The sequence below is a fragment of the Gorilla gorilla genome, chromosome 6, assembly GCF_029281585.2.
Source record: "Gorilla gorilla gorilla isolate KB3781 chromosome 6, NHGRI_mGorGor1-v2.1_pri, whole genome shotgun sequence".
NCBI classification, from domain to species: Eukaryota; Metazoa; Chordata; class Mammalia; order Primates; family Hominidae; genus Gorilla; species Gorilla gorilla.
In genome coordinates, this window is record NC_073230.2 from 65,776,688 (window position 1) to 65,920,866 (window position 144,179).

A 144,179-nucleotide genomic window follows, 5' to 3' on the forward strand; every position below is an offset into this window, starting at 1 on the left:
GGAGTGGAGTGGTGTGGAGTGGAGTGGAGCGGAATGGAATGGAATGGAATGGAATGGAATGGATTGGAATGGAACTGAATGGAACGGAATGGAATGGAATGGAATGGCATGGAATGGAATGGAATGGAATCAACCCGAGTGGAGTGGAGTGTAGAGGAGTGGAGAGGAGTGGAATGGAGTGGAAAGGAATGGAATGGAATGGAATGGAATGGAATGGAAACAACCCTAGTGGAACGGAATAGAATGGAATGGAAAGGTATGGAATGGAATGGAAAGGAATGCAATCAACCCGAGTGGAGTGGAGTGGTTTGTAGAGGAGTGGAGTGGAATGGAGTGGAATGGAATAGAATTTAATGGAATGGGGTGGAATAGAAAGGAATGGAATGGAATCAACCCGAGTTGAGTGGCATGGAATGGAATGGAATGGAATGGATTCGAATGGAAAGGAATGGAATGGAGTGGATTGGAATGGAATCAACCCGAGTGGAATGGAATGGAATGGAATGGAATGGAATGGAATGGAATGGAATGGAATGGAATGGAATAGAGTGGAACAGAATCAACACAAGTGGAATGGAATGGAATGGGATGGAAAGGCATGGAATGGAATGGAAAGGAATGGAATCAACCCGTGTGGAGTGGAGTGGGTTGGAGAGGAGTGGAGTGGAATGGAATGGAATGGAATGTAATGGAGGGGAATGGAGTGGAATGGAATGGAATGGAATCAACCAGAGTGGAATGGAATGGAATGGAATGGAATGGAATCAACCCGATTGGAATGGAATAGAATTGAATGGAATGGAATGGAATGGAATGAAATGGAATCAACCCAAGTAGAATGCAATGGAACAGAACGGAACGGAACGGAATGGAATGCAGTCAAAACGAGTAGAATGGAATGGAATGGAATGGAAAGGAACGGATTGGAATCAACCTGAGTGGAATGGAATGGAATGGAATGGAATGGAATGGAATGGAATGGAATGGAATGGAATTGAATGGAATTGAATCAACCCGAGTGGATTGGAATGGAGTGGTGTGGAATGGAATGACGTGGAATTGAATGGAATGGAATGAAATGGAATAGAATGGAATGGAATCAACACGAGTGGAGTGGAGTGTAGTGTAGTGGAGTGGAGTGGAATGGAATGGAGTGGAAAGGACTGGAATGGAATGGAAACAACATGAGTGGAGTGGAGTGGAGTGGAGTGAAATGGAATGGAGTGGAGTGGAATGGAATGGAATGGAATGGAATGGAATGGAATGGAATCACCCCTAGTGGAGTGGAGTGGAGTGGTGTCGAGTGGAGTGGAGTGGAGTGGAGTGGAGTGGAATGGAATGGAGTGGAGTGGAATGGAATGGAATGGAATTTAATGGAATGTAATCACCCCGAGTGGAGTGGAGTGGTGTCGAGTGGAGTGGAGTGGAATGGAATGGAGTGGAATGGAATGGAATCAACCCGAGTAGAATGGAACGGAATGGAATGGAATGGAACGGAACGGAACGGAACGGCATGGAATGGTATCAACCCGAGTAGAACGGAATGGAATGGAATGGAATGGAATGGGATGGAATGGAATGGAATGGAATGGAATGGAATGGAATGGAATGGAATGAAACGTAGTGGAACGGAATGGAATGGAATGGAATCAACCGGAGTGGAGTGGAGTGGAGTGGAGGGGAGTGCAGTGGAGTGGAGTGGAGTGGAGTGGAGAGGAATTGAATGGAATATTATGGAATGGAATGGAATGGAATGGAATGGAATCAACCCGAATGGAGTGGAGTGGAGTGGAGTGGAGTGGAGTGGAGTGAAATGGAATGGAATGAAATGGAATGCAATGGAATCAACCCGAGAGTCGTGGAGTGAAGTGGAGTGGAATGGAGTGGAGTGGATGGAGTGGAGTGCAGTGGAGTGAAATGGAATGGAATTTAATGGAATCAACCCATGTGGAGAGGAGTGGAGTGGAGAGGAGTGGAGTGGAGTAGTGTGGAATGGAGTGGAATGGAATGGAATGGAATGGAATCAACCCGAGTGGAGTGAAGTGGAGTGGAGTGCAGAGGAGTGGAGGGGAGTGCAATGGAGATGAAAGGAATGGAATGGAATGCAATGGAATGGAATGGAATGGAATCAACCCTAGTGGAATGGAATAGAATGGAATGGAAAGGTATGGAATGGAAAGGAAAGTAATGGAATCAACCCGAGTGGAGTGGAGTGGGTTGGAGAGGAGTGGAGTGGAATGGAGTGGAATGGAATAGAATGGAATGGAATGGAGTGGAATGGAATGGAATGGAATCAACCCGAGTTGAGTGGAATGGAATGGAATGGAATGGAATGGAAGGGAATCAACACAAGTGGAATGGAATGGAATGGAATGGAATGCAATGGAATGGAATGGAATGGAAGGGAATGGAATCCACCCGAGTGGAGTGGAATGTAGTGGAGTGGCGTGGGATGGAATGGAGAGGAATGGAATGGAATGGAATGGAATGGAATGGAATGGAATGGAATGGAAATGGAAGGGAATGGAATGGAATGGAATGCAATCAACCCAAGAGGAATGGAATGGAATGGAATGGAATGGAATGGAATGGAATGGAATGGAATGGAATGGAATGGAATGGAATGGAATGGAATGGAATGGAATCAACCCGAGTGGAGTGGAGTGGAGTGGAGTGGATTGGAGTGGAGTGGAGTGGAATGGAATGGAATGGAATGGAATGGAATGGAATGGAATGAAATGGAATGGAATGAAATTAACCAGAGTGGAATGGAATGGAATGGAATGGAATGGAATGGAATGGAATGGAATGAAATGAAGTTAACCCGAGTGGAATGGCATGGAATAGAATGGAATGGAATGGAATGGAATGGAATGGAATGGAATCAAAAGGAGTGGAATGGAATGGAATGGAATCTACCCGAGTGGAATGGAATGGAATGGAATGGAATGGAATGGAATGGAATGAAATGGAATGGAATGGAATCAACACGAGATGAGTTGAGTGGAGTGCAGTGGAGTGGAGTGCAGTGGAGTGGAGTGGAGTGGAGTGCAATGGAATTGAATGTAATGGAATGAAATTGACGTGAGTGGAGTGGAGTGGAATGGAATGGAATAGAATGGAAGGGAACGGAATGGAATCAACCCGAGTGGAGTGGAGTGGAGTGGAGTGGAGTGGAGTGGAGTGCAGTAGGAATTGAATGGATTGGAATGGAATGGAATGGAGTGGAATGGACTGGAGTGCAGAGGAGTGGAGTGGAATGGAATGGAATGGAGTGGAGTGGAATGGAATGGAATCAACCCGAGTGGAGTGGAGTGGAGTGGTGTGGAGTGGAGTGGAGCGGAATGGAATGGAATGGAATGGAATGGAATGGAATGGATTGGAATGGAACTGAATGGAACGGAATGGAATGGAATGGAATGGCATGGAATGGAATGGAATCAACCCTAGTGGAACGGAATAGAATGGAATGGAAAGGTATGGAATGGAATGGAAAGGAATGCAATCAACCCGAGTGGAGTGGAGTGGTTTGTAGAGGAGTGGAGTGGAATGGAGTGGAATGGAATAGAATTTAATGGAATGGGGTGGAATAGAAAGGAATGGAATGGAATCAACCCGAGTTGAGTGGCATGGAATGGAATGGAATGGAATGGATTCGAATGGAAAGGAATGGAATGGAGTGGAATGGAATGGAATCAACCCGAGTGGAATGGAATGGAATGGAATGGAATGGAATGGAATGGAATGGAATGGAATGGAATGGAATAGAGTGGAACAGAATCAACACAAGTGGAATGGAATGGAATGGGATGGAAAGGCATGGAATGGAATGGAAAGGAATGGAATCAACCCGTGTGGAGTGGAGTGGGTTGGAGAGGAGTGGAGTGGAATGGAATGGAATGGAATATAATGGAGGGGAATGGAGTGGAATGGAATGGAATGGAATCAACCAGAGTGGAATGGAATGGAATGGAATGGAATGGAATCAACCCGATTGGAATGGAATAGAATTGAATGGAATGGAATGGAATGGAATGAAATGGAATCAACCCAAGTAGAATGCAATGGAACAGAACGGAACGGAACGGAATGGAATGCAGTCAAAACGAGTAGAATGGAATGGAATGGAATGGAAAGGAACGGATTGGAATCAACCTGAGTGGAATGGAATGGAATGGAATGGAATGGAATGGAATGGAATGGAATTGAATGGAATTGAATCAACCCGAGTGGATTGGAATGGAGTGGTGTGGAATGGAATGGCGTGGAATTGAATGGAATGGAATGAAATGGAATAGAATGGAATGGAATCAACACGAGTGGAGTGGAGTGTAGTGTAGTGGAGTGGAGTGGAATGGAATGGAGTGGAAAGGACTGGAATGGAATGGAAACAACATGAGTGGAGTGGAGTGGAGTGGAGTGAAATGGAATGGAGTGGAGTGGAATGGAATGGAATGGAATGGAATGGAATGGAATGGAATCACCCCTAGTGGAGTGGAGTGGAGTGGTGTCGAGTGGAGTGGAGTGGAGTGGAGTGGAGTGGAATGGAATGGAGTGGAGTGGAATGGAATGGAATGGAATTTAATGGAATGTAATCACCCCGAGTGGAGTGGAGTGGTGTCGAGTGGAGTGGAGTGGAATGGAATGGAGTGGAATGGAATGGAATCAACCCGAGTAGAATGGAACGGAATGGAATGGAATGGAACGGAACGGAACGGAACGGCATGGAATGGTATCAACCCGAGTAGAACGGAATGGAATGGAATGGAATGGAATGGGATGGAATGGAATGGAATGGAATGGAATGGAATGGAATGGAATGGAATGAAACGTAGTGGAACGGAATGGAATGGAATGGAATCAACCGGAGTGGAGTGGAGTGGAGTGGAGGGGAGTGCAGTGGAGTGGAGTGGAGTGGAGTGGAGAGGAATTGAATGGAATATTATGGAATGGAATGGAATGGAATGGAATGGAATCAACCCGAATGGAGTGGAGTGGAGTGGAGTGGAGTGGAGTGGAGTGAAATGGAATGGAATGAAATGGAATGCAATGGAATCAACCCGAGAGTCGTGGAGTGAAGTGGAGTGGAATGGAGTGGAGTGGATGGAGTGGAGTGCAGTGGAGTGAAATGGAATGGAATTTAATGGAATCAACCCATGTGGAGAGGAGTGGAGTGGAGAGGAGTGGAGTGGAGTAGTGTGGAATGGAGTGGAATGGAATGGAATGGAATGGAATCAACCCGAGTGGAGTGAAGTGGAGTGGAGTGCAGAGGAGTGGAGGGGAGTGCAATGGAGATGAAAGGAATGGAATGGAATGCAATGGAATGGAATGGAATGGAATCAACCCTAGTGGAATGGAATAGAATGGAATGGAAAGGTATGGAATGGAAAGGAAAGTAATGGAATCAACCCGAGTGGAGTGGAGTGGGTTGGAGAGGAGTGGAGTGGAATGGAGTGGAATGGAATAGAATGGAATGGAATGGAGTGGAATGGAATGGAATGGAATCAACCCGAGTTGAGTGGAATGGAATGGAATGGAATGGAATGGAAGGGAATCAACACAAGTGGAATGGAATGGAATGGAATGGAATGCAATGGAATGGAATGGAATGGAAGGGAATGGAATCCACCCGAGTGGAGTGGAATGTAGTGGAGTGGCGTGGGATGGAATGGAGAGGAATGGAATGGAATGGAATGGAATGGAATGGAATGGAATGGAAATGGAAGGGAATGGAATGGAATGGAATGCAATCAACCCAAGAGGAATGGAATGGAATGGAATGGAATGGAATGGAATGGAATGGAATGGAATGGAATGGAATGGAATGGAATGGAATGGAATGGAATGGAATCAACCCGAGTGGAGTGGAGTGGAGTGGAGTGGATTGGAGTGGAGTGGAGTGGAATGGAATGGAATGGAATGGAATGGAATGGAATGGAATGAAATGGAATGGAATGAAATTAACCAGAGTGGAATGGAATGGAATGGAATGGAATGGAATGGAATGGAATGAAATGAAGTTAACCCGAGTGGAATGGCATGGAATAGAATGGAATGGAATGGAATGGAATGGAATGGAATGGAATCAAAAGGAGTGGAATGGAATGGAATGGAATCTACCCGAGTGGAATGGAATGGAATGGAATGGAATGGAATGGAATGGAATGGAATGGAATGAAATGGAATGGAATGGAATCAACACGAGATGAGTTGAGTGGAGTGCAGTGGAGTGGAGTGCAGTGGAGTGGAGTGGAGTGGAGTGCAATGGAATTGAATGTAATGGAATGAAATTGACGTGAGTGGAGTGGAGTGGAATGGAATGGAATAGAATGGAAGGGAACGGAATGGAATCAACCCGAGTGGAGTGGAGTGGAGTGGAGTGGAGTGGAGTGGAGTGCAGTAGGAATTGAATGGATTGGAATGGAATGGAATGGAGTGGAATGGACTGGAGTGCAGAGGAGTGGAGTGGAATGGAATGGAATGGAGTGGAGTGGAATGGAATGGAATCAACCCGAGTGGAGTGGAGTGGAGTGGTGTGGAGTGGAGTGGAGCGGAATGGAATGGAATGGAATGGAATGGAATGGAATGGATTGGAATGGAACTGAATGGAACGGAATGGAATGGAATGGAATGGCATGGAATGGAATGGAATGGAATCAACCCGAGTGGAGTGGAGTGCAGAGGAGTGGAGAGGAGTGGAATGGAGTGGAAAGGAATGGAATGGAATGGAATGGAATGGAATGGAATCAACCCTAGTGGAACGGAATAGAATGGAATGGAAAGGTATGGAATGGAATGGAAAGGAATGCAATCAACCCGAGTGGAGTGGAGTGGTTTGTAGAGGAGTGGAGTGGAATGGAGTGGAATGGAATAGAATTTAATGGAATGGGGTGGAATAGAAAGGAATGGAATGGAATCAACCCGAGTTGAGTGGCATGGAATGGAATGGAATGGAATGGATTCGAATGGAAAGGAATGGAATGGAGTGGAATGGAATGGAATCAACCCGAGTGGAATGGAATGGAATGGAATGGAATGGAATGGAATGGAATGGAATGGAATGGAATGGAATGGAATGGAAAGGAATCAACACGAGATGAGTTGAGTGGAGTGCAGTGGAGTGGAGTGCAGTGGAGTGGAGTGGAGTGGAGTGCAATGGAATTGAATGTAATGGAATGAAATTGACGTGAGTGGAGTGGAGTGGAATGGAATGGAATAGAATGGAAGGGAACGGAATGGAATCAACCCGAGTGGAGTGGAGTGGAGTGGAGTGGAGTGGAGTGGAGTGGAGTGCAGTAGGAATTGAATGGATTGGAATGGAATGGAATGGAGTGGAATGGACTGGAGTGCAGAGGAGTGGAGTGGAATGGAATGGAATGGAGTGGAGTGGAATGGAATGGAATCAACCCGAGTGGAGTGGAGTGGAGTGGTGTGGAGTGGAGTGGAGCGGAATGGAATGGAATGGAATGGAATGGAATGGATTGGAATGGAACTGAATGGAACGGAATGGAATGGAATGGAATGGCATGGAATGGAATGGAATGGAATCAACCCGAGTGGAGTGGAGTGCAGAGGAGTGGAGAGGAGTGGAATGGAGTGGAAAGGAATGGAATGGAATGGAATGGAATGGAATGGAAACAACCCTAGTGGAACGGAATAGAATGGAATGGAAAGGTATGGAATGGAATGGAAAGGAATGCAATCAACCCGAGTGGAGTGGAGTGGTTTGTAGAGGAGTGGAGTGGAATGGAGTGGAATGGAATAGAATTTAATGGAATGGGGTGGAATAGAAAGGAATGGAATGGAATCAACCCGAGTTGAGTGGCATGGAATGGAATGGAATGGAATGGATTCGAATGGAAAGGAATGGAATGGAGTGGAATGGAATGGAATCAACCCGAGTGGAATGGAATGGAATGGAATGGAATGGAATGGAATGGAATGGAATGGAATGGAATGGAATGGAATAGAGTGGAACAGAATCAACACAAGTGGAATGGAATGGAATGGGATGGAAAGGCATGGAATGGAATGGAAAGGAATGGAATCAACCCGTGTGGAGTGGAGTGGGTTGGAGAGGAGTGGAGTGGAATGGAATGGAATGGAATATAATGGAGGGGAATGGAGTGGAATGGAATGGAATGGAATCAACCAGAGTGGAATGGAATGGAATGGAATGGAATGGAATCAACCCGATTGGAATGGAATAGAATTGAATGGAATGGAATGGAATGGAATGAAATGGAATCAACCCAAGTAGAATGCAATGGAACAGAACGGAACGGAACGGAATGGAATGCAGTCAAAACGAGTAGAATGGAATGGAATGGAATGGAAAGGAACGGATTGGAATCAACCTGAGTGGAATGGAATGGAATGGAATGGAATGGAATGGAATGGAATGGAATTGAATGGAATTGAATCAACCCGAGTGGATTGGAATGGAGTGGTGTGGAATGGAATGGCGTGGAATTGAATGGAATGGAATGAAATGGAATAGAATGGAATGGAATCAACACGAGTGGAGTGGAGTGTAGTGTAGTGGAGTGGAGTGGAATGGAATGGAGTGGAAAGGACTGGAATGGAATGGAAACAACATGAGTGGAGTGGAGTGGAGTGGAGTGAAATGGAATGGAGTGGAGTGGAATGGAATGGAATGGAATGGAATGGAATGGAATGGAATCACCCCTAGTGGAGTGGAGTGGAGTGGTGTCGAGTGGAGTGGAGTGGAGTGGAGTGGAGTGGAATGGAATGGAGTGGAGTGGAATGGAATGGAATGGAATTTAATGGAATGTAATCACCCCGAGTGGAGTGGAGTGGTGTCGAGTGGAGTGGAGTGGAATGGAATGGAGTGGAATGGAATGGAATCAACCCGAGTAGAATGGAACGGAATGGAATGGAATGGAACGGAACGGAACGGAACGGCATGGAATGGTATCAACCCGAGTAGAACGGAATGGAATGGAATGGAATGGAATGGGATGGAATGGAATGGAATGGAATGGAATGGAATGGAATGGAATGGAATGAAACGTAGTGGAACGGAATGGAATGGAATGGAATCAACCGGAGTGGAGTGGAGTGGAGTGGAGGGGAGTGCAGTGGAGTGGAGTGGAGTGGAGTGGAGAGGAATTGAATGGAATATTATGGAATGGAATGGAATGGAATGGAATGGAATCAACCCGAATGGAGTGGAGTGGAGTGGAGTGGAGTGGAGTGGAGTGGAGTGAAATGGAATGGAATGAAATGGAATGCAATGGAATCAACCCGAGAGTCGTGGAGTGAAGTGGAGTGGAATGGAGTGGAGTGGATGGAGTGGAGTGCAGTGGAGTGAAATGGAATGGAATTTAATGGAATCAACCCATGTGGAGAGGAGTGGAGTGGAGAGGAGTGGAGTGGAGTAGTGTGGAATGGAGTGGAATGGAATGGAATGGAATGGAATCAACCCGAGTGGAGTGAAGTGGAGTGGAGTGCAGAGGAGTGGAGGGGAGTGCAATGGAGATGAAAGGAATGGAATGGAATGCAATGGAATGGAATGGAATGGAATCAACCCTAGTGGAATGGAATAGAATGGAATGGAAAGGTATGGAATGGAAAGGAAAGTAATGGAATCAACCCGAGTGGAGTGGAGTGGGTTGGAGAGGAGTGGAGTGGAATGGAGTGGAATGGAATAGAATGGAATGGAATGGAGTGGAATGGAATGGAATGGAATCAACCCGAGTTGAGTGGAATGGAATGGAATGGAATGGAATGGAAGGGAATCAACACAAGTGGAATGGAATGGAATGGAATGGAATGCAATGGAATGGAATGGAATGGAAGGGAATGGAATCCACCCGAGTGGAGTGGAATGTAGTGGAGTGGCGTGGGATGGAATGGAGAGGAATGGAATGGAATGGAATGGAATGGAATGGAATGGAATGGAAATGGAAGGGAATGGAATGGAATGGAATGCAATCAACCCAAGAGGAATGGAATGGAATGGAATGGAATGGAATGGAATGGAATGGAATGGAATGGAATGGAATGGAATGGAATGGAATCAACCCGAGTGGAGTGGAGTGGAGTGGAGTGGATTGGAGTGGAGTGGAGTGGAATGGAATGGAATGGAATGGAATGGAATGGAATGGAATGAAATGGAATGGAATGAAATTAACCAGAGTGGAATGGAATGGAATGGAATGGAATGGAATGGAATGGAATGGAATGAAATGAAGTTAACCCGAGTGGAATGGCATGGAATAGAATGGAATGGAATGGAATGGAATGGAATGGAATGGAATCAAAAGGAGTGGAATGGAATGGAATGGAATCTACCCGAGTGGAATGGAATGGAATGGAATGGAATGGAATGGAATGGAATGGAATGGAATGAAATGGAATGGAATGGAATCAACACGAGATGAGTTGAGTGGAGTGCAGTGGAGTGGAGTGCAGTGGAGTGGAGTGGAGTGGAGTGCAATGGAATTGAATGTAATGGAATGAAATTGACGTGAGTGGAGTGGAGTGGAATGGAATGGAATAGAATGGAAGGGAACGGAATGGAATCAACCCGAGTGGAGTGGAGTGGAGTGGAGTGGAGTGGAGTGGAGTGCAGTAGGAATTGAATGGATTGGAATGGAATGGAATGGAGTGGAATGGACTGGAGTGCAGAGGAGTGGAGTGGAATGGAATGGAATGGAGTGGAGTGGAATGGAATGGAATCAACCCGAGTGGAGTGGAGTGGAGTGGTGTGGAGTGGAGTGGAGCGGAATGGAATGGAATGGAATGGAATGGAATGGAATGGATTGGAATGGAACTGAATGGAACGGAATGGAATGGAATGGAATGGCATGGAATGGAATGGAATGGAATCAACCCGAGTGGAGTGGAGTGCAGAGGAGTGGAGAGGAGTGGAATGGAGTGGAAAGGAATGGAATGGAATGGAATGGAATGGAATGGAATCAACCCTAGTGGAACGGAATAGAATGGAATGGAAAGGTATGGAATGGAATGGAAAGGAATGCAATCAACCCGAGTGGAGTGGAGTGGTTTGTAGAGGAGTGGAGTGGAATGGAGTGGAATGGAATAGAATTTAATGGAATGGGGTGGAATAGAAAGGAATGGAATGGAATCAACCCGAGTTGAGTGGCATGGAATGGAATGGAATGGAATGGATTCGAATGGAAAGGAATGGAATGGAGTGGAATGGAATGGAATCAACCCGAGTGGAATGGAATGGAATGGAATGGAATGGAATGGAATGGAATGGAATGGAATGGAATGGAGTGGAACAGAATCAACACAAGTGGAATGGAATGGAATGGGATGGAAAGGCATGGAATGGAATGGAAAGGAATGGAATCAACCCGTGTGGAGTGGAGTGGGTTGGAGAGGAGTGGAGTGGAATGGAATGGAATGGAATATAATGGAGGGGAATGGAGTGGAATGGAATGGAATGGAATCAACCAGAGTGGAATGGAATGGAATGGAATGGAATGGAATCAACCCGATTGGAATGGAATAGAATGGAATGGAATGGAATGGAATGGAATGGAATGGAATGAAATGGAATCAACCCAAGTAGAATGCAATGGAACAGAACGGAACGGAACGGAATGGAATGCAGTCAAAACGAGTAGAATGGAATGGAATGGAATGGAAAGGAACGGATTGGAATCAACCTGAGTGGAAAGGAATGGAATGGAATGGAATGGAATGGAATGGAATGGAATGGAATGGAATTGAATGGAATTGAATCAACCCGAGTGGATTGGAATGGAGTGGTGTGGAATGGAATGGCGTGGAATTGAATGGAATGGAATGAAATGGAATAGAATGGAATGGAATCAACACGAGTGGAGTGGAGTGTAGTGTAGTGGAGTGGAGTGGAATGGAATGGAGTGGAAAGGACTGGAATGGAATGGAAACAACATGAGTGGAGTGGAGTGGAGTGGAGTGAAATGGAATGGAGTGGAGTGGAATGGAATGGAATGGAATGGAATGGAATGGAATCACCCCTAGTGGAGTGGAGTGGAGTGGTGTCGAGTGGAGTGGAGTGGAGTGGAGTGGAGTGGAATGGAATGGAGTGGAGTGGAATGGAATGGAATGGAATTTAATGGAATGTAATCACCCCGAGTGGAGTGGAGTGGTGTCGAGTGGAGTGGAGTGGAATGGAATGGAGTGGAATGGAATGGAATCAACCCGAGTAGAATGGAACGGAATGGAATGGAATGGAACGGAACGGAACGGAACGGAACGGCATGGAATGGTATCAACCCGAGTAGAACGGAATGGAATGGAATGGAATGGAATGGGATGGAATGGAATGGAATGGAATGGAATGGAATGGAATGGAATGAAACGTAGTGGAACGGAATGGAATGGAATGGAATCAACCGGAGTGGAGTGGAGTGGAGTGGAGGGGAGTGCAGTGGAGTGGAGTGGAGTGGAGTGGAGTGGAGTGAAATGGAATGGAATGAAATGGAATTCAATGGAATCAACCCGAGAGTCGTGGAGTGAAGTGGAGTGGAATGGAGTGGAGTGGATGGAGTGGAGTGCAGTGGAGTGAAATGGAATGGAATTTAATGGAATCAACCCATGTGGAGAGGAGTGGAGTGGAGAGGAGTGGAGTGGAGTAGTGTGGAATGGAGTGGAATGGAATGGAATGGAATGGAATCAACCCGAGTGGAGTGAAGTGGAGTGGAGTGCAGAGGAGTGGAGGGGAGTGCAATGGAGATGAAAGGAATGGAATGGAATGCAATGGAATGGAATGGAATGGAATCAACCCTAGTGGAATGGAATAGAAAGGAATGGAAAGGTATGGAATGGAAAGGAAAGTAATGGAATCAACCCGAGTGGAGTGGAGTGGGTTGGAGAGGAGTGGAGTGGAATGGAGTGGAATGGAATAGAATGGAATGGAATGGAGTGGAATGGAATGGAATGGAATCAACCCGAGTTGAGTGGAATGGAATGGAATGGAATGGAATGGAAGGGAATCAACACAAGTGGAATGGAATGGAATGGAATGGAATGCAATGGAATGGAATGGAATGGAAGGGAATGGAATCCACCCGAGTGGAGTGGAATGTAGTGGAGTGGCGTGGGATGGAATGGAGAGGAATGGAATGGGATGGAATGGAGAGGAATGGAATGGAATGGAATGGAATGGAATGGAATGGAATGGAAATGGAAGGGAATGGAATGGAATGGAATGCAATCAACCCAAGAGGAATGGAATGGAATGGAATGGAATGGAATGGAATGGAATGGAATGGAATGGAATGGAATGGAATGGAATGGAATGGAATGGAATGGAATCAACCCGAGTGGAGTGGAGTGGAGTGGAGTGGATTGGAGTGGAGTGGAGTGGAATGGAATGGAATGGAATGGAATGGAATGGAATGAAATGAAGTTAACCCGAGTGGAATGGCATGGAATAGAATGGAATGGAATGGAATGGAATGGAATGGAATGGAATCAAAAGGAGTGGAATGGAATGGAATGGAATCTACCCGAGTGGAATGGAATGTAATGGAATGGAATGGAATGGAATTGAATGGAATGGAATGAAATGGAATGGAATGGAATCAACACGAGATGAGTTGAGTGGAGTGCAGTGGAGTGGAGTGCAGTGGAGTGGAGTGGAGTGGAGTGCAATGGAATTGAATGTAATGGAATGAAATTGACGTGAGTGGAGTGGAGTGGAATGGAATGGAATAGAATGGAAGGGAACGGAATGGAATCAACCCGAGTGGAGTGGAGTGGAGTGGAGTGGAGTGGAGTGGAGTGCAGTAGGAATTGAATGGATTGGAATGGAATGGAATGGAGTGGAATGGACTGGAGTGCAGAGGAGTGGAGTGGAATGGAATGGAATGGAGTGGAGTGGAATGGAATGGAATCAACCCGAGTGGAGTGGAGTGGAGTGGTGTGGAGTGGAGTGGAGCAGAATGGAATGGAATGGAATGGAATGGAATGGAATGGATTGGAATGGAACTGAATGGAACGGAATGGAATGGAATGGAATGGCATGGAATGGAATGGAATGGAATCAACCCGAGTGGAGTGGAGTGCAGAGGAGTGGAGAGGAGTGGAATGGAGTGGAAAGGAATGAAATGGAATGGAATGGAATGGAATGGAATCAACCCTAGTGGAACGGAATAGAATGGAATGGAAAGGTATGGAATGGAATGGAAAGGAATGCAATCAACCCGAGTGGAGTGGAGTGGTTTGTAGAGGAGTGGAGTGGAATGGAGTGGAATGGAATAGAATTTAATGGAATGGGGTGGAATAGAAAGGAATGGAATGGAATCAACCCGAGTTGAGTGGCATGGAATGGAATGGAATGGAATGGATTCGAATGGAAAGGAATGGAATGGAGTGGAATGGAATGGAATCAACCCGAGTGGAATGGAATGGAATGGAATGGAATGGAATGGAATGGAATGGAATGGAATGGAATGGAATGGAGTGGAACAGAATCAACACAAGTGGAATGGAATGGAATGGGATGGAAAGGCATGGAATGGAATGGAAAGGAATGGAATCAACCCGTGTGGAGTGGAGTGGGTTGGAGATGAGTGGAGTGGAATGGAATGGAATGGAATATAATGGAGGGGAATGGAGTGGAATGGAATGGAATGGAATCAACCAGAGTGGAATGGAATGGAATGGTATGAAATGGAATGGAATGAAATTAACCAGAGTGGAATGGAATGGAATGGAATGGAATGGAATGGAATGGAATGGAATGAAATGAAGTTAACCCGAGTGGAATGGCATGGAATAGAATGGAATGGAATGGAATGGAATGGAATGGAATGGAATCAAAAGGAGTGGAATGGAATGGAATGGAATCTACCCGAGTGGAATGGAATGGAATGGAATGGAATGGAATGGAATGGAATGGAATGGAATGGAATGGAATGAAATGGAATGGAATGGAATCAACACGAGATGAGTTGAGTGGAGTGCAGTGGAGTGGAGTGCAGTGGAGTGGAGTGGAGTGGAGTGCAATGGAATTGAATGTAATGGAATGAAATTGACGTGAGTGGAGTGGAGTGGAATGGAATGGAATAGAATGGAAGGGAACGGAATGGAATCAACCCGAGTGGAGTGGAGTGGAGTGGAGTGGAGTGGAGTGGAGTGCAGTAGGAATTGAATGGATTGGAATGGAATGGAATGGAGTGGAATGGACTGGAGTGCAGAGGAGTGGAGTGGAATGGAATGGAATGGAGTGGAGTGGAATGGAATGGAATCAACCCGAGTGGAGTGGAGTGGAGTGGTGTGGAGTGGAGTGGAGCGGAATGGAATGGAATGGAATGGAATGGAATGGAATGGAATGGATTGGAATGGAACTGAATGGAACGGAATGGAATGGAATGGAATGGCATGGAATGGAATGGAATGGAATCAACCCGAGTGGAGTGGAGTGCAGAGGAGTGGAGAGGAGTGGAATGGAGTGGAAAGGAATGGAATGGAATGGAATGGAATCAACCCTAGTGGAACGGAATAGAATGGAATGGAAAGGTATGGAATGGAATGGAAAGGAATGCAATCAACCCGAGTGGAGTGGAGTGGTTTGTAGAGGAGTGGAGTGGAATGGAGTGGAATGGAATAGAATTTAATGGAATGGGGTGGAATAGAAAGGAATGGAATGGAATCAACCCGAGTTGAGTGGCATGGAATGGAATGGAATGGAATGGATTCGAATGGAAAGGAATGGAATGGAGTGGAATGGAATGGAATCAACCCGAGTGGAATGGAATGGAATGGAATGGAATGGAATGGAATGGAATGGAATGGAATGGAATGGAATGGAATGGAGTGGAACAGAATCAACACAAGTGGAATGGAATGGAATGGGATGGAAAGGCATGGAATGGAATGGAAAGGAATGGAATCAACCCGTGTGGAGTGGAGTGGGTTGGAGAGGAGTGGAGTGGAATGGAATGGAATGGAATATAATGGAGGGGAATGGAGTGGAATGGAATGGAATGGAATCAACCAGAGTGGAATGGAATGGAATGGAATGGAATGGAATCAACCCGATTGGAATGGAATAGAATGGAATGGAATGGAATGGAATGGAATGAAATGGAATCAACCCAAGTAGAATGCAATGGAACAGAACGGAACGGAACGGAATGGAATGCAGTCAAAACGAGTAGAATGGAATGGAATGGAATGGAAAGGAACGGATTGGAATCAACCTGAGTGGAAAGGAATGGAATGGAATGGAATGGAATGGAATGGAATTGAATGGAATTGAATCAACCCGAGTGGATTGGAATGGAGTGGTGTGGAATGGAATGGCGTGGAATTGAATGGAATGGAATGAAATGGAATAGAATGGAATGGAATCAACACGAGTGGAGTGGAGTGTAGTGTAGTGGAGTGGAGTGGAATGGAATGGAGTGGAAAGGACTGGAATGGAATGGAAACAACATGAGTGGAGTGGAGTGGAGTGGAGTGAAATGGAATGGAGTGGAGTGGAATGGAATGGAATGGAATGGAATGGAATGGAATCACCCCTAGTGGAGTGGAGTGGAGTGGTGTCGAGTGGAGTGGAGTGGAGTGGAGTGGAGTGAAATGGAATGGAGTGGAGTGGAATGGAATGGAATGGAATTTAATGGAATGTAATCACCCCGAGTGGAGTGGAGTGGTGTCGAGTGGAGTGGAGTGGAATGGAATGGAGTGGAATGGAATGGAATCAACCCGAGTAGAATGGAACGGAATGGAATGGAATGGAACGGAACGGAACGGAACGGCATGGAATGGTATCAACCCGAGTAGAACGGAATGGAATGGAATGGAATGGAATGGGATGGAATGGAATGGAATGGAATGGAATGGAATGGAATGGAATGGAATGGAATGGAATGAAACGTAGTGGAACGGAATGGAATGGAATGGAATCAACCGGAGTGGAGTGGAGTGGAGTGGAGGGGAGTGCAGTGGAGTGGAGTGGAGTGGAGTGGAGAGGAATTGAATGGAATATTATGGAATGGAATGGAATGGAATGGAATGGAATCAACCCGAATGGAGTGGAGTGGAGTGGAGTGGAGTGGAGTGAAATGGAATGGAATGAAATGGAATGCAATGGAATCAACCCGAGAGTCGTGGAGTGAAGTGGAGTGGAATGGAGTGGAGTGGATGGAGTGGAGTGCAGTGGAGTGAAATGGAATGGAATTTAATGGAATCAACCCATGTGGAGAGGAGTGGAGTGGAGAGGAGTGGAGTGGAGTAGTGTGGAATGGAGTGGAATGGAATGGAATGGAATGGAATCAACCCGAGTGGAGTGAAGTGGAGTGGAGTGCAGAGGAGTGGAGGGGAGTGCAATGGAGATGAAAGGAATGGAATGGAATGCAATGGAATGGAATGGAATGGAATCAACCCTAGTGGAATGGAATAGAATGGAATGGAAAGGTATGGAATGGAAAGGAAAGTAATGGAATCAACCCGAGTGGAGTGGAGTGGGTTGGAGAGGAGTGGAGTGGAATGGAGTGGAATAGAATAGAATGGAATGGAATGGAGTGGAATGGAATGGAATGGAATCAACCCGAGTTGAGTGGAATGGAATGGAATGGAATGGAATGGAAGGGAATCAACACAAGTGGAATGGAATGGAATGGAATGGAATGCAATGGAATGGAATGGAATGGAAGGGAATGGAATCCACCCGAGTGGAGTGGAATGTAGTGGAGTGGCGTGGGATGGAATGGAGAGGAATGGAATGGAATGGAATGGAATGGAATGGAATGGAATGGAATGGAAATGGAAGGGAATGGAATGGAATGGAATGCAATCAACCCAAGAGGAATGGAATGGAATGGAATGGAATGGAATGGAATGGAATGGAATGGAATGGAATGGAATGGAATGGAATCAACCCGAGTGGAGTGGAGTGGAGTGGAGTGGATTGGAGTGGAGTGGAGTGGAATGGAATGGAATGGAATGGAATGGAATGGAATGGAATGAAATGAAGTTAACCCGAGTGGAATGGCATGGAATAGAATGGAATGGAATGGAATGGAATGGAATGGAATGGAATGGAATGGAATCAAAAGGAGTGGAATGGAATGGAATGGAATCTACCCGAGTGGAATGGAATGGAATGGAATGGAATGGAATGGAATTGAATGGAATGGAATGAAATGGAATGGAATGGAATCAACACGAGATGAGTTGAGTGGAGTGCAGTGGAGTGGAGTGCAGTGGAGTGGAGTGGAGTGGAGTGCAATGGAATTGAATGTAATGGAATGAAATTGACGTGAGTGGAGTGGAGTGGAATGGAATGGAATAGAATGGAAGGGAACGGAATGGAATCAACCCGAGTGGAGTGGAGTGGAGTGGAGTGGAGTGGAGTGGAGTGCAGTAGGAATTGAATGGATTGGAATGGAATGGAATGGAGTGGAATTGACTGGAGTGCAGAGGAGTGGAGTGGAATGGAATGGAATGGAGTGGAGTGGAATGGAATGGAATCAACCCGAGTGGAGTGGAGTGGAGTGGTGTGGAGTGGAGTGGAGCAGAATGGAATGGAATGGAATGGAATGGAATGGAATGGATTGGAATGGAACTGAATGGAACGGAATGGAATGGAATGGAATGGCATGGAATGGAATGGAATGGAATCAACCCGAGTGGAGTGGAGTGCAGAGGAGTGGAGAGGAGTGGAATGGAGTGGAAAGGAATGGAATGGAATGGAATGGAATCAACCCTAGTGGAACGGAATAGAATGGAGTGGAAAGGAATGGAATGGAATGGAATGGAATCAACCCTAGTGGAACGGAATAGAATGGAATGGAAAGGTATGGAATGGAATGGAAAGGAATGCAATCAACCCGAGTGGAGTGGAGTGGTTTGTAGAGGAGTGGAGTGGAATGGAGTGGAATGGAATAGAATTTAATGGAATGGGGTGGAATAGAAAGGAATGGAATGGAATCAACCCGAGTGGAGTGGAGTGGAGTGGATTGGAGTGGAGTGGAGTGGAATGGAATGGAATGGAATGGAATGAAATGAAGTTAACCCGAGTGGAATGGCATGGAATAGAATGGAATGGAATGGAATGGAATGGAATGGAATGGAATGGAATCAAAAGGAGTGGAATGGAATGGAATGGAATCTACCCGAGTGGAATGGAATGGAATGGAATGGAATGGAATGGAATGGAATGGAATGGAATGGAATGGAATGGAATGGAAAGGAATCAAGACGAGATGAGTTGAGTGTAGTGCAGTGGAGTGGAGTGCAGGGGAGTGGAGTGGAGTGGAGTGCAATGGAATTGAATGTAATGGAATGAAATTGACGTGAGTGGAGTGGAGTGGAAGGGAATGGAATAGAATGGAAGGGAATGGAATGGAATCAACCCGAGTGGAGTGGAGTGGAGTGGAGTGGAGTGCAGTAGGAATTGAATGGATTGGAATGGAATGGAATGGAGTGGAATGGACTGGAGTGCAGAGGAGTGGAGTGGAATGGAATGGAATGGAGTGGAGTGGAATGGAATGGAATCAACCCGAGTGGAGTGGAGTGGAGTGGTGTGGAGTGGAGTGGAGTGGAATGGAATGGAATGGAATGGAATGGAATGGAATGGATTGGAATGGAACGGAATGGAATGGAATGGAATGGAATGGAATGGCATGGAATGGAATGGAATGGAATCAACCCGAGTGGAGTGGAGTGTAGAGGAGTGGAGAGGAGTGGAATGGAGTGGAAAGGAATGGAATGGAATGGAATGGAATGGAGTGGAATCAACCCTAGTGGAACGGAATAGAATGGAATGGAAAGGTATGGAATGGAATGGAAAGGAATGCAATCAACCCGAGTGGAGTGGAGTGGTTTGTAGAGGAGTGGAGTGGAATGGAGTGGAATGGAATAGAATTTAATGGAATGGGGTGGAATAGAAAGGAATGGAATGGAATCAACCCGAGTTGAGTGGCATGGAATGGAATGGAATAGAATGGATTCGAATGGAAAGGAATGGAATGGAGTGGAATGGAATGGAATCAACCCGAGTGGAATGGAATGGAATGGAATGGAATGGAATGGAATGGAATGGAATGGAATGGAATGGAATGGAGTGGAACAGAATCAACACAAGTGGAATGGAATGGAATGGGATGGAAAGGCATGGAATGGAATGGAAAGGAATGGAATCAACCTGTGTGGAGTGGAGTGGGTTGGAGAGGAGTGGAGTGGAATGGAATGGAATGGAATATAATGGAGGGGAATGGAGTGGAATGGAATGGAATGGAATCAACCAGAGTGGAATGGAATGGAATGGAATGGAATGGAATGGAATCAACCCGATTGGAATGGAATAGAATGGAATGGAATGGAATGGAATGGAATGAAATGGAATGAACCCAAGTAGAATGCAATGGAACAGAACGGAACGGAACGGAATGGAATGCAGTCAAAACGAGTAGAATGGAATGGAATGGAATGGAAAGGAACGGATTGGAATCAACCTGAGTGGAATGGAATGGAATGGAACGGAATGGAATGGAATGGAATGGAATTGAATGGAATTGAATCAACCCGAGTGGATTGGAATGGAGTGGTGTGGAATGGAATGGCGTGGAATTGAATGCAATGGAATAGAATGGAATGGAATCAACACGAGTGGAGTGGAGTGTAGTGTAGTGGAGTGGAGTGGAATGGAATGGAGTGGAAAGGACTGGAATGGAATGGAAACAACGTGAGTGGAGTGGAGTGGAGTGGAGTGGAGTGAAATGGAATGGAGTGGAGTGGAATGGAATGGAATGGAATGGAATGGAATCACCCCTAGTGGAGTGGAGTGGAGTGGTGTCGAGTGGAGTGGAGTGGAGTGGAGTGGAGTGAAATGGAATGGAGTGGAGTGGAATGGAATGGAATGGAATTTAATGGAATGTAATCACCCCGAGTGGAGTGGAGTGGTGTCGAGTGGAGTGGAGTGGAATGGAATGGAGTGGAATGGAATGGAATCAACCCGAGTAGAATGGAACGGAATGGAATGGAATGGAATGGAACGGAATGGAACGGCATGGAATGGTATCAACCCGAGTAGAACGGAATGGAATGGAATGGAATGGAATGGAATGGAATGGAATGGAATGGAATGAAACGTAGTGGAACGGAATGGAATGGAATGGAATCAACCGGAGTGGAGTGGAGTGGAGTGGAGGGGAGTGCAGTGGAGTGGAGTGGAGTGGAGTGGAGAGGAATTGAATGGAATATTATGGAATGGAATGGAATGGAATGGAATGGAATCAACCCGAATGGAGTGGAGTGGAGTGGAGTGGAGTGGAGTGGAGTGAAATGGAATGGAATGAAATGGAATGCAATGGAATCAACCCGAGAGTCGTGGAGTGAAGTGGAGTGGAATGGAGTGGAGTGGATGGAGTGGAGTGCAGTGGAGTGAAATGGAATGGAATTTAATGGAATCAACCCATGTGGAGAGGAGTGGAGTGGAGAGGAGTGGAGTGGAGTAGTGTGGAACGGAGTGGAATGGAATGGAATGGAATGGAATCAACCCGAGTGGAGTGAAGTGGAGTGGAGTGCAGAGGAGTGGAGAGGAGTGCAATGGAGATGAAAGGAATGGAATGGAATGCAATGGAATGGAATGGAATGGAATCAACCCTAGTGGAATGGAATAGAATGGAATGGAAAGGTATGGAATGGAAAGGAAAGTAATGGAATCAACCCGAGTGGAGTGGAGTGGGTTGGAGAGGAGTGGAGTGGAATGGAGTGGAATGGAATAGAATGGAATGGAATGGAGTGGAATGGAATGGAATGGAATCAACCCGAGTTGAGTGGAATGGAATGGAATGGAAGGGAATCAACACAAGTGGAATGGAATGGAATGGAATGGAATGGGATGGAATGGAATGGAATGGAAGGGAATGGAATCCACCCGAGTGGAGTGGAATGTAGTGGAGTGGCGTGGGATGGAATGGAGAGGAATGGAATGGAATGGAATGGAATGGAATGGAATGGAATGGAATGGAAATGGTAGGGAATGGAATGGAATGGAATGCAATCAACCCAAGAGGAATGGAATGGAATGGAATGGAATGGAATGGAATGGAATGGAATGGAATGGAATGGAATGGAATGGAATCAACTCGAGTGGAGTGGAGTGGAGTGGAGTGGATTGGAGTGGAGTGGAGTGGAATGGAATGGAATGGAATGGAATGGAATGGAATGAAATGGAATGGAATGAAATTAACCAGAGTGGAATGGAATGGAATAGAATGGAAGGGAATGGAATGGAATCGAATGGAATGGAATCAAAACTAGTGGCATGGAATGGAATGGAATCTACCCGAGTGGAATGGAATGGAATGGAATGGAATGGAATCACCACGAGTTGAGTTGAGTGGAGTGCAGCGGAGTGGAGTGGAGTGGAGTGGATTGGAATGGAATGGAATGGAATGGAATGGACTGGAGTAGAGAGGAGTGGAGAGGAATGGAATGGAATGGAATGGAATGGAAGGGAATGGAATCCATCTGAGTAGAACGGAATGGAATGAAACGGATAGAATTGAACGGAATGGAACGGAATGGAATCAACCTGAGTGGAACACAATGGAAGGGAATGTAATGTAATGGAATGGAATGGAATGCGATGGAATGGAATGGAATGGAATGGAATAAACCCGAGTGGAGTGGAGTGAAGTGGAGTGGAGTGGAGTGCAGTGGAATGGAATGGAACGGAATGGAACGGAACGGAAGGGAGTGGAAACGAATGCAAAGGAATGGAATGGAATGGAATCAACCCGAGTGGAGTGGAGTGGAGTGGAGTGGAGTGGAATGGAATGGAATGGAATGGAATGCAATGAACCCAAGAGGAATGGAATGGAATGGAATGGAATGGAACTGAGTGGAATCTACCCGAGTGGAATGGAATGGAATGGAATGGAATGAACGGAATGGAATGGAATCAACCCGAGTGGAGTGGAGTGGAGTGGATTGGAGTGGAGTGGAGTGGAATGGAATGGAATGGAATGGAATGGAATGGAATGAAATGAAGTTAACCCGAGTGGAATGGCATGGAATAGAATGGAATGGAATGGAATGGAACGGAATGGAATGGAATCAAAAGGAGTGGAATGGAATGGAATGGAATCTACCCGAGTGGAATGGAATGGAATGGAATGGAATGGAATGGAATGGAATGGAATGGAATGGAATGGAATGGAATGGAATGGAATGGAATCAACACGAGATGAGTTGAGTGGAGTGCAGTGGAGTGGAATGCAGTGGAGTGGAGTGGAGTGGAGTGCAATGGAATTGAATGTAATGGAATGAAATTGACCTGAGTGGAGTGGAGTGGAATGGAATGGAATAGAATGGAAGGGAATGGAATGGAATCAACCCGAGTGGAGTGGAGTGGAGTGGAGTGGAGTGGAGTAAGAATTGAATGGATTGGAATGGAATGGAATGGAGTGGAATGGACTGGAGTGCAGAGGAGTGGAGTGGAATGGAATGGAATGGAGTGGAGTGGAATGGAATGGAATCAACCCGAGTGGAGTGGAGTGGAGTGGTGTGGAGTGGAGTGGAGCGGAATGGAATGGAATGGAATGGAATGGAATGCAATGCAATGGATTGGAATGGAACGGAACGGAACGGAATGGAATGGAATGGAATGGCATGGAATGGAATGGAATGGAATGAACCCGAGTAGAGTGGAGTGCAGAGGAGTGGAGAGGAGTGGAATGGAGTGGAAAGGAATGGAATGGAATGGAATGGAATGGAATGGAATGGAATGGAATCAACCCTAGTTGAACGGAATTGAATGGAATGGAAAGGTATGGAATGGGATGGAAAGGAATGCAATCAACCCGAGTGGAGTGGAGTGGTTTGTAGAGGAGTGGAGTGGAATGGAGTGGAATGGAATAGAATTTAATGGAATGGAGTGGAATAGAAAGGAATGGAATGGAATCAACCCGAGTTGAGTGGCATGGAATGGAATGGAATGGAATGGAGTCGAATGGAATGGAATGGAATGGAGTGGAATGGAATGGAATCAACCCGAGTGGAATGGAATGGAATGGAATGGAATGGAATGGAATGGAATGGAATGGAATGGAATGGAATGGAATGGAATGGAATGGAGTGGAACAGAATCAACACAAGTGGAATGGAATGGAATGGGATGGAAAGGTATGGAATGGAATGGAAAGGAATGGAATCAACCTGTGTGGAGTGGAGTGGGTTGGAGAGGAGTGGAGTGGAATGGAATGGAATGGAATATAATGGAGGGGAATGGAGTGGAATGGAATGGAATGGAATCAACCAGAGTGGAATGGAATGGAATGGAATGGAATGGAATGGAATCAACCCGATTGGAATGGAATAGAATGGAATGGAATGGAATGGAATGGAATGGAATGAAATGGAATGAACCCAAGTAGAATGCAATGGAACAGAACGGAACGGAACGGAATGGAATGCAGTCAAAACGAGTAGAATGGAATGGAATGGAATGGAAAGGAACGGATTGGAATCAACCTGAGTGGAATGGAATGGAATGGAACGGAATGGAATGGAATGGAATGGAATTGAATGGAATTGAATCAACCCGAGTGGATTGGAATGGAGTGGTGTGGAATGGAATGGCGTGGAATTGAATGGAATGGAATGAAATGGAATAGAATGGAATGGAATCAACACGAGTGGAGTGGAGTGTAGTGTAGTGGAGTGGAGTGGAATGGAATGGAGTGGAAAGGACTGGAATGGAATGGAAACAACGTGAGTGGAGTGGAGTGGAGTGGAGTGGAGTGAAATGGAATGGAGTGGAGTGGAATGGAATGGAATGGAATGGACTGGAATGGAATCAACCCTAGTGGAGTGGAGTGGAGTGGTGTCGAGTGGAGTGGAGTGGAGTGGAGTGAAATGGAATGGAGTGGAGTGGAATGGAATGGAATGGAATTTAATGGAATGTAATCACCCCGAGTGGAGTGGAGTGGTGTCGAGTGGAGTGGAGTGGAATGGAATGGAATGGAATGGAATGGAATCAACCCGAGTAGAATGGAACGGAATGGAATGGAATGGAACGGAACGGAACGGAACGGCATGGAATGGAATCAACCGGAGTAGAACGGAATGGAATGGAATGGAATGGAATCAACCCGAATGGAGTGGAGTGGAGTGGAGTGGAGTGGATTGAAATGGAATGGAATGAAATGGAATGGAATGGAATCAACCCGAGAGTCGTGGAGTGAAGTGGAGTGGAATGGAGTGGAGTGGATGGAGTGGAGTGCAGTGGAGTGAAATGGAATGGAATTTAATGGAATCAACCCATGTGGAGAGGAGTGGAGTGGAGTGGAGTGGAGTGGAGTTGTGTGGAATGGAGTGGAATGGAATGGAATGGAATGGAATCAACCCGAGTGGAGTGAAGTGGAGTGGAGTGCAGAGGAGTGGAGGGGAGTGCAATGGAGTTGAAAGGAATGGAATGGAATGCAATGGAATGGAATGGAATGGAATCAACCCTAGTGGAATGGAATAGAATGGAATGGAAAGGTATGGAATGGAATGGAAAGTAATGGAATCAACCCGAGTGGAGTGGAGTGGGTTGGAGAGGAGTGGAGTGGAATGGAGTGGAATGGAATAGAATGGAATGGAATGGAGTGAAATGGAATGGAGTGGAATCAACCCGAGTTGAGTGGAATGGAATGGAATGGAGTGGAATGGAATGGAATCAACCCGAGTGGAATGGAATGGAATGGAATGGAATGGAATGGAATGGAAGGGAATCAACACAAGTGGAATGGAATGGAATGGAATGGAATGGGATGGAATGGAATGGAATGGAAGGGAATGGAATCAACCCGAGTGGAGTGGAATGTAGTGGAGTGGCGTGGGATGGAATGGAGAGGAATGGAATGGAATGGAATGGAATGGAGTGGAATGGAATGGAATGGAATGGAATGGAATGGAATGGAATGGAAATGGAAGGGAATGGAATGGAATGGAATGCAATCAGCCCAAGAGGAATGGAATGGAATGGAATGGAATGGAATGGAATGGAATGGAATGGAATGGAATCAACCCGAGTGGAGTGGAGTGGAGTGGAGTGGAGTGGATTTGAGTGGAGTGGAGTGGAAAGGAATGGAATGGAATGGAATGGAATGGAATGGAATGGAATAGAATGAAATGGAATGGAATGAAATTAACCCGAGTGGAATGGAATGGAATAGAATGGAAGGGAATGGAATGGAATCGAATGGAATGGAATCAAAACTAGTGGAATGGAATGGAATGGAATCTACCCGAGTGGAATGGAATGGAATGGAATGGAATGGAACCAACACGAGTTGAGTTGAGTGGAGTGCAGCGGAGTGGAGTGGAGTGGAGTGGAATGGAATGGATTGGAATGGAATGGAATGGACTGGTGTGGAGAGGAGTGGAGAGGAATGGAATGGAATGGAATGGAATGGAAGGGAATGGAATCCATCCGAGTAGAACGGAACGGAATGGAACGGAAAGAATTGAACGGAATGGAACGGAATGGAATCAACCTGAGTGAAACACAGTGGAAGGGAATGTAATGGAATGGAATGGAATGGAATGCGATGGAATGGAATGGAATGGAATGGAATAAACCCGAGTGGAGTGGATTGAAGTGGAGTGGAGTGGAGTGCAGTGGAATGGAATGGAACGGAATGGAACAGAACGGAAGGGAGTGGAAACGAATGCAAAGAAATGGAATGGAATGGAACCAACCCGAGTGGAGTGGAGTGGAGTGGAGTGGAGTGGAATGGAATGGAATGGAATGGAATGCAATCAACCCAAGAGGAATGGAATAGAATAGAATGGAATGGGATGGAATGGAATGGAATGGAATGGAACGGAGTGGAATCTACCCGAATGGAATGGAATGGAATGGAAAGGAACGGAATGGAATGGAATCAACCCGAGTGGAGGGAGTGGAGTGGATTGGAGTGGAGTGGAGTGGAATGGAATGGAATGGAATGGAATGGAATGGAATGGAATATAATGAAATGAAGTTAACCCGAGTGGAATGGCATGGAATACAATGGAATGGAATGGAATATAACGGAATGGAATGGAATCAAAAGGAGTGGAATGGAATGGAATGGAATCTACCCGAGTGGAATGGAATGGAATGGAATGGAATGGAATTGAATGGAATGGAATGGAATGGAATGGAATGGAATGGAAAGGAATCAACACGAGATGAGTTGAGTGGAGTGCAGTGGAGTGGAGTGCAGTGGAGTGGAGTGGAGTGGATTGCAATGGAATTGAATGTAATGGAATGAAATTGACCTGAGTGGAGTGGAGTGGAATGGAATGGAATAGAATGGAAGGGAATGGAATGGAAACAACCCGAGTGGAGTGGAGTGGAGTGGAGTGGAGTGGAGTAGGAATTGAATGGATTGGAATGGAATGGAATGGAGTGGAATGGACTGGAGTGCAGAGGAGTGGAGAGGAATGGAATGGAATGGAGTGGAGTGGAATGGAATGGAATCAACCAGAGTGGAGTGGAGTGGAGTGGTGTGGAGTGGAGTGGAGTGGAATGGAATGGAATGGAATGGAATGCAATGGAATGGATTGGAATGGAATGGAACGGAACGGAATGGAATGGAATGGAATGGCATGGAATGGAATGGAATGGAATCAACCCGAGTGGAGTGGAGTGGAGTGGAGTGGAATGGAGTGGAATGGAATAGAATCAAATGGAATGGAACGGAATGGAACGGAATGGAACGGAATCAACTGGAGTGGATTGCAGTGGATTCGAGTGGAATGGAGTGGAGTGGCGTGGGATGGAATGGAGTGGAATGGAATGGAATGGAATGGAATGGAGTGGAATGGAATGGAATGGAGTGGAATGGAATGGAATGGAATGGAATGGAGTGGAATGGAATGGAATGGAACGGAATGGAGTGGAATGGAATGGAATGGAACGGAATGGAGTGGAATGGAATGGAATGGAATGGAATGGAGTGGAATGGAATGGAATGGAATCAAACCGAGTGGAGTGGAGAGTGGTGGAGTGGAGTGGAGTGGAGTGGAATGGAATGGAATGGAAAGGAATGGAATGAACCCGAGTGGAGTTGAGTGGAGTGGAGTGGAGTGGAGTGGAATGAAACGGAGTGAAGTGGAGTGGAATGGAATGGAATGGAATGGAATGGAAAGGAATGGAATGGAATCAACCTGAGTGGAATGGAATGGAATGGTACAGAACGGAATGGAACCAACTCTAGTGGAGTGGAATGGAGTGGTGTGGAATGGAATGGCATGGAACTGAATGGAATGGAATGGAACTGAATCAACCTGAGTGGGGTGGAGTGGAGTGGAATTCGAGTGTGATGTATTGGAATGGTATGGAATGGAATGGAATGGAAAGAAATGGAAAGGAATGGAATCAACAGGAGTGGAGTGGAGTGGAGTAGAGTGGAGTGGAGTGAAATGGAAAGGAGTGGAATGGAATGGAATGGAATGGAATGCAATGGAATCAAGTCCAGTAGAACGGAACGGAATGGAATGGAATGGAACGGAACGGAATGGAATGGAATGGAATCAACCCGTGAAGAACACAATGGAATGGAATGGAGTGCATTCGAAAGGAATGGAATGGAATGGAATGGAATGGAATGGAATGGAATGGAATGGAATGGAATGGAAATGGAATGGAATGGAATGGAATGGAATGGAAATGGAATGGAATGGAATGGAATGGAATGAAATCAACGCAAGAGGAATGGAATGGAATAGAATGGAATGGGTTGGAATGGAATGGAATGGAATGGAACGGAGTGGAATCAACCCGAGTGGAGTGGAGTGGAGTGGAGTGGAGTGCATTGGAGTGGAGTGGAGTGGAATGGAATGGAATGGAATGGAATAGAAATGAAATGGAATGGAATGGAACGGAATGGAATGCAATCAACACAAGAGGAACTTAATATAGTGGAATGGAATGGAATGGAATAGAATGGAATGGAATGGAATGGAATGGAATGGAATCAGCCCGAGTGGAGTGGAGTGGAGTGGAGTGGATTGGATTGGATTGGAGTGGAGTGGAGTGGAATGGAATGGAATGGAATGGAATGGAATGGAATGGAATGGAATGGAGGGAAATTAACCCGAGTGGAATGGAATGGAATAGAATGGAAGGGAATGGAATGGAATCGAATGGAATGGAATCAAAACTAGTGGAATGGAATGGAATGGAATCTACCCGAGTGGAAAGGAATGGAATGGAATGGAATGGAAGCAACACGAGTTGAGTTGAGTGGAGTACAGCGGAGTGGAGTGGAGTGGAGTGGATTGGACTGGAATGGAATGGAATGGAATGGAATCGACCTGAGTGGAATGGAGGGGAATGGAGTGGAGTGGAGTGGAGTGGAGTGGAATGGAATGGAATGGAACGGAATGGAATGGAATCAACCCGAATGGAGTGGAGTGGAGTGGAGTGGAGTGGAGTAGAGTGGAGTAGAACGGAATGGAATGGAATGGACTGGAGTGGAGAGGAGTGGAGAGGAATGGAATGGAATGTAATGGAATGGAAGGGAATGGAATCCATCCGAGTAGAACGGAATGGAATGGAACAGAAAGAATTGAACGGAACGGAACGGAATGGAATCAACCTGAGTGGAACACAATGGAAGGGAATGTAATGTAATGTAATGTAATGGAATGGAATAAACCCGAGTGTAGTGGAGTGGAGTGGGGTGGAGTGGAGTGGTGTGGAATGGAATGGAATGGAACGGAACGGAAAGGAGTGGAAACGAATGCAAAGGAATGGAATGGAATGGAATCAACCACAGTGGAGTGGAGTGGAGTGGAGTTGAGGGGAGTGGAATGGTATGGAATGGAATTTAATGGAATGGAATCAACCCGAGTGGAGTGGAGTGGAGTGGAAGGGAATGGAATGGAATGGAATGGAGTAGAATGGAATGGAATCAACCAGAGTTTAGTGGAGTGGAGTGGATTGGAGTGGAGTGGAGTGGAGTGGAGTGGAGTGGAATGGAGTGGTGTGGAATGGAATGGCGTCGAATGGAATGGAATGTAATGGAATGGAATGGAGTGGAATCAAACCGAGTGGAGTGGAGTGGAGTGGAATGGAATGGAATGGAATGGAATGGAATGGAATCACCCCGAGTGGAGTGGAGTGGAGTGGAGTGGAGTTGAATGAAATGGAGTGGAGTGGAGTGGAATGGAATGGAGTGGAATGGAATGGAATGGAGTGGAATGGAATTGAATTGAGTGGAATGGAATGAACCCGTGTAGAACGGAACGGAATGGAACGGAATGGAATGGAACGGAACGGAATGGAACGGAATGGTATCAACCCGAGAAGAATGGAACGGAATGGAATGGAATGAAACGTAGTGGAACGGAATGGATTGGAATGGAATCAACTGGAGTGGTGTGGAGTGGAGTCGAGAGCAGTGCAGTGAGTTTAGTGGAGTGGAGTGGAGAGGAATAGAATGGAATGTTATGGAATGGAATGGAATGGAATGGAATCAACTCGATTGGAGTGGAGTGGAGTGCAGTGGAGTGGAGTGGAGTGAAATGGAATGGAATGGAATGGAATGGAATGGAAAGGAATCAACCCGAGTGGAGTGGAGTGGAGTGGAGAGGAGTGGAATGGAATGGAGTGGAGTGGAGTGGAATGGAATGGAATAGAAGGGAATGGAATGGAATGGAATGGAATGGAATCAAACCGAGTGGAATGGAATCGAATGGAATGGAAAGGAATAGAATGGAATGGAATGGAATGGAATGGAATGGACTGGAATGGAATGGAATGAAATGGAATGGAGTGGAATGGAATGGAATGGAGTGGAATGGAATGGAATGGAATGGAAAGGAATCTAATGGAATCAACCCGATCAGAACGGAACGGAATGGAACGGAAGAGAACGGAATGGAATGGAACGGAATGGATTCCAACCGAGTAGAATGGAATGGAATGGAATGAAATGGAATGGAATGGAGTGGAATGGAATGGAATGGAATGGTATGGAATGGAAAGGAATGGAATCAACACGAGTGGAGAGGAGTGGAGTGGAATGGAGTGGAGTGAAGTGGAATGGAATGGAATGGAATGGAACGGAATGGACCGGAATGGAAGGGAATGGAACGGAATCAACCGGAGTGGAGTGTAATGGAGTGGAATGGAATGGAATGGAATGGAATGGAATCAACCGGAGTGGAGTGGAGTGGAGTCGAGCGGAGTGGAGTGGAGTGGAGTGGAATGGAATGGAATGGAATGGAATGGAATCGACCTGAGTGGAGTGGAATGGAATGGAATGGAATCGACCTGAGTGGAGTGGAGTGGAATGGAGTGGAGTGGAGTGGAGTGGAATGGAATGGAATTGAGCAGAATGGAGTGGAATCAACCCGAATGGAGTGGAGTGGAGTGGAGTGGAGTGGAGTGGAGTGGAGTGGAATGGAATGGATTGGAATGGATTGGAATGGAATGGAATGGAATGGACTGGAGTGGAGAGGAGTGGAGAGGAATGGAATGGAATGGAATGGAATGGAATGGAAGGGAATGGAATCAATCCGAGTAGAACGGAATGGAATGGAACGATAAGAATTGAACGGAACGGAACGGAATGGAATCAACCTGAGTGGAACACAATGGAAGGGAATGTAATGGAATGGAATGGAATGGAATGCGATGGAATGGAATGGAATGGAATCGAATGCGATGGAATGGAATGGAATGGAATGGAATGAACCCGAGTGGAGTGCAGTGGAGTGGAGTGGAATGGAGTGGAGTGGAGAGGAGTGGAGTGGAATGGAGTGGAGTGGAGTGGAGTGGAATGGAATGGAATGGAATGGAATGGAACGGAATGGAAAGGAGTGGAAACGAATGCAAAGGAATGGAATGGAATGGAATCAACCACAGTGGAGTGGAGTGGAGTGGAGTGGAGTTGAGGGGAGTGGAGTGGAGTGGAGGGGAGTTGAGTGGAGTGGAATGAAATGTAATGGAAAGGAATGGAATGGAATGGAATGGAATGGAATGGAATGGAATGGAATGGAATCAACCCGAGTGGAGTGGAGTGGAGTGGAGTGGAGTGGAATGGAATGGAATGGAATGGAATAGAATGGAACGGAATGGAACAGAATGGAAGGGAAAGGAATGGAATCAAGAGGAGTGGCGTGGAGTGGAGTGGACTGGAGTGGAGTGGAATGGAATGCAATGGAATAGAATGGAATGGAATGGAATGGAAAGGAATCAACCCGAGTGGAGAGGAGTGGAGTGGAGTGGAGTGGAATCACATGGAATGGAATGGAACGGAATGGAACGGAAGAGAACGGAATGGAATGGAACGGAATGGATTCCAACCGAGTAGAATGGAATGGAATGGAATGAAATGGAATGGAATGGAGTGGAATGGAATGGAATGGAATGAAATGGAATGAAATGGAGTGGAGTGGAGTGGAATGGAATGGAGTGGAATGGAATGGAATGGAATGGAATGGAATGGAATTGAGTGGAATGGAATGAACCCGTGTAGAACGGAACGGAATGGAACGGAATGGAATGGAACGGAACGGAATGGAACGGAATGGTATCAACCCGAGAAGAATGGAACGGAATGGAATGGAATGAAACGTAGTGGAACGGAATGGATTGGAATGGAATCAACTGGAGTGGTGTGGAGTGGAGTCGAGGGCAGTGCAGTGAGTTTAGTGGAGTGGAGTGGAGAGGAATAGAATGGAATGTTATGGAATGGAATGGAATGGAATGGAATCAACTCGATTGGAGTGGAGTGGAGTGGATTGGAGTGGAGTGGAGTGAAATGGAATGGAATGGAATGGAATGGAATGGAAAGGAATCAACCCGAGTGGAGTGGAGTGGAGTGGAGAGGAGTGGAATGGAATGGAGTGGAGTGGAGTGGAATGGAATGGAATAGAAGGGAATGGAATGGAATGGAATGGAATGGAATCAAACCGAGTGGAATGGAATCGAATGGAATGGAAAGGAATAGAATGGAATGGAATGGAATGGAATGGAATGGAATGGAATGGAATGGAATGGAATGGAATGGAATGGAGTGGAATGGAATGGAATGGAGTGGAATGGAATGGAATGGAATGGAAAGGAATCTAATGGAATCAACCCGATCAGAACGGAACGGAATGGAACGGAAGAGAATGGAATGGAATGGAACGGAATGGATTCCAACCGAGTAGAATGGAATGGAATGGAATGAAATGGAATGGAATGGAGTGGAATGGAATGGAATGGAATGGTATGGAATGGAAAGGAATGGAATCAACACGAGTGGAGAGGAGTGGAGTGGAATGGAGTGGAGTGGAGTGGAATGGAATGGAATGGAATGGAACGGAATGGACCGGAATGGAAGGGAATGGAACGGAATCAACCGGAGTGGAGTGTAATGGAGTGGAATGGAATGGAATGGAATGGAATGGAATGGAATCAACCGGAGTGGAGTGGAGTGGAGTCGAGCGGAGTGGAGTGGAGTGGAGTGGAATGGAATGGAATGGAATGCAATGGAATCAAACCGAGTGGAGTGGAGTGCAGTGGAGTGGAGTGGAGTGGAGTGGAATGGAATGGAATGGAATGGAATGGAAAGGAATGGAATGGGATCAACCTGAGTGGAATGGAATGGAATGGAATGGAATGGAATGGTGCAGAATGGAAGGGAATCAACCCTAGTGGAGTGGAATGAAGTGGTGTGGAATGGAATGGCATGGAACTGAATGGAATGGAATGGAATGGAATCAACGCGAGTGGGGTGGAGTGGAGTGGAATTCGAGTGTGGTGGATTGGAATGGAATGGAATGGAATGGAAAGAAATGGAAAGGAATGTAAACAACCGGAGTGGAGTGGAGTTGGGTGGAGTGGAGTGAAATGGAAAGGAGTGGAATGGAATGGAATGGAATGGAATGGAATGGTGCAGAATGGAAGGGAATCAACCCTAGTGGAGTGGAATGAAGTGGTGTGGAATGGAATGGCATGGAACTGAATGGAATGGAATGGAATGGAATCAACGCGAGTGGGGTGGAGTGGAGTGGAATTCGAGTGTGGTGGATTGGAATGGAATGGAATGGAATGGAAAGAAATGGAAAGGAATGGAAACAACCGGAGTGGAGTCGAGTTGGGTGGAGTGGAGTGAAATGGAAAGGAGTGGAATGGAATGGAATGGAATGGAATGCAATGGAATCAAGCCCAGTAGAACGGAACGGAATGGAATGGAATGGAACGGAACGGAATGGAATGGAATGGAATCAACCAGAGTAGAACGCAATGGAATGGAATGGAAAGCATTCGAATGGAATGGAATGGAATGGAATGCATTCGAATGGAATGGAATGGAGTGGGATGTAATGGAACGGAACGTTATGGAACGGAACGGAACGGAATGTTATGAAACCGAGTAGAACGGAATGGAATGGAATGGAATGGAATGGAATGGAATGCAATGGCATGGAATGGAACGGAGTGGAATGGAATGGAGTGGAATGGAATGCTTTGGAATAGAATGGAATGGAATAGAATGGAATGGAATCAACCCCAGCGGATTGGAGCAGAGTGGAGTGGAGTCGAATGGAGTGTAGTGGAGTGAAATGGAATGGAATGGAATGGAATGGAACGGAATGGAATGGTATGGAATGGAATGGAATGTTATGGAATGGAATGGAATAAGCATGAGTGGAGTGGAAAGGAGTGGAGTGGAGGGGAGTGGATTGGAGTGGAGAGGTGTGGAGTGGAATGGAAAGGAATGGAGTGGAATGGAATGGAATGGAATGGAGTGGAATGGAATGGAATGGAATCAACGCAAGTGGAGTGGAATGGAATGGAAAGTAAAGGAATGGAATGGAAGGGAAGGGAATGGAATGGAGTGTGATGGAATGGAATAGAGTGGAACGGAATGGAATCAACCCGAGTGGAATGCAATGGAATGGAATGGAACGGAATGGAATGGAATGGAATGGAATGGAATGGAACGGAATCAAACCGAGTGGAGTGGAGTGGAGTGAAGTGGAGTGGAGTGGAGTGAATTGGAGTGGAGTGGAGAGGAGTGGAATGGAATGGAAAGGAGTGGAGAGGGGTGAAGTGGAATGGAATGGAATGGACTGGAATGGAATGGAATGGAATGGAATGGAATGGAATGGAATGGAAGGTAATGGAATCAAACCGAGTGGAGTGGAGTGGAGTCGAGTGGAGTGGAGTGCACTGGAGTTTGATGAAATGGAATGGAATGGAATGGAATGGAATCAACCGGAGTGGAGTGGAGGAGAGTGGAATGGAGTGGAGTGGAGTGGAATGGGACGGAGTGGAATGGAATTGAATGGAATGGAAAGGAATGGAATGGAATCAACCCGAGTGGAGTGGAGTGGTTTGGAGTGGAATGGAGTGGAATAGCATGCAAAGGAATGGAATGGAATGGAGTGAAATGGAATGGAATGGAATGGAAGGGAATGGAATGGAAAGGAGTCAACCGGAGTGGAGTGGAGTGGAGTGGAGTGGAGTGGAATGGAATTGACTGGAATGGAATGGAATCGAATGGAATGGAATCAACCTGAGTGTAGTGTAGTGTAGTGTAGTGTAGTGTAGTGTAGTGTAGTGTAGTGGAGTGGAGTGGAGTGTAATGGAATGGAATAGAATGGAATGGATTGGAGTGGAATGAATGGAAAGGAATTTAATGGAATCAACCCGAGTGGAGTGGAGTGGAGTGGAATGGAATGGAATGGAATGGAATCAACCCGAGTGGAGTGGAGTGGAGTGGAGTGCAGTGGAGTGGAGAGGAGTGGAATCGAATGGAGTGGAGTGGACTGGAGTGGAATGGAATGGAATGGAATGGATTGGAATGGAATGGAATCAAACCGAGTGGAATGGAATCGAATGGAATGAAAAGGAAAAGAATGGAATGGAATGGAAAGGAATGGAATGGAATAAAATGGAATGGAATAGAATGGAATGCAATCTAATGAATCAACCCGATCAGAACGGAACGGAATGGAATGGAACAGAACGGAATGGAATGGAACGGAATGGATTCCAACCGAGTAGAATGGAATGGAATGGAATGAAATGGAATGGAATGGAGTGGAATGGAATGGAATGGAATGGAATGGAATGGCATGGAATGGAAAGGAATGGAATCAACACGAGTGGAGAGGAGTGGAGTGGAGTGGAGTGGAGTGGAATGGAACGGAATGGAATGGAACGGAATGGACCGGAATGGAAGGGAATGGAACGGAATCAACCGGAGTGGAGTGGAATGGAGTGGAAAGGAGTGGAATGGAATGGAATGGAATCAACCAGAGTGTAGTGGAGTGGAGTGGAGTTGAGCGGAGTGGAGTGGAATGGAGTGGAATGGAGTGGTGTGGAATGGAATGGAGTGGAATGGAACGGAATGGAATGGAACGGAATCAAACCGAGTGGAGTGGAGTGGAGTGGAGTGGAATGGAATGCAATGGAATGGAATGGAATGGAATGGAATGGAAAGGAATGGTATGTAATGGAATTGAATGGAACGGAATCAACCCGAGTGCAGTGGATTGGAGTGGAGTCGAGTGGAGTGGAGCGCAGTGGAATGAAATGGAGTGGAGTGGAGTGGAATGGAATGGAATGGAATGGAACGGAATGGAAAGGAATGGAATGGAATCAACCTGAGTGGAAGGGAATGGAATGGAATGGTGCAGAATGGAATGGAATCAACCCTAGTGGAGTGGAATGGAGTGGTATGGAATGGAATGGCATGGAATTGAATGGAATGGAATGGAATTGAATTGAATTGAATTGAATTGAATCAACCCGAGTGGAGTGGAGTGGAGTGGAAGTGGAGTGTGGTGGAGTGGAAAGCAATGGAATGGAATGGAAAGAAATGGAAAGGAATGGAATCAACCGGAGTGGAGTGGAGAGGAGTGGAGTGGAGTGAAATGGAATGGAGTGGAATGGAATGGAATGGAATGGAATGGAATCAAGCCCAGTAGAAAGGAACGGAATGGAATGCAACGGAACGGAATGGAATGCAATGGAACGGAATGGAACGGAACGGAACGGAATGGAATGGAATGGAATCAACCCGAGTAGAACGCAATGGAATGGAATGGAATGCATTCGAATAGAATGGAATGGAATGGAATGGAAATGGAATGGAATGGAATGGAATGGAATGGAATGGAATCAACCGAAGAGGAATGGAATGGAATAGAATGGAATGGAATGGGATGGAATGGAATGGAATGGAGTGGAATCAACCCGAGTGGAATGGAATGGAATGGAATGGAATGGAATGTAATCAACCCAAGCGGAGTGGAGAGGAGCGGCGTGGATTGGAGTGGAGTGGAGTGGAATGGAATGGAATGGGATGGAATGGAATGGAATGAAATGAAATTAACCCGAGTGGAATGGAATGGAATAGAATGGAATGGAATTGAATGGAAGCAACGGAATGGAATGGAATGGAATGGAATGGAATCAAAAGGAGTGGAATGGAATGGAATGGAATCTACCCGAGTGGAATGGAATGGAATGGAATGGAATGGAATGGAATGGAATGGAATGGAATGGAAATGGAATGGGATGGAATGGAATGGAATGCAATCAACCCAAGAGGAATGGAATGGAATAGAATGGAATGGGATGGAATGGAATGGAATGGAATGGAATGGAACGGAGTGGAATCAACCCGAATGGAATGGAATGGAATGGAATGGAATGGAATGGAATCATCCCGAGTGGAGTGGAGTGGAGTGGAGTGGAGTGGAGTGGAGTGGAATGAAATGGAGTGGAGTGGAGTGGAATGGAATGGAATGGAATGGAATTGAATTGAGTGGAATGGAATGAACCCGGGTAGAATGGAACGGAATGGAACGGAATGGAACGGAACGGAACGGAATGGAACGGAATGGTATCAACCCGAGTAGAATGGAACAGAATGGAATGGAATGAAACGTAGTGGAACGGAATGGATTGGAATGGAATCAACTGGAGTGGTGTGGAGTGGAGTCGAGGGCAGTGCAGTGAGTTTAGTGGAGTGGAGTGGAGAGGAATAGAATGGAATGTTATGGAATGGAATGGAATCAACTCGATTGGAGAGGAGTGGAGTGCAGTGGAGTGGAGTGGAGTTAAATGGAATGGAATGGAGTGGAATGGAATGGAATCAACCCGAGTTCAGTGGAGTGGAGTGGAGTGGAGAGGAGTGGAATGGAATGGAGTGGAGTGGAGTGGAATGGAATGGAATAGAAGGGAATGGAATGGAATGGAATGGAATGGAATGGAATGGAATCAAACCGAGTGGAATGGAATCGAATGGAATGGAAAGGAATAGAATGGAATGGAATGGAATGGAATGGAATGGAATGGAAGGGAATCTAATGGTATCAACCCGATCAGAACGGAACGGAATGGAATGGAAGAGAACGGAATGGAATGGAACGGAATGGATTCCAACCGAGTAGAATGGAATGGAATGGAAAGAAATGGAATGGAATGGAGTGGAATGGAATAGAATGGAATGGCACGGAATGGAAAGGAATGGAATCAACACGAGTAGAGAGGAGTGGAGTGGAATGGAGTGGAGTGGAGTGGAATGGAATGGAATGGAATGGAAAGGAATGGACCGGAATGGAAGGGAATGGAAAGGAATCCACTGGAGTGGAGTGTAATGGAGTGGAATGGAATGGAATGGAATGGAAAGAAATGGAAAGGAATGGAATCAACCGGAGTGGAGTGGAGAGGAGTGGAGTGGAGTGAAATGGAATGGAGTGGAATGGAATGGAATCAAGCCCAGTAGAACGGAACGGAATGGAATGCAATGGAACGGAACGGAACGGAACGGAACGGAACGGAATGGAATGGAATGGAATCAACCCGAGTAGAACGCAATGGAATGGAATGGAATGCATTCGAATAGAATGGAATGGAATGGAATGGAAATGGAATGGAATGGAACGGAATGGAATGGAATGGAATCAACAGAAGAGGAATGGAATGGAATATAATGGAATGGAATGGGATGGAATGGAATGGAATGGAATGGAATGGAGTGGAATCAACCCGAGTGGAATGGAATGGAATGGAATGGAATCAACCCAAGTGGAGTGGAGTGGAGTGGAGTGGAATGGAGTGGAGTGTAGTGGAATGGAATGGAAAGGAATAGACCGGAATGGAAGGGAATGCAACGGAGTCCACCGGAGTGGAGTGTAATGGAGTGGAATGGAATGGAATGGAATGGAATGGAATCAACTGGAGTGGAGTGGAGTGGAGTGGAGTGGAGTGGAGTGGAGTGGAATGGAATGGAAAGGAATAGACCGGAATGGAAGGGAATGCAACGGAATCCACCGGAGTGGAGTGTAATGGAGTGGAATGGAATGGAATGGAATGGAATGGAATCAACTGGAGTGGAGTGGAGTGGAGTGGAGTGGAGTGGAGTGGAGTGGAATGGAATGGAATGGTATGGAATGGAATGGAAAGGAATGGAATATAATGGAATTGAATGGAACGGAATCAACCCGAGTGCAGTGGATTGGAGTGGAGTCGAGTGGAGAGGAGCTGAGTGTAATGAAATGGAGTGGAGTGGAGTGAAAGGGAATGGAATGGAACGGAATGGAAAGGAACGGAATGGAATCAACCTGAGTGGAATGGAATGGAATGGAATGGAATGGTACATAATGGAATGGAATCAACCCTAGTGGAGTGGAATGGAGTGGTGTGGAATGAAATGGCGTGGAATGGAATGGAATGGAATGGAATTGAATTGAATCAATCCGAGTGGAGTGGAGTGGAGTGGAAGTCGAGTGTGGTGGAGTGGAATGGAATGGAATGGAATGGAAAGAAATGGAATGGAATGGAATGGAACGGAATGGAATGGAAGGGAATCTAATGGTATCAACCCGATCAGACCGGAACGGAATGGAATGGAAGAGAACGGAATGGAATGGAACGGAATGGATTCCAACCGAGTAGAATGGAATGGAATGGAAAGAAATGGAATGGAATGGAGTGGAATGGAATAGAATGGAATGGCATGGGATGGAAAGGAATGGAATCAACACGAGTGGAGAGGAGTGGAGTGGAATGGAGTGGAGTGTAGTGGAATGGAATGGAAAGGAATAGACCGGAATGGAAGGGAATGCAACGGAATCCACCGGAGTGGAGTGTAATGGAGTGGAATGGAATGGAATGGAATGGAATGGAATCAACTGGAGTGGAGTGGAGTGGAGTGGAGTGGAGTGGAGTGGAGTGGAATGGAATGGAATGGTATGGAATGGAATGGAAAGGAATGGAATATAATGGAATTGAATGGAACGGAATCAACCCGAGTGCAGTGGATTGGAGTGGAGTCGAGTGGAGAGGAGCTGAGTGTAATGAAATGGAGTGGAGTGGAGTGAAAGGGAATGGAATGGAACGGAATGGAAAGGAACGGAATGGAATCAACCTGAGTGGAATGGAATGGAATGGAATGGAATGGTACATAATGGAATGGAATCAACCCTAGTGGAGTGGAATGGAGTGGTGTGGAATGAAATGGCGTGGAATGGAATGGAATGGAATGGAATGGAATGGAATTGAATTGAATCAATCCGAGTGGAGTGGAGTGGAGTGGAAGTCGAGTGTGGTGGAGTGGAATGGAATGGAATGGAATGGAAAGAAATGGAAAGGAATGGAATCAACCGGAGTGGAGTGGAGTGGAGTGGAGTGGAGTGAAATGGAATGGAGTGGAATGGAATGGAACGGAATGGATAGAATCAAGCCCAGTAGAATGGAACGGAATGGAATGGAATGGAATCAACCCGAGGAGAACGCAATGGAAGGGAATGGAATGCATTCGAATGGAATGGAATGGAATGGAATGGAATGGAAATGGAATGGAATGGAATGGAATGGAATGCAATCAACCCAAGAGGAATGGAATGGAATAGAATGGAATGGGATGGAATGGAATGGAATGGAATAGAACGGAGTGGAATCAACCCGAGTGGGATGGAATGAAATGGAATGGAATGGAACGGAATGGAATGGAATCAACCCGAGTGGAGTGGAGTGGAGATGAGTGGATTGGAGTGGAGTGGAGTGGAATGGAATGGAATGGAATGGAATGGAATGCAATGAAATGAAATTAACCCGAGTGGAATGGCATGGAATAGATTGGAATGCAATGGAATGGAACGGAATGGAATGGAATCAAAAGGAGTGGAATGGAATGGAATGGAATCTACCCGAATGGAATGGAATGGAATGGAATGGAATGGAATGGAATAGAATAGAATCAACACGAGATGAGTTGAGTGGAGTGCAGTGGAGTGGAGTGCAGTAGAATGGAGTGGAGTGGATTGGAGTGGAGTGCAATGGAATGGAGTGTAATGGAATGGAATCGACCTGAGTTGAGTGGAGTGGAATGGAATGGAATGGAATGGAAGGGAATGGAATGGAATCAACCCCAGTGGAGAGTAGTGGAGTGGAGTGGAATAGAATGGATTGGAATGGAATGGAATGGAATGGAATGGACTGGAGTGGAGAGGAGTGGAGTGGAATGGAATGGAATGAAATGGAGTGGAATGGAACGGAATCAACCCGAGTGGAGTGGAGTGGAGTGGTGTGGAGTGGAGTGGAGTGGAATGGAATGGAATGGAATGGAATGCAACAGAATGGATTGGAATGGAATGGAACGGAACGGAATGGAATGGAATGGAATGGAATGGCTTGGAATGGAATGGAATGGAATCAACCCGAGTGGAGTGGAGTGGAGTGGAGTGGAATGCAGTGCAATGGAATGGAATCAAATGGAATGGAATGGAATGGAACGGAATGGAAGGGAATGGAGCGGAATCAATCGGAGTGGAGTGGAGTGGATAGGAGTGGAATGGAGTGGAGTGGCGTGGGATGGAATGGAGTGGAATGGAATGGAATGGAATGGAATGGAGTGGAATGGAATGGAGTGGAATGGAATGGATTGGAATGGAATGGAGTGGAATGGAATGGAATGGAATGGAATGGAATGGAATGGAATGGAATCAAACCGAGTGAAGTGGAGTGCGGTGGAGTGGAGTGGAGTGGATTGGAATGGAATGCAAAGGAATTGGATCAACCCGAGTGGAGTGGAGTGGAGTGGAGTGGAGTGGAGTGAATGAAATGGAGTGGAGTGGAGTGGAATGGAATGGAACGGAATGGAATGGAAAGGAATGGAATGGAATCATCCTGAGTGGAATGGAATGGAATGGAATGGAATGGTACAGAATGGAATGGAATCAACCCTAGTGGAGTGGAATGGAGTGGTGTGGAATGGAATGGCATGGAACTGAATGGAATGGAATGGAATGGAATGGAATGGAATGGATTGGAATTGAATCAGCCCGAGTGGGGTGGAGTGGAGTGGAATTCGAGTGTGGTGGATTGGAATGGAATGGAATAGAATGGAAAGAAATGGAAAGGAATGGAATCAACCTTAGTGGAGTGGAGTGGAGTGGAGTGGAGTGAAATGGAAAGGAGTGGAATGGAATGGAATGGAATGCAATGGAATCAAGCCCAGTAGAACGGAACGGAATGGAATGGAATGGAACGGAACGGAATGCAATGGAATGGAATCAACCCGAGTAGAACGCAATGGAATGGAATGGAATGCATTCGAATGGAATGGAATGGAATGGAATGGAATGGGATGGAATGGAACGGAATGTTACGGAACGGAACGGAACGGAATGTTATGAAACCGAGTAGAACGGAATGGAATGGAATGGAATGGAATGGAATGGAATGGAATGGAATGGAATGGAATGGAATGGAATGGAATGCAATTGCATGGAATGGAACGGAGTGGAATGGAATGGAGTGGAATGGAATGCTTTGGAATAGAATGGAATGGAATAGAATGGAATGGAATCAACCCCAGCGGATTGGAGCGGAGTGGAGTGGAGTCGAATGGAGTGTAGTGGAGTGAAATGGAATGGAATGGAATGGAATGGAATGTTATGGAATGGAATGGAATCAGCATGAGTGGAGTGGAAAGGAGTGGAGTGGAGGGGAGTGGATTGGAGTGGAGAGGAGTGGAGTGGAATGGAAAGGAATGGAGTGGAACGGAATGGAATGGAATCAACGCAAGTGGAGTGGAATGGAATGGAAAGTAAAGGAATGGAATGGAAGGGAAGGGAATGGAATGGAGTGTGATGGAATGGAATAGAGTGGAACGGAATGGAATCAACCCGAGTGGAATGCAATGGAATGGAATGGAACGGAACGGAATGGAATGGAATGGAATGGAACGGAATCAAACCAAGTGGAGTGGAGTGGAGTGAAATGGAGTGGAGTGGAGTGAATTGGAGTGGAGTGGAGAGGAGTGGAATGGAATGGAATGGAGTGGAGAGGGGTGGAGTGGAATGGAATGGAATGGACTGGAATGGAATGGAATGGAATGGAAGGTAATGGAATCAAACCGAGTGGAGTGGAGTGGAGTCGAGTGGAGTGGAGTGCACTGGAGTGGGATGAAATGGAATGGAATGGAATGGAATGGAATGGAATCAACCGGAGTGAAGTGGAGGGGAGTCGAATGGAGTGGAGTGGAGTGGAATGGGACGGAGTGGAATGGAATGGAATGGAAAGGAATGGAATGGAATCAACCCGAGTGGAATGGAGTGGTTTGGAGTGGAATGGAGTGGAATAGCATGCAAAGGAATGGAATGGAATGCAGTGGAATGGAATGGGATGGAATGGAAGGGAATTGAATGGAAAGGAGTCAACCGGAGTGGAGTGGAGTGGAGTGGAATGGAGTGGAGTGGAATGGAATTGAATGGAATGGAATGGAATCGAATGGAATCGAATCAACCTGAGTGTAGTGTAGTGTAGTGTAGTGTAGTGTAATGGAATGGAATAGAATGGAATGGATTGGAGTGGAATGAATGGAATGGAATGAAATGGAATGGAATGGAATTCAATGGAATCAACCCGAGTGGAGTGGAGTGGAGTGGAATGGAATGGAATGGAATGGAATCAACTCGAGTGGAGTGGAGTGAAGTGGAGTGGAGTGGAGAGGAGTGGAATGGTATGGAGTGGAGTGGAGTGGAATGGAATGGAATGGAATGGAATGGAATGGAATGTAATCAAACCGAGTGGAATGGAATCGAATGTAATGGAAAGGAAAAGAATGGAATGGAATGGAATGGAATGGAATGGAATGGAATGGAATGGAATGGAATGGAATGGAACGGAATGGAATGGAACGTAATGGAATCAACCCGATCAGAACGGAAAGGAATGGAACGGAACAGAACGGAATGGAATGGAACGGAATGGATTCCAACCGAGTAGAATGGAATGGAATGGAATGGAATGAAACGGAATGGAATGGAGTGGAATGGAATGGAATGGAATGGAATGGAATGGCATGGAATGGAAAGGAATGGAATCAACACGAGTGGAGAGTAGTGGAGTGGAATGGATTGGAGTGGAATGGAATGGAATTGAGCAGAATGGAGTGGAATCAACCCGAATGGAGTGGAGTGGAGTGGAGTGGAGTGGAGTGGAGTGGAGTGGAGTGGAATGGAATGGATTGGAATGGAATGGAATGGATGGAATGGAATGGACTGGAGTGGAGAGGAGTGGAGAGGAATGGAATGGAATGGAATGGAATGGAATGGAAGGGAATGGAATGGAATGGAATGGAATCAACCCGAGTGGAGTGGAGTTGAGTGGAGTGGAGTGGATTGGAGTGGAGTGGAGTGGAATGGAATGGAATGGAATGGAATGGAATGGAATGGAATGGAATGGAATGAAATGGAATGGAATGAAATTAACCCGAGTGGAATGGAATGGAATAGAATGGAAGGGAATGGAATGGAATCGAATGGAATGGAATCAAAACTAGTGGAATGGAATGGAATGGAATCTACCCGAGTGGAATGGAATGGAATGGTATGGAATGGAATGGAATGGAATGGAAGCAACACGAGTTGAGTTGAGTGGAGTGCAGCGGAGTGGAGTGGAGTGGAGTGGATTGGACTGGAATGGAATGGAATGGAATGGAATCGACCTGAGTGGAATGGAGTGGAATGGAGTGGAGTGGAGTGGAGTGGAATGGAATGGAATGGAATGGAATGGCATGGAATCAACCCGAATGGAGTGGAGTGGAGTGGAGTGGAGTGGAGTAGAGTGGAGTAGAACGGAATGGAATGGAATGGGCTGGAGTGGAGAGGAGTGGAGAGGAATGGAATGGAATGTAATTGAATGGAAGGGAATGGAATCCATCCGAGTAGAACGGAATGGAATGGAACAGAAAGAATTGACCGGAACGGAATGGAATGGAATCAACCTGAGTGGAACACAATGTAATGTAATGTAATGTAATGTAATGGAATGGAATGGAATAAACCCGAGTGGAGTGGAGTGGAGTGGAGTGGGGTGGAGTGGAGTGGAGTGGAATGGAATGGAATGGAACGGAACGGAAAGGAGTGGAAACGAATGCAAAGGAATGGAATGGAATGGAATCAACCACAGTGGAGTGGAGTGGAGTGGAGTGGAGTGGAGTGGAATGGAGTGGAGTGGAGTGGAGTGAAATGGAAAGGAGTGGAATGGAATGGAATGGAATGGAATGGAATGGAATGGAATGGAATGGAATGGAATGGAATGCAATGGAATCAAGCCCAGTAGAACGGAACGGAGTGGAATGGAATGGAACGGAACAGAATGGAATGGAATGGAATCAACCCGAATAGAATGCAATGGAATGGAATGGAATGCATTCGAATGGAATGGAATGGAATGGAATGGAAATGGAATGGAATGGAATGGAATGGAATGCAATCAACCGAAGAGGAATGGAATGGAACAGAATGGAATGGGTTGGAATGGAATGGAATGGAAGGGAACAGAGTGGAATCAACCCGAGTGGAGTGGAGTGGAGTGGAGTGGATTGGAGTGGAGTGGAGTGGAATGGAATGGAGTGGAATGGAATGGAATGGAATGGAATGGAATGGAATGGAAATGGAATGGAATGGAATGGAAATGGAATGGAATGGAATGGAATGGAATGGAATCAACCCGAGTGGAGTGGAGTGGAGTGGAGTGGAGTGGAGTGGAGTAGAGTGGAGTAGAATGGAATGGAATGGAATGGACTGGAGTGGAGAGGAGTGGAGAGGAATGGAATGGAATGTAATTGAATGGAAGGGAATGGAATCCATCCGAGTAGAACGGAATGGAATGGAACAGAAAGAATTGACCGGAACGGAATGGAATGGAATCAACCTGAGTGGAACACAATGTAATGTAATGTAATGTAATGTAATGGAATGGAATGGAATAAACCCGAGTGGAGTGGAGTGGAGTGGAGTGGGGTGGAGTGGAGTGGAGTGGAATGGAATGGAATGGAACGGAACGGAAAGGAGTGGAAACGAATGCAAAGGAATGGAATGGAATGGAATCAACCACAGTGGAGTGGAGTGGAGTGGAGTGGAGTGGAGTGGAATGGAGTGGAGTGGAGTGAAATGGAAAGGAGTGGAATGGAATGGAATGGAATGGAATGGAATGGAATGGAATGGAATGGAATGCAATGGAATCAAGCCCAGTAGAACGGAACGGAGTGGAATGGAATGGAACGGAACAGAATGGAATGGAATGGAATCAACCCGAATAGAATGCAATGGAATGGAATGGAATGCATTCGAAAGGAATGGAATGGAATGGAATGGAAATGGAATGGAATGGAATGGAATGGAATGCAATCAACCGAAGAGGAATGGAATGGAACAGAATGGAATGGGTTGGAATGGAATGGAATGGAAGGGAACAGAGTGGAATCAACCCGAGTGGAGTGGAGTGGAGTGGAGTGGATTGGAGTGGAGTGGAGTGGAATGGAATGGAGTGGAATGGAATGGAATGGAATGGAATGGAATGGAATGGAATGGAAATGGAATGGAATGGAATGGAAATGGAATGGAATGGAATGGAATGGAATGGAATGGAATGGAATGGAATGGAATGGAATGCAATCAACCCAAGAGGAATGGAATGGAATGGAATGGAATGGAATGGAATCAACCCGAGTGGAGTGGAGTGGATTGGAGTCGAGTGGAGTGGAATGGAATGGTATTGAATGGAATGGAATGGAATGGAATGGAGTGGAGTGTAATGGAATGGAATGGAATGGAATGGAATGGAATGGAATGGAATTAACCAGAGTGGAATGGAATGGAATAGAATGGAAGGGAATGGAATGGAATCGAATGGAATGGAATCAAACTAGTGGAATAGAATGGAATGGAATCTACCTGAGAGGAATGGAATGGAATGGAATGGAATCAACACGAGTTGAGTTGAGTGGCGTGCAGCCGAGTGGAGTGGAGTGGAGTGGATTGGAATGGAATGCAATGGAATGGAATGGAATGGAATGGAATGGAATGGAATGGAATGGAATCGACCTGAGTGGAGTGGAATGGAATGGAATGGAATCGACCTGAGTGGAGTGGAGTGGAATGGAGTGGAGTGGAGTGGAGTGGAATGGAATGGAATTGAGCGGAATGGAGTGGAATCAACCCGAATGGAGTGGAGTGGAGTGGAGTGGAGTGGAGTGGAGTGGAGTGGAATGGAATGGATTGGAATGGAATGGAATGGAATGGAATGGAATGGACTGGAGTGGAGAGGAGTGGAGAGGAATGGAATGGAATGGAATGGAATGGAATGGAAGGGAATGGAATCAATCCGAGTAGAACGGAATGGAATGGAACGATAAGAATTGAACGGAACGGAACGGAATGGAATCAACCTGAGTGGAACACAATGGAAGGGAATGTAATGGAATGGAATGCGATGGAATGGAATGGAATGGAATGGAATAAACCCGAGTGGAGTGGAGTGGAGTGGAGTGGAATGGAGTGGAGTGGAGTGGAGTGTAGTGGAATGGAGTGGAGTGGAGTGGAGTGGAATGGAATGGAATGGAATGGAATGGAACGGAACGGAAAGGAGTGGAAACGAATGCAAAGGAATGGAATGGAATGGAATCAACCACAGTGGAGTGGAGTGGAGTGGAGTGGAGTTGAGGGGAGTGGAGTGGAGTGGAGGGGAGTTGAGTGGAGTGGAATGTAATGTAATGGAAAGGAATGGAATGGAATGGAATGGAATGGAATCAACCCGAGTGGAGTGGAGTGGAGTGGAGTGGAGTGGAGTGGAGTGGAATGGAATGGAATAAAATGGAATAGAATGGAACGGAATGGAACAGAATGGAAGGGAAAGGAATGGAATCAACAGGAGTGGCATGGAGTGGAGTGGAGTGGAGTGGAGTGGAATGGAATGCAATGGAATAGAAAGGAATGGAATGGAATGGAAAGGAGTCAACCCGAGTGGAGAGGAGTGGAGTGGAGTGGAGTGGAATCACATGGAATGGAATGGAACAGAATGGAACAGAATGCAAGAGAATGGAAGGGAATCAACCGGAGTGGAGAGGAGTGGAGTGGAGTTGAGGGGAGTGGAATGGTATGGAATGGAATTTAATGGAATGGAATCAACCCGAGTGGAGTGGAGTGGAGTGGAAGGGAATGGAATGGAATGGAATGGAGTAGAATGGAATGGAATCAACCAGAGTTTAGTGGAGTGGAGTGGATTGGAGTGGAGTGGAGTGGAGTGGAGTGGAGTGGAGTGGAATGGAGTGGTGTGGAATGGAATGGCGTCGAATGGAATGGAATGTAATGGAATGGAATGGAGTGGAATCAAACCGAGTGGAGTGGAGTGGAGTGGAATGGAATGGAATGGAATGGAATGGAATCACCCCGAGTGGAGTGGAGTGGAGTGGAATGGAGTTGAATGAAATGGAGTGGAGTGGAGTGGAATGGAATGGAGTGGAATGGAATGGAATGGAATGGAATGGAATTGAATTGAGTGGAATGGAATGAACCCGTGTAGAACGGAACGGAATGGAACGGAATGGAATGGAACGGAACGGAATGGAACGGAATGGTATCAACCCGAGAAGAATGGAACGGAATGGAATGGAATGAAACGTAGTGGAACGGAATGGATTGGAATGGAATCAACTGGAGTGGTGTGGAGTGGAGTTGAGGGCAGTGCAGTGAGTTTAGTGGAGTGGAGTGGAGAGGAATAGAATGGAATATTATGGAATGGAATGGAATGGAATGGAATCAACTCGATTGGAGTGGAGTGGAGTGCAGTGGAGTGGAGTGGAGTGAAATGGAATGGAATGGAATGGAAAGGAATCAACCCGAGTGGAGTGGAGTGGAGTGGAGAGGAGTGGAATGGAATGGAGTGGAGTGGAGTGGAATGGAATGGAATAGAAGGGAATGGAATGGAATGGAATGGAATGGAATCAAACCGAGTGGAATGGAATCGAATGGAATGGAAAGGAATGGAATGGAATGGAATGGAATGGAATGGAATGGAATGGAATGGAATGAAATGGAATGGAGTGGAATGGAATGGAATGGAGTGGAATGGAATGGAATGGAATGGAAAGGAATCTAATGGAATCAACCCGATCAGAACGGAACGGAATGGAACGGAAGAGAACGGAATGGAATGGAACGGAATGGATTCCAACCGAGTAGAATGGAATGGAATGGAATGAAATGGAATGGAATGGAGTGGAATGGAATGGAATGGAATGAAATGGAATGGAATGGAGTGGAATGGAATGGAATGGAATGGTATGGAATGGAAAGGAATGGAATCAACACGAGTGGAGAGGAGTGGAGTGGAATGGAGTGGAGTGAAGTGGAATGGAATGGAATGGAATGGAACGGAATGGACCGGAATGGAAGGGAATGGAACGGAATCAACCGGAGTGGAGTGTAATGGAGTGGAATGGAATGGAATGGAATGGAATGGAATCAACCGGAGTGGAGTGGAGTGGAGTCGAGCGGAGTGGAGTGGAGTGGAGTGGAATGGAATGGAATGGAATGGAATGGAATGGAATCGACCTGAGTGGAGTGGAATGGAATGGAATGGAATCGACCTGAGTGGAGTGGAGTGGAATGGAGTGGAGTGGAGTGGAGTGGAATGGAATGGAATTGAGCAGAATGGAGTGGAATCAACCCGAATGGAGTGGAGTGGAGTGGAGTGGAGTGGAGTGGAGTGGAGTGGAATGGAATGGAATGGATTGGAATGGATTGGAATGGAATGGAATGGAATGGACTGGAGTGGAGAGGAGTGGAGAGGAATGGAATGGAATGGAATGGAATGGAATGGAATGGAAGGGAATGGAATCAATCCGAGTAGAACGGAATGGAATGGAACGATAAGAATTGAACGGAACGGAACGGAATGGAATCAACCTGAGTGGAACACAATGGAAGGGAATGTAATGGAATGGAATGGAATGGAATGCGATGGAATGGAATGGAATGGAATGGAATGCGATGGAATGGAATGGAATGGAATGGAATGAACCCGAGTGGAGTGCAGTGGAGTGGAGTGGAATGGAGTGGAGTGGAGAGGAGTGGAGTGGAATGGAGTGGAGTGGAGTGGAGTGGAATGGAATGGAATGGAATGGAATGGAACGGAATGGAAAGGAGTGGAAACGAATGCAAAGGAATGGAATGGAATGGAATCAACCACAGTGGAGTGGAGTGGAGTGGAGTGGAGTTGAGGGGAGTGGAGTGGAGTGGAGGGGAGTTGAGTGGAGTGGAATGAAATGTAATGGAAAGGAATGGAATGGAATGGAATGGAATGGAATGGAATGGAATGGAATCAACCCGAGTGGAGTGGAGTGGAGTGGAGTGGAATGGAATGGAATGGAATGGAATAGAATGGAACGGAATGGAACAGAATGGAAGGGAAAGGAATGGAATCAAGAGGAGTGGCGTGGAGTGGAGTGGACTGGAGTGGAGTGGAATGGAATGCAATGGAATAGAATGGAATGGAATGGAATGGAAAGGAATCAACCCGAGTGGAGAGGAGTGGAGTGGAGTGGAGTGGAATCACATGGAATGGAATGGAACGGAATGGAACGGAAGAGAACGGAATGGAATGGAACGGAATGGATTCCAACCGAGTAGAATGGAATGGAATGGAATGAAATGGAATGGAATGGAGTGGAATGGAATGGAATGGAATGAAATGGAATGAAATGGAGTGGAGTGGAGTGGAATGGAATGGAGTGGAATGGAATGGAATGGAATGGAATGGAATGGAATTGAGTGGAATGGAATGAACCCGTGTAGAACGGAACGGAATGGAACGGAATGGAATGGAACGGAACGGAATGGAACGGAATGGTATCAACCCGAGAAGAATGGAACGGAATGGAGTGGAATGAAACGTAGTGGAACGGAATGGATTGGAATGGAATCAACTGGAGTGGTGTGGAGTGGAGTCGAGGGCAGTGCAGTGAGTTTAGTGGAGTGGAGTGGAGAGGAATAGAATGGAATGTTATGGAATGGAATGGAATGGAATGGAATCAACTCGATTGGAGTGGAGTGGAGTGGAGTGGAGTGGAGTGGAGTGAAATGGAATGGAATGGAATGGAATGGAATGGAAAGGAATCAACCCGAGTGGAGTGGAGTGGAGTGGAGAGGAGTGGAATGGAATGGAGTGGAGTGGAGTGGAATGGAATGGAATAGAAGGGAATGGAATGGAATGGAATGGAATGGAATCAAACCGAGTGGAATGGAATCGAATGGAATGGAAAGGAATAGAATGGAATGGAATGGAATGGAATGGAATGGAATGGAATGGAATGGAATGGAGTGGAATGGAATGGAATGGAGTGGAATGGAATGGAATGGAATGGAAAGGAATCTAATGGAATCAACCCGATCAGAACGGAACGGAATGGAACGGAAGAGAACGGAATGGAATGGAACGGAATGGATTCCAACCGAGTAGAATGGAATGGAATGGAATGAAATGGAATGGAATGGAGTGGAATGGAATGGAATGGAATGGTATGGAATGGAAAGGAATGGAATCAACACGAGTGGAGAGGAGTGGAGTGGAATGGAGTGGAGTGGAGTGGAATGGAATGGAATGGAATGGAACGGAATGGACCGGAATGGAAGGGAATGGAACGGAATCAACCGGAGTGGAGTGTAATGGAGTGGAATGGAATGGAATGGAATGGAATGGAATGGAATCAACCGGAGTGGAGTGGAGTGGAGTCGAGCGGAGTGGAGTGGAGTGGAGTGGAATGGAATGGAATGGAATGCAATGGAATCAAACCGAGTGGAGTGGAGTGCAGTGGAGTGGAGTGGAGTGGAGTGGAATGGAATGGAATGGAATGGAATGGAAAGGAATGGAATGGGATCAACCTGAGTGGAATGGAATGGAATGGAATGGAATGGAATGGTGCAGAATGGAAGGGAATCAACCCTAGTGGAGTGGAATGAAGTGGTGTGGAATGGAATGGCATGGAACTGAATGGAATGGAATGGAATGGAATCAACGCGAGTGGGGTGGAGTGGAGTGGAATTCGAGTGTGGTGGATTGGAATGGAATGGAATGGAATGGAAAGAAATGGAAAGGAATGTAAACAACCGGAGTGGAGTGGAGTTGGGTGGAGTGGAGTGAAATGGAAAGGAGTGGAATGGAATGGAATGGAATGGAATGGTGCAGAATGGAAGGGAATCAACCCTAGTGGAGTGGAATGAAGTGGTGTGGAATGGAATGGCATGGAACTGAATGGAATGGAATGGAATGGAATCAACGCGAGTGGGGTGGAGTGGAGTGGAATTCGAGTGTGGTGGATTGGAATGGAATGGAATGGAATGGAAAGAAATGGAAAGGAATGGAAACAACCGGAGTGGAGTCGAGTTGGGTGGAGTGGAGTGAAATGGAAAGGAGTGGAATGGAATGGAATGGAATGGAATGCAATGGAATCAAGCCCAGTAGAACGGAACGGAATGGAATGGAATGGAACGGAACGGAATGGAATGGAATGGAATCAACCAGAGTAGAACGCAATGGAATGGAATGGAAAGCATTCGAATGGAATGGAATGGAATGGAATGCATTCGAATGGAATGGAATGGAGTGGGATGGAATGGAACGGAACGTTATGGAACGGAACGGAACGGAATGTTATGAAACCGAGTAGAACGGAATGGAATGGAATGGAATGGAATGGAATGGAATGCAATGGCATGGAATGGAACGGAGTGGAATGGAATGGAGTGGAATGGAATGCTTTGGAATAGAATGGAATGGAATAGAATGGAATGGAATCAACCCCAGCGGATTGGAGCAGAGTGGAGTGGAGTCGAATGGAGTGTAGTGGAGTGAAATGGAATGGAATGGAATGGAATGGAACGGAATGGAATGGTATGGAATGGAATGGAATGTTATGGAATGGAATGGAATAAGCATGAGTGGAGTGGAAAGGAGTGGAGTGGAGGGGAGTGGATTGGAGTGGAGAGGAGTGGAGTGGAATGGAAAGGAATGGAGTGGAATGGAATGGAATGGAATGGAGTGGAATGGAATGGAATGGAATCAACGCAAGTGGAGTGGAATGGAATGGAAAGTAAAGGAATGGAATGGAAGGGAAGGGAATGGAATGGAGTGTGATGGAATGGAATAGAGTGGAACGGAATGGAATCAACCCGAGTGGAATGCAATGGAATGGAATGGAACGGAATGGAATGGAATGGAATGGAATGGAACGGAATCAAACCGAGTGGAGTGGAGTGGAGTGAAGTGGAGTGGAGTGGAGTGAATTGGAGTGGAGTGGAGAGGAGTGGAATGGAATGGAAAGGAGTGGAGAGGGGTGAAGTGGAATGGAATGGAATGGACTGGAATGGAATGGAATGGAATGGAATGCAATGGAATCAAGCCCAGTAGAACGGAACGGAGTGGAATGGAATGGAATGGAACAGAATGGAATGGAATGGAATCAACCCGAATAGAATGCAATGGAATGGAATGGAATGCATTCGAATGGAATGGAATGGAATGGAATGGAAATGGAATGGAATGGAATGGAATGGAATGCAATCAACCGAAGAGGAATGGAATGGAACAGAATGGAATTGGTTGGAATGGAATGGAATGGAAGGGAACAGAGTGGAATCAACCCGAGTGGAGTGGAGTGGAGTGGAGTGGATTGGAGTGGAGTGGAGTGGAATGGAATGGAATGGAATGGAATGGAATGGAATGGAATGGAATGGAATGGAATGGAAATGGAATGGAATGGAATGGAATGGAATGGAATGGAAATGGAATGGAATGGAATGGAATGGAATGGAATGGAATGGAATGCAATCAACCCAAGAGGAATGGAATGGAATGGAATGGAATGGAATGGAATCAACCCGAGTGGAGTGGAGTGGATTGGAGTCGAGTGGAGTGGAATGGAATGGTATTGAATGGAATGGAATGGAATGGAATGGAATGGAGTGGAGTGTAATGGAATGGAATGGAATGGAATGGAATGGAATGGAATGGTATGGAATGGAATTAACCCGAGTGGAATGGAATGGAATAGAATGGAAGGGAATGGAATGGAATCGAATGGAATGGAATCAAACTAGTGGAATAGAATGGAATGGAATCTACCTGAGAGGAATGGAATGGAATGGAATGGAATCAACACGAGTTGAGTTGAGTGGCGTGCAGCCGAGTGGAGTGGAGTGGAGTGGATTGGAATGGAATGCAATGGAATGGAATGGAATGGAATGGAATGGAATGGAATGGAATCAACCTGAGTGGAGTGGAATGGAATGGAATGGAATCGACCTGAGTGGAGTGGAGTGGAATGGAGTGGAGTGGAGTGGAGTGGAATGGAATGGAATTGAGCGGAATGGAGTGGAATCAACCCGAATGGAGTGGAGTGGAGTGGAGTGGAGTGGAGTGGAGTGGAGTGGAATGGAATGGATTGGAATGGAATGGAATGGAATGGAATGGAATGGACTGGAGTGGAGAGGAGTGGAGAGGAATGGAATGGAATGGAATGGAATGGAATGGAATGGAAGGGAATGGAATGGAATGGAATGGAATCAACCCGAGTGGAGTGGAGTGGAGTGGAGTGGAGTGGATTGGAGTGGAGTGGAGTGGAATGGAATGGAATGGAATGGAATGGAATGAAATGGAATGGAATGAAATTAACCCGAGTGGAATGGAATGGAATAGAATGGAAGGGAATGGAATGGAATCGAATGGAATGGAATCAAAACTAGTGGAATGGAATGGAATGGAATCTACCCGAGTGGAATGGAATGGAATGGAATGGAATGGAATGGAATGGAAGCAACACGAGTTGAGTTGAGTGGAGTGCAGCGGAGTGGAGTGGAGTGGAGTGGATTGGACTGGAATGGAATGGAATGGAATGGAATCGACCTGAGTGGAATGGAGTGGAATGGAGTGGAGTGGAGTGGAGTGGAATGGAATGGAATGGAATGGAATGGAATGGAATCAACCCGAATGGAGTGGAGTGGAGTGGAGTGGAGTGGAGTAGAGTGGAGTAGAACGGAATGGAATGGAATGGACTGGAGTGGAGAGGAGTGGAGAGGAATGGAATGGAATGTAATTGAATGGAAGGGAATGGAATCCATCCGAGTAGAACGGAATGGAATGGAACAGAAAGAATTGACCGGAACGGAACGGAATGGAATCAACCTGAGTGGAACACAATGTAATGTAATGTAATGTAATGTAATGTAATGGAATGGAATAAACCCGAGTGGAGTGGAGTGGAGTGGGGTGGAGTGGAGTGGAGTGGAATGGAATGGAATGGAACGGAACGGAAAGGAGTGGAAACGAATGCAAAGGAATGGAATGGAATGGAATCAACCACAGTGGAGTGGAGTGGAGTGGAGTGGAGTGGAGTGGAGCGGAATGGAGTGGAGTGGAGTGGAGTGAAATGGAAAGGAGTGGAATGGAATGGAATGGAATGGAATGGAATGGAATGGAATGCAATGGAATCAAGCCCAGTAGAACGGAACGGAGTGGAATGGAATGGAACGGAACAGAATGGAATGGAATGGAATCAACCCGAATAGAATGCAATGGAATGGAATGGAATGCATTCGAATGGAATGGAATGGAATGGAATGGAAATGGAATGGAATGGAATGGAATGGAATGCAATCAACCGAAGAGGAATGGAATGGAACAGAATGGAATGGGTTGGAATGGAATGGAATGGAAGGGAACAGAGTGGAATCAACCCGAGTGGAGTGGAGTGGAGTGGAGTGGATTGGAGTGGAGTGGAGTGGAATGGAATGGAATGGAATGGAATGGAATGGAATGGAAATGGAATGGAAATGGAATGGAATGGAATGGAATGGAATGGAATGGAATGGAATGGAATGGAATGGAATGCAATCATCCCAAGAGGAATGGAATGGAATGGAATGGAATGGAATGGAATCAACCCGAGTGGAGTGGAGTGGATTGGAGTCGAGTGGAGTGGAATGGAATGGTATTGAATGGAATGGAATGGAATGGAATGGAATGGAATGGAGTGGAGTGTAATGGAATGGAATGGAATGGAATGGAATGGAATGGAGTGGAATTAACCCGAGTGGAATGGAATGGAATAGAATGGAAGGGAATGGAATGGAATCGAATGGAATGGAATCAAACTAGTGGAATAGAATGGAATGGAATCTACCTGAGAGGAATGGAATGGAATGGAATGGAATCAACACGAGTTGAGTTGAGTGGCGTGCAGCCGAGTGGAGTGGAGTGGAGTTGACTGGAATGGAATGCAATGGAATGGAATGGAATGGAATGGAATGGAATGGAATGGAATGGAATGGAATGGAATCGACCTGAGTGGAGTGGAATGGAATGGAATGGAATCGACCTGAGTGGAGTGGAGTGGAATGGAGTGGAGTGGAGTGGAGTGGAATGGAATGGAAATGAGCGGAATGGAGTGGAATCAACCCGAATGGAGTGGAGTGGAGTGGAGTGGAGTGGAGTGGAGTGGAGTGGAGTGGAGTGGAATGGAATGGATTGGAATGGAATGGAATGGAATGGAATGGAATGGACTGGAGTGGAGAGGAGTGGAGAGGAATGGAATGGAATGGAATGGAATGGAAGGGAATGGAATCAATCCGAGTAGAACGGAATGGAATGGAACGATAAGAATTGAACGGAACGGAACGGAATGGAATCAACCTGAGTGGAACACAATGGAAGGGAATGTAATGGAATGGAATGCGATGGAATGGAATGGAATGGAATGGAATAAACCCGAGTGGAGTGGAGTGGAGTGGAGTGGAATGGAGTGGAGTGGAGTGGAGTGTAGTGGAATGGAGTGGAGTGGAGTGGAGTGGAATGGAATGGGATGGAATGGAATGGAACGGAACGGAAAGGAGTGGAAACGAATGCAAAGGAATGGAATGGAATGGAATCAACCACAGTGGAGTGGAGTGGAGTGGAGTGGAGTTGAGGGGAGTGGAGTGGAGTGGAGGGGAGTTGAGTGGAGTGGAATGTAATGTAATGGAAAGGAATGGAATGGAATGGAATGGAATGGAATCAACCCGAGTGGAGTGGAGTGGAGTGGAGTGGAGTGGAGTGGAATGGAATGGAATAAAATGGAATAGAATGGAACGGAATGGAACAGAATGGAAGGGAAAGGAATGGAATCAACAGGAGTGGCATGGAGTGGAGTGGAGTGGAGTGGAGTGGAATGGAATGCAATGGAATAGAATGGAATGGAATGGAATGGAAAGGAGTCAACCCGAGTGGAGAGGAGTGGAGTGGAGTGGAGTGGAATCACATGGAATGGAATGGAACAGAATGGAACAGAATGCAAGAGAATGGAAGGGAATCAACCGGAGTGGAGAGGAGTGGAGTGGAAGGGAATGGAATGGAATGGAATGGAGTAGAATGGAATGGAATCAACCAGAGTTTAGTGGAGTGGAGTGGATTGGAGTGGAGTGGAGTGGAGTGGAGTGGAGTGGAATGGAGTGGTGTGGAATGGAATGGCGTCGAATGGAATGGAATGTAATGGAATGGAATGGAGTGGAATCAAACCGAGTGGAGTGGAGTGGAGTGGAATGGAATGGAATGGAATGGAATGGAATGGAATCACCCCAAGTGGAGTGGAGTGGAGTGGAGTGGAGTTGAATGAAATGGAGTGGAGTGGAGTGGAATGGAATGGAGTGGAATGGAATGGAATGGAATGGAATGGAATTGAATTGAGTGGAATGGAATGAACCCGTGTAGAACGGAACGGAATGGAATGGAATGGAATGGAACGGAACGGAATGGAACGGAATGGTATCAACCCGAGAAGAATGGAACGGAATGGAATGGAATGAAACGTAGTGGAACGGAATGGATTGGAATGGAATCAACTGGAGTGGTGTGGAGTGGAGTCGAGGGCAGTGCAGTGAGTTTAGTGGAGTGGAGTGGAGAGGAATAGAATGGAATGTTATGGAATGGAATGGAATGGAATGGAATCAACTCGATTGGAGTGGAGTGGAGTGGAGTGGAGTGGAGTGGAGTGAAATGGAATGGAATGGAATGGAATGGAATGGAAAGGAATCAACCCGAGTGGAGTGGAGTGGAGTGGAGAGGAGTGGAATGGAATGGAGTGGAGTGGAGTGGAATGGAATGGAATAGAAGGGAATGGAATGGAATGGAATGGAATGGAATCAAACCGAGTGGAATGGAATGGAATGGAATGGAAAGGAATAGAATGGAATGGAATGGAATGGAATGGAATGGAATGGAATGAAATGGAATGGAGTGGAATGGAATGGAATGGAGTGGAATGGAATGGAATGGAATGGAAAGGAATCTAATGGAATCAACCCGATCAGAACGGAACGGAATGGAACGGAAGAGAACGGAATGGAATGGAACGGAATGGATTCCAACCGAGTAGAATGGAATGGAATGGAATGAAATGGAATGGAATGGAGTGGAATGGAATGGAATGGAATGAAATGGAATGGAATGGAGGGGAATGGAATGGAATGGAATGGTATGGAATGGAAAGGAATGGAATCAACACGAGTGGAGAGGAGTGGAGTGGAATGGAGTGGAGTGAAGTGGAATGGAATGGAATGGAATGGAACGGAATGGACCGGAATGGAAGGGAATGGAACGGAATCAACCGGAGTGGAGTGTAATGGAGTGGAATGGAATGGAATGGAATGGAATGGAATCAACCGGAGTGGAGTGGAGTGGAGTCGAGCGGAGTGGAGTGGAGTGGAGTGGAATGGAATGGAATGGAATGGAATGGAATCGACCTGAGTGGATTGGAATGGAATGGAATGGAATCGACCTGAGTGGAGTGGAGTGGAATGGAGTGGAGTGGAGTGGAGTGGAATGGAATGGAATTGAGCAGAATGGAGTGGAATCAACCCGAATGGAGTGGAGTGGAGTTGAGTGGAGTGGAGTGGAGTGGAGTGGAATGGAATGGATTGGAATGGATTGGAATGGAATGGAATGGAATGGACTGGAGTGGAGAGGAGTGGAGAGGAATGGAATGGAATGGAATGGAATTGAATGGAAGGGAATGGAATCAATCCGAGTAGAACGGAATGGAATGGAACGATAAGAATTGAACGGAACGGAACGGAATGGAATCAACCTGAGTGGAACACAATGGAAGGGAATGTAATGGAATGGAATGGAATGGAATGCGATGGAATGGAATGGAATGGAATGGAATGCGATGGAATGGAATGGAATGGAATGGAATAAACCCGAGTGGAGTGCAGTGGAGTGGAGTGGAATGGAGTGGAGTGGAGAGGAGTGGAGTGGAATGGAGTGGAGTGGAGTGGAGTGGAATGGAATGGAATGGAATGGAATGGAACGGAACGGAAAGGAGTGGAAACGAATGCAAAGGAATGGAATGGAATGGAATCAACCACAGTGGAGTGGAGTGGAGTGGAGTGGAGTTGAGGGGAGTGGAGTGGAGTGGAGGGGAGTTGAGTGGAGTGGAATGAAATGTAATGGAAAGGAATGGAATGGAATGGAATGGAATGGAATGGAATGGAATCAACCCGAGTGGAGTGGAGTGGAGTGGAGTGGAGTGGAATGGAATGGAATGGAATGGAATAGAATGGAACGGAATGGAACAGAATGGAAGGGAAAGGAATGGAATCAAGAGGAGTGGCGTGGAGTGGAGTGGACTGGAGTGGAGTGGAATGGAATGCAATGGAATAGAATGGAATGGAATGGAATGGAAAGGAATCAACCCGAGTGGAGAGGAGTGGAGTGGAGTGGAGTGGAATCACATGGAATGGAATGGAACGGAATGGAACGGAAGAGAACGGAATGGAATGGAACGGAATGGATTCCAACTGAGTAGAATGGAATGGAATGGAATGAAATGGAATGGAATGGAGTGGAATGGAATGGAATGGAATGAAATGGAATGAAATGGAGTGGAGTGGAGTGGAATGGAATGGAGTGGAATGGAATGGAATGGAATGGAATGGAATGGAATGGAATGGAATTGAGTGGAATGGAATGAACCCGTGTAGAACGGAACAGAATGGAACGGAATGGAATGGAACGGAACGGAATGGAACGGAATGGTATCAACCCGAGAAGAATGGAACGGAATGGAATGGAATGAAACGTAGTGGAACGGAATGGATTGGAATGGAATCAACTGGAGTGGTGTGGAGTGGAGTCGAGGGCAGTGCAGTGAGTTTAGTGGAGTGGAGTGGAGAGGAATAGAATGGAATGTTATGGAATGGAATGGAATGGAATGGAATCAACTCGATTGGAGTGGAGTGGAGTGGAGTGGAGTGGAGTGGAGTGAAATGGAATGGAATGGAATGGAATGGAATGGAAAGGAATCAACCCGAGTGGAGTGGAGTGGAGTGGAGAGGAGTGGAATGGAATGGAGTGGAGTGGAGTGGAATGGAATGGAATAGAAGGGAATGGAATGGAATGGAATGGAATGGAATCAAACCGAGTGGAATGGAATCGAATGGAATGGAAAGGAATAGAATGGAATGGAATGGAATGGAATGGAATGGAATGGAATGGAATGGAATGGAATGGAATGGAATGGAGTGGAATGGAATGGAATGGAGTGGAATGGAATGGAATGGAATGGAAAGGAATCTAATGGAATCAACCCGATCAGAACGGAACGGAATGGAACGGAAGAGAACGGAATGGAATGGAACGGAATGGATTCCAACCGAGTAGAATGGAATGGAATGGAATGAAATGGAATGGAATGGAGTGGAATGGAATGGAATGGAATGGTATGGAATGGAAAGGAATGGAATCAACACGAGTGGAGAGGAGTGGAGTGGAATGGAGTGGAGTGGAGTGGAATGGAATGGAATGGAATGGAACGGAATGGACCGGAATGGAAGGGAATGGAACGGAATCAACCGGAGTGGAGTGTAATGGAGTGGAATGGAATGGAATGGAATGGAATGGAATGGAATCAACCGGAGTGGAGTGGAGTGGAGTCGAGCGGAGTGGAGTGGAGTGGAGTGGAATGGAATGGAATGGAATGCAATGGAATCAAACCGAGTGGAGTGGAGTGCAGTGGAGTGGAGTGGAGTGGAGTGGAATGGAATGGAATGGAATGGAATGGAAAGGAATGGAATGGGATCAACCTGAGTGGAATGGAATGGAATGGAATGGAATGGAATGGTGCAGAATGGAAGGGAATCAACCCTAGTGGAGTGGAATGAAGTGGTGTGGAATGGAATGGCATGGAACTGAATGGAATGGAATGGAATGGAATCAACGCGAGTGGGGTGGAGTGGAGTGGAATTCGAGTGTGGTGGATTGGAATGGAATGGAATGGAATGGAAAGAAATGGAAAGGAATGTAAACAACCGGAGTGGAGTGGAGTTGGGTGGAGTGGAGTGAAATGGAAAGGAGTGGAATGGAATGGAATGGAATGGAATGGAATGGTGCAGAATGGAAGGGAATCAACCCTAGTGGAGTGGAATGAAGTGGTGTGGAATGGAATGGCATGGAACTGAATGGAATGGAATGGAATGGAATCAACGCGAGTGGGGTGGAGTGGAGTGGAATTCGAGTGTGGTGGATTGGAATGGAATGGAATGGAATGGAAAGAAATGGAAAGGAATGGAAACAACCGGAGTGGAGTCGAGTTGGGTGGAGTGGAGTGAAATGGAAAGGAGTGGAATGGAATGGAATGGAATGGAATGCAATGGAATCAAGCCCAGTAGAACGGAACGGAATGGAATGGAATGGAACGGAACGGAATGGAATGGAATGGAATCAACCAGAGTAGAACGCAATGGAATGGAATGGAAAGCATTCGAATGGAATGGAATGGAATGGAATGCATTCGAATGGAATGGAATGGAGTGGGATGGAATGGAACGGAACGTTATGGAACGGAACGGAACGGAATGTTATGAAACCGAGTAGAACGGAATGGAATGGAATGGAATGGAATGGAATGGAATGCAATGGCATGGAATGGAACGGAGTGGAATGGAATGGAGTGGAATGGAATGCTTTGGAATAGAATGGAATGGAATAGAATGGAATGGAATCAACCCCAGCGGATTGGAGCAGAGTGGAGTGGAGTCGAATGGAGTGTAGTGGAGTGAAATGGAATGGAATGGAATGGAATGGAACGGAATGGAATGGTATGGAATGGAATGGAATGTTATGGAATGGAATGGAATAAGCATGAGTGGAGTGGAAAGGAGTGGAGTGGAGGGGAGTGGATTGGAGTGGAGAGGAGTGGAGTGGAATGGAAAGGAATGGAGTGGAATGGAATGGAATGGAATGGAGTGGAATGGAATGGAATGGAATCAACGCAAGTGGAGTGGAATGGAATGGAAAGTAAAGGAATGGAATGGAAGGGAAGGGAATGGAATGGAGTGTGATGGAATGGAATAGAGTGGAACGGAATGGAATCAACCCGAGTGGAATGCAATGGAATGGAATGGAACGGAATGGAATGGAATGGAATGGAATGGAATGGAACGGAATCAAACCGAGTGGAGTGGAGTGGAGTGAAGTGGAGTGGAGTGGAGTGAATTGGAGTGGAGTGGAGAGGAGTGGAATGGAATGGAAAGGAGTGGAGAGGGGTGAAGTGGAATGGAATGGAATGGACTGGAATGGAATGGAATGGAATGGAATGGAATGGAAGGTAATGGAATCAAACCGAGTGGAGTGGAGTGGAGTCGAGTGGAGTGGAGTGCACTGGAGTTTGATGAAATGGAATGGAATGGAATGGAATGGAATCAACCGGAGTGGAGTGGAGGAGAGTGGAATGGAGTGGAGTGGAGTGGAATGGGACGGAGTGGAATGGAATTGAATGGAATGGAAAGGAATGGAATGGAATCAACCCGAGTGGAGTGGAGTGGTTTGGAGTGGAATGGAGTGGAATAGCATGCAAAGGAATGGAATGGAATGGAGTGAAATGGAATGGAATGGAATGGAAGGGAATGGAATGGAAAGGAGTCAACCGGAGTGGAGTGGAGTGGAGTGGAGTGGAGTGGAGTGGAATGGAATTGACTGGAATGGAATGGAATCGAATGGAATGGAATCAACCTGAGTGTAGTGTAGTGTAGTGTAGTGTAGTGTAGTGTAGTGTAGTGTAGTGTAGTGTAGTGGAGTGTAATGGAATGGAATAGAATGGAATGGATTGGAGTGGAATGAATGGAAAGGAATTTAATGGAATCAACCCGAGTGGAGTGGAGTGGAGTGGAATGGAATGGAATGGAATCAACCCGAGTGGAGTGGAGTGGAGTGGAGTGCAGTGGAGTGGAGAGGAGTGGAATCGAATGGAGTGGAGTGGACTGGAGTGGAATGGAATGGAATGGAATGGAATGGAATGGAATGGAATCAAACCGAGTGGAATGGAATCGAATGGAATGAAAAGGAAAAGAATGGAATGGAATGGAAAGGAATGGAATGGAATGAAATGGAATGGAATAGAATGGAATGCAATCTAATGAATCAACCCGATCAGAACGGAACGGAATGGAACGGAACAGAACGGAATGGAATTGAACGGAATGGATTCCAACCGAGTAGAATGGAATGGAATGGAATGAAATGGAATGGAATGGAGTGGAATGGAATGGAATGGAATGGAATGGAATGGAATGGCATGGAATGGAAAGGAATGGAATCAACACGAGTGGAGAGGAGTGGAGTGGAGTGGAGTGGAGTGGAATGGAACGGAATGGAATGGAACGGAATGGACCGGAATGGAAGGGAATGGAACGGAATCAACCGGAGTGGAGTGGAATGGAGTGGAAAGGAGTGGAATGGAATGGAATGGAATGGAATGGAATCAACCAGAGTGTAGTGGAGTGGAGTGGAGTTGAGCGGAGTGGAGTGGAGTGGAGTGGAATGGAGTGGTGTGGAATGGAATGGAGTGGAATGGAACGGAATGGAATGGAACGGAATCAAACCGAGTGGAGTGGAGTGGAGTGGAGTGGAATGGAATGCAATGGAATGGAATGGAATGGAATGGAATGGAAAGGAATGGAATGTAATGGAATTGAATGGAACGGAATCAACCCCAGTGCAGTGGATTGGAGTGGAGTCGACTGGAGTGGAGCGCAGTGGAATGAAATGGAGTGGAGTGGAGTGGAATGGAATGGAATGGAATGGAACGGAATGGAAAGGAATGGAATGGAATCAACCTGAGTGGAAGGGAATGGAATGGAATGGAATGGAATGGTGCAGAATGGAATGGAATCAACCCTAGTGGAGTGGAATGGAGTGGTATGGAATGGAATGGCATGGAATTGAATGGAATGGAATGGAATTGAATTGAATTGAATTGAATTGAATCAACCCGAGTGGAGTGGAGTGGAGTGGAAGTGGAGTGTGGTGGAGTGGAAAGCAATGGAATGGAATGGAAAGAAATGGAAAGGAACGGAATCAACCGGAGTGGAGTGGAGAGGAGTGGAGTGGAGTGAAATGGAATGGAGTGGAATGGAATGGAATGGAATGGAATGGAATCAAGCCCAGTAGAAAGGAACGGAATGGAATGCAATGGAACGGAATGGAACGGAACGGAACGGAATGGAATGGAATGGAATCAACCCGAGTAGAACGCAATGGAATGGAATGGAATGCATTCGAATAGAATGGAATGGAATGGAATGGAAATGGAATGGAATGGAATGGAATGGAATCAACCCAAGAGGAATGGAATGGAATAGAATGGAATGGAATGGGATGGAATGGAATGGAATGGAGTGGAATCAACCCGAGTGGAATGGAATGGAATGGAATGGAATGGAATGTAATCAACCCAAGCGGAGTGGAGAGGAGCGGCGTGGATTGGAGTGGAGTGGAGTGGAATGGAATGGAATGGGATGGAATGGAATGGAATGAAATGAAATTAACCCGAGTGGAATGGAATGGAATAGAATGGAATGGAATTGAATGGAAGCAACGGAATGGAATGGAATGGAATGGAATGGAATCAAAAGGAGTGGAATGGAATGGAATGGAATCTACCCGAGTGGAATGAAATGGAATGGAATGGAATGGAATGGAATGGAATGGAATGGAAATGGAATGGGATGGAATGGAATGGAATGCAATCAACCCAAGAAGAATGGAATGGAATAGAATGGAATGGGATGGAATGGAATGGAATGGAATGGAACGGAGTGGAATCAACCCGAGTGGAATGGAATGGAATGGAATGGAATGGAATGGAATGGAATGGAATGGAATGGAATGGAATGGAATGGAATGGAATGGAATCATCCCGAGTGGAGTGGAGTGGAGTGGAGTGGAATGAAATGGAGTGGAGTGGAGTGGAATGGAATGGAATGGAATGGAATGGAATGGAATTGAATTGAGTGGAATGGAATGAACCCGAGTAGAATGGAACGGGATGGAACTGAATGGAACGGAACGGAACGGAATCGAACGGAATGGTATCAACCCGAGTAGAATGGAACGGAATGGAATGGAATGAAACGTAGTGGAATGGAATGGATTGGAATGGAATCAACTGGAGTGGTGTGGAGTGGAGTCGAGGGCAGTGCAGTGAGTTTAGTGGAGTGGAGTGGAGAGGAATAGAATGGAATGTTATGGAATGGAACGGAATGGAATGGAATCAACTCGATTGGAGTGGAGTGGAGTGCAGTGGAGTGGAGTGGAGTGAAATGGAATGGAATGGAATGGAATGGAATGGAATGGAATGGAATGGAATCAACCCGAGTTCAGTGGAGTGGAGTGGAGTGGAGAGGAGTGGAATGGAATGGAGTGGAGTGGAGTGGAATGGAATGGAATAGAAGGGAATGGAATGGAATGGAATCAAACCGAGTGGAATGGAATCGAATGGAAAGAAATGGAATGGAATGGAATGGAATGTAATGTAATGGAATGGAATGGAATGGAATGGAATGGAATGGAATGGAATGGAATGGAATCTAATGGTATCAACCCGATCAGACCGGAACGGAATGGAATGGAAGAGAACGGAATGGAATGGAACGGAATGGATTCCAACCGAGTAGAATGGAATGGAATGGAAAGAAATGGAATGGAATGGAGTGGAATGGAATAGAATGGAATGGCATGGGATGGAAAGGAATGGAATCAACACGAGTGGAGAGGAGTGGAGTGGAATGGAGTGGAGTGTAGTGGAATGGAATGGAAAGGAATAGACCGGAATGGAAGGGAATGCAACGGAATCCACCGGAGTGGAGTGTAATGGAGTGGAATGGAATGGAATGGAATGGAATGGAATGGAATCAACTGGAGTGGAGTGGAGTGGAGTGGAGTGGAGTGGAATGGAATGGAATGGTATGGAATGGAATGGAAAGGAATGGAATATAATAGAATTGAATGGAACGGAATCAACCCGAGTGCAGTGGATTGGAGTGGAGTCGAGTGGAGAGGAGCTGAGTGTAATGAAATGGAGTGGAGTGGAGTGAAAGGGAATGGAATGGAACGGAATGGAAAGGAACGGAATGGAATCAACCTGAGTGGAATGGAATGGAATGGAATGGAATGGTACATAATGGAATGGAATCAACCCTAGTGGAGTGGAATGGAGTGGTGTGGAATGAAATGGCGTGGAATGGAATGGAATGGAATGGAATGGAATGGAATGGAATTGAATTGAATCAATCCGAGTGGAGTGGAGTGGAGTGGAAGTCGAGTGTGGTGGAGTGGAATGGAATGGAATGGAATGGAAAGAAATGGAAAGGAATGGAATCAACCGGAGTGGAGTGGAGTGGAGTGGAGTGGAGTGGAGTGAAATGGAATGGAGTGGAATGGAATGGAACGGAATGGATAGAATCAAGCCCAGTAGAATGGAACGGAATGGAATGGAATGGAATCAACCCGAGGAGAACGCAATGGAAGGGAATGGAATGCATTCGAATGGAATGGAATGGAATGGAATGGAATGGAAATGGAATGGAATGGAATGGAATGGAATGCAATCAACCCAAGAGGAATGGAATGGAATAGAATGGAATGGGATGGAATGGAATGGAATGGAATAGAACGGAGTGGAATCAACCCGAGTGGGATGGAATGAAATGGAATGGAATGGAACGGAATGGAATGGAATCAACCCGAGTGGAGTGGAGTGGAGATGAGTGGATTGGAGTGGAGTGGAGTGGAATGGAATGGAATGGAATGGAATGGAATGCAATGAAATGAAATTAACCCGAGTGGAATGGCATGGAATAGATTGGAATGCAATGGAATGGAACGGAATGGAATGGAATCAAAAGGAGTGGAATGGAATGGAATGGAATCTACCCGAATGGAATGGAATGGAATGGAATGGAATGGAATGGAATGGAATGGAATAGAATAGAATCAACACGAGATGAGTTGAGTGGAGTGCAGTGGAGTGGAGTGCAGTAGAATGGAGTGGAGTGGATTGGAGTGGAGTGCAATGGAATGGAGTGTAATGGAATGGAATCGACCTGAGTTGAGTGGAGTGGAATGGAATGGAATGGAATGGAAGGGAATGGAATGGAATCAACCCCAGTGGAGAGTAGTGGAGTGGAGTGGAATAGAATGGATTGGAATGGAATGGAATGGAATGGAATGGAATGGAGTGGAGAGGAGTGGAGTGGAATGGAATGGAATGGAATGGAGTGGAATGGAACGGAATCAACCCGAGTGGAGTGGAGTGGAGTGGTGTGGAGTGGAGTGGAGTGGAGTGGAATGGAATGGAATGGAATGCAACAGAATGGATTGGAATGGAATGGAACGGAACGGAATGGAATGGAATGGAATGGAATGGCTTGGAATGGAATGGAATGGAATCAACCCGAGTGGAGTGGAGTGGAGTGGAGTGGAGTGGAATGCAGTGCAATGGAATGGAATCAAATGGAATGGAATGGAATGGAACGGAATGGAAGGGAATGGAGCGGAATCAATCGGAGTGGAGTGGAGTGGATAGGAGTGGAATGGAGTGGAGTGGCGTGGGATGGAATGGAGTGGAATGGAATGGAATGGAATGGAATGGAGTGGAATGGAATGGAGTGGAATGGAATGGATTGGAATGGAATGGAGTGGAATGGAATGGAATGGAATGGAATGGAATGGAGTGGAATGGAATCAAACCGAGTGGAGTGGAGTGCGGTGGAGTGGAGTGGAGTGGATTGGAATGGAATGGAAAGGAATTGGATCAACCCGAGTGGAGTGGAGTGGAGTGGAGTGGAGTGAATGAAATGGAGTGGAGTGGAGTGGAATGGAATGGAACGGAATGGAATGGAAAGGAATGGAATGGAATCATCCTGAGTGGAATGGAATGGAATGGAATGGAATGGTACAGAATGGAATGGAATCAACCCTAGTGGAGTGGAATGGAGTGGTGTGGAATGGAATGGCATGGAACTGAATGGAATGGAATGGAATGGAATGGAATGGAATGGAATGGAATGGAATGGAATGGAATGGATTGGAATTGAATCAGCCCGTGTGGGGTGGAGTGGAGTGGAATTCGAGTGTGGTGGATTGGAATGGAATGGAATAGAATGGAAAGAAATGGAAAGGAATGGAATCAACCTTAGTGGAGTGGAGTGGAGTGGAGTGGAGTGAAATGGAAAGGAGTGGAATGGAATGGAATGGAATGCAATGGAATCAAGCCCAGTAGAACGGAACGGAATGGAATGGAATGGAACGGAACGGAATGCAATGGAATGGAATCAACCCGAGTAGAACGCAATGGAATGGAATGGAATGCATTCGAATGGAATGGAATGGAATGGAATGGAATGGGATGGAATGGAACGGAATGTTACGGAACGGAACGGAACAGAATGTTATGAAACCGAGTAGAACGGAATGGAATGGAATGGAATGGAATGGAATGGAATGGAATGGAATGGAATGGAATGCAATTGCATGGAATGGAACGGAGTGGAATGGAATGGAGTGGAATGGAATGCTTTGGAATAGAATGGAATGGAATAGAATGGAATGGAATCAACCCCAGCGGATTGGAGCGGAGTGGAGTGGAGTCGAATGGAGTGTAGTGGAGTGAAATGGAATGGAATGGAATGGAATGGAATGTTATGGAAAGGAATGGAATCAGCATGAGTGGAGTGGAAAGGAGTGGAGTGGAGGGGAGTGGATTGGAGTGGAGAGGAGTGGAGCGGAATGGAAAGGAATGGAGTGGAACGGAATGGAATGGAATCAACGCAAGTGGAGTGGAATGGAATGGAAAGTAAAGGAATGGAATGGAAGGGAAGGGAATGGAATGGAGTGTGATGGAATGGAATAGAGTGGAACGGAATGGAATCAACCCGAGTGGAATGCAATGGAATGGAATGGAACGGAACGGAATGGAATGGAATGGAATGGAACGGAATCAAACCAAGTGGAGTGGAGTGGAGTGAAATGGAGTGGAGTGGAGTGAATTGGAGTGGAGTGGAGAGGAGTGGAATGGAATGGAATGGAGTGGAGAGGGGTGAAGTGGAATGGAATGGAATGGACTGGAATGGAATGGAATGGAATGGAAGGTAATGGAATCAAACCGAGTGGAGTGGAGTGGAGTCGAGTGGAGTGGAGTGCACTGGAGTGGGATGAAATGGAATGGAATGGAATGGAATGGAATCAACCGGAGTGAAGTGGAGGGGAGTCGAATGGAGTGGAGTGGAGTGGAATGGGACGGAGTGGAATGGAATGGAATGGAGTGGAATGGAATGGAATGGAATGGCATGGAATGGAAAGGGTTGGAATCAACACGAGTGGAGAGGAGTGGAGTGGAATGGAGTGGAGTGGAATGGAATGGAATGGAATGGAACAGAATGGACCGGAATGGAAGGGAAAGGAACGGAATCAACCGGAGTGGAGTGTAATGGAGTGGAATGGAAAGGAATGGAATGGAATGGAATGGAATGGAATCAACCGGAGTGGAGTGGAGTGGAGTGGAGTCGAGCGGAGTGGAGTGGAGTGGAGTGGAATGGAGTGGTTTGGAATGGAATGGAGTGGAATGGAATGGAATCAAACCGAGTGGAGTGGAGTGGATTGGAGTGGAATGGAATGGAATGAAATTGTATGGAATGGAATGGAGAGGAATGGATTATAATGGAATTGAATGAAACGGAATCAACCCGAGTGCAGTGGATTGGAGTGGAGTCGAGTGGAGTGGAGCTGAGTGGAATGAAATGGAGTGGAGTGGAGTGCAAGGGAGTGGAATGGAGCGGAATGGAAAGGAATGGAATGGAATCAACCTGAGTGGAGTGGAATGGAATGGGATGGAATGGAATGGAATGGTACAGAATGGAATGGAATCAACCCTTGGAGTGGAATGGAGTGGTGTGGAATGGAATGGCATGGAATGGAATGGAATGGAATGGAATTGAATTGAATCAACCCGAGTGGAGTGGAGTGGAGTGGAATTCGAGTGTGGTGGAGTGGAATGGAATGGAATGGAATGGAAAGAAATTGAAAGGAATGGAATCAACCCGAGTGGAGTGGAGTGGAGTGGAGTGGAGTGGAGTGCAATGGAATGGAGTGGAATGGAATGGAATGGAATGGAATGGAATCAACCCGAGTGGAGTGGAGTGGAGTGCAGTGGAGTGGAGTGCAGTGGAGTGGAGTGGAGTGGAGTGGAGTGAAATGGAATGGAGTGGAATGGAATGGAATGGAATTTAATCAAGCCCAGTAGAACAGAACGGAATGGAATGCAACGGAATGGAATGGAACGGAACGGAACGGAATGGAATGGAATGGAATGGAATCAACCCGAGGAGAACGCAATGGAAGGGAATGGAATGCATTCGAATTGAATGGAATGGAATGGAATGGAATGGAATGGAAAGGAAATGGAATGGAATGGAATGGAATGGAATGCAATCAACCCAAGAGGAATGGAATGGAATAGAATGGAATGGGATGGAATGGAATGGAATGGAGTGGAACGGAGTGGAATCAACCTGAGTGGAATGGAATGGAATGGAATGGAATGGAACGGAATGGAATGGAATGAACCCGAGTGGAGTGGAGTGGAGTGGAGTGTATTGGAGTGGAGTGGAGTGGAATGGAATGGAATGGAATGGAATGGAATGAAATGAAATGAAATTAACCCGAGTGGAATGGCATGGAATAGAATGGAATGGAATGGAATGGAACGGAATGGAATGGAATAAAAAGGAGGGGAATGGAATGGAATGGAATCTACCCGAGTGGAATGGAATGGAACGGAATGGAATGGAATGGAATGGAATGGAACGGAATGGAATGGAATGGAATCAACACGAGATGAGTAGAGTGGAGTGCAGTGGAGTGGAGTGCAGTGGAGTGGAGTGGAGTGGAGCGAAATGGAATTGAATGTAATGGAATTGAATCGACCTGAGTGGAGTGGAGTGGAATGGAATGGAATGGAATGGAAGGGAATGGAATGGAATCAACCCGAGTGGAGTGTAGTGGAGTGCAGTGTAGTGGAGTGGAATTGAACGGATTGGAATGCAATGGAATGGAATGGAATGGACTGGAGTGGAGAGGAGTGGAGTGGAATGGAATGGATCGGAATGGAGTGGAATGGAATGGAATCAACCCGAGTGGTGTGGAGTGGAGTGGTGTGGAGTGGAAGGGAGTGGAATGGAATGGAATGGAATGGAATGCAATGGAATGGATTGGAATGGAACGGAACGGAAAGGAATGGAATGGAATGGCATTTAATGTAATGGAATGGAATCAACCCGAGTGGAGTGGAGTGGAGTGGAGTGGAGTGGAGTGGAATGGAGTGGAATGGAATGGAATCAAATGGAATGGAACGGAATGGAATGGAATGGAAGGGAATGGAACGGAATCAACCGGGGTGGAGTGGAGTGGATTGGAGTGGAATGGAGTGGAGTTGTGTGGGATGGAATGGAGTGGAATAGAATGGAATGGAATGGAATGGAGTGGAATGGAATGGAATGGAATGGAATAGAGTGGAATGGAATGGAATGGAGTGTAATGGAATGGAATGGAATCAAACCGAGTGGAGTGGAGTGTGGTGGATTGGAATGGAATGGAATGGTATGGAATGGAAAGGAATGGAATCAACCCGAGTGGAGTTGAGTGGAGTGGAGTGGAATGAAACGGAGTGAAGTGGAGAGGAATGGAATGGAATGGAATGGAATGGAAAGGAATGGAATGGAATCAACCTGAGTGGAATGGAATGGAATGGAATGGAATGGTACTGAATGGAATGGAATCAACCGTAGTGGAGGGGAATGGAGTGGTGTGGAATGGAATGGCATGGAACTGAATGGAATGGAATGGAATTGAATCAACGCGAGTGGGGTGGAGTGGAGTGGAATTCGAGTGTGGTGGAGTGGAATGGAATGGAATGGAATGGAATGGAATGGAAAGAAACGGGAAGAAATGGAATCAACTGGAGTGGAGTGGAGTGGAGTGGAGTGGAGTGCAGTGGAGTGAAATGGAAAGGAGTGGAATGGAATGGAATGGAATGGAATGGAATGGAATGGAATGCAATGGAATCAAGCCCAGTAGAACGGAACGGAATGGAATGGAATGGAACGGAACGGAATGGTATGGAATGGAACGGAACGGAATGGAATGGAATGGAATCAACCCGTGTAGAACGCAATGAAATGCAATGGAATGCATTCGAATGGAATGGAATGGAATGGAATGGAATGGATTGGAATGGAATGGAATGGAATGGAAATGGAATGGAATGGAATGGAAATGGAATGGAATGGAATGGAATGGAATGGAATGCAATCAACGCAAGAGGAATGGAATGGAATAGAATGGAATGGGTTGGAATGGAATGGAATGGAATGGAACGGAGTGGAATCAACCCGAGTGGAGTGGAGTGGAGTGCATTGGAGTGGATTGGAGTGTAGTGGAGTGGAATGGAATGGAATGGAATGGAAATGGAATGGAATGGAATGGAATGGAATGGAATGGAATGGAATGCAATCAACCCAAGAGGAATGGAATGGAATGGAATGGAATGGAATGGAACGGAATGGAATGGAATGGAATGGAATGGAATGGAATCAACCCGAGTGGAGTGCAGTGGAGTGGAGTGGATTGGAGTGGATTGGAGTGGAGTGGAGTGGAATGGAATGGAATGGAATGGAATGGAATGGAAAGGAATCAACCCGAGTGGAGTGTAGTGGAGTGGAGTGAAGAGGAATGGAATGGAATGGAATGGAATATAATGGAACGGAATGGAACAGAATGGAAGGGAAAGGAATGGAATCAACAGGAGTGGCGTGGAGTGGAGTGGAGTGGAGTGGAATGGAATGCAATGGAATAGAATGGAATGGAATGGAATGGAAAGGAATCAACCCGAGTGGAGAGGAGTGGAGTGGATTGGAGCGGAATGACATGGAATGGAATGGAATAGAATGGAACAGAATGCAAGGGAATGGAATGGAATCAACCGGAGTGGAGAGGAGTGGAGTGGAAGGGAATGGAATGGAATGGAATGGAGTGGAATGGAATGGAATCAACCGGAGTGGAGTGGAGTGGATTGGAGTGGAATGGAGTGGAGTGGCGTGGGATGGAATGGAGTGGAATGGAATGGAATGGAATGGAATGGAGTGGAATGGAATGGAATGGAATGGAGTGGAATGGAATGGAATGGAATCAATCCGAGTGGAGTGGAGTGCGGTGGAGTGGAATGGAGTGGAATGGAATGGAATGGAATGGTATGGAATGGAAAGGAATGGAATCAACCCGAGTGGAGTGGAGTGGAGTGGAGTGGAATGAAACGGAGTGAAGTGGAGTGGAATGGAATGGAATGGAATGGAATGGAAAGGAATGGAATGGAATCAACCTGAGTGGAATGGAATGGAATGGAATGGAATGGTACTGAATGGAATGGAAAAAACCCTAGTGGAGTGGAATGGAGTGGTGTGGAATGGAATGGCATGGAACTGAATGGAATGGAATGGAATGGAATGGAATGGAATTGAATCAACGCGAGTGGGGTGGAGTGGAGTGGAATTCGAGTGTGGTGGATTGGAATGGAATGGAATGGAATGGAATGGAATGGAAAGAAACGGAAAGGAATGGAATCAACCTGAGTGGAGTGGAGTGGAGTGGAGTGGAGTGGAGTGGTGTGAAATGGAAAGTTGTGGAATGGAATGGAATGGAATGGAATGGAATGGAATGGAATGGAATGCAATAGAATCAAACCCAGTAGAACGGAACAGAATGGAATGGAATGGAACTTAACGGAATGGAATTGAATGGAATCAACCCGTGTAGAACGCAACGAAATGGAATGGAATGCATTCGATTGGAATGGATTGGAATGGAATGGAATGGAATGGAATGGAATGGAATGGAAATGGATTGGAATGCAATGGAATGGAATGGAATGGACTGGAGTGGAGAGGAGTGGAGTGGAATGGAATGGATCGGAATGGAGTGGAATGGAATGGAATCAACCCGAGTGGTGTGGAGTGGAGTGGTGTGGAGTGGAAGGGAGTGGAATGGAATGGAATGGAATGGAATGCAATGGAATGGATTGGAATGGAACGGAACGGAAAGGAATGGAATGGAATGGCATTTAATGTAATGGAATGGAATCAACCCGAGTGGAGTGGAGTGGAGTGGAGTGGAGTGGAGTGGAATGGAGTGGAATGGAATGGAATCAAATGGAATGGAACGGAATGGAATGGAATGGAAGGGAATGGAACGGAATCAACCGGGGTGGAGTGGAGTGGATTGGAGTGGAATGGAGTGGAGTTGTGTGGGATGGAATGGAGTGGAATAGAATGGAATGGAATGGAATGGAGTGGAATGGAATGGAATGGAATGGAATAGAGTGGAATGGAATGGAATGGAGTGTAATGGAATGGAATGGAATCAAACCGAGTGGAGTGGAGTGTGGTGGATTGGAATGGAATGGAATGGTATGGAATGGAAAGGAATGGAATCAACCCGAGTGGAGTTGAGTGGAGTGGAGTGGAATGAAACGGAGTGAAGTGGAGAGGAATGGAATGGAATGGAATGGAATGGAAAGGAATGGAATGGAATCAACCTGAGTGGAATGGAATGGAATGGAATGGAATGGTACTGAATGGAATGGAATCAACCGTAGTGGAGGGGAATGGAGTGGTGTGGAATGGAATGGCATGGAACTGAATGGAATGGAATGGAATTGAATCAACGCGAGTGGGGTGGAGTGGAGTGGAATTCGAGTGTGGTGGAGTGGAATGGAATGGAATGGAATGGAATGGAATGGAAAGAAACGGGAAGAAATGGAATCAACTGGAGTGGAGTGGAGTGGAGTGGAGTGGAGTGCAGTGGAGTGAAATGGAAAGGAGTGGAATGGAATGGAATGGAATGGAATGGAATGGAATGGAATGCAATGGAATCAAGCCCAGTAGAACGGAACGGAATGGAATGGAATGGAACGGAACGGAATGGTATGGAATGGAACGGAACGGAATGGAATGGAATGGAATCAACCCGTGTAGAACGCAATGAAATGCAATGGAATGCATTCGAATGGAATGGAATGGAATGGAATGGAATGGATTGGAATGGAATGGAATGGAATGGAAATGGAATGGAATGGAATGGAAATGGAATGGAATGGAATGGAATGGAATGGAATGGAATGCAATCAACGCAAGAGGAATGGAATGGAATAGAATGGAATGGGTTGGAATGGAATGGAATGGAATGGAACGGAGTGGAATCAACCCGAGTGGAGTGGAGTGGAGTGCATTGGAGTGGATTGGAGTGTAGTGGAGTGGAATGGAATGTAATGGAATGGAAATGGAATGGAATGGAATGGAATGGAATGGAATGGAATGCAATCAACCCAAGAGGAATGGAATGGAATGGAATGGAATGGAATGGAACGGAATGGAATGGAATGGAATGGAATGGAATGGAATGGAATCAACCCGAGTGGAGTGCAGTGGAGTGGAGTGGATTGGAGTGGATTGGAGTGGAGTGGAGTGGAATGGAATGGAATGGAATGGAATGGAATGGAAAGGAATCAACCCGAGTGGAGTGTAGTGGAGTGGAGTGAAGAGGAATGGAATGGAATGGAATGGAATATAATGGAACGGAATGGAACAGAATGGAAGGGAAAGGAATGGAATCAACAGGAGTGGCGTGGAGTGGAGTGGAGTGGAGTGGAATGGAATGCAATGGAATAGAATGGAATGGAATGGAATGGAAAGGAATCAACCCGAGTGGAGAGGAGTGGAGTGGATTGGAGCGGAATGACATGGAATGGAATGGAATAGAATGGAACAGAATGCAAGGGAATGGAATGGAATCAACCGGAGTGGAGAGGAGTGGAGTGGAAGGGAATGGAATGGAATGGAATGGAGTGGAATGGAATGGAATCAACCGGAGTGGAGTGGAGTGGATTGGAGTGGAATGGAGTGGAGTGGCGTGGGATGGAATGGAGTGGAATGGAATGGAATGGAATGGAATGGAGTGGAATGGAATGGAATGGAATGGAGTGGAATGGAATGGAATGGAATCAATCCGAGTGGAGTGGAGTGCGGTGGAGTGGAATGGAGTGGAATGGAATGGAATGGAATGGTATGGAATGGAAAGGAATGGAATCAACCCGAGTGGAGTGGAGTGGAGTGGAGTGGAATGAAACGGAGTGAAGTGGAGTGGAATGGAATGGAATGGAATGGAATGGAAAGGAATGGAATGGAATCAACCTGAGTGGAATGGAATGGAATGGAATGGAATGGAATGGTACTGAATGGAATGGAAAAAACCCTAGTGGAGTGGAATGGAGTGGTGTGGAATGGAATGGCATGGAACTGAATGGAATGGAATGGAATGGAATGGAATGGAATTGAATCAACGCGAGTGGGGTGGAGTGGAGTGGAATTCGAGTGTGGTGGATTGGAATGGAATGGAATGGAATGGAATGGAATGGAAAGAAACGGAAAGGAATGGAATCAACCTGAGTGGAGTGGAGTGGAGTGGAGTGGAGTGGAGTGGTGTGAAATGGAAAGTTGTGGAATGGAATGGAATGGAATGGAATGGAATGGAATGGAATGGAATGGAATGCAATAGAATCAAACCCAGTAGAACGGAACAGAATGGAATGGAATGGAACTTAACGGAATGGAATTGAATGGAAAACCCGTGTAGAACGCAACGAAATGGAATGGAATGCATTCGATTGGAATGGATTGGAATGGAATGGAATGGAATGGAATGGAATGGAATGGAAATGGAATGGAATGGAATGGAATGGAATGGAAATTGAATGGAAATGGAATGGAATGTAATGGAATGGAATGGAATGCAATCAACACAAGAGGAATGGAATGGAATAGAATGGAATGGGTTGGAATGGAATGGAATGGAATGGAACGGAGTGGAATCAACCCGAGTGGAGCGGAGTGGAGTGGAGTGGATTGGAGTGGAGTGGAGTGGAATGGAATGGAATGGAATGGAATGGAAATGGAATGGAATGGAAAGGAATCTAATGGAATCAACCCGATCAGAACGGAACGGAATGGAATGGAACGGAATGGATTCCAACCGAGTAGAATGGAATGGAATGGAATGAAATGGAATGGAATGGAGTGGAATGGAATGGAATGGAATGAAGTGGAATGGAATGGAGTGGAATGGAATGGAATGGAATGGCATGGAATGGAAAGGAATGGAATCAACACGAGTGGAGAGGAGTGGAGTTTAATGGAGTGGAGTGGAGTGGAATGGAATGGAATGGAATGGAACGGAATGGACCGGAATGGAAGGGAATGGAACGGAATCAAACAGAGTGGAGTGTAATGGAGTGGAATGGAATGGAATGGAATGGAATGGAATCAACCAGAGTGGAGTGGAGTGGAGTGGAGTCGAGCGGAGTGGAGTGGAGTGGAGTGGAATGGAGTGGTGTGGTATGGAATGGAGTGGAATGGAATGGAATGGAATGGAATGAAATGGAATGGAATTGAATTGAATGAACCCAAGTGGAGTGGATTGGAGTGGAATTCGAGTGTGGTGGAGTGGAATGGAATGGAATGGAAAGGAGAGAAATGGAAAGAAATGGAATCTACCGGAGTGGAGTGGAGTGGAGTGGAGTGGAGTGAAGTGGAATGGAGTGGAATGGAATGGATTGGAATGGAATGGAATGGAATCAAGCCCAGTAGAACGGAATGGAGTGGAGTTGAATGGATTGGAATGGAATGGAATGGAATCAAGCCCAGTAGGACGGAATGGAATGGAATGCAACGGATCGGAACGGAACAGAATGGAATGGAATGGAATCAACCCGAGGAGAACTCAATGGAAGGGAATGGAATGCAATCAACACAAGAGGAATGGAATGGAATAGAATGGAATGGGATGGAATGGAATGGAATGGAATGGAATGGAACGGAGTGGAATCAACCCGAATGGAATGGAATGGAATGGAATGGAATGGAATGGAATGGAATGGAATGGAATGGAGTCAACCCGAGTGGAGTGAGTGGAATGGAGTGGATTGGAGTGGAGTGGAGTGGAATGGAATGGAATGGAATGGAATGAAATGAAATTAACCTGAGTGGAATGGCATGGAATAGAATGGAATGGAATGGAATGGAACGGATTGGAATGGAATCAAAAGGAGTGGAATGGAATGGAATGGAATCTACCCGAGTGGAATGGAATGGAATGGAATGGAATGGGATGGAATGGAATGGAATGGAATCAACACGGGATGAGTTGAGTGGAGTGCAGTGGAGTGGAGTGAAGTGGAGTGGAGTGGAGTGGAGTGCAGTGGAATGGAGTGTAATGGAATGGAATCAACCTGAGTGGAGTGGAGTGGAGTGGAATGGAAAGGAATGGAATGGAATGGAAGGAAATGGAATGGAGTCAACCCGAGTGGAGTGGAGTGGAGTGGAGTGGAGTGGAGTGGAATTGAATGGATTGGAATGGAATGGAATGGAATGGAATGAACTGGAGTGGAGAGGAGTGGAGTGGAATGGAATGGAATGGAATGGAGTGGAATGGAATGGAATCAACCCGAGTGGAGTGGGGTGGAGTGGAATGGAATGGAATGCAATGGAATGGATTGGAATGGAATGGAACGGAACGGAATGAAATGGAATGGAATGGAATGGCGTGGAATGGAATGGAATGGAATCAACCCGAGTGGAGTGGAGTGGAATGGAGTGGAGTGGAAAGGAGTGGAATGGAATGGAATCAAATGGAATGGAACGGAATGGAACGGAATGGAAGGGAATGGATCGGAATCAACTGGAGTGGAGTGGAGTGGAGTGGAGTGGAATGGAGTGGAGTGGCGTGGGATGGAATGGAGTGGAATGGAATGGAATGAAATGGATTGGAGAGGAGTGGAATGGAATGGAATGGAGTGGAATGGAATGGAATGGAATGGAATGGAATCAAACCAAGTAGAGTGGAGTGCGGTGGAGTGGAGTGGAGTGGAGTGGAATGGAATGAAATGGTATGGAATGGAAAGGAATGGAATCAACCCGAGTGGAGTGGAGTGCAGTGCAGTGGAGTGGAATGAAACGGAATGGAGTGGAGTGGAATGGAATGGAATGGAAAGGAATGGAATGGAATCAACCTGAGTGGAATGGAATGGAATGGAATGGGATGGTACAGAATGGAATGGAATCAACCCTAGTGGAGTGGAATGGAGTGGTGTGGAATGGAATGGCATGGAACTGAATGGAATGGAATGGAATGGAATGAATCTGAGTCGGGTGGAGTGGAGTGGAATTCGAGTGTGGTGGAATGGAATGGAATGGAATGGAATGGAAAGAAATGGAAAGGAATGGAATCAACCAGAGTAGAGTGGAGTGGAGTGGAGAGGAGTGGAGTGGAGTGAAATGGAAAGGAGTGGAATGGAATGGAATGGAATGGAATGCAATGGAATCAAGCAGAGTAGAACGGAACGGAATGGAATGGAATGGAACGGAACGGAATGGAATGGAATGGAATCAACACGAGTAGAACGCAATGGAATGGAATGGAATGCATTCGAATGGAATGGAATGGAATGGAATGCAATCAACCCAAGAGGAATGGAATGGAATAGAATGGAATGGAATGGAATGGAATGGAATGAAATTAACCCGAGTGGAATGGTATGGAATAGAATGGAAGGGAATGGAATGGAATCGAACGGAATGGAATCAAAACTAGTGGAATGGAATGGAATGGAATCTACCCGAGTGGAATGGAATGGAATGGAATGGAATCAACACGAGTTGAGTTGAGTGGAGTGCAGCGGATTGGAGTGGAGTGGAGTGGAATGGAATGGAATTGAACGGAATGGAATGGAATCAACCTGAATGGAGTGGAGTGGAGTGGATTGGAGTGGAGTGAAGTGGAGTGGAATGGAATGGATTGGAATGGAATGGAATGTAATGGAATGGAGTGGAGTGGAGAGGAGTGGAGAGGAATGGAATGGAATGGAATGGAATGGAAGGGAATGGAATGAATCCGAGTAGAATGGAACGGAATGGAACGGAAAGAATTGAACAGAACGGAAAGGAATGGAATCAACCTGAGTGGAACACAATGGAAGGGAATGTAATGGAATGGAATGGAATGGAATGCGATGGAATGGAATGGAATGGAATGGAATAAACAGGAGTGGAGTGGAGTGGAGTGGAGTGGAGTGGAGTGGAATGGAATGGAATGGAATGGAATGGAACGGAAAGGAGTGGAAACGAATGCAAAGGAATGGAATGGAATGGAATTAACCACAGTGGAGTGGAGTGGAGTGGAGTTGAGGGGAGTGGAGTGGAGTGGAGAGGAGTTGAGTTGAGCGGAATGTAATGTAATGGAATTGAATGGAAAGGAATGGAATGGAATGGAATGGAATGGAATGGAATGGAATCAACCAGAGTGGAGTGCAGTGGAGTGGAGTGGAATGGAATGGAATGGAATGGAATATAACGGAACCGAATGGAACAGAATGGAAGGGAAAGGAATGGACTCAACAGGAGTGGCGTGGAGTGGAGTGGAGTGGAATGGAATGCCATGGAATAGAATGGAATGGAATGGAATGGAAAGGAATCAACCCGAGTGAAGAGGAGTGGAGTGGAGTGGAGTGGAATGACATGGAATGGAATGGAACAGAATGGAACAGAATGCAAGGGAATGGAATGGAATCAACCAGAGTGGACAGGAGTGGAGTGGAAGGGAATGGAATGGAATGGCATGGAGTAGAATGGAATGGAATCAACCAGAGTTTAGTGGAGTGGAGCGGAGTGGAGTGGAGTGGAGTGGAGTGGAGTGGAATGGAATGGAATTGAACGGAATGGAATGGAATCAACCTGAATGGAGTGGAGTGGAGTGGATTGGCGTGGAGTGAAGTGGAGTGGAATGGAATGGATTGGAATGGAATGGAATGTAATGGAATGGAGTGGAGTGGAGAGGAGTGGAGAGGAATGGAATGGAATGGAATGGAATGGAAGGGAATGGAATGAATCCGAGTAGAATGGAACGGAATGGAACGGAAAGAATTGAACAGAACGGAAAGGAATGGAATCAACCTGAGTGGAACACAATGTAAGGGAATGTAATGGAATGGAATGGAATGGAATGCGATGGAATGGAATGGAATGGAATGGAATAAACAGGAGTGGAGTGGAGTGGAGTGGAGTGGAGTGGAGAGGAATGGAATGGAATGGAATGGAATGGAACGGAAAGGAGTGGAAACGAATGCAAAGGAATGGAATGGAATGGAATCAACCACAGTGGAGTGGAGTGGAGTGGAGTTGAGGGGAGTGGAGTGGAGTGGAGAGGAGTTGAGTGGAGTGGAATGTAATGTAATGTAATGGAATGGAAAGGAATGGAATGGAATGGAATGGAATCAACCCGAGTGGAGTGCAGTGGAGTGGAGTGGAATGGAATGGAATGGAATGGAATATAACGGAACCGAATGGAACAGAATGGAAGGGAAAGGAATGGAATCAACAGGAGTGGCGTGGAGTGGAGTGGAATGGAATGCCATGGAATAGAATGGAATGGAATGGAATGGAAAGGAATCAACCCGAGTGAAGAGGAGTGGAGTGGAGTGGAGTGGAATGACATGGAATGGAATGGAACAGAATGGAACAGAATGCAAGGGAATGGAATGGAATCAACCAGAGTGGACAGGAGTGGAGTGGAAGGGAATGGAATGGAATGGCATGGAGTAGAATGGAATGGAATCAACCAGAGTTTAGTGGAGTGGAGCGGAGTGGAGTGGAGTGGAGTGGAGTTGAATGGAGTGGTGTGGAATGGAATGGAGTGGAATGGAATGGAATGGAATGGAATGGAATGGAATCACCCCGAGTGGAGTGGAGTGGAGTGGAGTGGAGTGGAATGAAATGGAGTGGAGTGGAGTGGAATGGAATGGAATGGAATGGAATGGAATGGAAAGGAATGGAATTGAGTGGAATGGAATGAACCCAAGTAGAACGGAACGGAATGGAACGGAATGGAACGGAATGGAATGGAACGGAACGGAATGGAACGGAATGGTATCAACCCGAGTAGAACGGAACGGAATGGAATGAAATGAAACGTAGTGGAATGGAATGGATTGGAATGGAATCAACTGGAGTGGTGTGGAGTGGAGTCGAGGGCAGTGCAGTGAGTTTAGTGGAGTGGAGTGGAGAGGAATAGAATGGAATATTATGGAATGGAATGGAATGGAATGGAATCAACTCGATTGGAGTGGAGTGGAGTGGAGTGGAGTGGAGTGGAGTTGAGTGGAGTGGAGTGGAGTGGAGTAAAATGGAATGGAATGGAATCAACCCGAGTGGAGTGGAGTGGAGTGGAGAGGAGTGGAATGGAATGGAGTGGAGTAGAGTGGAATGGAATTGAATGGAAGGGAATGGAATGGAATGGAATCAAACCGAATGGAATGGAATCGAATGGAATGGAAAGGAATAGAATGGAATGGAATGGAATGGAATGGAATGAAATGGAATGGAATGGAATGGAATGGAATGGAATGGAATGGAATGAAATGGAATGGAATGGAATGGAATGGAATGGAATGGAATGGAATGGAATGGAATGGAAAGGAATCTAATGGAATCAATCCGATCAGAACGGAACGGAATGGAACGGAACAGAACGGAATGGAATGGAACGGAATGGATCACAATCGAGTAGAATGGAATGGAATGGAATGAAATGGAATGGAATGGAGTGGAAAGGAATAGAATGGAATGGCATGGAATGGAAAGGAATGGAATCAACACGAGTGGAGAGGAGTGGAGTGGAATGGAGTTTAGTGGAGTGGAATGGAATGGAATGGAATTGAACGGAATGGACCGGAATGGAAGGGAATGGAGCGGAATCAACCGGAGTGGAGTGTAAGGTAGTGGAATGGAATGGAATGGAATGGAATGGAATCAAATCGAGTGGAGTGGAGTGCGGTGGAGTGGAGTGGAGTGGAGTGGAATGGAATGGAATGGAATGGAATGGAAAGGAATGGAATGAAACCGAGTGGAGTGGAGTGGAGTGGAGTGGAATGAAATGGAGTGGAGTGGAGTGGAATGGAATGGAATGGAATGGAATGGAAAGGAATGGAATGGAATCAACCTGAGTGGAATGGAATGGAATGGAATGGAATAGTACAGAATGGAATGGAATCAACCCTAGTGGAGTGGAATGGAGTGGTGTGGAATGGAATGGCATGGAACTGAATGGAATGGAATGGAATTGAATCAACCTGAGTGGGGTGGAGTGGAGTGGAATTCGAGTGTGGTGGATTGGAATGGAATTGAATGGAATGGAAAGAAATGGAAAGGAATGGAATCAACCGGAGTGGAGTGGAGTGGAGTGGAGTGGAGTTAAAAGGAAAGGAGTGGAATGGAATGGAATGGAATGGAATGCAATGGAATCAAGCCCAGTAGAACGGAACGGAATGGAATGGAATGGAACGGAACGGAATGGAATGGAATGGAATCAACCCGAGTAGAACGCAATGGAATGGAATGGAATGGAATGGAATGGAATGGAATGGAATGGAATGGAATGGAAATGGAATGGAATGGAATGCAATCAACCCAAGAGGAATGGAATGGAATAGATTGGAATGGGTTGGAATGGAATGGAATGGAACGGAGTGGAATGGAATGCAATGGAATGGAATGGAATGGAGTCAACCCAAGTGGAGTGGAGTGGAGTGGAGTGGTGTGGAATGGAATGGAAAGGAGTGGAATGGAATGGAATGGAAAGGAATCAACCCAAGTGGATTGGAGTGGAGTGGAGTGGAGTGGAATGGAAAGGAATGGAATGGAATGGAATGGAATCAAACCTAGTAGAATGAAACGGAATGGAATGGAATGGATCGGAACGGAAAGGAAAGGAACGGAACAGAATGGAACGGAATGGAATCAACCTGAGCAGAACGGAATGGAATGGAATGAAATTGAATGGAATAGAATGGAATGGAATGGAATGGAATGGAATGGAATGGAATGGAATGGAAAGAAATAGAAACAACCCGAGTGGACTGCAGTGGACTGGCGTGGAGTGTAGTGGAGTGAAGTGGAATGGAAAGGAGTGCAAAGCAATGGAATGGAATGGAATGGAGTGGAATGGAATGGAATGGAGTGGAATGGAATGGAAAGGAATGAAATGGAGTGGAATGGAAAGGAATGGAATGGAACGGAATGGAATGGAATGGAACCAACCGATTGGAGTGGAATGGAATGGAATGCAATGGAATGGTATGGAATGGAATGGAATTTAATTGAATGCAATCAACCCGATAGGAATGGAATGGAATGGAATGGAATGGAATGGAATGGAATGGAATGGACTGGAAAGGAATGGAATGGAATGGATTGGAATGGAATGGATTGGAATGGAATGGAATGGAATGGAATGGAATGGAATGGAATGGAATGGAATCTTCTCGAGTGGAATGGAATGGAATGGAAGGTAATGGATGGGAATGGAAAGGAATGGAATCACCCCGAGTAGAACGGAATGGAAAGGTGCGTAACGGAACGGAATGGAACGGAACGGAAGTGAACGGAAGAGAAACAACCTGAGTAGAATGGAATGGAATGGAATGGAATGAAATCAACCCGATTGGAGTGGAGAGGAGTGGAGTGGAGTGGAGTGGAGTGGAGTGGAATGGAATGGAATGGAATTGAATGGAATGGAACGGAATCAACCCGAGTAGAGTGGAGTGGAGTGGAGTGGAGTTGAGTGGAATGGAATGAAATGGAATGGAATAGAATGGAATCAACCCAAATGGAGTGGAGTGGAGTGGAGTGGAGTGGAGTTGAATGGAATGGAAAGGAACGGGATGGAACAGAGTGTAGTGGAATGGAATGGAATGGAATGGAATGGAATGGAAACAACCCGAGTGGAGTGGAGTGGAGTGGAGTGGATGGGCGTGGAGTACAGTGGATTGAAATGGACTGGAATGGAATGAAATGGAATGGACTGGAATTGAAAGGAATGGAATGGAATGGAATCAACCCGAGTGCAGTGGAGTGGAGTGGAATGGAGTGGAGTGGAGGGGAATGGAATGGAATGGAATGGAATGGAATGGAATGGAATGGAATGGAATAGAATGCAGTGGAGTGTAGTGGATTGAAATGGAATGGAATGGAATGGAATGGAATTGTCCCGAGTGGAGTAGAGTGGAGTGGAGTGGAGGGGAATGGAATGGAATGGAATGGAATGGAATGCAGTGGAGTGTAGTGGATTGGAATGGAATGGAATGGAATGGAATGGAAAGGAAAGGAATGGAATGGAATCTACCCGAGTGGAGTGGAGTGGAGTGGAGTGGAGTGGAGTGGAGTGGCGTAGAGTAGAATGGAATGGAATGGAATGGAATGGAGTGGAATGGAATGGAATGGAATTGTCCCGAGTGGAGTAGAGTGGAGTGGAGTGGAGGGGAATGGAATGGAATGGAATGGAATGGAATGCAGTGGAGTGTAGTGGATTGGAATGGAATGGAATGGAATGGAATGGAAAGGAAAGGAATGGAATGGAATCTACCCGAGTGGAGTGGAGTGGAGTGGAGTGGAGTGGAGTGGAGTGGCGTTGAGTAGAATGGAATGGAATGGAATGGAATGGAGTGGAATGGAATGGAGTGGAATTGAGAGGAGTGGAGTGGAATGTAATGGAACGGAATGGAATGGAAGGGAATGGAATCAATCCGCATAGAACGGAACGGCAAGGAACGGAAAGGAACGGAATTGAACAGAACGGAACGGAATGGAATCAACCTGAGTGGAATGGAATGGAAGGGAATGGAATGGAATGGAATGGAATCAACCCGAGTGGAGTGGTGGGGATTGGAGTGGAGTGGTGTGTAATGGAATTGAATGGAATGGAATGGAATGGAATGGAAGGGAATGGAACGGAATGGAAGGTAATGGAATGGAATCAACCAGAGTGGAGCGGAGTGGAGTGGAGTGGAATGGAATGGAATGGAATGGATTGGCATGGAATGGAATGGAATGGAATGGAACGGAACGGAATGGCATAGAATGCTATTGAATCAACCACAGTGGAATGGAAGGGAATAGAATGGAACGGAATGGCATGGTATGGAACGTAACAGCATGGAATAGAATGCTTTCCAATCAACCGGAGTGGAGTGGAGCGGAGTGGAGCGCAGCGGAACGGAATGGAATGGAGCGGAGTAGAATGCTATTGAATCAACCCCAGTGGAATGGAATGAAATGGAATGGAATGGAATGGAACGAAACGGAATAGAATGCTTTTCAATCAACCCGAGTGGAGTGGAGCGGAGCGGAGCGGAACGGAGAACAGCAGAGTGGAACAGAACGGAACGGAATGGTATAGAATGCTGTTGAATCAACCCCAGTGGAACGGAATGGAATGGAGTGGGATGGAATGGAACAGACTGGAATTGAGTCAACCCGATTGAAATGGAATGGAATGGAATGGAATAGAATGGAATAGAGTGGAGTAGAAAGATTGAATCAACCCGAGTGGAATGGTATGGAATGGAAAGGAATGGAACGGAATGTAATGGAATGGTATAGAGTGAAATTGAATCAACCCGAGTGGAATGGAATGGAAAGGAATAGAATATAATGGAACAGAATGGACTTGAATCAAACCGAGTGGAATGGAATGGAACGGAATGGAATGGACTGGAGTGGAGTGGAGTGGAGTGGAGTGGATTTGAATGGAATGGAATGGAAAGGAATGAAACGGAATGGAATAGAATGCTATTGAATCAACCCCAGTGTAATGTAATGTAATGTAATGGAATGGAACGGAACGGAATAGAATGTTACTGAATCAACCCAGTTGAATGGATTGGAATGGAATGGAATGCAATGGAATGGAACGAAATGGAATAGAATGCTTTTCAATCAACCTGAGTGGAGTGGAGCGTAGCAGAGCGGAGTGGAGCACAGCGGAACGGAACGGAATGGAACGGAACGGAATAGAATGCTACTGAATAAACCACAGTGGAATGGAATGGAATGGAATGGAATGGAATGCATTGGAATGCAATGGAATGGAATGGAACTGAACAGATTGCTATTGAATCAACCTGAGAGGAGTAGAGTGGAGCGGAGCGGTGCGCAACGGAAAGGAACGGAATGGAACGGAGCAGCATAGAATGCTATTAAATCAACCCCAGTGGAATGGAATGGAACGGAATGGAATGGACTGGAATGGTATGGAATGGAACGGAACGAAACGGAATAGAATGGTTTTCCATCAACCCGAGTGGAGTGGAGCGTAGCAGAGCGCAGCCGAACGGAACGGAACGGAATGGAATAGAATGCAACTGAATCAACCCCAGTGGAAGGGAATGGAATGGAATGGAATCAACCCGAGTGGAGTGGAGTGGAGTGGAGTGGAGAGGAGTGGAGTGGAATGGAATGGAATGGAATGGAATGGAATGGAATGGAGTGGAATGGAATGGAATGGAATGGAATGGAATGGAATGGAATGGAGTGGAGTGGAGTTGAGTCGAGTGGAGTGGAATGGAAAGAAATGGAATGGAATGGAAAGGAATGGAACGGAATCAACACGAGTGGAGTGGAGTGGAGTGGAGTGGATTGGAGTGGAGTGGAGTGTAATGGAGTGGTGTGGAATGGATTGGAGTGTAATTTAATGGAATGGAATGGAAACAACCCTAGTGGAGTGGAGTGGAGTGGAGTGGAGTGGAGAGGAGTGGAATGGAATGGAGTGGAGTGGAGTTCAATGGAATGGACTTGAATGGAACGGAATGAAATGGAATGGAATGGAATCCACCCGAGTAGAACGGAACGGAATGGAACGGAATGGAACGGAAAGGAATGGAATGGAACGGAATGGAATCAACACGAGTAGAACGGAATGGAATGGAATGGAATGGAATGGAATGGAATGGATTCGAATGGAATGGAATGGAATGGAAAGGAATCGAATGGAATGGAATGGAATGGAATGGAATGGAAAGGAATGGAATGGAATGGAATGGAACGGAACGGAATGGAATGGAATGGTATGGAAAGGAATGGAATCAACCGGAGTGGAGTGGAGTGGAGTGGAGTGCAGTGGAACAGAGTGGCGTGGAGTGGAGTGGAGTGGAGTGGAATGGAATGGAATGGAATGGAATGGAATGGAATGGAATCTTCTCGAGTGGAATGGAATGGAATGGAAGGTAATGGATGGGAATGGAAAGGAATGGAATCACCCCGAGTAGAACGGAATGGAAAGGTGTGTAACGGAACGGAATGGAACGGAACGGAAGTGAACGGAAGAGAAACAACCTGAGTAGAATGGAATGGAATGGAATGGAATGAAATCAACCCGATTGGAGTGGAGAGGAGTGGAGTGGAGTGGAGTGGAGTGGAGTGGAATGGAATGGAATGGAATTGAATGGAATGGAACGGAATCAACCCGAGTAGAGTGGAGTGGAGTGGAGTGGAGTTGAGTGGAATGGAATGAAATGGAATGGAATAGAATGGAATCAACCCAAATGGAGTGGAGTGGAGTGGAGTGGAGTGGAGTTGAATGGAATGGAAAGGAACGGGATGGAACAGAGTGTAGTGGAATGGAATGGAATGGAATGGAATGGAATGGAAACAACCCGAGTGGAGTGGAGTGGAGTGGAGTGGATGGGCGTGGAGTACAGTGGATTGAAATGGACTGGAATGGAATGAAATGGAATGGACTGGAATTGAGAGGAATGGAATGGAATGGAATCAACCCGAGTGCAGTGGAGTGGAGTGGAATGGAGTGGAGTGGAGGGGAATGGAATGGAATGGAATGGAATGGAATGGAATGGAATGGAATGGAATGGAATAGAATGCAGTGGAGTGTAGTGGATTGAAATGGAATGGAATGGAATGGAATGGAATTGTCCCGAGTGGAGTAGAGTGGAGTGGAGTGGAGTGGAGGGGAATGGAATGGAATGGAATGGAATGGAATGCAGTGGAGTGTAGTGGATTGGAATGGAATGGAATGGAATGGAATGGAAAGGAAAGGAATGGAATGGAATCTACCCGAGTGGAGTGGAGTGGAGTGGAGTGGAGTGGAGTGGAGTGGCGTAGAGTAGAATGGAATGGAATGGAATGGAATGGAGTGGAATGGAATGGAATGGAATTGTCCCGAGTGGAGTAGAGTGGAGTGGAGTGGAGGGGAATGGAATGGAATGGAATGGAATGGAATGCAGTGGAGTGTAGTGGATTGGAATGGAATGGAATGGAATGGAATGGAAAGGAAAGGAATGGAATGGAATCTACCCGAGTGGAGTGGAGTGGAGTGGAGTGGAGTGGAGTGGAGTGGCGTTGAGTAGAATGGAATGGAATGGAATGGAATGGAGTGGAATGGAATGGAGTGGAATTGAGAGGAGTGGAGTGGAATGTAATGGAACGGAATGGAATGGAAGGGAATGGAATCAATCCGCATAGAACGGAACGGCAAGGAACGGAAAGGAACGGAATTGAACGGAACGGAACGGAATGGAATCAACCTGAGTGGAATGGAATGGAAGGGAACGGAATGGAATGGAATGGAATCAACCCGAGTGGAGTGGTGGGGATTGGAGTGGAGTGGTGTGTAATGGAATTGAATGGAATGGAATGGAATGGAATGGAAGGGAATGGAACGGAATGGAAGGTAATGGAATGGAATCAACCAGAGTGGAGCGGAGTGGAGTGGAGTGGAATGGAATGGAATGGAATGGATTGGCATGGAATGGAATGGAATGGAATGGAACGGAACGGAATGGCATAGAATGCTATTGAATCAACCACAGTGGAATGGAAGGGAATAGAATGGAACGGAATGGCATGGTATGGAACGTAACAGCATGGAATAGAATGCTTTCCAATCAACCGGAGTGGAGTGGAGCGGAGTGGAGCGCAGCGGAACGGAATGGAATGGAGCGGAGTAGAATGCTATTGAATCAACCCCAGTGGAATGGAATGAAATGGAATGGAATGGAATGGAACGAAACGGAATAGAATGCTTTTCAATCAACCCGAGTGGAGTGGAGCGGAGCGGAGCGGAACGGAGAACAGCAGAGTGGAACAGAACGGAACAGAATGGTATAGAATGCTGTTGAATCAACCCCAGTGGAACGGAATGGAATGGAGTGGGATGGAATGGAACAGACTGGAATTGAGTCAACCCGATTGAAATGGAATGGAATGGAATGGAATAGAATGGAATAGAGTGGAGTAGAAAGATTGAATCAACCCGAGTGGAATGGTATGGAATGGAAAGGAATGGAACGGAATGTAATGGAATGGTATAGAGTGAAATTGAATCAACCCGAGTGGAATGGAATGGAAAGGAATAGAATATAATGGAACAGAATGGACTTGAATCAAACCGAGTGGAATGGAATGGAACGGAATGGAATGGACTGGAGTGGAGTGGAGTGGAGTGGAGTGGATTTGAATGGAATGGAATGGAAAGGAATGAAACGGAATGGAATAGAATGCTATTGAATCAACCCCAGTGTAATGTAATGTAATGTAATGGAATGGAACGGAACGGAATAGAATGTTACTGAATCAACCCAGTTGAATGGATTGGAATGGAATGGAATGCAATGGAATGGAACGAAATGGAATAGAATGCTTTTCAATCAACCTGAGTGGAGTGGAGCGTAGCAGAGCGGAGTGGAGCACAGCGGAACGGAACGGAATGGAACGGAACGGAATAGAATGCTACTGAATAAACCACAGTGGAATGGAATGGAATGGAATGGAATGGAATGCATTGGAATGCAATGGAATGGAATGGAACTGAACAGATTGCTATTGAATCAACCTGAGAGGAGTAGAGTGGAGCGGAGCGGTGCGCAACGGAAAGGAACGGAATGGAACGGAGCAGCATAGAATGCTATTAAATCAACCCCAGTGGAATGGAATGGAACGGAATGGAATGGACTGGAATGGTATGGAATGGAACGGAACGAAACGGAATAGAATGGTTTTCCATCAACCCGAGTGGAGTGGAGCGTAGCAGAGCGCAGCCGAACGGAACGGAACGGAATGGAATAGAATGCAACTGAATCAACCCCAGTGGAAGGGAATGGAATGGAATGGAATCAACCCGAGTGGAGTGGAGTGGAGTGGAGAGGAGTGGAGTGGAATGGAATGGAATGGAATGGAATGGAATGGAATGGAGTGGAATGGAATGGAATGGAATGGAATGGAATGGAATGGAATGGAGTGGAGTGGAGTTGAGTCGAGTGGAGTGGAATGGAAAGAAATGGAATGGAATGGAAAGGAATGGAACGGAATCAACACGAGTGGAGTGGAGTGGAGTGGAGTGGATTGGAGTGGAGTGGAGTGTAATGGAGTGGTGTGGAATGGATTGGAGTGTAATTTAATGGAATGGAATGGAAACAACCCTAGTGGAGTGGAGTGGAGTGGAGTGGAGTGGAGAGGAGTGGAATGGAATGGAGTGGAGTGGAGTTCAATGGAATGGACTTGAATGGAACGGAATGAAATGGAATGGAATGGAATCCACCCGAGTAGAACGGAACGGAATGGAACGGAATGGAACGGAAAGGAATGGAATGGAACGGAATGGAATCAACACGAGTAGAACGGAATGGAATGGAATGGAATGGAATGGAATGGATTCGAATGGAATGGAATGGAATGGAAAGGAATCGAATGGAATGGAATGGAATGGAATGGAATGGAAAGGAATGGAATGGAATGGAATGGAACGGAACGGAATGGAATGGAATGGTATGGAAAGGAATGGAATCAACCGGAGTGGAGTGGAGTGGAGTGGAGTGCAGTGGAACAGAGTGGCGTGGAGTGGAGTGGAGTGGAGTGGAATGGAATGGAATGGAATGGAATGGAATCAACCAGAGTGGAGTGGAGTGGAGTGGAGTTGAGTGGAGTGGAGTGGAATGCAATGGAATGGAGTGGAATGGAATGTAATGGAATGGAATGCAATTGAATGGAATTGAATGGAATGGAATCAACCCGAGTGGTGTGGAGTGGAGTGGAGTGGTGTGGAGTGGAATGGAATGGAATAGAATGGAATCAACCCAAGAGGAGTGGAGTGGAGTGGAGTGGAGTGCAGTGGAGTGGAGTGGAAGGGAATGGAATGGAATGGAATGCAATGGAATGGATTGGAATGGAACAGAATGGAACGGAATGGAATGGAATGGAATGGCATGGAATGGAATGGAATGGAATCAACCCGAGTGGAGTGGAGTGGAGCGGAATGGAATGGAGCGGAATGGAACGGAATGGAAGGGAATGGAACGGAATCAACCGGAGTGGAGTCGAGTGGAGTGGAGTCGAATGGAGTGGAGTGGAGTGGAATGGACTGGTGTGGAGTGGAATGGACTGGTGTGGAATGGAATGGAGTGGAATAGAATGGAATGGAATGGAACCAACCCGTGTGGAGTGGAGTGGAGTGGAGTGGAGTGAAGTGGAATGAAATGGAGTGGAGTGGAATGGAATGGAATGGAATGGAATGGAATGGAATGGAATGGAATCAACCCGAGAGGAGTGGAGTGAAGTGGAGTGGAGTGGAGTGGAATGGAGGGCAGTGGAGTGGAATGGAATGGAATGGAATGGAATCAACCCGAGTGGAGTGCAGTGGAGTGGAGTGGAGTGGAGTGGAGTGGAATGGAAGAGAATGGAATGGAATGGTATGGAACGGAAGGGAAAGGAATGGAATGGAATGGAATCAACCCAGGTGGAATGGAATGGAATGGAATCAACTCGAGTGGAATGGAATGGAATGGAATGGAATGGAATGGAATGGAATGGAATCAACCCGAGTGGATTGGAATGGAATGGAATCAACCTGAGTGGAATAGAATGGAATGGAATGGAGTGGAATGGAATGGAATGGAATGGAATGGAATGGAATGGAAAGGAATAGAATGCAATCAACCTGAGTGGAATGGAATGGAATGGAATGGAATGGAATGGAATGGAATGGAATCAACCCTAGTGGAGTGGAATGGAGTGGTGTGGAATGGAATGGCGTGGAATTGAATGGAATGGAATGGAATAGAATGGAATGGAATCAACCCAGTTGGAGTGGAGTGGAGTGTAGTGGAGTGAAATGGAATGGAATGGAATGGAATGGAATGGAATCGACCCGAGAGGAGTGGAGTGAAGTGGAGTGGAGTGGAGTGGAATGGAGGGCAGTGGAGTGGAACGGAATGGAATGGAATGGAATCAACCCGAGTGGAGTGCAGTGGAGTGGAGTGGAGTGGAGTGGAATGGAATAGAATGGAATGGAATGGTATGGAACGGAAAGGAATGGAATGGAATGGAATCAACCCTGGTGGAATGGAATGGAATGGAATCAACTCGAGTGGAATGGAATGGAATGGAATGGAATGGAATGGAATGGAATGGAATGGAATCAACCCGAGAGGAGTGGAGTGAAGTGGAGTGGAGTGGAGTGGAATGGAGGGCAGTGGAGTGGAGTGGAATGGAATGGAATGGAATCAACTCGAGTGGAATGGAATGGAATGGAATGGAATGGAATGGAATGGAATGGAATGGAATCAACCCGAGAGGAGTGGAGTGAAGTGGAGTGGAGTGGAGTGGAATGGAGTGCAGTGGAGTGGAGAGGAGTGGAGTGGAGTGGAATGGAATAGAATGGAATGGAATGGTATGGAACGGAAAGGAAAGGAATGGAATGGATTGGAATCAACCCAGGTGGAATGGAATGGAATGGAATCAACTCGAGTGGAATGGAATGGAATGGAATGGAATGGAATGGAGCGGAATCAACCCGAGTGGATTGGAATGGAATGGAACCAACCTGAGTGGAATAGAATGGAATGGAATGGAGTGGAATGGAATGGAATGGAATGGAATGGAATGGAATGGAATGGAAAGGAATAGAATGCAATCAACCTGAGTGGAATGGAATGGAATGGAATGGAACGGAATGGAATGGAATCAACCCTAGTGGAGTGGAATGGAGTGGTGTGGAATGGAATGGCGTGGAATTGAATGGAATGGAATGGAATAGAATGGAATGGAATCAACCCAATTGGAGTGGAGTGGAGTGTAGTGGAGTGAAATGGAATGGAATGGAATGGAATGGAATCAACCCGAGAGGAGTGGAGTGAAGTGGAGTGGAGTGGAGTGGAATGGAGGGCAGTGGAGTGGAACGGAATGGAATGGAATGGAATCAACCCGAGTGGAGTGCAGTGGAGTGGAGTGGAGTGGAGTGGAATGGAATAGAATGGAATGGAATGGTACGGAACGGAATGGAATGGAATGGAATGGAATGGAATGGAATGGAATGGAATGGAATCAACCCAAGTGGAATGGAATGGAATGGAATCAACTCGGGTGGGATGGAATGGAATGCAATGGAATGGAATGGAATCAACACGAGTGGAATGGAATGGAATGGAATCAACACGAGTGGAATGGAATGGAATGGAATCAACCTGAGTGGAATAGAATGGAATGGAATGGAATGAAATGGAATGGAGTGGAATGGAATCAACCCGAGTTGAGTGGAGTGGAGTGGAGTGGAGTGGAATGGAATGAAATGGAATATACTGGAATGGAAAGGATTGGAATCGACCCAAGTGCAGTGGAGTGGAGTGGAATGGAGTGGAGTGGAGGGGAATGGAATGGAATGGAATGGAATGGAATGGAATGGAATGGAATGGAAGGGAAAGGAATGGAATGGAATCAACCTGAGTGGAGTGGAGTGCAGTGGAGTGGAGTGGAGTGGTGTAGAGTGGAATGTAATGGAATGGAATGGAATGGAGTTGAATGGAATGGAGTGGAATTGAGAGGAGTGGAGTGGAATGGAATGGAATTGAATGGAATGGAAGGGAATGGAATCAATCTGCGTAGAACGGAACGGAATGGAACGGAAAGGAACGGAACGGAACGGAATGGAACGGAATGGAATCAACCTGAGTGGAATGGAATGGAAGGGAACGGAATGGAATGGAATGGAATCAACCCGAGTGGAGTGGAGGGGATTGGAGTGGAGTGGTGTGTAATGGAATGGAATTGAATGGAATGGAAGGGAATGGAACGGAATGGAAGGTAATGGAATGGAATCAACCGGAGTGGAGCGGAGTGGAGTGGAGTGGAGTGGAATGGAATGGAATGGAATGGATTGGAATGGAATGAAACGGACTGGAATCAAGCAGAGTGGAGTGGAGTGGAGTGGAGTGGAGTGGAGTGGAATGCAGTGGTGTGGAACGGAATGGAGTGGAATGGAATGGAATGGAATCAGAACGAGTGGAGTAGAGTGGAGAGGAGTGGAGTGGTGTGGAGTGGAATGAAATGGAGTGTAGTGAAGTGGAACGAAACGGAATGGAATGGAATGGAACAGAACGGAATAGAATGCTATTGAATCAACCCCAGTGGAATGGAATGGAATGGAATGGAATGGAATGGAATGGAATGGAATGGAATGGAATGGAAAGGAACGGAACGGAATAGAATGCTTTTCAATCAACCAGGGTGGAGCAGATCGCAGCAGAACGGAACGGAACCGTACCGAAAGGAACGGAACGGAATAGAATACTATTGAATCAACACCAGTGGAATGGAGTGGAATGGAATGGAATGGAATGGATTGGAACGGAACGGAACGGACTAGAATGCTATTGAATCAACCCGAGTGGAGTGGAGCAGAGAGGAGCGGAACGGAGCGGAACGGAACGGCTTAGAATGCTATTGAATCAACCCCAGTGGAATGGAATGGAATGGAATGGAATGGAATGGAATGGAAAGCAATGGAATGGAACGGAACAGAATAGAATGCTATTGAATCAACCCGAGTGGATCAGAGTGGAGCGGAACGGAATGGAAGGGAATGGAACGGAATGGCATAGAATGCTATTGAATCAACCACAGTGGAATGGAAGGGAATAGAATGGAACGGAATGGCATGGTATGGAACGTAACAGAATGGAATAGAATGCTTTCCAATCAACCGGAGTGGAGTGGAGCGGAGTGGAGCGCAGCGGAACGGAATGGAACGGAGTGGAATAGAATGCTATTGAATCAACCCCAGTGGAATGGAATGAAATGGAATGGAATGGAATGGAACGAAATGGAATAGAATGCTTTTCAATCAACCCGAGTGGAGTGGAGTGAAGCGGAGCGGAACGGAGAACAGCAGAGTGGAACAGAATGGATCGGAATGGTATAGAATGCTGTTGAATCAACCCCAGTGGAACGGAATGGAATGGAGTGGGATGGAATGGAACAGACTGGAATTGAGTCAACCCGATTGGAATGGAATGGAATGGAATGGAATAGAATGGAGTAGAAAGATTGAATCAACCCGAGTGGAATGGTATGGAATGGAAAGGAATGGAACGGAATGTAATGGAATGGTTTAGAGTGAAATTGAATCAACCCGAGTGGAATGGAATGGAAAGGAATAGAATATAATGGAACAGAATGGACTTGAATCAAACCGAGTGGAATGGAATGGAACGGAATGGAATGGACTGGAGTGGAGTGGAGTGGAGTGGATTTGAATGGAATGGAATGGAAAGGAATGAAACGGAACGGAATAGAATGCTATTGAATCAACCCCAGTGGAATGTAATGTAATGGAATGGAATGGAACGGAACGGAATAGAATGTTATTGAATCAACCCCAGTTGAATGGATTGGAATGGAATGGAATGCAATGGAATGGAACGAAATGGAATAGAATGCTTTTCAATCAACCCGAGTGGAGTGGAGCGTAGCAGAGCGGAGCGGAGCACAGCGGAACGGAACGGAATGGAACGGAACGGAATAGAATGCTACTGAATAAACCACAGTGGAATGGAATGGAATGGAATGGAATGCATAGGAATGCAATGGAATGGAATGCAACTGAACAGAATGCTATTGAATCAACCTGTGTGGAGTAGAGTGGAGAGGAGCGGTGCGCAACGGAAAGGAACGGAATGGAACGGAGCAGCATAGAATGCTATTAAATCAACCCCAGTGGAATGGAATGGAACGGAATGGAATGGACTGGAATGGTATGGAATGGAACGGAATGAAACGGAATAGAATGGTTTTCCATCAACCCGAGTAGAGTGGAGCGTAGCAGAGCACAGCGGAACGGAACGAACGGAATGGAATAGAATGCTACTGAATCAACCCCAGTGGAATGGAATGGAATGGAATGGAATGGAACGGAATGGGATGGAATGCAATGGAATCAACGCAAGTGGAATAGAATGGAATGGAATGGAATGGAACGGAAATGAAATGGAATTGATTGGAATGGAATCAACCTGAGTGGAATGGAATGGAATGGAAAGGAATGGAATAGAATGGAATGGAATCAACCCGAGTAGAATGGAACGGAATGGAACAGAACGGAAAGGAATGGAAAGGAATGGGATGGAATGGAACGGAATGTAATCAACCCGAGTGGAATGGAATGGAATGGAATGGAATGGAATGGAATGGAATGGAATGGAATGGAATGGAATGGAATCCACCTGAGTAGAACGGAACGGAAAGGAACGGAACGGAACGGAACAGAATGGAATCAACCTGATTAGAATGGAATGGAATGGAATGGAACAAAAGGGAATCACACCAAGTGGAGTGGAGTGGAGGGGAGTGGAGTGGAATGGAATGGCATGGAATGGAAGGGAATGGAATGGAACGGAATGGAATGGAATCAACCCGAGTGGAGTGGAGTGGAGGGGAGTGGATTGGAGTGGAATGGAATGGAATGGAATGGAATAGAATGGAATCAACCCCAGTGTAGTGTAGTGGAGTGGAGTGGAGTGTAGTGGAGTGGAGTGGAATGGAATGGAATGGAATGGAAAGGAATGGAATGGAATGGGATCAACCCGAGTGGAGTGGAGTGGAGTGGAGTGGAGTGGAGTGGAATGGTATGGAATGGAATATAATGGAATGGAATCAACCCGAGTGGAGTGGAGTGGAGTGGAGTGGAGTGGAGTGGAATTCCATTGCATTCCATTCCATTCCTCTCCACTCCACTCCACTCCACTCCACTCAACTTGGGTTGACTCCATTCCATTCCATTCCATTCCATTCCATTCCATTCCATTCCATTCCATTCCATTCCACTCAGGTTGATTCCATTCCATGCCATTCCACTCGGGTTGATTCCATTCCACTCCATTCCACTCCATTCCATTCCATTCCATTCCATTCCACTCGGGTTGATTCCATTCCATTCCATTCCATTCCACTCAGGTTGATTCCATTCCATGCCATTCCACTCGGGTTGATTCCATTCCATTCCATTCCATTCCATTCCATTCCATTCCATTCCATACCATTCCATTCCATTCCATTCCATTCCATTCCATTCCACTCGGGTTGATTCCATTCCATTCCATTCCATTCCATTCCATAACATTCCATTCCATTCCATTCCATTCCACTCCACTCCACTCCACTCCACTCCACTCCACTCCACTCCACTCCACTCGGGTTGATTCCATTCCATTCCATTCCATTCCATTCCATTCCATTCCATTCCATTCCATTCCATTCCATTCCACTCCACTGCACTCCACTCCACTTCATTCCACTCCACTTCACTCCACTCCACTCGGGTTGATTCCATTCCATTCCATTCCATTACATTCCACTCCATTCCATTCCTTTCCATTCCACTCCACTCCACTCCACTCCACTCCACTCCACTCCACTCCACTGGGTTTGATTCCTTTCCATTCCATTCCATTCAATTCCATTCCATTCCATTCCATTCCATTCCATTCCATTCCATTCCATTCCACACCACTGCATTCCACTCCACTCCACTCCATTCCACTCCACTCCATGCCACTCCATTCCACTCCACTCCACTCCACTCCGGTTGATTCTGTTCCATTCCCTTCCATTCCGTTCCAGTCCGTTCCATTCCATTCGATTCCATTCCACTCCACTCCACTCCACTCCACTCCACTCCACTCGGGTTGATTCCACTCCATTCCGTTCCATGCCATTCCATTGCATTCCATTGCATTCCATTCCATTCCATTCCGTTTCATTCCGTTTCATTCCAATCCATTCCATTGCATTCCGTTCCATTGCATTCCATTCCACTCCACTGCACTCCACTCCACTCAACTCCACTAAACTCCAGTCCTCTCGGGTTGATTCCATTCTATTCCATTCCATTCCACTCCACACCATTCCACTTCACTCCACACCACTCGGGTGGATAACATTCCATTCCACTCCATTCCATTCCATTCCATTCCATTCCATTCCATTCCATTCCATTCCATTCCATTCCATTCCATTCCATTCCATTGCATTCCATGCCACTCCACTCCGCTCCACTCGGGTTGATTCCATTCCATTCCATTCCCTTCCATTCCATTCCATTCCTCTCCACTCCACTCCACTCCACTCCACTCCCCTCCACTCCACTTCACTCGGGTTTATTCCATTCCATTCCATTCCATTCCATTCCATTCCATTCCATTCCATTCCATTCCATTCCATTCCATTCCATTCCATTCCATTCCATTCCGTTCTATTCGGGTTGATTCCATTCCGTTCCATTCCCTTCCGTTCTACTAGTTTTGATTCCATTCCATTCCATTCCATTCCATTCCTTTCCATTCCACTCCACTCCACTCCACTCAACTCCACTCCACTCCACTCGGTTTGATTCCATTCCATTCCCTTCCATTCCAGTTGATTCCATTCCATTCCATTCTATTCCATTCCTTTTCATTTCTTTCCATTCCATTCCATTCCATTTCATTCCATTCCATTCCATTCGACCTGTGTTGATTCCATTCCGCTCCATTCCATTCCGCTCCATTCCATTCCACTCGGTTTGATTCCGTTCCATTCCATTCCATTCCATTCCATTCCATTCCATTCCATTCCATTCCATTCCATTCCATTCCTTTCCACTCGGGTTTATTCCATTCTATTCCATTCCATCCTATTTCATTCCATTCCATTCCATTCCATTCCATTCTATTCCATTCCATTCCACTCCATTCCACTCGGGTTGATTCCATTCCATTCCATTCCATTCCATTCCATTCCATTCCATTCCATTCCATTCCATTCCATTTCATTCCATTCCATTCTATTCCATTCCATTCCATTCCATTCCATTCCATTCCATTTGATGCTATTCAACTTTATTCTACTCCACTTGATTCCATTCCATTCGTTTCCATTCCATTCCATTCCTTTCATAGCCATTCCATTCGATTCCATTCCATTCGACTCAATTCCATTCAATTTCTTTCCATCCGATTCCATTCCATTGGAATCCTTGCCATTCCATTCCATTCCATTTGTTTCCATTCCATTCGAGTCCATTCCACTCCAGTCTATACCATTCTAGTCCATTCCATTCCATTTCATTCCATTCGAGTCCATTCCACTCCAGTCCATACCATTCTAGTCCATTCCATTCCAGTTCATTCCATTCGAGTCCATTCCATTCTATTCCATTCCTTTCAATATATTTCCATTACACTCCATTCCATTCTATTCCTTTCTATTCCATTCAGTTCCATTCCATTCGATTCCCTTCCATTCGGTTTCATTCCATTTGATTCCCTTCCTTTCAGTTCCATTCCATTCGACTCCATTCAGTTTGAGTCTATTCCATTCCTTTCCATTCAATGCCATTCTGTTCTATTCCAATCCGTACTACTCCATTTTTTTCCAGTCCATTCCATTGGAGTCCATTACACTCCAATCCATTCCATTCGATTCCCTTCCATTCAGTTCCATTCCATTCGACTCCATTCAATTCATGTCTATTCCATTCCATTCCATTCAGTTCCGTTCTGTTCTATTCCAATCCGTACTACTCCATTTATTTCCAGTCCATTCCATTGGAGTCCATTCCTTTTCCAGTCCATTCCATTTGATTCCATTCCATTGGATTCCATTCCAATAAAATCTGTTCCATTCCAGTGCATTCCATTCTGTTCCATTCCATTGCATTCCTTTCCATTCCATTTGATTACATTGCATTCAATTGCATTCCATTCGAATTAATTACATTGCAATTTATTACATTCGAGTCTGTTGTAATCCAGTCCATTCCATTGCGGTCCATTCCATTCAACTCCCTTCCATTGGATTCCATTCCATACTATTGCATTGCATTCGATTAAATTCTATTCGAATAAATTCCATTCAAGACCATTCCTTTGAGTCCATTGTGTTTGATTCCATTCCATGCGAGTCCATTACATTTGGGTCCATTCCATTCCATTCCAATCCATTAAATTCCATTCCATTCCATTCAATGACATTCCATTTAATGCCATTCCATTTGATTTTATTCCATTCGATTCCATTCCATTCGATTCCATTCCATTCCATTCCATTCCATTCCATTCCATTCCATTCCATTCCATTCCATTCCATTCCAGTTAATTGCATTCAATTGCATTCCATTCAGTTCCGTTGCACTCGGTTTGATTCCATTCCATTCCACTCGGGTCCACTCCATTCCATACCATTCCTTTCCATTCCATTCCATTCCACTCGGGTTGATTCCATTCCATTCCATACCATTCCACTACATTCCATTCCATTCCATTCCATTCCATTCCATTCCATTCCATTCCATTCCATTCCATTCCATTCCATTGCATTTCATTCCATACTGGTTGATTCCCTTCCATTCCATTCCATTCCACGCCATTCCACTCTGTTTGATTCCTATCCATTCCATTCCATTCCATTCCGTTCCGTTCCGTTTTGTTCCATTCCATTCCGTTCCATTCCTTTCCATTCCATTCCATTCCATTCCATTCTATTCCATTCCATTCCATTCCATTCCATTCCATTCCACTCGTGTTGATTCCATTCCATTCCATTCAATTCCATTCCATTCATTCCATTCCATTCCTTTCCACTTGGGTTGATTCCATTCCATTCCGTTGTACGACATGCCATTCCATTCCATTCCATTCCATTCCATTCCATTCCATTCCATTCCATTCCATTCCACTCGGGTTGGTATCATTACATTACATTCCGTTTCATTCCATTCCGTTCCATTCCATTCTATTCCATTCCATTCCAGTCCATTCCATTCCGTTCGAAGCCATTCCATTCGACTCTATTCCATTTGACTCCACTCCATTCCATTCCTTTCCATTCGATTCCATTCTGTTCTATTCTTTTCCATTCGATTCCATTCTTTTCCATTCCATTCGAGTCCATTCCATTGGATTCCATTCCATTTCTGTCCATTCCATTCGAGTCAATTCTATTCCATTACATTCTATTGGATATCTTTCCGTTATGCTCTGTTCCATTCTACTCCTTTGGATTCCATTCAATTCAATTCTATTTTATTTCATTCCATTCCATTCAGTTCCATTCCACTCGATTCCACTCCGCTCCATTCCAGTGCATTATATTCTCTTCCGTTCCATTGCAGTCCATTCCTTTCCATTTGATTACATTCCATTCGCTTCTATTCCATTCAAGTCGATTACATTGCAACCCACTACTTTCGAGTCCGTTCTATTCCAGTCCATTCCATTCCGCTCCATTCCATTTGATTCCATTCCTTTCGATTCCATTCCATATTATTGCATTCCATGTGATTCCATTCTATTCGAATAAATGACATTTGAGACCATTCCTTTCGAGTCCATTCTATTTGGGTCCATTGTTTTCGAGTCCATTACATTTGGCTCCATTCCATTCCTTTCCATTCGTTGCCATTCCATTCGTTTCCATTACTTTCGATTTCATTCCATTCGAATCTATTACATTGCAATTCATTACATTCGTGTCCGCTCTATTTCAGTCCATTCCATTCCATTCCATTCCATTCCATTCCATTCCATTCCATTCTATTCCATTCGACTCTATTCCATTCCATTGCATTCCTTTCCGTTCCATCCCATTCCATTCGAGTCTATTCCTTTCCATTCCATTGCTTTCATTTCCATTTCATTCGAGTCCATTCCGCTCCAGCCCATTCCATTCAAGTCCATTCCACTCCAGTCCATTCCATTTGAGTCCATTCCTGTCCATTCCATTCAATTTCATTCCATTTGATAACATTCTTTTCCACTCCATTCCATTCTATTACTTTCTATTCCATTCAATTCCATTCCATTAGATTGCATTCCATTCGGTTCCATTCCATTCGACTCCATTTCATTCGAGTCCATTCCAATCCATTCCACTCCATTCCATTCCGTTCGATTCCAATGCGATCAAATCCATTGTTTTCCAGTCCATTACCTTCGAGCGCATTCCTTTCAAGTCCATTCTATTTGAGTACATTCCATTTGAATCCACTACGTTTGGATCCATTCTATTCCATTCCATTCCAATCCATTCAATGGCATTGCATTCTATTCTATTCCATTTGAATCCAGTCAATTCTTGTCCATTCCACTCCATTCCATTCCATTCCATTTGATGCCATTCCATTCAATTCCATTCCATTCAGCTCCATTAGATTTCATTCCATTCCATGCGATTGCATCCCACTGTATTCCTTTCCATTCCATTCCATTCCGTTCGAGTCCATTCCACTTCAGTCCATTCCATTCGAGTCCATTACTTTCCAGTCCATTATATTTGATTCCATTCCATTCCATTCCATTCGATATCTTTCCATCATACTCCATTCAGTTCAATTCCATTGCATTCAGTTCCATTCCATTCGGTCACATTCCATTCGACTCCATTCAATTCAGGTCCATTCCATTTGAAACCATTCCATTTCATTCCGTTCCATTCGATTCCAATCCGTTTGATTCCTTTTTGTCCCATGTCCGTTCCATTTGAGTCCACTCCATTTGATTCCATTCTGTTCGATTCCATTCAATTTGATTCCATTCCACTCAATTCCACTCCGTTCCTTTCCATTCCATTGCATTCCATTCTATTCCATTCCTTTGCTTTCCATTCCATTCCATTTGATTCCATTCAATTCGATTCCATTGCACTCTGTTCCTTTCCATTCCATTGTGTTCCATTCTATTCCATTCCATTGCATTCCGTTCGATTCCATTTGATTCCATTCCATTCAATTCAATTCCATTTGAGTCAATTATATGGCGATCCATTACATTCGAGTCCGCTTTATTCCAGTCCATTCCATTCCGATCCATTCCATTTGATTCCATTCCATACTATTGCATTCCACTCGATTCCATTATATTCGATCAAATTCCATTCGAGACCATTGCTTTCAAGTCCATTCTATTTGAGTCCATTCCATTTGAGTCCACTACATTTGGTTCCATTCTATTTCATTCTATTCCATTGAATGCCATTGCATTCGAGTCCATTCTATTCCATACCATTCGATGGCATTCCATTCAATTCTATTGCTTTCGACTCCATTCCCTTACATTCCATTCCCTCCGATTCCATTCCAATCTTCTCCTTTCCATTCCATTCCTTTGCATTCCATTCCAATCCATTCGTTTACAGTCCATTCGAGTCCAGTCTCCTCCATTCCATTTCATTGAATCCATTCCATTCTTATCCATTCCATTCGAGTCCTTTCCATCCCATTCCATGCCATTTGATATCTTTACATTACACTCCATTCCATTCTATTCCTTTTGATTCCATTCAAGTCCACTCGATTCAATTCCATTCCATGTGATTCCATTCCATTCGACTCCATTGCTTTCGATTCCATAAAATTCCATTCCGTTCCAATCCTTTCCATTTGTTTCGAATCCGTTCGATTCCATTTTGTTCCCGTCCATTCCATTCTATTCCATTCCATTCGGTTCCATTCCATTCGATTCCATTCCACTCGATACCAATCCATTTGATTCCATTGCATTCCATTCCTTTCGATTCTATAAAATTCCATTCCATTCCATTCCTTTCCATTCCATTCCATCCTTTCCATTCCATTCCATTCCATTCCATTCCTTTCCATTCAATTCCGTTCCATTCAGGTTGTTTCCATTCCATGCCATTCCGTTCCATTCCATTCGATTCCACTCATGTTGATTTCATTCCATTCCGTTCCATTCCATTCCATTCCATTCGACACGGGTTGCTTCCATTCCATTCCATTGCATTCCATTCCATTGCATTCCATTCCATTGCATTCCATTCAATTCCATTCCAGTTGATTCCATTCCATTCCATTCTATTCCATTCCATTTCACTTCATTCCATTCCATTCCATTCCGTGCCATTCCATTCCATTCCATTCCATTCCATTCCATTCCATTCCATTCCATTCCATTCCATTCCATTCCATTCCATTCCATTCCATTCCTCTCGGGTTGATTCCTTTCCATTCCATTCCATTCCATTCCATTCCATTCCATTCCATTCCATTCCATTCTTACCATTCCTCTTGTGTAGATTCTATTCCGTTCCATTCCGTTCCATTCCATTCGGGTTGTTTCCATTCCATTCCGTTCCATTCCATTCCATTCCATTCGACACGGGTTGCTTCCATTCCATTCCATTCGACACGCGTTGCTTCCATTCCATTCGATTCGACACGGGTTGCTTCCATTCCATTCCATTCCATTCCATTCCATTCCATTCCATTCCATTCCATTCCACTCGTGTTGATTCCATTCCATTCCATTCCATTCCATTCCATTCCATTCCATTCCATTCCATTGCATTTCATTCCATACTGGTTGATTCCCTTCCATTCCATTCCATTCCACGCCATTCCACTCTGTTTGATTCCTATCCATTCCATTCCATTCCATTCCATTCCATTCCATTCCATTCCATTCCATTCCGTTCCGTTCCGTTTTGTTCCGTTCCATTCCATTCCGTTCCGTTCCATTCCATTCCATTCCATTCCATTCCATTCCATTCCATTCCATTCCATTCCATTCCATTCCATTCCATTCCACTCGTGTTGATTCCATTCCATTCCATTCAATTCCATTCCATTCATTCCATTCCATTCCTTTCCACTTGGGTTGATTCCATTCCATTCCGTTGTACGACATGCCATTCCATTCCATTCCATTCCATTCCATTCCATTCCATTCCATTCCATTCCATTCCATTCCACTCGGGTTGGTATCATTACATTACATTCCGTTTCATTCCATTCCGTTCCATTCCATTCCATTCCATTCTATTCCATTCCATTCCATTCCATTCCATTCCATTCCGTTCGAAGCCATTCCATTCGACTCTATTCCATTTGACTCCGCTCCATTCCATTCCTTTCCATTCGATTCCATTCTGTTCTATTCTTTTCCATTCGATTCCATTCTTTTCCATTCCATTCGAGTCCATTCCATTGGATTCCATTCCATTTCTGTCCATTCCATTCGAGTCAATTCTATTCCATTTCATTCTATTGGATATCTTTCCGTTATGCTCTGTTCCATTCTACTCCTTTGGATTCCATTCAATTCAATTCTATTTTATTTCATTCCATTCCATTCAGTTCCATTCCACTCGATTCCACTCCGCTCCATTCCAGTGCATTATATTCTCTTCCGTTCAATTGCAGTCCATTCCTTTCCATTTGATTACATTCCATTCGCTTCTATTCCATTCAAGTCGATTACATTGCAACCCACTACTTTCGAGTCCGTTCTATTCCAGTCCATTCCATTCCGCTCCATTCCATTTGATTCCATTCCTTTCGATTCCATTCCATATTATTGCATTCCATGTGATTCCATTCTATTCGAATAAATGACATTTGAGACCATTCCTTTCGAGTCCATTCTATTTGGGTCCATTGTTTTCGAGTCCATTACATTTGGCTCCATTCCATTCCTTTCCATTCGTTGCCATTCCATTCGTTTCCATTACTTTCGATTTCATTCCATTCGAATCTATTACATTGCAATTCATTACATTCGTGTCCGCTCTATTTCAGTCCATTCCATTCCATTCCATTCCATTCCATTCCATTCCATTCCATTCTATTCCATTCGACTCTATTCCATTCCATTGCATTCCTTTCCGTTCCATCCCATTCCATTCGAGTCTATTCCTTTCCATTCCATTCCTTTCATTTCCATTTCATTCGAGTCCATTCAGCTCCAGCCCATTCCATTCAAGTCCATTCCACTCCAGTCCATTCCATTTGAGTCCATTCCTGTCCATTCCATTCAATTTCATTCCATTTGATAACATTCTTTTCCACTCCATTCCATTGTATTACTTTCTATTCCATTCAGTTCCATTCCATTAGATTGCATTCCATTCGGTTCCATTCCATTCGACTCCATTTCATTCGAGTCCATTCCAATCCATTCCACTCCGTTCCATTCCGTTCGATTCCAATGCGATCAAATCCATTGTTTTCCAGTCCATTACCTTCGAGCGCATTCCTTTCAAGTCCATTCTATTTGAGTACATTCCATTTGAATCCACTACGTTTGGATCCATTCTATTCCATTCCATTCCAATCCATTCAATGGCATTGCATTCTATTCTATTCCATTTGAATCCAGTCAATTCTTGTCCATTCCACTCCATTCCATTCCATTCCATTTGATGCCATTCCATTCAATTCCATTCCATTCAGCTCCATTAGATTTCATTCCATTCCATGCGATTGCATTCCACTGTATTCCTTTCCATTCCATTCCATTCCGTTCGAGTCCATTCCACTTCAGTCCATTCCATTCGAGTCCATTACTTTCCAGTCCATTATATTTGATTCCATTCCATTCCATTCCATTCGATATCTTTCCATCATACTCCATTCAGTTCAATTCCATTGCATTCAGTTCCATTCCATTCGGTCACATTCCATTCGACTCCATTCAATTCAGGTCCATTCCATTTGAAACCATTCCATTTCATTCCGTTCCATTCGATTCCAATCCATTTGATTCCTTTTTGTCCCATGTCCATTCCATTTGAGTCCACTCCATTTGATTCCATTCTGTTCGATTCCATTCAATTTGATTCCATTCCACTCAATTCCACTCCGTTCCTTTCCATTCCATTGCATTCCATTCTATTCCATTCCTTTGCTTTCCATTCCATTCCATTTGATTCCATTCAATTCGATTCCATTCCATTCGATTCCATTCCACTCTGTTCCTTTCCATTCCATTGTGTTCCATTCTATTCCATTCCATTGCATTCCGTTCGATTCCATTTGATTCCATTCCATTCAATTCAATTCCATTTGAGTCAATTATATGGCGATCCATTACATTCGAGTCCGCTTTATTCCAGTCCATTCCATTCCGATCCATTCCATTTGATTCCATTCCATACTATTGCATTCCACTCGATTCCATTATATTCGATCAAATTCCATTCGAGACCATTGCTTTCAAGTCCATTCTATTTGAGTCCATTCCATTTGAGTCCACTACATTTGGTTCCATTCTATTTCATTCTATTCCATTGAATGCCATTGCATTCGAGTCCATTCTATTCCATACCATTCGATGGCATTCCATTCAATTCTATTGCTTTCGACTCCATTCCCTTACATTCCATTCCCTCCGATTCCATTCCAATCTTCTCCTTTCCATTCCATTCCTTTGCATTCCATTCCAATCCATTCGTTTACAGTCCATTCGAGTCCAGTCTCCTCCATTCCATTTCATTGAATCCATTCCATTCTTATCCATTCCATTCGAGTCCTTTCCATCCCATTCCATGCCATTTGATATCTTTACATTACACTCCATTCCATTCTATTCCTTTTGATTCCATTCAAGTCAACTCGATTCAATTCCATTCCATGTGATTCCATTCCATTCGACTCCATTGCTTTCGATTCCATAAAATTCCATTCCGTTCCAATCCTTTCCATTTGTTTCGAATCCGTTCGATTCCATTTTGTTCCCGTCCATTCCATTCTATTCCATTCCATTCGGTTCCATTCCATTCGATTCCATTCCACTCGATACCAATCCATTTGATTCCATTGCATTCCATTCCTTTCGATTCTATAAAATTCCATTCCATTCCATTCCTTTCCATTCCATTCCATCCTTTCCATTCCATTCCATTCCATTCCATTCCTTTCCATTCAATTCCGTTCCATTCAGGTTGTTTCCATTCCATGCCATTCCGTTCCATTCCATTCGATTCCACTCATGTTGATTTCATTCCATTCCGTTCCATTCCATTCCATTCCATTCGACACGGGTTGCTTCCATTCCATTCCATTGCATTCCATTCCATTGCATTCCATTCCATTGCATTCCATTCAATTCCATTCCAGTTGATTCCATTCCATTCCATTCTATTCCATTCCATTTCACTTCATTCCATTCCATTCCATTCCGTGCCATTCCATTCCATTCCATTCCATTCCATTCCATTCCATTCCATTCCATTCCATTCCTCTCGGGTTGATTCCTTTCCATTCCATTCCATTCCATTCCATTCCATTCCATTCCATTCCATTCCATTCCATTCTTACCATTCCTCTTGTGTAGATTCTATTCCGTTCCATTCCGTTCCATTCCATTCGGGTTGTTTCCATTCCATTCCGTTCCATTCCATTCCATTCCATTCGACACGGGTTGCTTCCATTCCATTCCATTCGACACGCGTTGCTTCCATTCCATTCGATTCGACACGGGTTGCTTCCATTCCATTCCATTCCATTCCATTCCATTCCATTCCTTTCAATTGCTTTGTATTCCATTGTATTCCATTCCATTCGACTCGGATTGATTCCTAACCATTCCATTCCATTCCATTCCATTCCATTCCAATCCATTCCATTCCATTCCATTCCATTCCATTCCATTCCATTCCATTCCTCTCGGGTTGATTCCATTCCATTCCATTCCATTCCATTCCATTCTTTCCATTCCTCTTGGGTAGATTCCATTGCATTCCATTCCATTCCATTCCATTCCATTCCATTCCATTCCATTCCATTCCATTCCAGGTGATTCCATTCCATTCAATTCTATTCCACTCCGTTTCATTTCATTGCATTCCATTCCATTCCATTCCATTCGACCTGTGTTGATTCCATTCCTTTCCATTCCATTCCGCTCCATTCCATTCCACTCGGTTTGATTCCGTTCCATTCCATTCCATTCCATTCCATTCCATTCCATTCCATTCCACTCGCGTTTATTCCATTCTATTCTATTCCATCCTATTCAATTCCATTCCGTTCCATTCCATTCCATTGCACTCCATTCCACTCGGGTTGATTCCATTCCATTCCATTCCATTCCATTCCATTCCATTCCATTCCATTCCATTCCATTCCATTCCACTCGTGTTGATTCCATTCCATTCCATTCCATTCCATTCCATTCCATTCCATTCCATTCCATTCCATTCCATTCCATTCCATTCGATGCTATTCAACTTTATTCTACTCCACTCGATTTCATTCCATTCCATTCCATTCCATTCCATTCCATTCCATTCCATTCCAGGTGATTCCATTCCATTCCATTCTATTCCACTCCGTTTCATTTCATTGCATTCCATTCCATTCCATTCCATTCGACCTGTGTTGATTCCATTCCTTTCCATTCCATTCCGCTCCATTCCATTCCACTCGGTTTGATTCCGTTCCATTCCATTCCATTCCATTCCATTCCATTCCATTCCATTCCATTCCATTCCATTCCATTCCACTCGTGTTGATTCCATTCCATTCCATTCCATTCCATTCCATTCCATTCCATTCCATTCCATTCGAAGCTATTCAACTTTATTCTACTCCACTCGATTTCATTCCATTCCATTCCATTCCATTCCATTCCATTCCACTCGTGTTGATTCCATTCCATTCCATTCCATTCCATTCCATTCCATTCCATTCCATTCCATTCCATTCCATTCCATTCCATTCCATTCCATTCCATTCCATTTGATGCTATTCAACTTTATTCTACTCCACTCGATTCCATTCCATTCGTTTCCATTCCATTCCATTCCTTTCATAGCCATTCCATTCGATTCCATTCCATTCGACTCAATTCCATTCAATTTCTTTCCATCCGATTCCATTCCATTCGACTCAATTCCATTCAATTTCTTTCCATCCGATTCCATTCCATTGGAATCCTTGCCATTCCGTTCCATTCCATTCGTTTCCATTCCATTCCATTCCATTCCATTCCATTCCATTCCATTCCATTCCATTCGGGTTGTTTCCGTTCCATGCCATTCCATTCCATTCCATTCCATTCCACTCGTGTTGATTTCATTCCATTCTGTTCCATTCCATTCCATTCCATTCGACACGGGTTGCTTCCATTCCATTCCATTCCATTCCATTCCATTCCATTCCATTCCATTCCATTCCATTCCATTCCTTTCAATTGCTTTGCATTCCATTGTATTCCATTCTATTCGACTTGGATTGATTCCTTACCATTCCATTCCATTCCATTCCATTCCATTCCATTCCATTCCATTCCATTCCATTTTATTCCATTCCATTCCATTCTTTCCATTCCCCTTGGATAGATTCCATTCCATTCCATTCCATTCCATTCCATTCCATTCCATTCCATTCCAGTTGATTCCATTCCATTCCATTCTATTCCATTCCTTTTCATTTCTTTCCATTCCATTCCATTCCATTCTATTCCATTCCATTTCATTCCATTCCATTCCATTCGACCTGTGTTGATTCCATTCCGCTCCATTCCATTCCGCTCCATTCCATTCCACTCGGTTTGATTCCGTTCCATTCCATTCCATTCCATTCCATTCCAATCCATTCCTTTCCATTCCATTCCATTCCTTTCCACTCGGGTTTATTCCATTCTATTCCATTCCGTCCTATTCCATTCCATTCCATTCCATTCCATTCCATTCCATTCCATTCCATTCTATTCCATTCCATTCCACTCCATTCCACTCGGGTTGATTCCATTCCATTCCATTCCATTCCATTCCATTCCATTCCATTCCATTCCATTCCATTCCATTGCATTCCATTCCACTCTTGTTGATTCCATTCCATTCCATTCCATTCCATTCCATTCCATTCCATTCCATTCCTTTCCATTCCATTCCATTCCATTTGATGCTATTCAACTTTATTCTACTCCACTCGATTCCATTCCATTCGACTCAATTCCATTCAATTTCTTTCCATCCGATTCCATTCCATTGGAATCCTTGCCATTCCGTTCCATTCCATTCGTTTCCATTCCATTCGAGTCCATTGCACTCCAGTCTATACCATTCTAGTCCATTCCATTCCAGTTCATTCCATTCGAGTCCATTCCACTCCAGTCCATACCATTCTTGTCCATTCCATTCCAGTTCATTCCATTCGAGTCCATTCCATTCTATTCCATTCCTTTCAATATATTTCCATTACACTCCATTCCATTCCATTCCTTTCTATTCCATTCAGTTCCATTCCATTCGATTCCCTTCCATTCGGTTTCATTCCATTTGATTCCCTTCCTTTCAGTTCCATTCCATTCGACTCCGTTCAGTTTGAGTCTATTCCATTCCTTTCCATTCAATGCCATTCTGTTCTATTCCAATCCGTACTACTCCATTTTTTTCCAGTCCATTCCATTGGAGTCCATTACACTCCAATCCATTCCATTCGATTCCCTTCCATTCAGTTCCATTCCATTCGACTCCATTCAATTCATGTCTATTCCATTCCATTCCATTCAGTTCCGTTCTGTTCTATTCCAATCCGTACTACTCCATTTATTTCCAGTCCATTCCATTGGAGTCCATTCCTTTTCCAGTCCATTCCATTTGATTCCATTCCATTGGATTCCATTCCAATAAAATCTGTTCCATTCCAGTGCATTCCATTCTGTTCCATTCCATTGCATTCCTTTCCATTCCATTTGATTACATTGCATTCAATTGCATTCCATTCGAATTAATTACATTGCAATTCATTACATTCGAGTCTGTTGTAATCCAGTCCATTCCATTGCGGTCCATTCCATTCAACTCCCTTCCATTGGATTCCATTCCATACTATTGCATTGCATTCGATTAAATTCTATTCGAATAAATTCCATTCAAGACCATTCCTTTGAGTCCATTGTGTTTGATTCCATTCCATGCGAGTCCATTACATTTGGGTCCATTCCATTCCATTCCAATCCATTAAATTCCATTCCATTCCATTCAATGCCATTCCATTTGATTTTATTCCATTCGATTCCATTCCATTCGAGTCCATTCCATTCCATTCCATTCCATTCCATTCCATTCCATTCCATTCCAGTTAATTGCATTCAATTGCATTCCATTCAGTTCCGTTGCACTCGGTTTGATTCCATTCCATTCCACTCGGGTCCACTCCATTCCATACCATTCCGTTCCATTCCATTCCATTCCACTCGGGTTGATTCCATTCCATTCCATACCATTCCACTGCATTCCATTCCATTCCATTCCATTCCATTCCATTCCATTCCATTCCATTCCATTCCATTCCATTCCATTCCATTCCATACTGGTTGATTCCCTTCCATTCCATTCCATTCCACGCCATTCCACTCTGTTTGATTCCTATGCATTCCATTCCATTCCATTCCATTCCATTCCATTCCGTTCCGTTCCGTTCCGTTCCGTTCCATTCTGTTCCGTTCCTTTCCATTCCATTCCATTCCATTCCATTCCATTCCATTCCATTCCATTCCATTCCATTCCACTCGTGTTGATTCCATTCCATTCCATTCAATTCCATTCCATTCATTCCATTCCATTCCTTTCCACTTGGGTTGATTACATTCCATTCCGTTGTACGACATGCCATTCCATTCCATTCCATTCCATTCCATTCCATTCCATTCCATTCCATTCCATTCCACTCGGGTTGATATCATTACATTACATTCCGTTTCATTCCATTCCGTTCCATTCCATTCTGTTCCATTCCATTCCATTCCGTTCGAAGCCATTCCATTCGACTCTATTCCATTTGACTCCACTCCATTCCATTCCTTTCCATTCGATTCCATTCTGTTCCATTCTTTTCCATTCGATTCCATTCTTTTCCATTCCATTCGAGTCCATTCCATTGGATTCCATTCCATTTCTGTCCATTCCATTCGAGTCAATTCTATTCCATTACATTCTATTGGATATCTTTCCGTTATGCTCTGTTCCATTCTACTCCTTTCGATTCCATTCAATTCAATTCTATTTTATTTCATTCCATTCCATTCAGTTCCATTCCACTCGATTCCACTCCGTTCCATTCCAGTGCATTATATTCTCTTCCGTTCCATTGCAGTCCGTTCCTTTCCTTTTGATTACATTCCATTTGCTTCTATTCCATTCAAGTCGATTACATTGCAACCCACTACTTTCGAGTCCGTTCTATTCCAGTCCATTCCATTCCGCTCCATTCCATTTGATTCCATTCCTTTCGATTCCATTCCATATTATTGCATTCCATGTGATTCCATTCTATTCGAATAAATGACATTTGAGACCATTCCTTTCGAGTCCATTCTATTTGGGTCCATTGTTTTCGAGTCCATTACATTTGGCTCCATTCCATTCCTTTCCATTCGTTGCCATTCCATTCGTTTCCATTACTTTCGATTTCATTCCATTCGAATTTATTACATTGCAATTCATTACATTCGTGTCCGCTCTATTTCAGTCCATTCCATTCCATTCCATTCCATTCCATTCCATTCCATTCTATTCCATTCGACTCTATTCCATTCCATTGCATTCCTTTCCGTTCCATCCCATTCCATTCGAGTCTATTCCTTTCCATTCCATTGCTTTCATTTCCATTTCATTCGAGTCCATTCCGCTCCAGCCCATTCCATTCAAGTCCATTCCACTCCAGTCCATTCCATTTGAGTCCATTCCTGTCCATTCCATTCAATTTCATTCCTTTTGATAACATTCTTTTCCACTCCATTCCATTCTATTACTTTCTATTCCATTCAATTCCATTCCATTAGATTGCATTCCATTCGGTTCCATTCCATTCGACTCCATTTCATTCGAGTCCATTCCAATCCATTCCACTCCATTCCATTCCGTTCGATTCCAATGCGATCAAATCCATTGTTTTCCAGTCCATTACCTTCGAGCGCATTCCTTTCAAGTCCATTCTATTTGAGTACATTCCATTTGAATCCACTACGTTTGGATCCATTCTATTCCATTCCATTCCAATCCATTCAATGGCATTGCATTCTATTCTATTCCATTTGAATCCAGTCAATTCTTGTCCATTCCACTCCATTCCACTCCATTCCATTTGATGCCATTCCATTCAATTCCATTCCATTCAGCTCCATTAGATTTCATTCCATTCCATGCGATTGCATTCCACTGTATTCCTTTCCATTCCATTCCATTCCGTTCGAGTCCATTCCACTTCAGTCCATTCCATTCGAGTCCATTACTTTCCAGTCCATTATATTTGATTCCATTCCATTCCATTCCATTCGATATCTTTCCATCATACTCCATTCAGTTCAATTCCATTGCATTCAGTTCCATTCCATTCGGTCACATTCCATTCGACTCCATTCAATTCAGGTCCATTCCATTTGAAACCATTCCATTTCATTCCGTTCCATTCGATTCCAATCCGTTCGATTCCTTTTTGTCCCATGTCCATTCCGTTTGAGTCCACTCCATTTGATTCCATTCTGTTCGATTCCATTCAATTTGATTCCATTCCACTCAATTCCACTCCGTTCCTTTCCATTCCATTGCATTCCATTCTATTCCATTCCTTTGCTTTCCATTCCATTCCATTTGATTCCATTCAATTCGATTCCATTCCATTCGATTCCATTCCACTCTGTTCCTTTCCATTCCATTGTGTTCCATTCTATTCCATTCCATTGCATTCCGTTCGATTCCATTTGATTCCATTCCATTCAATTCAATTCCATTTGAGTCAATTATATGGCGATCCATTACATTCGAGTCCGCTTTATTCCAGTCCATTCCATTCCGATCCATTCCATTTGATTCCATTCCATACTATTGCATTCCACTCGATTCCATTATATTCGATCAAATTCCATTCGAGACCATTGCTTTCAAGTCCATTCTATTTGAGTCCATTCCATTTGAGTCCACTACATTTGGTTCCATTCTATTTCATTCTATTCCATTGAATGCCATTGCATTCGAGTCCATTCTATTCCATACCATTCGATGGCATTCCATTCAATTCTATTGCTTTCGACTCCATTCCCTTACATTCCATTCCCTCCGATTCCATTCCAATCTTCTCCTTTCCATTCCATTCCATTGCATTCCATTCCATTCCATTCGTTTACAGTCCATTCGAGTCCAGTCCCCTCCATTCCATTTCATTGAATCCATTCCATTCTTATCCATTCCATTCGAGTCCTTTCCATCCCATTCCATGCCATTTGATATCTTTACATTACACTCCATTCCATTCTATTCCTTTTGATTCCATTCAAGTCCACTCGATTCAATTCCATTCCATGTGATTCCATTCCATTCGACTCCATTGCTTTCGATTCCATAAAATTCCATTCTGTTCCAATCCTTTCCATTCGTTTCGAATCCGTTCGATTCCATTTTGTTCCCGTCCATTCCATTCTATTCCATTCCATTCGGTTCCATTCCATTCGATTCCATTCCACTTGATTCCAATCCATTTGATTCCATTGCATTCCATTCCTTTCGATTCTATAAAATTCCATTCCATTCCATTCCTTTCCATTCCATTCCATTCTTTCCATTCCTCTTGGGTAGATACCATTCCATTCCATTCCATTCCATTCCATTCCATTCCATTCCATTCCATTCCGTTCCATTCGGGTTGTTTCCATTCCATGCCATTCCGTTCCATTCCATTCCATTCCACTCGTGTTGATTTCATTCCATTCCGTTCCATTCCATTCCATTCCATTCGACACGGGTTGCTTCCATTCCATTCCATTCCATTCCATTCCATTCCATTCCATTCCATTCCATTCCATTCCATTCCATTCCATTGCATTCCATTCCATTGCATTCCATTCCATTCCATTCCTTTCAATTGCTTTGCATTCCATTGTATTCCATTCCATTCGACTCGGATTGATTCCTTACCATTCCATTCCATTCCATTCCATTCCATTCCATTCCATTCCATTCCTCTCGGGTTGCTTCCATTCCGTTCCATTGCATTGCACTCCATTCCATTCCATTCCATTCCATTCCATTCCATTCCATTCTATTCCATTCGACTCTATTCCATTCCATTGCATTCCTTTCCGTTCCATCCCATTCCATTCGAGTCTATTCCTTTCCATTCCATTGCTTTCATTTCCATTTCATTCGAGTTCTTTCCACTCCAGCCCATTCCATTCAAGTCCATTCCACTCCAGTCCATTCCATTTGAGTCCATTCCTGTCCATTCCATTCAATTTCATTCCATTTGATAACATTCTTTTCCACTCCATTCCATTCTATTACTTTCTATTCCATTCAATTCCATTCCATTAGATTGCATTCCATTCGGTTCCATTCCATTCAACTCCATTTCATTCGAGTCCATTCCAATCCATTCCACTCCATTCCATTCCGTTCGATTCCAATGCGATCAAATCCATTGTTTTCCAGTCCATTACCTTCGAGCGCATTCCTTTCAAGTCCATTCTATTTGAGTACATTCCATTTGAATCCACTACGTTTGGATCCATTCTATTCCATTCCATTCCAATCCATTCAATGGCATTGCATTCTATTCTATTCCATTTGAATCCAGTCAATTCTTGTCCATTCCACTCCATTCCATTCCATTCCATTTGATGCCATTCCATTCAATTCCATTCCATTCAGCTCCATTAGATTTCATTCCATTCCATGCGATTGCATTCCACTGTATTCCTTTCCATTCCATTCCATTCCGTTCGAGTCCATTCCACTTCAGTCCATTCCATTCGAGTCCATTACTTTCCAGTCCATTATATTTGATTCCATTCCATTCCATTCCATTCGATATCTTTCCATCATACTCCATTCAGTTCAATTCCATTGCATTCAGTTCCATTCCATTCGGTCACATTCCATTCGACTCCATTCAATTCAGGTCCATTCCATTTGAAACCATTCCATTTCATTCCGTTCCATTCGATTCCAATCCGTTCGATTCCTTTTTGTCCCATGTCCATTCCGTTTGAGTCCACTCCATTTGATTCCATTCTGTTCGATTCCATTCAATTTGATTCCATTCCACTCAATTCCACTCCGTTCCTTTCCATTCCATTGCATTCCATTCTATTCCATTCCTTTGCTTTCCATTCCATTCCATTTGATTCCATTCAATTCGATTCCATTCCATTCGATTCCATTCCACTCTGTTCCTTTCCATTCCATTGTGTTCCATTCTATTCCATTCCATTGCATTCCGTTCGATTCCATTTGATTCCATTCCATTCAATTCAATTCCATTTGAGTCAATTATATGGCGATCCATTACATTCGAGTCCGCTTTATTCCAGTCCATTCCATTCTGATCCATTCCATTTGATTCCATTCCATACTATTGCATTCCACTCGATTCCATTATATTCGATCAAATTCCATTCGAGACCATTGCTTTCAAGTCCATTCTATTTGAGTCCATTCCATTTGAGTCCACTACATTTGGTTCCATTCTATTTCATTCTATTCCATTGAATGCCATTGCATTCGAGTCCATTCTATTCCATACCATTCGATGGCATTCCATTCAATTCTATTGCTTTCGACTCCATTCCCTTACATTCCATTCCCTCCGATTCCATTCCAATCTTCTCCTTTGCATTCCATTCCTTTGCATTCCATTCCATTCCATTCGTTTACAGTCCATTCGAGTCCAGTCCCCTCCATTCCATTTCATTGAATCCATTCCATTCTTATCCATTCCATTCGAGTCCTTTCCATCCCATTCCATGCCATTTGATATCTTTACATTACACTCCATTCCATTCTATTCCTTTTGATTCCATTCAAGTCCACTCGATTCAATTCCATTCCATGTGATTCCATTCCATTCGACTCCATTGCTTTCGATTCCATAAAATTCCATTCCGTTCCAATCCTTTCCATTCGTTTCGAATCCGTTCGATTCCATTTTGTTCCCGTCCATTCCATTCTATTCCATTCCATTCGGTTCCATTCCATTCGATTACAATCCACTCGATGCCAATCCATTTGATTCCAATGCATTCCATTCCTTTCGATTCTATAAAATTCCATTCCATTCCATTCCTTTCCATTCCATTCCATTCTTTCCATTCCTCTTGGGTAGATACCATTCCATTCCATTCCATTCCATTCCATTCCATTCCTTTCCATTCGGGTTGTTTCCATTCCATGCCATTCCGTTCCATTCCATTCCATTCCACTCGTGTTGATTTCATTCCATTCCGTTCCATTCCATTCCATTCCATTCGACACGGGTTGCTTCCATTCCATTCCATTCCATTCCATTCCATTCCATTCTATTCCATTCCATTGCATTCCATTCCATTCCATTCCTTTCCATTGCTTTGCATTCCATTGTATTCCATTCCATTCGACTCGGATTGATTCCTTACCATTCCATTCCATTCCATTCCATTCCATTCCATTCCATTCCATTCCATTCCATTCCATTCCATTCCATTCCATTCCATTTCATTCCATTCCATTCCATTTCTTTCCATTCCATTCCAGTTGATTCCATTCCATTCCATTCTATTCCATTCCATTTCATTTCATTCCATTCCATTCCCTTCCGTGTCATTCCATTCCATTCCATTCCATTCCATTCGACCTGTGTTGAATCCATTCCGTTCCATTCCATTCCGCTCCATTCCATTACACTCGGTTTGATTCCGTTCCATGCCATTCCATTCCATTCCATTCCATTCCTTTCCACTCGGGTTTATTCCATTCTATTCCATTCCATCCTGTTCAATTCCATTCCATTCCATTCCATTCCATTCCATTCCATTCCAGTTGATTCCATTCCATTCCATTCTATTCCACTCCATTTCATTTCATTGCATTCCATTCCATTCCATTCCATTCGACCTGTGTTGATTCCATTCCGGTCCATTCCATTCCACTCCATTCCATTCCACTCGGTTTGATTCCATTCCATTCCATTCCATTCCATTCCATTCCATTCCATTCCATTCCACTCACGTTTATTCCATTCTATTCTATTCCATCCTTTTCAATTACATTCCGTTCCATTCCATTCCATTGCGCTCCATTCCACTCGGGTTGATTCCATTCCATTCCATTCCATGCCATTCCATTCCATTCCATTCCATTCCATTCCATTCTATTCCATTCCATTCCATTCCACTCGTGTTGATTCCATTCCATTCCATTCCATTCCATTCGATGCTATTCAACTTTATTCTACTCCACTCGATTCCATTCCATTCGTTTCCAATCCATTCCATTCCTTTCATAGCCATTCCATTCGATTCAATTCCATTCGACTCTATTCCATTCAATTTCTTTCCATCCGATTCCATTCCATTGGAATCCTTGCCATTCCGTTCCATTCCATTCGTTTCCATTCCATTCCCTTCCATTCCATTCCATTCCATTCCATTCCATTCCATTCCATTCCATTCCATTCCATTCGGTCTGTTTCCATTCCATGCCATTCCGTTCCATTCCATTGCATTCCACTCGTGTTGATTTCATTCCATTCTGTTCCATTCCATTCCATTGCATTTGACACGGGTTGCTTCCATTCCATTCCATTCCATTCCATTCCATTCCATTCCATTCCATTCCATTCCATTCCATTCCATTCCATTCCATTCCATTCCATTCCTTTCAATTGCTTTGCATTCCATTGTATTCCATTCCATTCGACTCGGATTGATTCCTTACCATTCCATTCCATTCCATTCCATTCCATTCCATTCCATTCCACTGCATTCCATTCTTTCCATTCCCCTTGGATAGATTCCATTCCATTCCATTCCATTCCATTCCATTCCATTTCGTTCCGTTCCGTTCCATTCCATTCCATTCCATTCCATTCCATTCCATTCCATTCCATTTCATTCCATTCCATTCCAGTTGATTCCATTCCATTCCATTCTATTCCATTCCTTTTCATTTCTTTCCATTCCATTCCATTCCATTCTATTCCATTCTATTTCATTCCATTCCATTCCATTCGACCTGTGTTGATTCCATTCCGCTCCATTCCATTCCGCTCCATTCCATTCCACTCGGTTTGATTCCGTTCCATTCCATTCCATTCCATTCCATTCCATTCCATTCCATTCCATTCCATTCCATTCCTTTCCATTCCATTCCATTCTTTTCCACTCGGGTTTATTCCATTCTATTCCATTCCATCCTATTCCATTCCATTCCATTCCATTCCATTCCATTCCATTCCATTCCATTCCATTCCATTCCATTCCATTCCATTTGATGCTTTTCAACTTTATTCTACTCCACTCGATTCCATTCCATTCGTTTCCATTCCATTCCATTCCTTTCATAGCCATTCCATTCGATTCCATTCCATTCTACTCAATTCCATTCAATTTCTTTCCATCCGATTCCATTCCATTGGAATCCTTGCCATTCCGTTCCATTCCATTCGTTTCCATTCCATTCGAGTCCATTCCACTCCAGTCCATGCCATTCTAGTCCATTCCATTCCAGTTCATTCCATTCGAGTCCATTCCATTCTATTCCATTCCTTTCAATATATTTCCATTACACTCCATTCCATTCTATTCCTTTCTATTCCATTCAGTTCCATTCCATTCTATTCCCTTCCATTCGGTTTCATTCCATTTGATTCCCTTCCTTTCAGTTCCATTCCATTCGACTCCATTCAGTTTGAGTCTATTCCATTTCTTTCCATTCAATGCCATTCTGTTCTATTCCAATCCGTACTACTCCATTTTTTTCCAGTCCATTCCATTGGAGTCCATTACACTCCAATCCATTCCATTCGATTCCCTTCCATTCAGTTCCATTCCATTCGACTCCATTCAATTCATGTCTATTCCATTCCATTCCATTCAGTTCCGTTCTGTTCTATTCCAATCCGTACTACTCCATTTATTTCCAGTCCATTCCATTGGAGTCCATTCCTTTTCCAGTCCATTCCATTTGATTCCATTCCATTGGATTCCATTCCAATAAAATCTGTTCCATTCCAGTGCATTCCATTCTGTTCCATTCCATTGCATTCCTTTCCATTCCATTTGATTACATTGCATTCAATTGCATTCCATTCGAATTAATTACATTGCAATTCATTACATTCGAGTCTGTTGTAATCCAGTCCATTCCATTGCGGTCCATTCCATTCAACTCCCTTCCATTGGATTCCATTCCATACTATTGCATTGCATTCGATTAAATTCTATTCGAATAAATTCCATTCAAGACCATTCCTTTGAGTCCATTGTGTTTGATTCCATTCCATGCGAGTCCATTACATTTGGGTCCATTCCATTCCATTCCAATCCATTAAATTCCATTCCATTCCATTCAATGCCATTCCATTTGATTTTATTCCATTCGATTCCATTCCATTCGAGTCCATTCCATTCCATTCCATTCCATTCCATTCCAGTTAATTGCATTCAATTGCATTCCATTCAGTTCCGTTGCACTCGGTTTGATTCCATTCCATTCCACTCGGGTCCACTCCATTCCATACCATTCCGTTCCATTCCATTCCATTCCACTCGGGTTGATTCCATTCCATTCCATACCATTCCACTACATTCCATTCCATTCCATTCCATTCCATTCCATTCCATTCCATTCCATTCCATTCCATTCCATTCCATTCCATACTGGTTGATTCCCTTCCATTCCATTCCGTTCCACGCCATTCCACTCTGTTTGATTCCTATCCATTCCATTCCATTCCATTCCATTCCATTCCATTCCATTCCATTCCATTCCATTCCATTCCATTCCGTTCCTTTCCGTTTTGTTCCGTTCCATTCCGTTCCATTCCGTTCCATTCCATTTCATTCCATTCCATTCCATTCCATTCCATTCCACTCGTGTTGATTCCATTCCATTCCATTCAATTCCATTCCATTCATTCCATTCCATTCCTTTCCACTTGGGTTGATTCCATTCCATTCCGTTGTACGACATGCCATTCCATTCCATTCCATTCCATTCCATTCCATTCCATTCCATTCCATTCCATTCCACTAGGGTTGATATCATTACATTACATTCCGTTTCATTCCATTCCATTCCATTCCATTCTATTCCATTCCATTCCATTCCATTCCATTCCATTCCGTTCGAAGCCATTCCATTCGACTCTATTCCATTTGACTCCACTCCATTCCATTCCTTTCCATTCGATTCCATTCTGTTCTATTCTTTTCCATTCGATTCCATTCTTTCCCATTCCATTCGAGTCCATTCCATTGGATTCCATTCCATTTCTGTCCATTCCATTCGAGTCAATTCTATTCCATTACATTCTATTGGATATCTTTCCGTTATGCTCTGTTCCATTCTACTCCTTTCGATTCCATTCAATTCAATTCTATTTTATTTCATTCCATTCCATTCAGTTCCATTCCACTCGATTCCACTCCGTTCCATTCCAGTGCATTATATTCTCTTCCGTTCCATTGCAGTCCATTCCTTTCCATTTGATTACATTCCATTCGCTTCTATTCCATTCAAGTCGATTACATTGCAACCCACTACTTTCGAGTCCGTTCTATTCCAGTCCATTCCATTCCGCTCCATTCCATTTGATTCCATTCCTTTCGATTCCATTCCATATTATTGCATTCCATGTGATTCCATTCTATTCGAATAAATGACATTTGAGACCATTCCTTTCGAGTCCATTCTATTTGGGTCCATTGTTTTCGAGTCCATTACATTTGGCTCCATTCTATTCCTTTCCATTCGTTGCCATTCCATTCGTTTCCATTACTTTCGATTTCATTCCATTCGAATCTACTACATTGCAATTCATTACATTCGTGTCCGCTCTATTTCAGTCCATTCCATTCCATTCCATTCCATTCCATTCCATTCCATTCCATTCCATTCGACTCTATTCCATTCCATTGCATTCCTTTCCGTTCCATCCCATTCCATTCGAGTCTATTCCTTTCCATTCCATTCCTTTCATTTCCATTTCATTCGAGTCCATTCCGCTCCAGCCCATTCCATTCAAGTCCATTCCACTCCAGTCCATTCCATTTGAGTCCATTCCTGTCCATTCCATTCAATTTCATTCCATTTGATAACATTCTTTTCCACTCCATTCCATTCTATTACTTTCTATTCCATTCAATTCCATTCCATTAGATTGCATTCCATTCGGTTCCATTCCATTCGACTCCATTTCATTCGAGTCCATTCCAATCCATTCCACTCCATTCCATTCCGTTCGATTCCAATCCGATCAAACCCATTGTTTTCCAGTCCATTACCTTCGAGCGCATTCCTTTCAAGTCCATTCTATTTGAGTACATTCCATTTGAATCCACTACGTTTGGATCCATTCTATTCCATTCCATTCCAATCCATTCAATGGCATTGCATTCTATTCTATTCCATTTGAATCCAGTCAATTCTTGTCCATTCCACTCCATTCCATTCCATTCCATTTGATGCCATTCCATTCAATTCCATTCCATTCAGCTCCATTAGATTTCATTCCATTCCATGCGATTGCATTCCACTGTATTCCTTTCCATTCCATTCCATTCCGTTCGAGTCCATTCCACTTCAGTCCATTCCATTCGAGTCCATTACTTTCCAGTCCATTATATTTGATTCCATTCCATTCCATTCCATTCGATATCTTTCCATCATACTCCATTCAGTTCAATTCCATTGCATTCAGTTCCATTCCATTCGGTCACATTCCATTCGACTCCATTCAATTCAGGTCCATTCCATTTGAAACCATTCCATTTCATTCCGTTCCATTCGATTCCAATCCGTTCGATTCCTTTTTGTCCCATGTCCATTCCATTTGAGTCCACTCCATTTGATTCCATTCTGTTCGATTCCATTCAATTTGATTCCATTCCACTCAATTCCACTCCGTTCCTTTCCATTCCATTGCATTCCATTCTATTCCATTCCTTTGCTTTCCATTCCATTCCATTTGATTCCATTCAATTCGATTCCATTCCATTCGATTCCATTCCACTCTGTTCCTTTCCATTCCATTGTGTTCCATTCTATTCCATTCCATTGCATTCTGTTCGATTCCATTTGATTCCATTCCATTCAATTCAATTCCATTTGAGTCAATTATATGGCGATCCATTACATTCGAGTCCGCTTTATTCCAGTCCATTCCATTCCGATCCATTCCATTTGATTCCATTCCATACTATTGCATTCCACTCGATTCCATTATATTCGATCAAATTCCATTCGAGACCATTGCTTTCAAGTCCATTCTATTTGAGTCCATTCCATTTGAGTCCACTACATTTGGTTCCATTCTATTTCATTCTATTCCATTGAATGCCATTGCATTCGAGTCCATTCTATTCCATACCATTCGATGGCATTCCATTCAATTCTATTGCTTTCGACTCCATTCCCTTACATTCCATTCCCTCCGATTCCATTCCAATCTTCTCCTTTCCATTCCATTCCTTTGCATTCCATTCCATTCCATTCGTTTACAGTCCATTCGAGTCCAGTCCCCTCCATTCCATTTCATTGAATCCATTCCATTCTTATCCATTCCATTCGAGTCCTTTCCATCCCATTCCATGCCATTTGATATCTTTACATTACACTCCATTCCATTCTATTCCTTTTGATTCCATTCAAGTCCACTCGATTCAATTCCATTCCATGTGATTCCATTCCATTCGACTCCATTGCTTTCGATTCCATAAAATTCCATTCCGTTCCAATCCTTTCCATTCGTTTCGAATCCGTTCGATTCCATTTTGTTCCCGTCCATTCCATTCTATTCCATTCCATTCGGTTCCATTCCATTCGATTACAATCCACTCGATGACAATCCATTTGATTCCATTGCATTCCATTCCTTTCGATTCTATAAAATTCCATTCCATTCCATTCCTTTCCATTCCATTCCATTCTTTCCATTCCTCTTGGGTAGATACCATTCCATTCCATTCCATTCCATTCCTTTCCATTCGGGTTGTTTCCATTCCATGCCATTCCGTTCCATTCCATTCCATTCCACTCGTGTTGATTTCATTCCATTCCGTTCCATTCCATTCCATTCCATTCGACACGGGTTGCTTCCATTCCATTCCATTCCATTCCATTCCATTCTATTCCATTCCATTGCATTCCATTCCATTCCATTCCTTTCCATTGCTTTGCATTCCATTGTATTCCATTCCATTCGACTCGGATTGATTCCTTACCATTCCATTCCATTCCATTCCATTCCATTCCATTCCATTCCATTCCATTCCATTCCATTCCATTTCATTGCATTCCATTCCATTTCTTTCCATTCCATTCCAGTTGATTCCATTCCATTCCATTCTATTCCATTCCATTTCATTTCATTCCATTCCATTCCCTTCCATGTCATTCCATTCCATTCCATTCCATTCCATTCGACCTGTGTTGAATCCATTCCGTTCCATTCCATTCCGCTCCATTCCATTACACTCGGTTTGATTCCGTTCCATGCCATTCCATTCCATTCCATTCCATTCCTTTCCACTCGGGTTTATTCCATTCTATTCCATTCCATCCTGTTCAATTCCATTCCATTCCATTCCATTCCATTCCATTCCAGTTGATTCCATTCCATTCCATTCTATTCCACTCCATTTCATTTCATTGCATTCCATTCCATTCCATTCGACCTGTGTTGATTCCATTCCGGTCCATTCCATTCCACTCCATTCCATTCCACTCGGTTTGATTCCGTTCCATTCCATTCCATTCCATTCCATTCCATTCCATTCCATTCCATTCCACTCGCGTTTATTCCATTCTATTCTATTCCATCCTTTTCAATTACATTCCGTTCCATTCCATTCCATTGCGCTCCATTCCACTCGGGTTGATTCCATTCCATTCCATTCCATGCCATTCCATTCCATTCCATGCCATTCCATTCCATTCCATTCCATTCCATTCTATTCCATTCCATTCCACTCGTGTTGATTCCATTCCATTCCATTCGATGCTATTCAACTTTATTCTACTCCACTCGATTCCATTCCATTCGTTTCCATTCCATTCCATTCCTTTCATAGCCATTCCATTCGATTCAATTCCATTCGACTCTATTCCATTCAATTTCTTTCCATCCGATTCCATTCCATTGGAATCCTTGCCATTCCGTTCCATTCCATTCGTTTCCATTCCATTCCCTTCCCTTCCATTCCATTCCATTCCATTCCATTCCATTCCATTCCATTCCATTCCATTCCATTCGGTCTGTTTCCATTCCATGCCATTCCGTTCCATTCCATTGCATTCCACTCGTGTTGATTTCATTCCATTCTGTTCCATTCCATTCCATTGCATTTGACACGGGTTGCTTCCATTCCATTCCATTCCATTCCATTCCATTCCATTCCATTCCATTCCATTCCATTCCATTCCATTCCATTCCTTTCAATTGCTTTGCATTCCATTGTATTCCATTCCATTCGACTCGGATTGATTCCTTACCATTCCATTCCATTCCATTCCATTCCACTCCATTCCATTCTTTCCATTCCCCTTGGATAGATTCCATTCCATTCCATTCCATTCCATTCCATTTCGTTTCGTTCCGTTCCGTTCCATTCCATTCCATTCCATTCCATTCCATTCCATTCCATTCCATTCCATTCCATTTCATTCCATTCCATTCCAGTTGATTCCATTCCATTCCATTCTATTCCATTCCTTTTCATTTCTTTCCATTCCATTCCATTCCATTCTATTCCATTCTATTTCATTCCATTCCATTCCATTCGACCTGTGTTGATTCCATTCCGCTCCATTCCATTCCGCTCCATTCCATTCCACTCGGTTTGATTCCGTTCCATTCCATTCCATTCCATTCCATTCCATTCCATTCCATTCCATTCCATTCCATTCCATTCCTTTCCATTCCATTCCATTCTTTTCCACTCGGGTTTATTCCATTCTATTCCATTCCATCCTATTCCATTCCATTCCATTCCATTCCATTCCATTCCATTCCATTCCATTCCATTCCATTCCATTCCATTCCATTTGATGCTTTTCAACTTTATTCTACTCCACTCGATTCCATTCCATTCGTTTCCATTCCATTCCATTCCTTTCATAGCCATTCCATTCGATTCCATTCCATTCTACTCAATTCCATTCAATTTCTTTCCATCCGATTCCATTCCATTGGAATCCTTGCCATTCCGTTCCATTCCATTCGTTTCCATTCCATTCGAGTCCATTCCACTCCAGTCCATGCCATTCTAGTCCATTCCATTCCAGTTCATTCCATTCGAGTCCATTCCATTCTATTCCATTCCTTTCAATATATTTCCATTACACTCCATTCCATTCTATTCCTTTCTATTCCATTCAGTTCCATTCCATTCTATTCCCTTCCATTCGGTTTCATTCCATTTGATTCCCTTCCTTTCAGTTCCATTCCATTCGACTCCATTCAGTTTGAGTCTATTCCATTTCTTTCCATTCAATGCCATTCTGTTCTATTCCAATCCGTACTACTCCATTTTTTTCCAGTCCATTCCATTGGAGTCCATTACACTCCAATCCATTCCATTCGATTCCCTTCCATTCAGTTCCATTCCATTCGACTCCATTCAATTCATGTCTATTCCATTCCATTCCATTCAGTTCCGTTCTGTTCTATTCCAATCCGTACTACTCCATTTATTTCCAGTCCATTCCATTGGAGTCCATTCCTTTTCCAGTCCATTCCATTTGATTCCATTCCATTGGATTCCATTCCAATAAAATCTGTTCCATTCCAGTGCATTCCATTCTGTTCCATTCCATTGCATTCCTTTCCATTCCATTTGATTACATTGCATTCAATTGCATTCCATTCGAATTAATTACATTGCAATTCATTACATTCGAGTCTGTTGTAATCCAGTCCATTCCATTGCGGTCCATTCCATTCAACTCCCTTCCATTGGATTCCATTCCATACTATTGCATTGCATTCGATTAAATTCTATTCGAATAAATTCCATTCAAGACCATTCCTTTGAGTCCATTGTGTTTGATTCCATTCCATGCGAGTCCATTACATTTGGGTCCATTCCATTCCATTCCAATCCATTAAATTCCATTCCATTCCATTCAATGCCATTCCATTTGATTTTATTCCATTCGATTCCATTCCATTCGAGTCCATTCCATTCCATTCCATTCCATTCCATTCCACTCCATTCCATTCTTTCCATTCCCCTTGGATAGATTCCATTCCATTCCATTCCATTCCATTCCATTTCGTTCCGTTCCGTTCCATTCCATTCCATTCCATTCCATTCCATTCCATTCCATTCCATTCCATTCCATTCCATTCCATTCCATTTCATTCCATTCCATTCCAGTTGATTCCATTCCATTCCATTCTATTCCATTCCTTTTCATTTCTTTCCATTCCATTCCATTCCATTCTATTCCATTCTATTTCATTCCATTCCATTCCATTCGACCTGTGTTGATTCCATTCCGCTCCATTCCATTCCGCTCCATTCCATTCCACTCGGTTTGATTCCGTTCCATTCCATTCCATTCCATTCCATTCCATTCCATTCCATTCCATTCCATTACATTCCATTCCTTTCCATTACATTCCATTCTTTTCCACTCGGGTTTATTCCATTCTATTCCATTCCATCCTATTCCATTCCATTCCATTCCATTCCATTCCATTCCATTCCATTCCATTCCATTCCATTCCATTCCATTCCATTCCATTCCATTTGATGCTTTTCAACTTTATTCTACTCCACTCGATTCCATTCCATTCGTTTCCATTCCATTCCATTCCTTTCATAGCCATTCCATTCGATTCCATTCCATTCGACTCAATTCCATTCAATTTCTTTCCATCCGATTCCATTCCATTGGAATCCTTGCCATTCCGTTCCATTCCATTCGTTTCCATTCCATTCGAGTCCATTCCACTCCAGTCCATGCCATTCTAGTCCATTCCATTCCAGTTCATTCCATTCGAGTCCATTCCATTCTATTCCATTCCTTTCAATATATTTCCATTACACTCCATTCCATTCTATTCCTTTCTATTCCATTCAGTTCCATTCCATTCTATTCCCTTCCATTCGGTTTCATTCCATTTGATTCCCTTCCTTTCAGTTCCATTCCATTCGACTCCATTCAGTTTGAGTCTATTCCATTTCTTTCCATTCAATGCCATTCTGTTCTATTCCAATCCGTACTACTCCATTTTTTTCCAGTCCATTCCATTGGAGTCCATTACACTCCAATCCATTCCATTCGATTCCCTTCCGTTCAGTTCCATTCCATTCGACTCCATTCAATTCATGTCTATTCCATTCCATTCCATTCAGTTCCGTTCTGTTCTATTCCAATCCGTACTACTCCATTTATTTCCAGTCCATTCCATTGGAGTCCATTCCTTTTCCAGTCCATTCCATTTGATTCCATTCCATTGGATTCCATTCCAATAAAATCTGTTCCATTCCAGTGCATTCCATTCTGTTCCATTCCATTGCATTCCTTTCCATTCCATTTGATTACATTGCATTCAATTGCATTCCATTCGAATTAATTACATTGCAATTCATTACATTCGAGTCTGTTGTAATCCAGTCCATTCCATTGCGGTCCATTCCATTCAACTCCCTTCCATTGGATTCCATTCCATACTATTGCATTGCATTCGATTAAATTCTATTCGAATAAATTCCATTCAAGACCATTCCTTTGAGTCCATTGTGTTTGATTCCATTCCATGCGAGTCCATTACATTTGGGTCCATTCCATTCCATTCCAATCCATTAAATTCCATTCCATTCCATTCAATGCCATTCCATTTGATTTTATTCCATTCGATTCCATTCCATTCGAGTCCATTCCATTCCATTCCATTCCATTCCATTCCAGTTAATTGCATTCAATTGCATTCCATTCAGTTCCGTTGCACTCGGTTTGATTCCATTCCATTCCACTCGGGTCCACTCCATTCCATACCATTCCGTTCCATTCCATTCCATTCCACTCGGGTTGATTCCATTCCATTCCATACCATTCCACTACATTCCATTCCATTCCATTCCATTCCATTCCATTCCATTCCATTCCATTCCATTCCATTCCATTCCATACTGGTTGATTCCCTTCCATTCCATTCCGTTCCACGCCATTCCACTCTGTTTGATTCCTATCCATTCCATTCCATTCCATTCCATTCCATTCCATTCCATTCCATTCCATTCCATTCCATTCCGTTCCTTTCCGTTTTGTTCCGTTCCATTCCGTTCCATTCCGTTCCATTCCATTTCATTCCATTCCATTCCATTCCATTCCATTCCACTCGTGTTGATTCCATTCCATTCCATTCAATTCCATTCCATTCATTCCATTCCATTCCTTTCCACTTGGGTTGATTCCATTCCATTCCGTTGTACGACATGCCATTCCATTCCATTCCATTCCATTCCATTCCATTCCATTCCATTCCATTCCATTCCACTAGGGTTGATATCATTACATTACATTCCGTTTCATTCCATTCCATTCCATTCCATTCTATTCCATTCCATTCCATTCCATTCCATTCCATTCCGTTCGAAGCCATTCCATTCGACTCTATTCCATTTGACTCCACTCCATTCCATTCCTTTCCATTCGATTCCATTCTGTTCTATTCTTTTCCATTCGATTCCATTCTTTCCCATTCCATTCGAGTCCATTCCATTGGATTCCATTCCATTTCTGTCCATTCCATTCGAGTCAATTCTATTCCATTACATTCTATTGGATATCTTTCCGTTATGCTCTGTTCCATTCTACTCCTTTCGATTCCATTCAATTCAATTCTATTTTATTTCATTCCATTCCATTCAGTTCCATTCCACTCGATTCCACTCCGTTCCATTCCAGTGCATTATATTCTCTTCCGTTCCATTGCAGTCCATTCCTTTCCATTTGATTACATTCCATTCGCTTCTATTCCATTCAAGTCGATTACATTGCAACCCACTACTTTCGAGTCCGTTCTATTCCAGTCCATTCCATTCCGCTCCATTCCATTTGATTCCATTCCTTTCGATTCCATTCCATATTATTGCATTCCATGTGATTCCATTCTATTCGAATAAATGACATTTGAGACCATTCCTTTCGAGTCCATTCTATTTGGGTCCATTGTTTTCGAGTCCATTACATTTGGCTCCATTCTATTCCTTTCCATTCGTTGCCATTCCATTCGTTTCCATTACTTTCGATTTCATTCCATTCGAATCTACTACATTGCAATTCATTACATTCGTGTCCGCTCTATTTCAGTCCATTCCATTCCATTCCATTCCATTCCATTCCATTCCATTCCATTCCATTCGACTCTATTCCATTCCATTGCATTCCTTTCCGTTCCATCCCATTCCATTCGAGTCTATTCCTTTCCATTCCATTCCTTTCATTTCCATTTCATTCGAGTCCATTCCGCTCCAGCCCATTCCATTCAAGTCCATTCCACTCCAGTCCATTCCATTTGAGTCCATTCCTGTCCATTCCATTCAATTTCATTCCATTTGATAACATTCTTTTCCACTCCATTCCATTCTATTACTTTCTATTCCATTCAATTCCATTCCATTAGATTGCATTCCATTCGGTTCCATTCCATTCGACTCCATTTCATTCGAGTCCATTCCAATCCATTCCACTCCATTCCATTCCGTTCGATTCCAATCCGATCAAACCCATTGTTTTCCAGTCCATTACCTTCGAGCGCATTCCTTTCAAGTCCATTCTATTTGAGTACATTCCATTTGAATCCACTACGTTTGGATCCATTCTATTCCATTCCATTCCAATCCATTCAATGGCATTGCATTCTATTCTATTCCATTTGAATCCAGTCAATTCTTGTCCATTCCACTCCATTCCATTCCATTCCATTTGATGCCATTCCATTCAATTCCATTCCATTCAGCTCCATTAGATTTCATTCCATTCCATGCGATTGCATTCCACTGTATTCCTTTCCATTCCATTCCATTCCGTTCGAGTCCATTCCACTTCAGTCCATTCCATTCGAGTCCATTACTTTCCAGTCCATTATATTTGATTCCATTCCATTCCATTCCATTCGATATCTTTCCATCATACTCCATTCAGTTCAATTCCATTGCATTCAGTTCCATTCCATTCGGTCACATTCCATTCGACTCCATTCAATTCAGGTCCATTCCATTTGAAACCATTCCATTTCATTCCGTTCCATTCGATTCCAATCCGTTCGATTCCTTTTTGTCCCATGTCCATTCCATTTGAGTCCACTCCATTTGATTCCATTCTGTTCGATTCCATTCAATTTGATTCCATTCCACTCAATTCCACTCCGTTCCTTTCCATTCCATTGCATTCCATTCTATTCCATTCCTTTGCTTTCCATTCCATTCCATTTGATTCCATTCAATTCGATTCCATTCCATTCGATTCCATTCCACTCTGTTCCTTTCCATTCCATTGTGTTCCATTCTATTCCATTCCATTGCATTCTGTTCGATTCCATTTGATTCCATTCCATTCAATTCAATTCCATTTGAGTCAATTATATGGCGATCCATTACATTCGAGTCCGCTTTATTCCAGTCCATTCCATTCCGATCCATTCCATTTGATTCCATTCCATACTATTGCATTCCACTCGATTCCATTATATTCGATCAAATTCCATTCGAGACCATTGCTTTCAAGTCCATTCTATTTGAGTCCATTCCATTTGAGTCCACTACATTTGGTTCCATTCTATTTCATTCTATTCCATTGAATGCCATTGCATTCGAGTCCATTCTATTCCATACCATTCGATGGCATTCCATTCAATTCTATTGCTTTCGACTCCATTCCCTTACATTCCATTCCCTCCGATTCCATTCCAATCTTCTCCTTTCCATTCCATTCCTTTGCATTCCATTCCATTCCATTCGTTTACAGTCCATTCGAGTCCAGTCCCCTCCATTCCATTTCATTGAATCCATTCCATTCTTATCCATTCCATTCGAGTCCTTTCCATCCCATTCCATGCCATTTGATATCTTTACATTACACTCCATTCCATTCTATTCCTTTTGATTCCATTCAAGTCCACTCGATTCAATTCCATTCCATGTGATTCCATTCCATTCGACTCCATTGCTTTCGATTCCATAAAATTCCATTCCGTTCCAATCCTTTCCATTCGTTTCGAATCCGTTCGATTCCATTTTGTTCCCGTCCATTCCATTCTATTCCATTCCATTCGGTTCCATTCCATTCGATTACAATCCACTCGATGACAATCCATTTGATTCCATTGCATTCCATTCCTTTCGATTCTATAAAATTCCATTCCATTCCATTCCTTTCCATTCCATTCCATTCTTTCCATTCCTCTTGGGTAGATACCATTCCATTCCATTCCATTCCATTCCATTCCATTCCTTTCCATTCGGGTTGTTTCCATTCCATGCCATTCCGTTCCATTCCATTCCATTCCACTCGTGTTGATTTCATTCCATTCCGTTCCATTCCATTCCATTCCATTCGACACGGGTTGCTTCCATTCCATTCCATTCCATTCCATTCCATTCCATTCTATTCCATTCCATTGCATTCCATTCCATTCCATTCCTTTCCATTGCTTTGCATTCCATTGTATTCCATTCCATTCGACTCGGATTGATTCCTTACCATTCCATTCCATTCCATTCCATTCCATTCCATTCCATTCCATTCCATTCCATTCCATTTCATTGCATTCCATTCCATTTCTTTCCATTGCATTCCAGTTGATTCCATTCCATTCCATTCTATTCCATTCCATTTCATTTCATTCCATTCCATTCCCTTCCTTGTCATTCCATTCCATTCCATTCCATTCCATTCGACCTGTGTTGAATCCATTCCGTTCCATTCCATTCCGCTCCATTCCATTACACTCGGTTTGATTCCGTTCCATGCCATTCCATTCCATTCCATTCCATTCCTTTCCACTCGGGTTTATTCCATTCTATTCCATTCCATCCTGTTCAATTCCATTCCATTCCATTCCATTCCATTCCATTCCAGTTGATTCCATTCCATTCCATTCTATTCCACTCCATTTCATTTCATTGCATTCCATTCCATTCCATTCGACCTGTGTTGATTCCATTCCGGTCCATTCCATTCCACTCCATTCCATTCCACTCGGTTTGATTCCGTTCCATGCCATTCCATTCCATTCCATTCCATTCCTTTCCACTCGGGTTTATTCCATTCTATTCCATTCCATCCTGTTCAATTCCATTCCATTCCATTCCATTCCATTCCATTCCAGTTGATTCCATTCCATTCCATTCTATTCCATTCCATTCCATTCCATTCCATTCCATTCCATTCCACTCGCGTTTATTCCATTCTATTCTATTCCATCCTTTTCAATTACATTCCGTTCCATTCCATTCCATTGCGCTCCATTCCACTCGGGTTGATTCCATTCCATTCCATTCCATGCCATTCCATTCCATTCCATTCCATTCCATTCCATTCTATTCCATTCCATTCCATTCCACTCGTGTTGATTCCATTCCATTCCATTCCATTCCATTCGATGCTATTCAACTTTATTCTACTCCACTCGATTCCATTCCATTCGTTTCCATTCCATTCCATTCCTTTCATAGCCATTCCATTCGATTCAATTCCATTCGACTCTATTCCATTCAATTTCTTTCCATCCAATTCCATTCCATTGGAATCCTTGCCATTCCGTTCCATTCCATTCGTTTCCATTCCATTCCCTTCCCTTCCATTCCATTCCATTCCATTCCATTCCATTCCATTCCATTCCATTCCATTCCATTCCATTCCATTCCATTCCATTCCATTCCATTCGGTCTGTTTCCATTCCATGCCATTCCGTTCCATTCCATTGCATTCCACTCGTGTTGATTTCATTCCATTCTGTTCCATTCCATTCCATTGCATTTGACACGGGTTGCTTCCATTCCATTCCATTCCATTCCATTCCATTCCATTCCATTCCATTCCATTCCATTCCATTCCATTCCATTCCATTCCATTCCTTTCAATTGCTTTGCATTCCATTGTATTCCATTCCATTCAACTCGGATTGATTCCTTACCATTCCATTCCATTCCATTCCATTCCATTCCATTCCATTCCACTCCATTCCATTCTTTCCATTCCCCTTGGATAGATTCCATTCCATTCCATTCCATTCCATTCCATTCCATTTCGTTCCGTTCCGTTCCATTCCATTCCATTCCATTCCATTCCATTCCAGTTGATTCCATTCCATTCCATTCTATTCCATTCCTTTTCATTTCTTTTCATTCCATTCCATTCCATTCTATTCCATTCTATTTCATTCCATTCCATTCCATTCGACCTGTGTTGATTCCATTCCGCTCCATTCCATTCCGCTCCATTCCATTCCACTCGGTTTGATTCCGTTCCATTCCATTCCATTCCATTCCATTCCATTCCATTCCATTCCATTCCATTCCTTTCCATTCCATTCCATTCTTTTCCACTCGGGTTTATTCCATTCTATTCCATTCCATCCTATTCCATTCCATTCCATTCCATTCCATTCCATTCCATTCCATTCCATTCCATTCCATTCCATTTGATGCTTTTCAACTTTATTCTACTCCACTCGATTCCATTCCATTCGTTTCCATTCCATTCCATTCCTTTCATAGCCATTCCATTCGATTCCATTCCATTCTACTCAATTCCATTCAATTTCTTTCCATCCGATTCCATTCCATTGGAATCCTTGCCATTCCGTTCCATTCCATTCGTTTCCATTCCATTCGAGTCCATTCCACTCCAGTCCATGCCATTCTAGTCCATTCCATTCCAGTTCATTCCATTCGAGTCCATTCCATTCTATTCCATTCCTTTCAATATATTTCCATTACACTCCATTCCATTCTATTCCTTTCTATTCCATTCAGTTCCATTCCATTCTATTCCCTTCCATTCGGTTTCATTCCATTTGATTCCCTTCCTTTCAGTTCCATTCCATTCGACTCCATTCAGTTTGAGTCTATTCCATTTCTTTCCATTCAATGCCATTCTGTTCTATTCCAATCCGTACTACTCCATTTTTTTCCAGTCCATTCCATTGGAGTCCATTACACTCCAATCCATTCCATTCGATTCCCTTCCATTCAGTTCCATTCCATTCGACTCCATTCAATTCATGTCTATTCCATTCCATTCCATTCAGTTCCGTTCTGTTCTATTCCAATCCGTACTACTCCATTTATTTCCAGTCCATTCCATTGGAGTCCATTCCTTTTCCAGTCCATTCCATTTGATTCCATTCCATTGGATTCCATTCCAATAAAATCTGTTCCATTCCAGTGCATTCCATTCTGTTCCATTCCATTGCATTCCTTTCCATTCCATTTGATTACATTGCATTCAATTGCATTCCATTCGAATTAATTACATTGCAATTCATTACATTCGAGTCTGTTGTAATCCAGTCCATTCCATTGCGGTCCATTCCATTCAACTCCCTTCCATTGGATTCCATTCCATACTATTGCATTGCATTCGATTAAATTCTATTCGAATAAATTCCATTCAAGACCATTCCTTTGAGTCCATTGTGTTTGATTCCATTCCATGCGAGTCCATTACATTTGGGTCCATTCCATTCCATTCCAATCCATTAAATTCCATTCCATTCCATTCAATGCCATTCCATTTGATTTTATTCCATTCGATTCCATTCCATTCGAGTCCATTCCATTCCATTCCATTCCATTCCATTCCATTCCATTCCATTCCAGTTAATTGCATTCAATTGCATTCCATTCAGTTCCGTTGCACTCGGTTTGATTCCATTCCATTCCACTCGGGTCCACTCCATTCCATACCATTCCGTTCCATTCCATTCCATTCCACTCGGGTTGATTCCATTCCATTCCATACCATTCCACTACATTCCATTCCATTCCATTCCATTCCATTCCATTCCATTCCATTCCATTCCATTCCATTCCATTCCATTCCATACTGGTTGATTCCCTTCCATTCCATTCCGTTCCACGCCATTCCACTCTGTTTGATTCCTATCCATTCCATTCCATTCCATTCCATTCCATTCCATTCCATTCCATTCCATTCCATTCCGTTCCTTTCCGTTTTGTTCCGTTCCATTCCGTTCCATTCCGTTCCATTCCATTTCATTCCATTCCATTCCATTCCATTCCATTCCACTCGTGTTGATTCCATTCCATTCCATTCCATTCCATTCCATTCCATTCATTCCATTCCATTCCTTTCCACTTGGGTTGATTCCATTCCATTCCGTTGTACGACATGCCATTCCATTCCATTCCATTCCATTCCATTCCATTCCATTCCATTCCATTCCATTCCATTCCATTCCATTCCATTCCATTCCACTAGGGTTGATATCATTACATTACATTCCGTTTCATTCCATTCCATTCCATTCCATTCTATTCCATTCCATTCCATTATTGATTCCATTATGTTCGATTCCATTCAATTTGATTCCATTCCACTCAATTTCACTCCGTTCCATTCCATTCCATTGCACTCCATTCCACTCGGGTTGATTCCATTCCATTCCATTCCATTCCATTCCATTCCATTCCATTCCATTCCATTCCATTCGATGCTATTCAACTTTATTCTACTCCACTCGATTCCATTCCATTCGTTTCCATTCCATTCCATTCCTTTAATAGCCATTCCATTCGATTCCATTCCATTCGACTCAATTCCATTCAATTTCTTTCCATCCGATTCCATTCCATTGGAATCCTTGCCATTCCGTTCCATTCCATTCATTTCCATTCCATTCCCTTCCATTCCATCCCATTCCATTCCATTCCATTCCATTCCATTCCATTCCATTCCATTCCATTCGGATTGTTTCCATTCCATGCCATTCCGTTCCATTCCATTCCATTCCTCTCGTGTTGATTTCATTCAATTCCGTTCCATTCCATTCCATTCCATTCGACACTGGTTGCTTCCATTCCATTCCATTCCATTCCATTCCATTCCATTCCATTCCATTCCATTCCATTCCATTCCATTCCATTCCATTCCATTCCTTTCAATTGCTTTGCATTCCATTGTATTCCATTCCATTCGACTCGGATTGATTCCTTACCATTCCATTCCATTCCATTCCATTCCATTCCATTCCATTACATTCCATTCCATTCTTTCCATTCCCCTTGGATAGATACCATTCCATTCCATTCCATTCCATTCCATTTCGTTCCGTTCCATTCCATTCCATTCCATTCCATTTCATTCCATTCCATTCCAGTTGATTCCATTCCATTCCATTCTATTCCATTCCTTTTCATTTCTTTCCATTCCATTCCATTCCATTCTATTCCATTCTATTTCATTCCATTCCATTCCATTCGACCTGTGTTGATTCTATTCCGCTCCATTCCATTCCGCTCCATTCCATTCCACTCTGTTTGATTCCGTTCCATTCCATTCCATTCCATTCCATTCCATTCCATTCCATTCCATTCCATTCCATTCCTTTCCATTCCATTCCATTCCTTTCCACTCGGGTTTATTCCATTCTATTCCATTCCATCCTATTCCATTCCATTCCATTCCATTCCATTCCATTCCATTCCATTCCATTCCGTTCCATTTGATGCTTTTCAACTTTATTCTACTCCACTCGATTCCATTCCATTCGTTTCCATTCCATTCCATTCCTTTCATAGCCATTCCGTTCGATTCCATTCCATTCGACTCAATTCCATTCAATTTCTTTCCATCCGATTCCATTCCATTGGAATCCTTGCCATTCCGTTCCATTCCATTCGTTTCCATTCCATTCGAGTCCATTCCACTCCAGTCCATACCATTCTAGTCCATTCCATTCCAGTTCATTCCATTCGAGTCCATTCCATTCTATTCCATTCCTTTCAATATATTTCCATTACACTCCATTCCATTCTATTCCTTTCTATTCCATTCAGTTCCATTCCATTCGATTCCCTTCCATTCGGTTTCATTCCATTTGATTCCCTTCCTTTCAGTTCCATTCCATTCGACTCCATTCAGTTTGAGTCTATTCCATTCCTTTCCATTCAATGCCATTCTGTTCTATTCCAATCCGTACTACTCCATTTTTTTCCAGTCCATTCCATTGGAGTCCATTACACTCCAATCCATTCCATTCGATTCCCTTCCATTCAGTTCCATTCCATTCGACTCCATTCAATTCATGTCTATTCCATTCCATTCCATTCAGTTCCGTTCTGTTCTATTCCAATCCGTACTACTCCATTTATTTCCAGTCCATTCCATTGGAGTCCATTCCTTTTCCAGTCCATTCCATTTGATTCCATTCCATTGGATTCCATTCCAATAAAATCTGTTCCATTCCAGTGCATTCCATTCTGTTCCATTCCATTGCATTCCTTTCCATTCCATTTGATTACATTGCATTCAATTGCATTCCATTCGAATTAATTACATTGCAATTCATTACATTCGAGTCTGTTGTAATCCAGTCCATTCCATTGCGGTCCATTCCATTCAACTCCCTTCCATTGGATTCCATTCCATACTATTGCATTGCATTCGATTAAATTCTATTCGAATAAATTCCATTCAAGACCATTCCTTTGAGTCCATTGTGTTTGATTCCATTCCATGCGAGTCCATTACATTTGGGTCCATTCCATTCCATTCCAATCCATTAAATTCCATTCCATTCCATTCAATGCCATTCCATTTGATTTTATTCCATTCGATTCCATTCCATTCGAGTCCATTCCATTCCATTCCATTCCATTCCATTCCATTCCATTCCATTCCATTCCAGTTAATTGCATTCAATTGCATTCCATTCAGTTCCGTTGCACTCGGTTTGATTCCATTCCATTCCACTCGGGTCCACTCCATTCCATACCATTCCGTTCCATTCCATTCCATTCCACTCGGGTTGATTCCATTCCATTCCATACCATTCCACTGCATTCCATTCCATTCCATGCCATTCCATTCCATTCCATTCCATTCCATTCCATACTGGTTGATTCCCTTCCATTCCATTCCATTCCACGCCAGTCCACTCTGTTTGATTCCTATGCATTCCATTCCATTCCATTCCATTCCATTCCATTCCGTTCCGTTCCGTTCCGTTCCGTTCCGTTCCATTCCGTTCCGTTCCGTTCCATTCCATTCCATTCCATTCCATTCCGTTCCATTCCATTCCATTCCATTCCATTCCATTCCATTCCATTCCACTCGTGTTGATTCCATTCCATTCCATTCAATTCCATTCCATTCCATTCCATTCCACTCGTGTTGATTCCATTCCATTCCATTCAATTCCATTCCATTCATTCCATTCCATTCCTTTCCACTTGGGTTGATTACATTCCTTTCCGTTGTACGACATGCCATTCCATTCCATTCCATTCCATTCCATTCCATTCCATTCCATTCCATTCCATTCCATTCCATTCCACTCGGGTTGATATCATTACATTACATTCCGTTTCATTCCATTCCGTTCCATTCCATTCTGTTCCATTCCATTCCATTCCGTTCGAAGCCATTCCATTCGACTCTATTCCATTTGACTCCACTCCATTCCATTCCTTTCCATTCGATTCCATTCTGTTCCATTCTTTTCCATTCGATTCCATTCTTTTCCATTCCATTCGAGTCCATTCCATTGGATTCCATTCCATTTCTGTCCATTCCATTCGAGTCAATTCTATTCCATTACATTCTATTGGATATCTTTCCGTTATGCTCTGTTCCATTCTACTCCTTTCGATTCCATTCAATTCAATTCTATTTTATTTCATTCCATTCCATTCAGTTCCATTCCACTCGATTCCACTCCGTTCCATTCCAGTGCATTATATTCTCTTCCGTTCCATTGCAGTCCGTTCCTTTCCTTTTGATTACATTCCATTTGCTTCTATTCCATTCAAGTCGATTACATTGCAACCCACTACTTTCGAGTCCGTTCTATTCCAGTCCATTCCATTCCGCTCCATTCCATTTGATTCCATTCCTTTCGATTCCATTCCATATTATTGCATTCCATGTGATTCCATTCTATTCGAATAAATGACATTTGAGACCATTCCTTTCGAGTCCATTCTATTTGGGTCCATTGTTTTCGAGTCCATTACATTTGGCTCCATTCCATTCCTTTCCATTCGTTGCCATTCCATTCGTTTCCATTACTTTCGATTTCATTCCATTCGAATCTATTACATTGCAATTCATTACATTCGTGTCCGCTCTATTTCAGTCCATTCCATTCCATTCCATTCCATTCCATTCCATTCTATTCCATTCGACTCTATTCCATTCCATTGCATTCCTTTCCGTTCCATCCCATTCCATTCGAGTCTATTCCTTTCCATTCCATTGCTTTCATTTCCATTTCATTCGAGTCCATTCCGCTCCAGCCCATTCCATTCAAGTCCATTCCACTCCAGTCCATTCCATTTGAGTCCATTCCTGTCCATTCCATTCAATTTCATTCCATTTGATAACATTCTTTTCCACTCCATTCCATTCTATTACTTTCTATTCCATTCAATTCCATTCCATTAGATTGCATTCCATTCGGTTCCATTCCATTCAACTCCATTTCATTCGAGTCCATTCCAATCCATTCCACTCCATTCCATTCCGTTCGATTCCAATGCGATCAAATCCATTGTTTTCCAGTCCATTACCTTCGAGCGCATTCCTTTCAAGTCCATTCTATTTGAGTACATTCCATTTGAATCCACTACGTTTGGATCCATTCTATTCCATTCCATTCCAATCCATTCAATGGCATTGCATTCTATTCTATTCCATTTGAATCCAGTCAATTCTTGTCCATTCCACTCCATTCCACTCCATTCCATTTGATGCCATTCCATTCAATTCCATTCCATTCAGCTCCATTAGATTTCATTCCATTCCATGCGATTGCATTCCACTGTATTCCTTTCCATTCCATTCCATTCCGTTCGAGTCCATTCCACTTCAGTCCATTCCATTCGAGTCCATTACTTTCCAGTCCATTATATTTGATTCCATTCCATTCCATTCCATTCGACATCTTTCCTTCATACTCCATTCAGTTCAATTCCATTGCATTCAGTTCCATTCCATTCGGTCACATTCCATTCGACTCCATTCAATTCAGGTCCATTCCATTTGAAACCATTCCATTTCATTCCGTTCCATTCGATTCCAATCCGTTCGATTCCTTTTTGTCCCATGTCCATTCCGTTTGAGTCCACTCCATTTGATTCCATTCTGTTCGATTCCATTCAATTTGATTCCATTCCACTCAATTCCACTCCGTTCCTTTCCATTCCATTGCATTCCATTCTATTCCATTCCTTTGCTTTCCATTCCATTCCATTTGATTCCATTCAATTCGATTCCATTCCATTCGATTCCATTCCACTCTGTTCCTTTCCATTCCATTGTGTTCCATTCTATTCCATTCCATTGCATTCCGTTCGATTCCATTTGATTCCATTCCA